At 33.1% G+C, this 144,179-nt stretch overlaps 8 protein-coding genes, 1 long non-coding RNA gene and 1 pseudogene across 15 annotated transcripts; 3 read left to right on the top strand and 7 right to left on the bottom strand.

Moving 5' to 3' along the window:
• Positions 1–11,782: 11,782 nt before the first annotated feature.
• LOC148605972 (protein irg-1-like) lies at positions 11,783–21,422 on the top strand. 3 transcript variants are annotated; one of them, XM_088549375.1, is made up of 4 exons: positions 11,783–11,842; positions 14,228–14,889; positions 20,437–20,588; positions 21,058–21,422. In XM_088549375.1, exons 2-4 carry the CDS (start codon positions 14,364–14,366, stop codon positions 21,280–21,282), a joined length of 903 nt encoding a protein of 300 aa, XP_088405501.1. In that variant the 5' UTR covers positions 11,783–11,842; positions 14,228–14,363; the 3' UTR covers positions 21,283–21,422. The 3 variants fall into 3 exon arrangements, with proteins under 3 accessions (XP_088405501.1, XP_088405502.1, XP_088405503.1); XM_088549376.1 differs by having other exon boundaries at positions 11,785–11,838; XM_088549377.1 differs by having other exon boundaries at positions 11,812–11,916.
• Positions 15,594–16,376, bottom strand: LOC148605973 (uncharacterized; annotated as a pseudogene).
• Positions 21,423–34,232: 12,810 nt separating the features above from the next.
• Positions 34,233–37,344, bottom strand: LOC148605971 (lysosomal proton-coupled steroid conjugate and bile acid symporter SLC46A3-like). Its single transcript, XM_088549850.1, has 3 exons — positions 36,159–37,344; positions 35,075–35,158; positions 34,233–34,411 (listed from the first exon to the last, which is right to left on the bottom strand). The coding sequence occupies exons 1-3, from the start codon at positions 37,288–37,290 to the stop codon at positions 34,251–34,253; spliced, it is 1,377 nt and encodes a 458-aa protein (XP_088405976.1). The 5' UTR covers positions 37,291–37,344; the 3' UTR covers positions 34,233–34,250.
• Positions 37,345–56,372: 19,028 nt separating this feature from the next.
• On the bottom strand, positions 56,373–62,964 carry LOC148605970 (uncharacterized). The gene is made up of 6 exons (XM_088548961.1): positions 62,834–62,964; positions 61,550–61,733; positions 59,845–59,942; positions 59,419–59,496; positions 58,744–58,758; positions 56,373–57,916 (listed from the first exon to the last, which is right to left on the bottom strand). Exons 1-6 carry the CDS (start codon positions 62,907–62,909, stop codon positions 57,453–57,455), a joined length of 915 nt encoding a protein of 304 aa, XP_088405087.1. The 5' UTR covers positions 62,910–62,964; the 3' UTR covers positions 56,373–57,452.
• A 16,770-nt stretch (positions 62,965–79,734) lies between these two features.
• Positions 79,735–84,851, bottom strand: LOC148605969 (uncharacterized). The gene is made up of 6 exons (XM_088550140.1): positions 84,746–84,851; positions 84,300–84,531; positions 82,990–83,081; positions 81,983–82,060; positions 81,244–81,258; positions 79,735–80,889 (listed from the first exon to the last, which is right to left on the bottom strand). Exons 1-6 carry the CDS (start codon positions 84,804–84,806, stop codon positions 80,498–80,500), a joined length of 870 nt encoding a protein of 289 aa, XP_088406266.1. The 5' UTR covers positions 84,807–84,851; the 3' UTR covers positions 79,735–80,497.
• Positions 84,852–87,583: 2,732 nt separating this feature from the next.
• Positions 87,584–96,445, top strand: LOC148605968 (uncharacterized). Of its 3 annotated transcripts, none has more exons than XM_088547968.1 (7): positions 87,584–87,685; positions 88,619–88,790; positions 90,529–90,616; positions 91,420–91,666; positions 92,360–92,524; positions 92,940–93,059; positions 93,960–96,445. In XM_088547968.1, exons 2-7 carry the CDS (start codon positions 88,726–88,728, stop codon positions 94,163–94,165), a joined length of 891 nt encoding a protein of 296 aa, XP_088404094.1. In that variant the 5' UTR covers positions 87,584–87,685; positions 88,619–88,725; the 3' UTR covers positions 94,166–96,445. The 3 variants fall into 3 exon arrangements, with proteins under 3 accessions (XP_088404094.1, XP_088404095.1, XP_088404093.1); XM_088547969.1 differs by having other exon boundaries at positions 87,608–87,685; positions 88,690–88,790; XM_088547967.1 differs by having other exon boundaries at positions 87,612–87,685; positions 90,383–90,616.
• On the bottom strand, positions 95,924–111,976 carry LOC148605967 (zinc metalloproteinase-disintegrin-like atrase-A). 3 transcript variants are annotated; one of them, XM_088547965.1, is made up of 18 exons: positions 111,833–111,975; positions 111,134–111,215; positions 110,229–110,288; positions 108,925–109,021; positions 108,192–108,269; positions 107,720–107,871; positions 107,130–107,173; positions 104,222–104,327; positions 103,886–104,038; positions 103,383–103,527; positions 102,856–102,972; positions 102,257–102,308; positions 100,920–101,131; positions 98,898–99,029; positions 97,710–97,761; positions 96,915–97,070; positions 96,531–96,686; positions 95,924–96,093 (listed from the first exon to the last, which is right to left on the bottom strand). In XM_088547965.1, exons 1-18 carry the CDS (start codon positions 111,888–111,890, stop codon positions 95,978–95,980), a joined length of 1,968 nt encoding a protein of 655 aa, XP_088404091.1. In that variant the 5' UTR covers positions 111,891–111,975; the 3' UTR covers positions 95,924–95,977. The 3 variants fall into 3 exon arrangements, 2 of the variants coding, with proteins under 2 accessions (XP_088404091.1, XP_088404092.1); XM_088547966.1 differs by lacking the exon at positions 110,229–110,288; XR_015915796.1 differs by lacking the exons at positions 96,915–97,070; positions 97,710–97,761 and having other exon boundaries at positions 111,833–111,976.
• A 2,630-nt stretch (positions 111,977–114,606) lies between these two features.
• On the bottom strand, positions 114,607–128,686 carry LOC148605966 (A disintegrin and metalloproteinase with thrombospondin motifs 18-like). The gene is made up of 18 exons (XM_088547623.1): positions 128,542–128,686; positions 128,029–128,110; positions 127,490–127,586; positions 127,100–127,177; positions 125,866–126,017; positions 125,576–125,613; positions 123,828–123,933; positions 122,816–123,007; positions 122,215–122,359; positions 121,771–121,887; positions 120,888–120,939; positions 120,112–120,326; positions 118,157–118,285; positions 117,689–117,740; positions 117,267–117,422; positions 116,851–116,988; positions 116,267–116,404; positions 114,607–114,790 (listed from the first exon to the last, which is right to left on the bottom strand). The coding sequence occupies exons 1-18, from the start codon at positions 128,684–128,686 to the stop codon at positions 114,675–114,677; spliced, it is 2,148 nt and encodes a 715-aa protein (XP_088403749.1). The 3' UTR covers positions 114,607–114,674.
• An 8,137-nt stretch (positions 128,687–136,823) lies between these two features.
• On the top strand, positions 136,824–143,312 carry LOC148605964 (uncharacterized). Its single transcript, XM_088550520.1, has 3 exons — positions 136,824–137,151; positions 139,592–139,761; positions 140,049–143,312. Exons 1-3 carry the CDS (start codon positions 137,004–137,006, stop codon positions 140,214–140,216), a joined length of 486 nt encoding a protein of 161 aa, XP_088406646.1. The 5' UTR covers positions 136,824–137,003; the 3' UTR covers positions 140,217–143,312.
• Positions 137,271–138,301, bottom strand: LOC148605965 (uncharacterized). The gene is made up of 2 exons (XR_015916046.1): positions 138,197–138,301; positions 137,271–138,032 (listed from the first exon to the last, which is right to left on the bottom strand). It is a non-coding gene; the product is annotated as an uncharacterized LOC148605965 (long non-coding RNA).
• Positions 143,313–144,179: the final 867 nt, after the last annotated feature.

The raw sequence follows: 144,179 nt of genomic DNA, 5'->3' as shown, positions 1-144,179 counted from the left end.
TAGTTTGTGTTAATAACAAACGTAAGAATAAACCAAAAAAAAAGAGAATAAAACAAAGGGGGTTTTTAACGACCATGACTACCCTGTCGGGTCTCGCATGGACGGCCCAATTTGGTGGGCTTTAAATAATTTTGCTATTTATTCAAATTGTATTTATAACCAAAAAAAGTTGTTTAAAAAAATAGGAAAAAGGTAATATAAATTACGAATAGCTGCAATGTTAGAAATTAAATAGTGAATAGTAAATATGAAATTTAAAAATGGACCATGTAAAGGAGGAAAATGCCAAGTTGGATGGAGAAGCGACAAGGACAACCAGTCGGACCCAGAAGGCGGAAGATCTGTGTGATTTAGTTTGCCAAAAAGTGTATGCGTTTTAGAGTCAAATGGGTGTGGTTTAGTGAATATCCAAAGTGCAAATTTAATAATTGATAATGTTGGAGTTTCAGTTACCAAAGGTGTATGCTTTTTTAGAATGCCGAAAAATTTATGCCGAGCCAAAAAGTGTATGTAAATTTAGACTGCCTTGTCCAGACGGGCGTATTTCCCAGATTTTACCGTGCAAGCACACGACGTTAGTACGCAGTTTTACTAACGCCACACGAGACCGTTCCAGCTCATGCTTCTGGTGAATGGGTTGACCCAATTTGTTTTATAAGTTTGAAAACTGGATTGATTATCATTGGTTAGATTTGTCAACTTTTAGAATTTACCAAGCGTAAATGTAAATCAAAATTTACACTTAAGAACAGCCAGAAATTTAGCCAAAGAAGCAAATAAAAAATGTATTTGTAAGCCAAAGTAGTAAAATAAGGAAAATAAAAAAAATATTTTTTATATTATTTGGGAGTTTATTTTTTTAAGAAGAACGCACGCGACATTATACTACACACGACTGGAGCTATCGGCGCGGTAGATATGTTTCAGAAGCATATGTGTACATGATTCACAAAAGTAAAAAAAAATAATTATAGTAAAAAATTAATAAATAAAATGAGAGATTATGTGTATAAATATATTGCATTGTGGAACCCCATATCAGGTGATTAATTTTATTTTAATTCAATTATATATTAATTTGGTTTTTTTTATTGAAAAAGAATAGAATAAATTGTTATATAGTTTACTGGAATTCGATCGGAGTAGAATGACTGAAACGCAAAATAGGGCTGACAGAACTTTAGAAATGTGTAGAAAAGCAGAATGCTAATAGATCAAATGAATGCAGAAAAGGGAGTCATGAATATTTTTTATTTTGGAAAACGCAAAAGAGCAAATGAAAAAATAAATCAATGAGCGGCTATCTGATGGGTGTTGATGAAAGCCCGATTTTCTGATTGATAGAAAACTCTTTCAATCGAAATACTAAGTTGTGAAAGATCCAAATTCTGCTATTGGTACATGTAACATAAAATCAAGCATGTATATCAAAATGCACATTTTAACTTATCGCAGGAGAAAGTTGCTATGTTCCCTCTCTAGACAGACAGTGTGTGCATATGTGTGGCGGTTGCATTCCATGCTGCGGTGCACATGCATGTGCAAATTTAATTTATCGGTAGTTCTGTTAATCAAATTAACTAATCTTTTCGATTTTTTAAGAAATGTTCAAGATGTTTTAATTGCTACCAATAAAAAATGCTTGTATATTTTGCTTTACTGTACCCAAAAAGTCCAGCGCCGATGTAAACATATTAATATTTCTTTTTCAAATTTTTCTTAGAATATGGAAAAATGGTGGCTTCCATCTCTGTATTCCTATTTCAGACACGGATATTCTTACTCAGAAATGAAGCTTTTACTTCAGGATAAACATGATATCTGTATTAGTACACGGTATTTACGTCGAATTGCAAATTCTATTGGGCTTTATAAACGCAAACAATCAAGTATAGGAAGATGCTATGATTTTATTCAATAGTTTCTGACAAAGACAAATGGATCACATGCATATCGCTTTGATCATCAACAGCGTATAAAGAACAACTTAGTGATTAGCATGGAGAACGTTCGTGTTATTCTGAAAGCTTTGGATAGGCAAGGTGTTGAATTTCGGAAAAGACGCAAGTTAAAATGCAGAGAGTACATATCTTGTGGACCCAACAGCATTTGGCATATGGACGGGTATGATAAACTCAAACCTTTCGGCATAACAATTCACGGATGTATAGATGGTTTTTCTAGAAAACTTATATGGTTGAAGGCTGGAATAACGAACAATGACCCAAAAGTTATAGCAGGATACTATATCGAAGCTGTCGTAGGACTGAAATGCCCGAAATCGGTCAGAAGTGACTTTGGAACAGAAAATAAGTTTGTTGAACATATGCAGCGATTCTTCCACCGAAATAGTATCCATTCGGTTAAGTGCTATATTTACGGCTCAAGTACACACAATCAGAGAATTGAATCACTGTGGGCAATGTTCCGCAAACAGTGTGCGGAGTTTTGGATAAATCTGTTCAAACTGCTGAAACATTATAATCTTTTTAATGGATCAATCTTGGACGTGACGTCAACTTAATTCAATTTTGTTTTATGGAGCTTATTCAGGTTTGTATAAATCTTAGTTGTTACAAGTTCTAAAAGTTTTCGCGAGTGCAAGAGAAATCCCATTTCTAGATGATCCTAGATTCATTTTCTATAATGTTTTATGGGGGTACATGCTGGTCATGATTGTAAATGATTTGTGTACCTCCCGTGCACAATATAACGTCTCCTTCATAGTTTATTTAACACATAATAGACCATTTTGTGGTAAGTTGATGAGAATGCTCAATTTACACTTCCGTGAGGTAGGGCTTGGGTGGAACAAAAGAAATTTCCTGGCGGAAATGTATATTGAGCATGCTGTACGCATGCTCATCGACTAACCCACTGTTAGCAAAAAAGGGTACATTCATAGAAGGGTAAATTTCTGGGGATTATACTATGGATAGTCAATTTATGTCTAAAATTTTACCATGAGCGTTAGCGATAAATTATACGAAACACGTTTCAACTCTTACGTGACAACATAATGATTTTTTTCTTCCCTTCGTTTCGCATTTTAGAGTTTCGTTTCGCAATTTATAGATTTCGCTTCGATTCGTTTCGCATTTTATAGCTACCCCAGCGGATTAGGAAATTAGTAATATGATTATTGATAATATTTGCTTATTTTTTCTAGATAGATATAAAAGCTTTTGTATCGGATTGGAATCAGCACAAAATAAGGCACAACTCATCAACAGCCGCATCTTCAGGGAGGCCATACCTATTACACAGAATGCCAGCGTTGCTTGATGCTGAAGATTATATCCATAAAGTAAATGAAGACGAAGTCGACGTTTGTTTGAATGAATGTTCTTTTAACAATAATCGTGTATGCGGCGTTGACATATATGATTTTTGTAACAATATATTAGAGGAGATAGGATGGATAAGAAACGATGATCCTTATTCCAATGTTGATTTATATATCGCCTTACGAAATTATATATCTCATGTATTACATTGATTATATAAAGGAGGCATTTTTTGAAGCGAGACAAAATAAAATTGGTATGAATGCCCTTGTTAATAAAAATTTCAAGCAAAATATCACTTCTAATTGGCGTTATTTGTCTTATTTTGATTGGTTGGTTCGTTTGTTTATTTATCTTCCCAAGCTTTGTTGTAGGATATATATATTTTTCGGTGTGTTTGTTCGTTTGTCCGACCATCACACCTACGTTAAGCTTTGCATTTAAGTTGATTTCTCTGGAGTTGTAAGTCTGATCTTGATGAAAATTTGTACACTTATTCATCATGACAATAACAAATGAACTGCATAAAGGTTAGGGGGTTTCCACAAATAAGTGCCGAGCGGAACATCCGTGTCTTAGAGACTCATTTTCTTGTTTCCATATTCACTCCGTGGGAATTTGAACAATGGAAAATGTGAGTATATGTTGTATCTATGATTGAACGGTAAGTAGATATTCAGGTAAAAAAACATTTGCAGACGAATATGGAAAAATGCAAATTTTCCTTTCTATAATATCCTCGACAATGTTAGAATGCAATTATAAATTATCAATTAAATATAAAAGTTTCAATCAAAAAAAAATTCAAAATAGCGCAATAAAATACAACAGTTATTTTGGACGCAAAAACGATGTAGATGTATAGGTAGTAGCGGTCAAAAAGAAGTCCTTGTCCATGAACGTGCGTAGCTGATATATTTTTACAAACATCTTCCCTGTGATAATTCCCCGTCGTAATATGATAGATACACACACTTCTCATTGCTCAGGCTTCCATGGTGTGGTATTGTTTCCTAAATATCAAAACAATAGAAAATGGAGGAATACCGACTGAAAAGTACGTGTGACCACTCATGAAATACATATTCCAAGTTCTGGAAAACATCAAGGTTACTCTCTTGCTCCCCACCCGTCACATATTCCATCTAGGGGTATGCTTAGAGATCTCTGGCTAAAAGCACAAAGGTTAAAGAAGTTCTTGGTCTTTCTTCAAAAAACAAAAAAACAAATATAAAAAGCCACACAAATGAGTTGTTTAAGTAACATGTTCAACGGCTATAAGAGATTGGATGGTATCTGGTCAGTGGATCAGGGATGATGTTTTAAGGCTTGTTAACGAAGTGTTATGTGCAGAATGTTAAGCACCCGTCCAACACGAACATAGATATAGCCATTAACAAAAACTTGATCAAATCAATTCTGCAGAAGATGTATTTCAAGATAACTTTTTTCTTGTAAGGTTACTACCTATATGTAAGATGTACCCACTGACTAATTGGAAATGTCAACCTGTCTGCAACTTGTTGCTGAGATGACAATGACTAAAAACATAAAATCAATCATGCAGAAAATACACGTCAAGGCGACTTTATCCTGGTGCGGATGTTAGTTATTATCCAGCAAGTTATATCCACTTTCTGACTGACCAAGCATACATGTACTTCCACCACTGTGGTTGCTAAGGTATGGAAATTCAATCATGTTATCATAAAAACTTCAGGGTGGCCTAATTCTCGTAATCATGACATATGTGTCGTTGACTATCCAAGATATATCCAGTGACCAAATATGAACCCTTAACTACGGGTAGTTTCTGAGATATTGAACTTAACTGAAAACTTGTTCAAAGCCAATGAAATATGTAGATTAAGGGGATCTACTTATGGTAAGGACAGTTTAAGTGCCAAGATTTATTCCCAAAATAAATAACATTCCTCTACAATGTTGATGAATTATAAAACGTTATCGAAAACTTGGTAATAAGAGTCAGTCATTTAAAACATAGGTAATCTATCGATTACGAAGCTCACCTCGTTTTTTCAGTTTGTCTCTCAGCCTATTGATGACAGCATCCCACAAAACAAGCAGAAAGAAACTACTTGGATTGACAACAAACTCAGACTAAAAAAATTACCAATCAAAACTTCTTTATGAAAAAAAACAAGAGTGCAGAATATACAAAGGAGTATAAACATCATAAAATAACCATCACAAGATATAAGAAAAGCCTACTGGTGCTACATCCAAAACTTTATATTTGACTTGCTAGCATGCGAGCCTGATGAAAACAGGAAAACATCCAAAAAATCTCTTTACTTACTTCAAAGGTATGAAAAGCGACAACAACGGCAGAGCAGCACTATGAAATAATGGCACACTCACTGAAAATCCATTTGAAAAAGCAAACATCTTCAACTGCCAATTCGAAAAAGCATTCCCAACTGAAACTACTGATAAACCACTACCATATAAAGACAAATCAACTCATCCACTAATGGAAAAATCAACATGACAAAATAAGGTGCAATTGAACTCTAAAACAAATAAATCCACACAAAGCCACTGGCCGGATCTGATATGTGGACAGGGACTAAAAGAACTAAGTACAGATGTGGCAATATGCATCATTACATGCGAAAAAAAACAACAACAAAAAAAAACAAAAAAAAAAACACTGAAACCAGTAGAATACCAATAGATTGTGGTAACATTGTGCAAATGTTCGCCCAGTCTTCAAAAGAGGAGAAAAACACAACGTAATAAACTATAGACCAATATCACTCAAATGCATTCTCCGCAAAATCAAGGAGCATATCATTGCAAGTAGCGTAATGAAACACCTTGAGTGTAACAACATCTTACACGGCCTTTTGCATGAATTTCACCATTCAAGATCCTGCAAAACCCAGTTAGTTTCATTTATTCAAGTACTTGCTCAAAATAACGATAGCAACATTCAGACGGATGTAATTGTGGTGGACTTTGCCAAAGGCTTTGACAAGGTCCCGCACAAAAGACTCCTTTATAACCTCAGTCACTATGGCATAGATTATTACATCTTAAAGTGGATTGACGATTTCCTTTCACTAAGAATACAGACAGTCTTTGTTGAAGATGAGGCTTCAGAAACAATTCATGCCACATCCGGTGTATTACATGGAAAGTACTGGGTCCTACACTGTTCCTTGTATACATCAATGACTTTAATGACTACATCAAACATAGTATCTAACGGCTTTTGCAGATGACAGCATCATATCTTAAACTATCAAAAATACACAGATGCTGAACAGCTCCAAGAAGATCTATCAACTGCAGCTGAATGGGAGGAGGACTGGCTCATGTCCTTCCATCCTGACAAGTGATCAGTTCTCCATGCAACAACGAAGAAAAATCCAATACAGCATAACTACATGTACACACTCTTCAACATGTACTACAAGAAGAAATCGCTACACAATATCTTGGACAACATCAAATGGAACAAACACATAGACAACATAACACCAGCAGCCTCAACACAACTAAACTTTATCAAACGTAACCTAAAAGTTGACTCATAGGCCAAAACTAGAATACGGCAGCTGCATGTGGGACCCTCACAACAAATCACAGACACAACAGTTTGAAATAGTACGGTAACAACGTAGAGCAGCATGTTATAACTGCAACAAATACCACAACACTAGCTCCGTAACTGACATGCTAAATTAGCTAACTTAACAATTACGACGAACAAGAATACGTCTCATCTTCTTTTACAAAGTAATTCATCACTTAGTAGATATTTATCCTACAAACCTGCTCACTCCGTTAGACGTCCATATCAGACAACATACACACAATTTCTCCCGCAGACATATCCAAACACTGAAGGACGCGTACAAATACTCCTTTTATCAAATAACAATAACACAGTGGAACATCTTACCGGCAACTATTGTACACTGCACAACCTCAGAGCTTCAAACAGCAGACCACAAGATCTGCTATTGATAGCCTCTTCCAACAGTAAAATAAAACATTGTACATTGTTTAACCCTACTTGACTCTTTAGTCCCCAAATGCAGAATGAGAGTTGTTTGTACGGAATTATAATTATGTTGTGGGAACGAGATATTTATCTTGTGGGAACCACATATTATCTTGTGCGAACGAGATAGTTATCTTGTGGGAACGACATATTATCTTGAGGGAACGATATATGTATCTTGTGGGAACGAAGTAGTATCTTGAGGGGACAACATATTTTCTTGAGGGAACGAGAAACTTATCATGTTCGAACTACATACTATCTTGAGGGAACAACATAACATTTTTTTTTTCATGGCCACATTCTGCCACCGTAAAACATAGCTTTTCTAAGATAGGAAAGGCAATAATTTTCTTGTTTGGAATTTGCAGCTCTCGTCTGAATTTTGTTTACGTCACATGATATGTGTAAAATATTCCCACCTTCCGTGGAGAACTGTAATATTCCCGGTATTTGTACATGTACAGATTGATCTGATATGCCAAAACTGAAATGTTGCTAGAGATGCCCTTAAGGGATAAAAATGTAAAGTATTGCGAGATGCTATAAAGTTATTAACCATTTTGAGAGCGAGGGAAAAGGGAGTATGGGGTTGTAATATTTTGGGGGGCGGATTTTTCAAGTTCTTCATTTATTGAAAAAAAAACTCCCCCCATTAATTAAAAAGACAGATTTTGCTTGCTGTTTCAATATAAATGAAAATATTGCACTTGTGAAGCAAACGTTTTCAACCGGGTCTTTGTAATGTCATTTATTATTTTTTACTACGAGTCTTGCACAGACGGTATATGTATGGTAAAGCTCACAGTGCTCGCTGACTTAGGCAGTGCCTACCCCATATTATTTATAATTATTTATAAATATTTATAAATAGGCATTTTTGTCCACTTTGGCTTGCCATACGCAGACGCAGGTTTCCGATTACTTCGAGCAATTTAACGCAGGACGGTTAAGGCCGTTTTTAGTGAAATTTAAAAAAAAAATCTTTTAAGTTGCATTCTATAGTAAAACAGTTTTAAAATGACTAAAATTGCTATTATACGTTTTCTATGAGATTTGTTTGTCAGGCGACATAAAAAACCGACATAGTACGTGTCTAACTTTCCCTTTTGTATACAAACTCGCAAATGATCGAACTTTAGATTCAAGATTAAGGTGTAAAACCACTATTAAAAGTCTCATTACTTTCTATGTTGAATTAAGCTATTTTCAAGGTCCAAATCTTTTTTAAAGTTTGTTAAAATGAACTTTAACAGGTTTTATCATAGAGGGGACCCTTTAAAGACTCTCTCATAAAATTTGAAGCATACCTTTAATGGCTTCTAAGAAATAACGGTGAAGTGAAAGTAGACAGGTACTAAAATACTACTTTCCTTTTGGAAATTTGACAAATCAATGGGCTTAAGATCTAGACTCTGACAAATTATTCTCTACATCAGAGTTCAAAACTGTTGTATTCAGTGTGTATCTGACATAATAAGCTTTAAGATGATACCAAGTTAGCATATACTGGCTAAATCACAAAAGAATATACAATGCATCCTAAGAACTACTTTGTTTTTTACGGACTACTTTCTGGTATGTGCAGGTGACTGGTTCTCCTTAATAGTGGTATTATACCTTAAGTGACACAGTGGGTTATACGATTACGATATCCGATATTTCTTTCACTTATGTGCTTTATTATATCCATGCACATTGGTACCTTATCAACTTAATGGCAGGGCATGCTTTAAGTTTGTAATACATGCACACGATGCTGCACATTTTGAATTCATTTGCATATCCAAAGGATTCTGTAACTAATTTGCATACAAAATTGAATTTTATGACACAGAATTGAATTTGTGACACTGAATTGACTTTTGTGACACAGAATTGAATTGTGTCACAGAATTGAATTTTGTGACACAAAATGGCCTTTAGTCTCACAAAATTGATTTTGATTACAAAAAGATCAAGTCCGATTCGGCGTCCCGTACTGATCATTTGCGTGTCTATTGTCAGATTTGAAATATATAATCCCGCTCTGGAAAACTAAAATTTCAATAGGTCTAAGACTAGACTAGATATCTCAAATCTGAAAACTGTATAATAATCTACAGAACATATGCAAAAAAATTTCGAAACAATTTGGGCAATTATAGGGCTCATTTTGAGCACAATGATTATTAAAATATGATGCAATAATAAACTCCAGAACCGGAAGGGTTAGAGACATGCAACTACCACCATACATCTTAGGATTACGTGGTCTTGGTCATACAGTTATGTCAAGGTCACAAACCAGATTCTGCAAAACATTCTAATTGTCAAACTTCTAAACAGACGGTCTGACAGATGTAAACTCGGTCTCAAAATGAAGGGCTTATCGAGAAGGTCATTTCATACGCTGTATGTATGCACTTATCTCTTATCGTTTTCTTAATATCAAGGCCTGGAGTTTGCAGTGAGAAGGCTTTCTAGCACTCTGTGACCTTTTACCGTGGATTCAAATGTAAGGTCACATAGACCAAAGATCAATGATGAAAACCCCATGTCTCTACAACTTCCGATTCTTGAAAGATAAATTTGAAAAAACTTAAGTATGAGATTTCAAGGGATATAACTCCTGTGTGGTTTGATAACGAAATACATGTTTATGAATATTTATAAGGTCTTCTGCTTGTGTACATGAAACTGTTTTCAGATTGATCCTTTCTATTATGGTTTTTAATATATTAACGATTGAAAGAAATTGTTTTAAAGGGACATTGCTCTTAAAGATTATCATGGAATCCTTAGCAGGGTCATTTTCTAATAGAACATGATAACATCTACATGTTCACTACGTAGGATCATGATAACCTCTAAAATGTGTTCGGGGGACCATGTTGACCATTTTGAAAAAAAAACGCTAATAAACGGGAGGTAACTTCTACAGTGGATGATGAAATTCTTCACATGGTCATTCTGTAGAAGTTCGAAATGAGCTCTATTAATGGTCCAAATTGGGCAATGATATCTTGAAAGATGACGAAACAGGGTCATTTCATAGACAAGTTAATAAGAAAGCACTCTTTGACCATTGACCTTCGATGCAAATGTAAGGTCAAATGGAACAAAGATCATTGATGATCTCTACAACTTCCGGTTCTCAAAGTATATATTTAAAAAAAGACTTTAGTATGAAAGGTCACATAAAGCAAGGATCATTGATCGGTTGATTGATTGTTGGGGTTAAACACCTGAGCAGCAATATTTCAGCCATATTCAGGCGATGAACATGAAATGGATGACAAAATGAACATGAATTGATGATGATGATATGAAAAATGGGATGGGACACAGATATAATAGGGTCGACAAATTTTGATTGCCACTAGAAATAGAAAGGGATGGGTAGGGTCGGGCAATTTAGTCTCCTGTGGAGGACCTGAAAGGTTCCTACTCCTATCAAATACCATAGCAGGGTCCTTTAACGTGCCAAAAACGTGGCATCTTTCCTAACACGGTACACCACTATGGTTTGCAGTCAGGTTTTCCGTATTATGGCTGACGACCCTAGCATGTAACATGTCTGGGTTACCCCATTCCACCATATGGGGCACACAACCCAGTAGATCTGTGGGCAGAGCCCCTAGTCTCCGGCTAGGGTTGTGGGCACTATATAGTCCCTGTTTACGAAAAACTTAGCGCTGTTGCGTCCTATTCTTTTGAGACCTGGACCCGCATGGGGCCAAAGATCATAGATGAAGGTCCCATGTCTCTACAACTTCCGTTTTATGAAGTATAAATTTTCAAAACTTAAATATATTTCAAGGGGTATAACTCCTGTATGGTTTCACAACAAAATACATGTTTATGTTTATTCATTATCTTTTCCGCTTGTGTACATGAAACTGTTTTCAGATTGATCCTATCTATCTAAGATATGAGCAATTGAAAGATATTGTTTTCAAGAGACATAACTCTTGAAGATGATAAAGAAAACATTAGCAGGGTCATTTTCTAACAGAACATGTCGACATCTTACACGTTCACCAAATATGATCACGATATCATGAAAACTGTGTTCGGGGGACCATGTTGAAAAAACGCAAAAAAGGGAGATAACTTCTACAACAGATAATGGAATTCTTGACAAGGTCATCTTCTTAAAGTCCTAAATGAGCTCTATCTATGGTCCAAATTCGGTAATGATATCTTGAAAGATGAATAGGTGGAAACGATCTTTTTATTCTTATTCTGTATAGCCATCATATGACATATCATATTGTGATTTATTTTCATTTCTTCCATATTTATCATTTTCACCATGAAATCGAACTTCCAGTCACTTCAACCTTACATCGGAAGTAAATGTGGTGGTAAATAAGTAAAAACATATTTTTAAACCACAATTAACACAATTGATACAAATAAAACCTATGTTTATCATTCAGTACCGTTCTGGTCTTCTTTGGTCTTTATTTATAATGCCCCCAAACAGTCAAGAGATCAGTTGTCGAAAGAGAAGAATTTCTTGTTTCGTTTTTCGTAGGTAAAGCTTAAGCATTTGATCGATAATGTCAAATTCAATTAGTTTTCAATCCAATGCAGAAAAACGATTAATTGGTAATTTTAATATTAAAAAATATATATTTATGGTCACCCGTGATAATATAAATACATGTACACTTTGTACTTTCGGTTTCATTGTTGAATATGATTAAGATAATAAGAAGTAAAGAAATTAACTGTTTCACCGACATTTATTTAATTAAGCAGTTTATTTAAAATATACCACTACGTACATGGTCACAAATTTTAGACTTGGAAGTGTTTAGGTGTCATTTAAAGTTTTCTTTTTTAACAAATAAAAAATAAGATTTTTTTTTTCATAATTTTATTTAATATTCAATATTCATGATAACAATAAGTCATTGGTAATACACACTTTATAAGTACATAATATTCAAGCACTGATAACATTGTAAATAAATGAAAAAGCAGTAGATAAAATTTGAGTACTCATGATTTGTGTAAAAGAATCATACAATAAATACATAAATAAAACAAACAAAGCACAACAGTTCAAGCACTAATCAAGAGTATACTCTAGATGCAAAAGATGAGAAGCAGCGTCAACAAACTGGACTGGCGTGAGTTCCTTGTTCTGTACAACAAGTCTTTAGTGTTGTCAGTCTGGTGTCGATATCTCGGTATTTGCGTTTCCTTGGGACATGTTTACCTCCGGCTTGGCACTGGAGCAAGGTGCAGGCATGGACAGCTTCTTCGTGCTTTAGTAGTTTCACCATGTTGAAGATGTTAGGATGCGGAGCTTTCACCAGTTTCTTTAGTTTCCCGTGCCAGCCCTCAAATTGGTTGGTAGTCCTTGGTCCCTCTGTTGCATGGTGGTTCCACAGGTGACAGTTTCCCTCTATCTAGTAACTGGTAACGTAGTCTGTAAAGGGAAGTGTTGGTATGTTGATGTTGGTGTCGTCAATGTCTTCTAGTGTATGGAACCAAACGTCTTCAACTGTGTCGGGTGGCAAGAACGGCAGTACAGCAGCATGTCTTACTATGGTACTGTGTCTGGGTAAATTTCTGTCGAGTACGGAAAAGTAGTATGCGTCCATTGGTGTTGTCGTCGGCGAGTAGGAATTGCTGTCCCGTAGCAGTCTGTCCATTCTCCTTGTAGTTGTAGGTCTGCTAGTGAAGTAGGTAGTGTGGGTAGTGTCTTGTGTCGCTGGTTGTAGAACTGGTCTTTAGGTAGTACAATACAGTTAGGTCATTTCTGAAAATTTGGTCTCATTTTTTTTCAAGCTGTTTTGCGGAAGTCCGCACAGAAATTTCTAGTGTTTTATCATAAAAAGTGCATATTTTTGAAATCCTGGGTGTGTGGATGTTCAAGTCATTTATAAGTAATTTAGTGATTATTGTTATAAAATCTAGTATCCATGGTAACATACTGAAAAGAATATTACTGAGTTTTAGTACAAATCAGGGGTGCCTTTCAACAGCCAATTACTATGTTTTATAAAATATCAGGCACTTAGACACTACCACAGGATGAAACCATGCGTGGAGTAGATGGAAAAAGGGTAAAAATGATAAGACCCTTTTCGATTCATTCTCTCACAATTTTAGTTCCAAAAGTTTGTGCAGAATAAGGTATTTTGAAAATCAGCCATCTGATGTGAGGAGAGAACCTATTACGGCAGGGGACTGAAGCTTTCCGGATACCATTCTTCATTTAAATTACACCTGTTTACCATTACATATATTACATCTCTCTATGTATAAATGCTTAACTACATTTAAACAATATATCCACCAAATTTCAACTTTTTTAAGTTTTACAAAATTTGACCGGGGTAACTTGAGTGCGAAACAGCATGCCTTAATGTAACTGTATAGTGCACCCTTACATGACTGGAAGGTGGGTATCTGTTGAACTAGTTGTTGAGTGTCGTCATTCCATTCTCTGTTGCGAATGTATCCCATAAAAGTTTTTCATTCCACTTCAACTGCAATATTTGCCAAAGACATTTATCCCCATTTCCACATTTTGTAAACATATGCTCTCTTATAAAAATCCTCTTTTATAGCAAATGTTTTACTTAAATTTGTATTCCTCTTAATTTAATAAGTTGTTGTTTTATTTATTTGAAAGAAAATTATACATGCTTTTTTAACTTTAATATAATTTTCCATATTTTCCAGCAAAAAAAGTACATTCAAAGTCAAGACAAATAACAAATATCAAACCGAGCAATTGATTATGGGCTACATTTTGTTAGACCATATAGGTTCATATTAAGCTGGGGCATGACAATCATGTGCCCTCGCTTAATTAATAAAGCATGGACCAAAATGCTCTAAAAACCAATCCGCCAACTGAATGTTGTTACTTTTTTTAATTGGTATAAACTTTAACTTTCAGCAAAGTGACAGTTCTTAAAATACAGTTCATCTGACCTTCAGAAATGGACTCTTCAAATTGAGGTACTACATCTGATGACTTGAGTAGAAAATCTCAACTTTATCCAAGTCCACCTACTAATGTGGACATTAATGACATGACAACTGGTGTTTCAGGTGATAAATATGAATTAAATGCTTTTTTGAAAGATGCTACACCTATTCCGACGGAAGATGACACCCAAAATGCTCATTCAATAACACAAAATCATACTGAAGTCACTGATGATATAAAAACAGATCAATCTAAGAACAAAGACATGTCAAACAAAGATCGAAGGCGAATGAACCGAGTTCAAAGTGGCACTACTGGCAACAAGTATCAAAATGCACAACGATTTCCAGGTGGGCATAATAAGGCTAATGAAAGTCGAGATAAACCAACTGCAGTTGTCAATCCATTGTCTGACAACAAAGGAGGTGAGAAAAAGACTGTTGGAAACTCAAAGGAAACAAAGGGAGGTTACAGACAATACAGAGACAATTTTGTTCATAAAGAAACTGATGATTATGTGTATTTCTGGAGACAGGACTCTCCATTTAGCCAATGGCACCCCTCAGAGTTCACAATTGATGGGTTAAAATTTAACTGCGCAGAACAGTACATGATGTATAATAAAGCTCGTGAGTATTCTTTAAAGGTTTTAGCCCAAGAAACCCCTTGATAGTTGTGAATTTAGCATTGAAATCTATATGGGAAGTGGATTTAGTGGTTTCTAGCCTGTCATTGAAGCCATGGCAAAATGAACAAGTTTTTCAACTGTAAAAAATTGCAAGTGTATTTAATGGCATCATGCTGTCTTTGTTGATATCATTGTTTATAGACACTTCATTTCCTGACAGACAATAGCTTTTATATTTATGGAACTGTACCACTGACCACAAGGAGCTATGTCAAAAAAGAAGGCTAGGATTGATTTTGCTTTGAAACACCTAGGGGACAGAAACAAGCACCTTCATCCTATCTGGACAATAACTTGAGTATATGTGAATGGATCTCTTTGAAATTGTACCAGAAGGTGTCATACCACAAATTAAGACTAAGGGTGTCTTCTCACTTAGCCAACATTTTGTATTTCAGGTACCTACAGGTAATTAAATTCATGTAGGCTAGGTGAGACTTTGCAATTGTTTTTACTGCAATTATTTAATTGATTGGGGCCTCTTCCATGGGGACTATAATAATTATTCAAGGTAAATGTGTCAATTTGTTGAGGTTTTTTTTATAATATGCAGGGGTTTGATAGAAAAAAGTAATAAATATATATATATATATTTATATTTTTTTATTTCAGAAATAATAATTCATCAAATCACAATTTCAAGCAATAACACATAACAACATATTTTTATATTCAAGCAATGGTATTTTTTTATAATCAGCACTATATTCATATAAAAAAAATGTCTGCATGTAATTACATTTAATTTATTACATTTAAAAAATATGTTCATAAAGGAGCACTACAAGTACAATGTGAAATTGTTTATTCAGTCTAAGTGAACCAAGTGAGAAGCACTATCTGCAAATTCCATTAATGTTATTTCTCCACGTTGAATTCTTTCTTAGAGAATTTGAAGTCGGTGTTCCATTTGTCTGTATTTTCTTTTAGAGGCACGCTGCTTACCACCTGATCTGATCTGAATAATCTTCGCCTCATTTGATGCCTGTATTGAAACAATTTGATGGCTAGGAAAATATTGGGGTGTGCATAATGACAAAGTTTATTGACTTTACTGTGCCAGCCCTCAACATTGTTGGTAGTTCTTGGACCATTATTGTCGTAGTGGTTCCATGATGCGAGCGGCTGTCCTTCGACCCACTTTTCGGTAATATAGTCTGTGAACTGTGTCACAGCATCATTGTTGTCGGTATTGTCTTCCAAAGCTTGGAACCACACATCCTCAACTTGTGGAATAGGAACTAAGGGTAACACAGCTGCACGTCGGACTAGTTGCTTTATATTGTCATTTTCTTTTTATTGTGCAGCTAACCCACAGTTCTGAGTTTTCCGCCAAACACATTGCGCATAGTGAAAGAAACATCCTTTCAAACTCACATTGGGAAATACTGTTGTAATGGCATTTCTAGAGGCGGTCTCAAAGTCCATACGTACGCATTCTGGTGCAAAATTCAAATTCCTGGCTACAAAGGCATTTTTAAGGTAGTTGAAGAACGCTGAATATGTTTCCTGTGTTTTATTTGGTAGCAAGGCATACACTAAAGGGAATATTGTGTTTTCAACGAATCCATGTAATGTATATAGCTGATAGAACATCCCAGGACATGAATAAAATGTGCCATCACCAAACACTGTTTGTGAGTTGCATAACAGTTCCAAGTCGTTGTCTGTAGCAAACACTAACATTCGCTGATGTTGGTTGTTGGTGTTGTCTATTAGAAGAAAGCGATCACCGGCTGGTGTGTTTTTGAAGTTTTCATCGAGGTCTATATCAGCCTGAGTTTTTGGTAGCTTTGGTAGCACCTTAGAACGGCTTTTGTAGAGTGCAGCTTTACAACTTTCAAACGTCGGAATTTTCTCTATCATCTCGTTGACATCATCGTCAAGCTCATTATTACGAAGACTACCAAGCTCCTCATCAAAAATGGAAGGTATTGGTGACACCTCTTCCCTGCAACGTTTTTTTACTTTATTAATAAAGGCTGCTGCTGCTAAACCAATGTTATCTGAGTCATGGTTGTGGTTGTTGTTTATGGTAACAGGAACATTATCTAGTGTTGTCAGAGTAGCAGGACATTGACGTGAGACGCATCTACGTGTCCTTGAGCGTTAGCCATGAGAACTGAAATGATAAATCTGCTAGTTGGCCCCACATTTATATACTCTTCCATAGCATCCCAAGCTATAGTGAGTATGCATCTGTCAAGTAGAGTGGTGCAAGCTGAACATATCTTATCTTTAATTATTTTAATTTATATTAATTAATATCAATTAATAATAATTATTCTCAATTAAGAATAGCAGTCATTTCATTTTATTAAATTTTATTTACAGAATTTAAAAATTAAACTTATATTTTTTTATTTTTATATTTGAAATATATATATTTATATATTTTTTTTAAAGATAATTAAAAAATGTTTTGTGTTATTTTATAAATACTTTTAAAAATATATCATTAATATTTTTTCGGTTATAAAAACAATATTTCTAAATGTTATTTTAACACCCCAATTACCTATGTTGGCCAGATGAGACTATCAATTTTCAAAATGTTGGCTAAGTGAGAATGAACCCGACTAAGATTGATTTTCAGGTTTGTGACTCAAACTGTTAAGTAATTAGGACCAAAAAGGGACCAGGAAGAAGTATTTTCATGATGTCTGGACAATAAATTGAGTAAATGTGAATGGATCTCTTTGAAATTGTACCACAAGGTGTCATACCACAAAAGGAAGGCTTGGATTGATTTTTTTTTAAAGTTGTGACATGAATTGTTTAGGAAAAAGAGAAAAAAAACAAACAAACAACAAAAAGACCAGAAACACACATTTTTCTATGTCAAGGGATAAACAAGTGGGTGTCATTTGAAGCTTTCCGTTGATTTTTAAAATTTTTTTATCATGTGTTCAACTCTGTAACAATAGTTTGGGGTAAATTATATTATAAAATGTGTCAGTGAGATTACTACAGTAATCTAATTTTAGATCTTACTCAATATAGTCACATTTTTTTCCTTTGTGGCAAATAATATGATGTTATATTTGTTCAAAGGCAAGAGTATTATTTCTTAATAAGGGAGTACTAATAATATTAAGTACTTCATTTATGTATATGAAACAAGATTATTATTGCTGCATGCTTTTAAATGAACACAATTCTACTTAAGGTAGATCATACCTAATATTTCTAGTAGATAAATTTCCTAGTTTTTCTGAAAGATGACCTTGAATGAGCAAACTTAGGATTAGAATGTAAAAAACATAGGTCACCAAACTTGATTTCAAGATAATTGAGCATTAATAAAGCAATTTTTATATGGATTCTGTTGGGAATTTCACTATTTTGCAAACTATCAAATAAGTGGTAGATAAAATTTCGTCTTAATTTACATAAAGAACATTAAACTGACATTTTTGTATATTTCAAAATGAAAATTTTGGGTCACTGAACTAATTTTATTGTAATACATGTATTAAAAAATTAAAATTCCCATTATCAGAGGCGGATCCAGGATTTGAGTTTAAGGGGGTGTAAATTGAATTTAAATGACATGCAAAGCAAGGCAAAAAATATTATGGGGTGAGACTTGTGGTGATTTTTTTTTCTTACCAATTTAAGGGGGAAGCATATGCCCAGTATGCCAGTCCTGGGATTAGCGCCTGATTATATTTCTATAGAACATTTTTCCACTGATTATCTCCCCTTAAAAGAAGTATTATACAAGTAATGTTTGTAATTTTACCACACAATTTTTTAAGTAAAAAAATCTATTAAAAATAATTTAAACATAATATTTTTACACCATTTTAAACATTATTAGTTCATTGAAAATGTATATATGTCTATATGATTTTGTAAAATGACAGAAAAAAATGCTCAGGTAAATGCTTTAAATGCTTCAAGCAATTAGCTCACAGACAGGGCTAGTTACAACAACAAAAATTAATAATTTGAGGTGTATTTTTTATGAGTTCATGATATCAATGTTTGTCTTATGTGACCTAACAAAATTTAAAGTGGGAGTTCTTTGACATGTTTAATTTTCAATTGTATTAAAATATTGATATTAGGTTAAATTAGGGAAATGCATAATTTCAAACTTTTAGAGTTCTCTGAACACCTTCATTCTGTGTCAGAAACTTTAATCACACTCCATAATCTAAGCTGTACTAAGCTTGTCATTACTTAACCCAAACTGTTCAGAGTTCGACAGCTGTGGTCATATCAAGCTGCATGTTGCAAAGCAATTGATTGAAAATGTTCTACACCACTTCAAGATCTTGCAAACTATGCTATGAAAGGAATACACCGCAAATCTTATGAAGAATAAATTTTTGTAAGTTTTTAAATACGTCTGAAATATGTTTTTTTTGGCTGCTTTGATATCCTACTATTATTAAGTAAAAAATGCTATCTGTCATAGGTGCAAAACTCATTGCACAAATTTTTAACATTTTGGTAGAAATTTTATGAATCAATTTTCATTCCCCTTGTCTATATTATTTTTGTAAGCAATTAAGGAATTAGACCTGGGATTAATATGTCAAATGTCTCTCTTTTAATTATTATTGTTCAGTTGCTTAATTAGAGTGACAAATGTTTTTCATCTTTCATTTAATTAATATCTCATAATTAGCTTTTGGCATATTACAAAAAAAAAGTGTTAATATTGCTCAAATACATAAATAGACTGAAGAAAGTAAACGAATGGAATGATAGGGTAAAATATAGAATAGAGTTAGAAACAGTAACAGTGAAGTTAACATCAGTACAGAAGGAATACAGTAGAACCTACAGAGTTGTCTAGTTCCAGTCACTCCGAATCATCCATAATCAGCTATCCGCAAACGGTTCTGATTCATGTGACTTTCAAGGAACAGATTCCAGTACTCGCCGGATCAGAACTTAACCTTCTGGACTTTATCAAAATTCATTCAGATTTGGATTTAGTGAATTTGGACATTCTTAAATTTGAAAGTTAATATTACAGAACAAGAAACTGTGACAATCTTATTAGTGCATTTTATATTTTGGTTACTTTTGGCTATTGGTATTATTAAATTGTTGAAACTTTACTTTGCCACATATCAGTAAAAGAGTCTTAACCAACACACATATCCCAAGTCACTGGAGCCAAGCATACAGAGTTAATTCCCCTAATTTCATGCTCAACTGGCTCTTGGTGACATATCCAGTTTAGTAAAAATGTCACATGTTCATTTTGAAGACTATACTTACCTTGAAGTATGACTTGGTAAACCTATATTTAAAACTCAAATATTTAAAAAAGTGCTTACTGTATTTCACTGAAATTTTACAAATTTATTCACTATGCATACTGGAAGGTACATGTACTTGTACAGTTATTTAAATTTTTAACACAAAAAGTGACTGTTTGTGAACTCTTATCACTCACTGCACAATTCATAGGTGAACCTATGCTTAATAATCTGCATTCCCTTTTCTGTTTTGTAATTTTTTATAGGTTTTGCCAATTGTGAAGCATTAATGATTGCAATATTAAATGAACCTAATCCCGATGTTCAAAAGGATTATGGAAGAAAAGTTCCTAACTTGGACTTTGATGGATGGTATTCAGTAAGTTCCGAGATTGTCAGAAAAGGAAATCATGCCAAGGTAATAATGAATTTCTTGTACCATATATTGGAATAATTTTGTTTTTGAGGACGTAATTTTGTTCACAATTCTCATACAAATGGTGTGTTTGGTGCACTTACAGCCACTTAAAGTAAGGAATCAGCTTCCCCTGTAAATATATATAAGAAACAATAATTCATTTGATGGTGTACCTACTTGTAATTATTTAGGTTCCTATGACATTTTTAGTAAAACAATACCATGAATTTTAGTCACTTCAAGTAGAATCTAACAACACTCCAGTCTCCATTCTAGTTTCTCTTCACATTACCTTTCTGAGTAGCCAACTTTATTAAGTGGAAAAGTTCCAAGGAGTATGAAAATGTCATCTAATCATAAGTAGAATGAAGTGTTGTTAGATCCTACTTGCACACATTATGACTGAAGAGAACTACTAGCAGGTGTAATTTTAAATAGATTTATAATTTTTGTAAATTTTTTGTATCAGTTTTCACAGAATGAACACTTGAAAGAAAAGCTGTTTTCAACTTACCCGAAAAAATTGGTTGAGGCCAGTCCTCATGATCAAATATGGGGAATAGGATTACATGCAGATGACCCAAGGGCCTTGAACGAATCTGAGTGGAGAGGGACTAACTTGCTTGGTAGAATTCTGACAGAAGTGAGAGATGAATTTTTAGAAGAGACAGGATTTTTGGCAAAAAAGGAATAGGACAGTTAATAGTGTAGATTGTCAAACTTGTCTACTGATTTTGAAATCTATTATTACAGTGAATGGTCTGAAATTATTCACCTCTTTGTGGATTATACAGATAGGACACATAGTCTACCTAAATAAATGGTGATAAGTAACTAATCTATTATTAGATAACTCAACATTCCCTCTAAACTTACCTAGTGTGTATATCTCATTCAAATTTGACAATTCTTTATTCAACTCGTTTCTTACAAAATACTTTTATGAATACTTAACAGATATAAAATAGCATTTAGCATTTTCAGTCTATAAGGGGCCAAATATTGGGGGTCCACACCCTAAAAACCAACAGTTTATCTCACATGGCCCTTCGGGCCATGTGGAATATTGCCATCATTTGGCCTGCATCAGTGTCGTTATTGTTAACAATTTTTCAATACTCTTCTCCTCTGACACTACTGGACCAATTAAAACCAAACTTGGTGTGAATGTTCACTAGTGTATTGACTGTATTCTACAAAGAATTATTGTAGGGATTTTTGAACCGTCAAAAAACATGGCCACTGTTACTACAAATAAAATATAGGGGTCAGAAGTTTTTAGCATATATCTCCAAAACTGTTAGATTCAGCAAAATTCAGACAGAAGGTAAAGTGTTCAACATGATGAGAACTATCAGTAATGAAAGTTTGGTGTAAATCTGTTAAGCCATGTTAACGTTGGAGTTGTATTTTTCTATGTATTTTTGCTCTTTTAATGTTATTACTTTCAAACATTTTCTCCTCTACCACTACAGAACCAATTGAAACCAAACTTAATGTTCCTTATGGTATTTTGCATAGAACTGATGTGAGGATTTTTGATCCATTGAAAAACATGGCCACTGTTACTTGTAATTGGACATAGGGGTCAGAGAGAAGTTATTCGTAAATATATTTCTAAAACCATTAGGTTTAGCAAAACTCTTACAGGGTTAAAGTGTTGAGCATGATGAGATATATCTGAAGATTGATTTTGGTATAAATCTGTTAAGGTCTCACTAACCACTTCCGGGTCAAATATGGTATGTAAGTCTCGCCATGTGACCCCGTGATTTCACGAGAATGGGTCCTAGTCCACCATTCAAAAGCATGGAGATTTGTAGTTTAGTGTTAAGGGCAAAAATCTTTCTGTGTAAAACATCCAGATAAAAAATGACAAATAGCTATTTCTGCTTGATAAATGTAGTAAGAAAAAACATAAACTAGAAGATTTTGCATTGATATACAGAGTTTCGAGTACCATTGAAGTAACAATAAAATACAGATCAGTCCAGTTTTCAATACGTTATAGGTTACAGACCACCAATTCAACCAATGAGCATTTGGAACGTACGCAAAAATAGTCCTACGCAGAAATTACCCCTGTTCCTCATAGTGCTGTGAAAAAAGTTCTCATCTTATTTTAAAAATTTAAACAGTTTCTGAAAGGAAAAACATTTCTGTACATTTTATAGGTGCATTTTGCTTCTTGTGATGTGAAGCCTAATCTCCATAATGATTTTTAAATATACCCCTATCTTGTGAAAACACTGGGATTTCCCATGCTATTTATAGACCCTTCACTTCCGGTGACCAGTACTGCACTGCAAGTCTGCTAACCCCACATGCCATTCTGAGGATTGTGAGCTGACATATGTAGAATCATGCTGATATATAGTCCTCTGCAGGTTAAAGTTAAGGTAAAGTCCAGAGAAGCCATTGAATATTGTGAAATTAGCATAGAAGCCTATGGGAAGTGGAATTAGTGGTTTTTAGCCTTATACATCGGAAATTCTGGTAAAGATAATGTAACTAGAACGAGACTTACAAACCCTATGGCCCCGTGCAGGTCCGGGTGTTAAAAGAATAGGCCTGGAGCAGCGCTAAGCTTGTCGTAAAAGGCGACTAAATAGTGCTCAGAACCCTAGCCGGGGGCTAGGGCGCTCTGCCCACAGAGCAACTGGGATGTGTGCCCCAAGTGGTGGAATGGGGTACCCCTGGCGTGTTACATGCTGGGGTTGTCAGGCTATAATACGGAAAACCTGACCGCAAACCATAGTGGTGCACCGTGTTGGGAAAGATGCCACGTTCCTCGCACGTTAAAGAACCCTGCTGTGGTATTCGATAGGAGTAGGAACCTTTGCGCTCCGCCACAGGAGGCTAAATTACCCATACCCCCTTTTTCCAGTGACAATCAAAATTTGTCGACCATATTATCCTTGTGTCCCATCCTTTATTTTCGTTTCATGTTCATTTTATCATACATTTCATGTTCATCGTCTGAATATAGCTGAAATATTGCTGCTCGGACGTTAAACCTCAACAAACAAACAAACAAACCCTATGGCCAACCCCCTATGTAGTACCAAAAACACACTGAACCTAGATCTATGCATTCTAAGTGAATTATTGTGTGTATTCTAATCAAAAGTAGTCAATATAAAGCTGAGAATGCGTACTTTAAAATCATACTTGTAATTTACTACAAAAAATATGAATATTGTTCACATGTGTGAGTTAATTGCCTCCATGCTGTTAGTTAGCAGGAAAGCAAACAATTAGGATTTTCAGTATTATTTTTGCAAGTAAATTTTGTAAAGAATTTCTAGGATCGTATTATTAGCATAATGATTTTGAAAGCCTTATTTTCCAAGCTTCACAATGATATGCAACTTTAAGATGTCATTTGTCCTGGGAATTCACAGTAAAACTTTGAAAATTACTTTTTAACATGTGAAGTAATAGAAATGTTAGAAGTGGTAAGTGAGACCATAAATTAAATTATGGCATATTTCAGAGAAATGCATAATTTGATGAAATTTGCCCTTCCTGGTCATTATTTCCATTTTCGCATAATATCAAAATTGTGATATTGGTAATCTGGTTATATTTTTAGGTGTGCATTGTGCAAGATATTGTAAACACAATATTGCAACAAGATTTTTGGTCAGTAAAACTGAGTAATAACTTTACGTCATCCCTGAAATACCTAACGTCACTGCTTAGGATATTCAAAGTACTCAAAAGGTCATACAGCTCAGACTAAGAATCACACAGTGATGAAATAGGCATGATATTTATTGTTGAAATCTGTCCATTCTTCATAATGATCAATGATATTAACTGTTACAAATTCGTGAATTATCATAGATATCAAATTGGTATGACAAGTTAGATGAAATTATCTTTTTAAGTAATTTAGGGAAAATATCACTGATATAAAAATAACCATTTCTTTGTAGTCCCATCTCTGATTTTGGTAGTTTTGGTCGTATTAGACTCACAATACCACAAGCTTTCATAAAACGTAATAAAAGAAAAACATAAAAACTCATAAAATGTTCTAAAGGTCTCACTTACCACTTCTGGGTCAAATAGGGTATGTAAGTCTCGTCATGTGACCCCGTGACTTCACGAGAATAGAGATTTGTCGTTTAGAGTTCAGTGTTGTGGGCAAAAATCTTTCTGTGTAAAAAATCCAGATAAAAAATGACAAATAACTATTTCTACATGATAAATGTAGTAAGAAAAAAAAAACATAAACTAGAAGATTTTGCATTGTTGTACTGAGTTTCGAGTACCCGGAAGTAAACAATAAAATACAGATCAGTCTTCAGTTTTCAATACGTTCTACATCGGGAATTCCGGTAAAAAAATATATCTAGACTGACGACACTTACATACCCTATTTTGGAGTTATTGCCCTTTTTCAACGTTTTTTTTTCGCTTTTTTGATGTAATTACTTTAAAAAATTTTCTCCTCAGAAATTACCAGACAGAATTCAATGAAAATTGGTATTGTTCCTTAGGTATGAGCTTTAGAAATTTAAATCCAAGAATAAAACATAGCTGCTTTTACAAAAAACAGAATATTGCTTATCAAGCAAGGTAAGCGATTCGGGCTCTTTTAGAGCCTCTAGTATATTCGTTTTGGTTCGATTTTACATTCTTTTTTACTGGATTCCTTATGAAAATTCCTGCCTGCATATTTCGGTCATATTTCACATGTCTCTTACGGATTTTGAGTTTTGAGGTGCCAAAGGGCTACGCTAATAACAATCGACTTTATAGCTCACCTGGCGTCTGTCGTCGTCATCATCCTTCATCGCCTGAGGTCGTTAACAATTTCTCAAAACTCTTCTCCTATGACACTACTTGACCAATTAGAACCAAACTTTGTATGAATATTCCTTAGGATGCTCTACATTGAACTGATGTGGGGATTTTTGATCCATTGCTGCTGTTACTAAAGTAGAACATAGGGGTCAGTTTTTCACATATATCTCCAAAACCGTAAGTTATAGGCAAATTATTACATAGGTATTTAGCACGATGAGATCTATCTGGTTAAATTTTCATGTTATTTTGTTTAGCCATATTGGGGTTATTTCCATATTTCGACGTCTTTTCGCTATTTTTAATGTTATTTCTTCGAAAACCTTCAACATGATGAGATCTTTCTGGTCAAATTTTCGTGTCCATTTTATATATCCATATAAGCCATGTTGAAATTATTCCCCGTTATTGATGTTTGTCAATCAGATTCCAGATGTCCCTTTCAGTTTTTGAGTTATAAAGGGGCCAAAGGGGCCACATCCCAAAAATCAACTTTTGGTCCGATGTTGAAATTTTTTTTATTGAATTTCAAATTTTGTGCCAGTTTGTGTTAGACCAGTTATTGTGCCCATAATAAACTGCAAGTTCCTATGCTAAAGTGTATCAAAACTTTATTTTTTTATGATACACTTGTACATGTTCCTAAAATCCAGACTTCCCTACCGACCATAGACCTTTATCCCATACCCTATTATAATTATCATACCCTATATCACACCCCTAGACCTGTATCACATACTGTATACCACACCCGTAGACATATCTCATAATGTATATCACACCCTAGACCTATATTGCATACCGTATATCACACCCCTAGACATATATTGCATTCTACCCTAGATCTTTATTGCCTTCTGTATATCACACCCCTAGACTTATATCGCTCACCCCTAGACCTATATCGCATACCGTATATAACACCCTAAACCCATTTCAAGTACCCTATATATCACACCCACAGACATATATTGCATACCTTATATCACACGCCTAGACCTATATCACATACTATATATCATACCCATGAACCTATATCCCATTCTCTAAATACCACCCATATACCTATATGGCATACCCGATATCACACCCCTAGACATATATTGCATATCATATATCATACCTTGCACAGAACATATTTGAAGTACATTTTGTATAGATAAAATATAAGAAAGAATGAACATGACATGCAAAAATCTGTTTGATATGCAGTATCAACCCTCAACCTATATCACCCCGCGGGCCAGTGGCCCTTCAGTTCATATAGGTGTCTCCTGTTGATACTGCATGTACTATTCAGTGTGGAATTTAGAGAGATAGTAATACAATGTACATGTGTATTATATCCATGTAAGTCATAACTAATGATCAATATGGTTCTTTTTTAGTACAATGTCAAGATATACCAGATACATTTATTTAGAACGCAGATCATAAAGTAAGAAACAGGATTTTCATGACGCAAGAAAGACTCAGTTATGTTTGAAATTCTGTGTCCATGAAAGTGCATTGAAAATGTGTTGGATGTCAAGGCTACCAAAAGTAGACCTTTTCTAAGAGCAGATTTTCATGGACATTTTTACATGTACATAGTATTAGGTAAGTGTTGAAGGTATACATTATTTATTCATATACTTTGTATGTACACAGATATTTAAAATTTTCAAAACTGGTGATAGGTATACTGTTTTTATTGCTAGTGTAGAACAGTGTAGCCATATTTCTTAGCAAAATTTGCAGTTTACATTTGTATGTCTGTGAACAAGAAATTTACACTGAAAACTAACAAAATACATGTGCATGTACTCTAACTATGGTTATTGGCATATGTAGTACAGTAAGATTAAAGAATTATTGGCATATGTAGTACAGTAAGATTAAAGATTAAAAAGCGTAAAAAGCATGAAGACACCGTGCGTATCGCCAGATCCTACCAATCCAAGATCGAAGATGCACTGAGCAAAGCGCTGGAGGATGATGATATCAATGAATCTGAATTTGCAGGGGTTGTGAAATGTCTTGGCTTCTACTACGACGAAAAGCAGCAGCTGCGAAAACCTTCCACTACTACCACCACTTTTAGTGAAGACCTTACTACGCATGCACCATAGGGAGGTTCTTCCAACGCCCGCCTCGCTCGGCTACGCCTCGATCCCTGCACTTATTCCAGAATCCTCCAGATCAAAGTCTCAAATGACCAAAAAAAAAATTTCCCAATCCAGTAATTTGGATTGGGAAATTTCGAACCCCTAGCCCTCGGTTATTTTTTTTACTTCCTCACCAGATCATAGGAGAGGTATTCCTGTTTGGACTTTTTGCTCACTTTGAATCCCGTGCTCCGGACGTCTGCTCCTTGCAAGGGATCTTTTTCTTTGTTGAGCGTAGGGCAAGCCCATACTTTGGTGCTCTCTCCTTGTCTATCCTTCTAAGATATACCGAACTTTCCATCCACCTCTATCACCTCCGTGATCTTGTAGATTACCCCGATGGCTAAGTCCTCCCATTTCAGAGCTTCCTGACTCTGCTCTTCAACCTTTTCCTGGAAGAAATCTTCACCGATGAAGTCTTCTTCGATCGATACGAAAGCCATAATTCTTGTATTTACCCTATGCTCAATAGAGATGTCGTCCGTTTGCATTTGGCTGTCGGGGTTGGGGGTTTTATGCAGGATTTCTGCATGTGCGGTAGAATCGGCCTTTTCACACTACTTATATAAAGGCATCATACATATACATCTGAACTTATTCAAGAGTCATCAAGGGAACCAAGGTTATAGCGGTAATCGAAAGAATGTAATCCAGGGACAAAGACCAGACATGGAAAACAGACATACGCAACAAAGAACATAAAGTAACTAAAATCATACATACGAAGTAACAAAAGTAAATGAGCAACTCGGACTCCGCTAAAAACTGGGAGCATGGACCAGGTGCACCGGTAGGATAAGCGTCCTTTGCTTTTCTAGAAACATCAATTATATCCAAACCTTTTGACTTATCAACTGTTTACACTATGTTTACACTACGTTGTCAATTCTATAATTCTTTACACTATGTTTACACTACGTTGTCAATGCTAAATGGACTCTCGTTTAAAGGACTTATTCGTAAATCTTTTGCTAATTCGAAGAGTTATGTTGGTTTTGGTTACAAATCTACAATTTTTTTCTAAAACAACGTAGAAGTCTGTGCTACACAGAAAAGCGTATTTGCGATATGTTTCATTTATACATTGATAATACATTTCATTTATTCGTCACACTTGCAGAACCTTTTTTTATGAACAAGTTCAATGGATTTCAATGGATTTTCAAATGCATTTCGATGGGCACTAACTGTGCTCCTCTTCTAGTCGATTTTTCCTATATTACTTAGGCACTGATTTTTTTCAGAATCTCGTAAGGAATGAAACTATCAAAATACGCTAAATTCTTCAACTTTACATACTTATATATTGATGATGTATTATCCATTAACAACCCTTTTTTGGTCACTATTAACAATAGCATAAATGTGATGAATTCATTTGACAAAAATCAAAGACGGGAAAGGAGTCATGGCCATCGCCACTATACGTCACCTTAGTTACATGATGTCTCTATAGATGGTCGCCTTCCTTTCATACAAAAACCTCTTGAACTTCATCACATTAGGACCAAACTTTATTCTATACCTCTCACTGTATTACACTCCATTTACAAAACAAGTCTTGACACTACTGTTTCTGACCCCACCTCATCATTATACAGACTTGTTGCCATTATTTTGGATATTGGTTTCCACAGACTCTTTAAAGCAGTTTGTGTGAATAGTCAAGGTGAAGAAAAACGATAATTTCTTCCACAACCGTTTGTCAACAAAGGTATAGATGCAATTAATTTGACTAACATCCTCAATCACGAAAACGTCACCACCAAAATTCCCACATATTTCAAAGACAAATACATACCAATTACTTCATATTCCTATACTTCACCCATTGCATCCAAACTTTTCAATTATAAAATGCTATTACAGAACCTCGAGATTGAGGACTTCAAGGCTAAATCATCTGACTGTTCTTGCAAAGACTCTCCATTCAAATATGGTCCTTCTAGTCACGTCGTTACGGGCGATTTAAAAATAATCGAAAACGAATCTCTGCGTAAAGTGCCGTGAACCACGCTCCATAAATTGGAATTATAACTTTAAAGTTCTTATTGATGCCGTCGAGAACTTTGCAAGAAAATGGATAAAACGAGAACAAGTAGACATTGATTCTCTGTCAGAGTCTTTAAAGGCCGTGAGGTCTTTAATTTTGAAACAAATGAAAGTTTTAAGTAGGCCAAAGCTGAATCAGTTTTCAAAGACCCCGATGTAGCAAAAACATTGTCTACTATGCATGACAAGCATGTTGTCGTACCAGTAGACAAAGCCCCAAATAATATTGTCTGCAAAACGTTTTACATCAAATGTTTATTATCGGAGGTAGACGTAGAAAATGATACTTCTACCACACTCTCCAAAAAGAAAAGATTTTGGGAAAACCATCAATCTGTGCTATCCTCTTTTGGTCTCTCTACCAAGGACGATGATTGTGATTTACCGTCTATGTACTGGATTCCTAAACTCCATAAGATTCCATACAAACAACGTTTTATAGCTGGATCTGCAAACTGTACCACCAAACCTCTTTCAAAACTTTCAACTTCTGTACTCACAACTGTCAAAGAGGGTCTGCAGCCCTACCACACCACTTGTTACTCCCGTAGTGGTATTAATTCAATGTGGATCCTGAAAAGTTCGAAAGATCTTTTGGAAACAATTAGTTCAAGACTATTATCTGAATATAATACATTAAAACCTTTTCAACACTGTATACTTCTATTCCCCATACTCAGTTAAAATCCCGGCTTAAAAACATTATACATCGTTGTTTTACCAAAAAGATGGTACACCTAGATAGATATATATATATAGTTCTTGGTAGAGATTCCTCATACTTTGTAAGAAATTATTCCAAATCGTCTTCCAAAAATACAGAGGAAAGATGTTTACAAAATGCTGGAATTTTTAATCGACAACATATTTGTCCAGTGTGGTGGACGTGTTTTTCAACAAACGGTCGGCATTCCAATGGGAACAAATTGTGCTCCTTTACTTGCTGATCTATTTCTTCACTCTTATGAGGTTGACTTTACAGCTGCTTTGATACGAAAGAAAGAATATCGTTTGGCTAGATTCTTTTATCTCAGTTTCCGCTATATAGATGACGTATTATCTTTAAACAATCCTAATTTCGGGGATTTGATACATCACATCTACCCCAAAGAACTTGAGATAAAGGATACTACAGACACTGTAAAGTCAACCTTATATCTTGACCTACACTTAGAAATCGATGGTAAAGGAAAACTATTGACCAAACTTTACCACAAAGTATTGACTTTTCATTCAGAATTGTCAACTAACCTTTCATCTGCGTATGGGTATTCATATCACAACTCATATGTTATGCCAGAGCCTGCCGAAACTACGCAGACTTTTTGTATCGCGCTAGATTTCTAACATATAGGCTTCTAGAACAGGGTTATGTTGCTACAAGATTGAAGTAATCACTACAGAAGTTTTATGGTCGTCATCATGAACTCGTGGATCGTTATGGTGCATCCATCTGCACCATGAAAACTTGATTTATTCAACGGTTGATAGTTTTTCTTTCCTCGTTTGTCTACCCCGGACTTGACTTTTTATTAGCAAATCGGCGGGTGTTTCTAGAAAAGCAGAGGACGCTTACCCTACCGGTGCACCTGGTCCATGCTCCCAGTTTTTAGTGGAGTCTGAGTTGCTCATTTACTTTTGTTACTTTGTATGTATGATTTTAGTTACTTTATGTTCTTTGTTGTGTATTTCTTTTTTCCATGTCTGGTTTTTGTCCCTGGATTGCATTCTTTTGACTACCGCTATGACCTTGGTTCCCTTGATTAATCTTGGTAAATGGTTACGTTCAGTATATCCACCAGAGATCGAGATAAAGAAGACTACAGAAACAGCGTATTCTGCATTTTTTTTTTACCTAAACCTCGATTTGACAACAGTGGTGATCTTAGCACTAAGATTTATGACAATATGATAAAAAAAGACTTTGATATAATATCATCAACTTTCCTTACATGTGCATCAATAAACCTTCATCTCCTGCATATAGTGTTTATATTTCCCAATTGATTCGCTACGCTACGGCCAGTACAACTTACTCTGATTTTTTTAAAGGCCATAAATATCAGCGTAAAAGACCCAAATCAGGGGTATAAAGAAATGCATCTCAAAAGGTATTCTGTTTTAGATATCATTCCATGGTTGAAAAATTCTCAGTTTTTCGTTGTGTATGTGTGATTGTTCTTTGTTGTGTATGTCTGTTTTCCATGTCCGGTATTTGTCCCTGGATTGCATTCTTTTAATTACCGCTATAACATTGGTTTACTAGATTATTCTTCCTTCTGAAATAATTAGTAATTGTTTTTTTTTTTTGTTTTTTGTTTTTTGTGTTTTTTTTTGTTGTGTTTTTTTGTGGGGGGGGGGGGGGTAAATTGTTCTTTGCGCTTATGTGACCGCTGAAATACCTTTTATGGTGGTGTTATATCTATTTGGCCCGATTTATTTTTGACTTGATTATTGTTCGATAATTTTGGTTGTTACCCTTATAGATATTTTTGCAATTTTCTTGTAAAATGTGGAACTTGCTAGTTCCGGAAAAAACCTATTTCGTTAAGGTGTTCTTTTTTATGTTAGCTTGATCGTAATTTGTACAAATCGCACATTGTAGTTATATATACAAGAATAACTTGGATACTATTTGCAATATTTTCTCTACATTACTTCCTGTTACAGTTTACATTCATGTAATATCTTTATTCTAAAAGGTAGAAATAATTCATTGTTTTCGAGAGATTTGAATGGTTGACAACAATACAATATAAGACAAGGTACGGAAATTATATCAAGATGATAAAGTGGACCCCTCCATTTTCGTGATCCGCTTATACTATGTTCCTCAAATGATGTGACGTTCCGTAAGTTCCGTTGAAAAAAATTATAAAATGACTTCTTTAAATGTAGAAAATAGAGAATTATAAACAAGATGAACACATATGGCATCTAGGCGTTCTTTCAGTTTCAGTATAACAATCAGGCAATCTTAAAGCTACCAAATCGTTAACTCAAAAAGGAGCAGATGTGAATCTCCAATCAAGAGACGAACATAACATGTCCCCATTGCAGGCAGCTTCAACATTTCAAAATTTTAAAATTGCCAAAGTGCTTATTTATAATGGAGCGGATACATTACTATAACATAAGCACAATCGCATTAGATATGGCCCCCGGAGTAGGAAACACAATTATATCCAGACTACTTATTTCAAAAGGAGCAAATTTTAAATGCTATAATGGCTTTAGCGAAGACATCTGCATATATACATATTGCAGAAAAATCGTTCCTCTTAAAACTTTTATTGAATATACATACTTCTTTGGCATCGATGATATAAACTTGCATTTGTCATAACATATTATTCAGACAGGATTCCGTTCTCAGTCAAGTGACATTGAAAATGAGGCTACGGAGTTAAACGTTATCTTATAACTTGTCAAAACTTATGCATATGAACTAGTTTTACACCATATGACGTTCTTTCGTTATCTCCATTTCTTTTGTCCCTTTGTCTTTTGTTCTTTTCTATCAGTAGAAATATTCTGAAAAAAATTGTCAAAGAAAAACCACAATAAACAAGGCTATATAGAGAACAATATTCTATTTCTGGTCGCTGTTTGAATGATATTCCTAAAACATTTGTCAACTCAAATATAACTTAACTAGAATGCCGAAAATTCTTCATTTTCAGCACGTTGGGGTAAAATCAATTGTAATTTTTTTTTGGAATTCTGTTTCATTCTCGAATTTCGGAATAAAAGAAAATAAACGACAAATATGATGTTTTTGTATAAATTTAAGCGATTTTTCGGTGGGGTAGAGGTACGTTTTTTTTTGTCCTTCCTTGTATCTCATTCTCACAGAAGCGTACCGTACCAACGACATTCGAATCGTTTTATTACGACAGGCTTAAGTGGGAATTGAAAGTAATAATCTCGAATTTAGAAAATAACTTCATTTTAAAACTCAGAACAAACGTTGTATTTAAGAATGATATTCGTATGTCCGTTATCGTTTCTACATGGTTTTACATTGAATCGGGCGGCAAGGGTAACACCTGCTGGAAAGTATAACACAAATTCGTGCAAATATTGGGCAAAAAGAAACAAAAAAATTGCCTGATATCCCTTTTTTTCGGGACCTACTCATTTTCAAAATATTCGGATCCGCCCTGGGTGATCGTCACTACCTTCTTCATACACATGTACATTTTGTACATGTATACACATACATGTGTGCATTTTTAAGTACCATTCCATGTAAAATTCAGACAATGTCAATAGTAAAGTTGATTCATTGAAGAAAAAAATCCCAACGAATGAATATTTAGATAATGACAACTTGTTACGCAACGATAGTCCTTTCTGTATTCATCAAGCACATCAACATCGATAACTCCTCAAAAGTGCAAATTGCATCCGTCCCCCGTTAATAATGTCACAACCTATTGACGTGTAATGTGATCGGTAAATGTTCCTAAATTAGAAATAAATGTGAATTCGGTTTTTGTCGCGCATGAATCACCTCGTGTCTGACTTTGATAAAATATTGTTACATTACAGTACATGTACTTTATTTGACTGGAAATATGTCAATCTTCTTTGTTTTAGATGGTCGAAATAACAATTTGTACAGTAGATATAATTATAAATTTACTTACATGAACAGTGATAAGCCTATTAGATGGGAGATCGCAAAAACAACCATAATAAGACCTCTGAAGATCTTAACAGTTTCACTGTAATTTAAATTTGCCGTTACTGACCCGATTAATGAACAAGCAGCATCAATTGCCGCTATACTACCGAATAAAGCACCTACAATATATTAAATGATACGATCAGATTGTTAAATTTGGGGTGAAAACTAAAGGGAAAGTCAATAATTACACTTCGATTCTATGTCAAATACTCCGTTTCAAGAATAGTCCTGAATAAATGAATTTAAGTTTCCTGGAAGGTTACGCTTACCCTACCGGTGCACCTGGTCCATGCTCCCAGTTTTTAGTGGAGTCCGAGTTGCTCATTTACTTTTGTTACTTTGTATATATGATTTTAGTTATTTTATGTTCTTTCTTGTGTATGTCTGTTTTCCATGTCGGGTCTTTGTCCCTGGATTACATTCTTTTGATTACCGCTATAATCTTGGTTTCCTTGATTACTCTTTCAAACAGGCCGTTTGAAGATTACTTTCAATATGTATTTTCTTTAAACTTACTGAGATTTTTTTTATAAAAGATGTTTGTTTATATGGGTTATAAAGTTAAAATATTTGACCATATAAATGATGGCCAGATTAACAAAATTCATTTAATTTTGTCGTTTTGGCGATATGTTGAAACAAACTCCTCCCAAAACATATAACCGCTTCCTGATTCAGTGTATGTTTAAATTATCTGAAAGAGCGAATATATCCTCTATGCGTAAATTATGCTGAAAATATTTTGAATATATTTTACAAAAACCATTTGACTCTCTTACCTTGTTTATCCTTTGGCGTCAATATTGACAACAATGTTCGTATTACTGTCAGTGGAAAATTACCTAAAATTCCGACGACAGGTGCTGAAAAATGTTCATCGATGGTTTAATGTTACAATAAACTATTGTGCCTGTGTATCATTCCATAAACAAATTTTAGAAACGTTTCCCTAAAAAGTTTCAATCATCTTATTCCATTGATTGTTTACGACGCATCAAGTCGTGTGCATGTACAATTATTTTTTTTCTAATTGGAAATATATAACCTCTCAGAATGTGACGACTCTATTCACTACACTGCTCCATCGGATCAAAATGATACAGGGAAGATATGTAAACGTATAGAAAGGTCTGAAAAATTCCCAACGATGTTAGAACTGTCAAATTTGCAATGCAAATTTTTGGTCGTTCCCTCCGCGGGACTCGAACTCGTACCGCTGTGACATCTATGGCAACACCGCCTGCACAAAGTCCAGCGCCCTAGACCACTCGGCTAGCTAGGCTATATAAATACAGCGGTACGAGTTCCGCGGAGGGAACGACCAAACATTTGCATCGCAAATTTGACAGGTCTAACATCGTTGGGAATTTTTCAGACCTATATTTATATGTTAAAACAAGTTTTGTTTCTATAACTTCTTTTGATATGGCCTAAAGTGCCGCAACCAATCTTTACACACACTATAACTTCAAACTTTTTCTCTCAAGACTGACATGGTTATCTACATTTTGACTGCAAAGCGTTGGTGGTATCAGATATTTACAAAGCTAGGGACAGGGTACAACGACATTAATTACTCATTACTTGTCGAAATTTTTCAAAAATGTTTGCAAACTTTTTTCAATAGCAACATCACCTTTCCGCCACTCCAAATCTGTTCTGTGAAGGATTAGTGCTATAGATGCCACACTGACAGATTGACGGGGTTTAGTGATAAAAACTTTCACTTGGAAAGGTGGTTAATTTTGGGAAGTTTGTACAAATGAGCAACTTTTAGCCTAAAAACCCTCTAACAACTGTTCCTATTATTTTACTCAAACCTACAAAGCTAATTTGCATGAATCTTGAATACAAAATACTTACTCATAAAAATCATTGTCCCATTGGTGGCAAAGGCCGTTAGGATGTAGTAACCAATTTGTGAAATAGATCCAACGACGACCATCGTTTTCTTAGACATTAACTTGTATAGCAAGGGAGATAAACCTACCCCGACTATCATCTGAACAGCGGCTATCACTGCGCCAAAATAGCCTATAAAAACCGAGTTCCAACAAAACGGTGAATTCATAACGAAAAGGGATTGTATATTGATACGACCAATATTTGGCAGGACATTAAATACAACTACTAGTGCTAAAATTTGAAATTTCCATCTCTGCTGATCTTTTTTAATGTAGAATGAGACGGCATTCTTTAAATACTGGACTTGAGAAATGCTATTAATATTCGATGTAGATTTAACACTTTCTGGTAAACAAAATATAAAAATACAGTTCAACATACATATTCCAGTGACTAACACGGATCCATATAGAAATCCCAAATATTTGAAAACGAAGCCGGAAGTGAATGTCCCTACAACTACTCCAAAACCCAGGATTACCTCAACAGCCACTATACCAAATAATCGATTTTTGCCAGCTTTTGTTAAATCGGCGGCGTAGGAATATGCGGCCGACAATAAGCTAATCCAGGTTCCACAAAGCCCATCAACGAAAAATGGTATTATAAAAGTATATATGTCCCAGTTGAAGGTAATACCAAGGGCAAAGAACCCAGCTTTAAACAAAATGCCAAATGTAGGAATGTATAGCGATGCCTTTCGTCCAATTTTATCGCTCCAGGAACCGACCATCATTGCCATGATAAGAACAGGTACGCTCTGTGCCAAATGACAATATGCATTCCATACTGCAGTTTTAGATTGAATATTCTGTTGGAGCATATATTTGGTTGACGTCTTGTTAACCTCACAAAGCGATTGTTTTGACTTAGAGAGGTCGCTTGTTATATTATTTCGCTTTTGGAATGCATAGTAGCCATATTGTGTGTCCGCAAGGCCCATTATGATGGTACCAAAAAGCATGAAAATAATTATAGCAGGAAGAAAGAAATGTTTGCACTCTAGTTTCGATCTACCTCCGTCGTCTATCGTGATATCTTTATCATAAATCTCGTCGGGTAAAACCCTGTTTTTAGTATTTTCTGGCATGATTTGTACTGCTGCAAGTTTATTGATCGCTCTCCAAGTTATGGTAGAAACGATTTAAATTTTTTCTAATTACGCCATTTACGTCAGTCTCTTCCTCTCAAACTACTGCAAGTAAAAGTTTATAAGGTTTCCTGGCAAAAACACAGAAAACTATGTTAACGTCTGAAAATGCATGCTATACTTAAATATATATTCAAATGCGTGTACTATATTTTTAACTCTGTACATGCAATTCAAATAATTGAAGACCAAATGTATCATCAAAATACGCACAAGCAATTGAGTTAGCTGCTTCTTTGTATGAATCAGGCAATTATTGGCAATCATTTTCCTTCATTTGTTTTTTTTTACTCAAATATATTCAATATAATTTCGAATACAACCCACAATATTTCTGTGACGTACACATGTTTTACTGCTTTTATAAGGAAAAAATTATAGGAAAATTTTCCCGCCATTTTTACTTAATACCTTTCAACTGAATTTGACCTATCAATATTTTAAAAAAGACAAACTGTACAATTACTTCGATGGTTATATATCTTATAGTTTTATAGAACCTTTGATGATGCAAAACAATTTTTTGCGTTTATTGTCTTCATAGGACACACTTTATACATTTTTAACCTGATTCTAAGACAGAGATGTACTTAATTGTAGCCTTTTGCAATACAAATAAACAAATAAACTGTAACATTAAATTATCTGCCCTTTACATTATATTTTGAGTTTCTACGATTAGTTTATAAAGTTTATAATACAAAATGCATTCGATTCAGAAAACGTACAAAGATTTTTTATTTTTTTATACTTTCATAAATCAGCATGGTGGTAATGTTATTATATTTGTTCACTGTAGTGGCAATTAAGATAACTAGATTTGCAAGGTTATGAAGCCCACCGTAATAGCGGAAATTACATGAATATGTTCAGCAATATTCTGTGTACAAAAAAATGCTATACACGTAAGACTCAAATTTCATAGACTACATAAGGGGAATATCTAGTACGCAGAGTCGACTGAATAAATATATTTTATGGAAGTTTTATGGTTGTCCTCCTTAGCAATTGTAGTTTAAAACCAGAAGAGGTTCATATGTAGTCCTTTTTGTTCATTTTTAAAAGTAGCAACAATCATAGTAAAAGCAGAATATTTCACAAGATTTTCCCATATTTTGATAATCAAATTAAAACACAAGACGTGATGATGATTTATGTAACTAACGTTTTTTTTTAAACGTCCCCAACTACTCTCACGATTCTCGCACGGACGACCGCTTGACATTTATGCCAAGATGTGAAATAATATATAGATGAATATCTATTCTCGTTCTTCTACATAAATTCATATATCTGATGGCCGTAGTGCATGTATATGTAACGTAACATGTAATCATTTCTAATCTCGTACATATATATATTATGTAAATATCATCACTTTGATGATAAAATGTACTAGATATTTTATATATAGACTGTAAATATTAAACATTATTTTACATATTTATTTTACTCAGTTCACTATGTATACCGTGTATAATTAGATATGGTTCTATTTAAAAAGCAAGCAGCTGATTGATGATAAAATGTACTAGATATTTAATATATAGACTGTAAATATTAAACATTAATTTACATATTTATTTTACTCAGTTCACTATGTATACCGTGTATAATTAGGTATGGTTCGCTTTAAAAAGCGAGCAGCTGATGATTTATCATATCCTTATAAGATAATCAAGGAAACTGTTCAAACACAATTGTTACGTCCTTAGAACAATTCCTCTTTCTTCCAATTCCTAAGATCTGTTATATTTTGTCAAACATTTTTTGACTGCTTATGATGTGAAAATTCAGATGGGAAATTTTCCGGTACTTTTCTGTACCTGAACGTAACCAAAATTTTAAATGTTAAAATCTCCAGTAGTCAACGTTTATTTTTAAATACAGTATCTATGAGGCCTACCGATGGTTTTCTGATAAAAACAAATTGTAATTAAGAAATGCATGAATCACGTACCATTGGCTTATGACTGGTTGAATTTAAAGAGAGCAGTTTTCATAAAAATCAGACAGAAGGTGGTTCATGCATGTCGAAAATCCATCGAATTCACTTGTATATCTCATTTAGAATAAATGCAGATCTGATATAGACTGAAATAGCACCGTTTTGTTTGGAGTATTTTTCTTAACCATGAATCACTTCACCATTTGCAGTTTCTGTATTTTATATGGATTGGTACTTAAGTTTACAAGTATACATAGTTTATCTAGATTGTCAGTATTGTGAACTGCACTAATTCAATAAGTATAATGTATATTCTAACAAAAATAAAATATGGAAGATTGATGCTTCATATATTGAAGTCAACGAGATTACTTAAATGCCCACTTACTTGTTATTGTGTGAATAAAATATATGTTTAAAAACCAAAACGACATTCTACTCCAAGTAAAATGCACGTTTGAGGGAGGTTTAATTAGTAAGAGGTTTTTAGCTAAAGTGGCCTTATCGATAGAGAAATGTATGTCATTTATCTCAATAAGGAAGTCATTTTAGGTCCTAGTAGGCATGAGAAGATTTGTTTGCGCGCCAATTTTCTGTACATATGAGTATCTAGAAAGGCTTAGTACCTTCAACTCAATCTCCTCTGCAGACATACAACCACTTCCCCATTCACTGCGTATCACTCCTTCCAGCTTATAGTCTCTACTATAGAGAATGGTAACATATTCGCAAGGAATTAGTACTTCTTATTGCAAATCCGCAAAGCTGCTTCCGTTATACTGTACTTTTTTGCATAAAGATGCGGTAGGGTTTAAATAATGAGTGGGGCATATGTGTAAAGCTTTCAAATATCAAAAACACATTCTATGCAGGAGTCGGTCTAGCTATCAGCACCAATATTCTGGTTCATTTTTTTATTTGAAACATTTACCTTTTCATGGTCACTACCCATTACAAATCTGTTGTACTAAACTTATTTGCATAACGATGCGGTCTAGTACTGTTTGTAGCTGAGATGTAAAATCCTTTAAATAACGAATATACCTTCTGCACAGGGGACTGTTCGATTAGTATTTGCAAAGCTAATTACTCCTAACAGAATAAAACCAGAATACACATTAACTTGTTCTAATTCTTTCCTCCTTCGCCTAACCCGGACTTTTTATGAGCAACTCGGCGGGTGTTTCTAGAAAAGCAAAGGACGCTCACCCTACCGGTGCACCTGGTCCATGCTCCCAGTTTTTAGCGGAGTCCGAGTTGCCCATTTGCTTTTGATACTTTGTTTGTATGATTTTATTTACTCTTTGTTCTTTGTTGTGTATGTCTGTTTTCCATGTCTGGTCTTTGTCCCTGGATTGCATTCTTTTGATTACCGCTATAACCTTGGTTCCCTTGATTAATCTTTGCTAAGTGAAAGTATATAAAAAAAAACTTACGTTAATTTATTTTTTGTACTGAAAAAATGAAAATGTTTACGCTTCAAGATCATGTTGTGGCATAAATAAGTAATTGCTTTTACTCAAGATTAGACTACACTACAGATATTTTCATCATTTGTCGAGGCAACTGACATTGTAGTTTGATCGTCTTTGTTTCCTGTTGCTAATTGTTATTGTCGTTTAAACATTTTTATCTGGTTATTTTTACTTTTGAGACCACATCATGTCGATTATAATATCAAGATCAAATGAGACGAATGTTTCGATTGGGAAGAAGAGTTAACATTGCTAAGAAAATTGATAAAACAAAACTTACTTTCTAGCGTTAACAATCTCTCAAGACTAACCAATATCTGATAAATATTATATACCCATAGTAATCACAATATATGTGATAAAGTTGATTAACTTGACGTTAAAAGAGATATATGACGTCAATTGTGAATATAGATACAAAATATGTCATAAAGTAGAATTCGGGATGACTAATACACTCAAACACACCGGGCACAAACAGTTTCTGAGTATATTGCTTTTATTGTCTGTTTGTTTTTTTTTTTGTGTTTGATTTATTGAGGGAACGATTGCGGAGTAGTTTCAACAACAACTTCAAGACTACATGATGCTTCAAATGTCTGGTGCATACTTTTAAATACGTGTTTTTTTTCATACTGAAAAACAAATGATATACAAATGACCTTTTAATTGTTTATCATTTGAAAACTTACTTATAATGCGTATCAAGAACATCTCCCTGCTGGTTATGTGAAATGAAATATTATCCGGGAAAGGCGCGTAAATGGTCGAATTATCAACTGAATGTATTATGTTTATGGCTACAAAATGCATTAATATCCGGTTTGCATCTTCATTCAGGAGCATTGAAATAACATCAAGGCAGCTCCCTTTTTGAATAATGTGTAAATGCAATTGAGAACTATACTCGGCGTCACATATATAACATATCATTCAAATAAAAAGTATGAAAATTGGTCTACAATTTTATAGACACGTATCTAAAATGTGTTAAATAACTTATTCTTGCATATAACAAAACGACTTCTACGTCAAATGCGAATTGTTCAAATCTGATGACATTTCAAATCCACAATATTTAAATTGTCAAATCGGCCGTAATTTTGTTACCAAGACGATTTTTGGTTTTTGGTTGTTTGAATAAAAGAAAGATTTAGCTCCTTATTTTGTGTCAAAAATTATTTCAAAGGTTATCAACCCTTCATAATAGATGTTTATTTTCAAATTCGTGAGAAATTAAATTTTTGTAAACTTAGAAATTAAAAAAATACGACTATCAGAATTTTGTCAACAATCGGCACTTAGCAACAAATATGGCGGAATTACAATGGGATTTCTCGTAAGGAAGTATATAATTATTTCGATTTGTCATATCAATCGTAAGTACTGATGTTTGATATTTCTAGAATGAGAAACGCATAACAAATAAAAAAGACAAATCTGCATACATAAAAGAATGGCAGAAGAAAATTTGGATTAAATCGAAGATGGGCTTGAACTGATGAAGTCGAGTATAAGCCAGTGTTGGAACACATTTGCTAGCATTGGTTATTAAGAATAAATCAAATCATAGCTTCCAAATAAAATGGGGATGGCCAAACAGTTAATGTGTACGAAAATGGCGTAATCTGTTTTACCTTTCGACTGCCAGCCAATTCGGTCCAAATAAATTTCGGACCATTACTATTCAAAACGTATATCAGGAGGATTTGAAAGGCTATTTGAATAGTATAACAGTACTTATCAAATGAAAACTTGTCTGAATTTATGTTTTTTTAGGCGCGTTTTAGTTTGGCCCGTCTCATGTTAAATGTTAAAACAATATCCAAATCATTTCGGTAGCCGATAGTCGATAGAACAACAACTAAAACATGCAAATGAATGTGTTTCATGTCGACAGAACAGCAGCTTTATAGGCATGCTATATATGCAACATCTATTTTATGTCTAATTTGTTTTGGTGTTACGGCGTTACATGTACTGACAAAACAACGAATATTTTTTTAAATGTATTTCTAATTCAGGCAATTATGGAAAAATAAAACAAACGTCAAACGTATGAGCCCATTGAAGTTTTCAAAATCCTAACACATTCTCATTGTAAGAAATATCTACTAGGATATCCGAGTTTACTTCTTTGGCTAACACGCGAGTACATAAAAAAAAATTGCATTGTACCTCTATCTGAAACTAAACAATGTGTAATGATTTTAATATATTTCAGGTGTATTTTGTTTATATCATTATAATTTGTTTGTGTGTGTCTTTATCCTTTGAATATGATCATTCGATTATATCTCATATGATGGTTCCCTTGATTACACTTTTATATACATACAATAAACGATCTAATATGTATGATATGATGACACATGGAAATGCACATCATATTTTCCTTTCATACCATAAAATAATAAATTATAATTTTCCACTAATAATCTTACATATATTTTTTTCTCTATTTACTTCTTTTTCCTTTAAAAATATTTGGAACACGCCAGTTATGGAAAACATTGAACACGCTTAAAATACTTAAATTTCGTTAAATGTTTCTTTGATGGAAGGAATGTCGTAGAATTTGTACAGATCATTCACTGAAGTTTTATGTTCAGGAAATGATCTAGAATAAGTATTATTGGCATTGGTTTTTAAAATTGTGTTTTTCCTGTTTTAGATAACATTCATTGTTTGGCCAACATACTACAATATGAATAGAAATGACCTTCCTTTATGATCCAAAAACTTCGTCAACTGGCCAATACGAACCGATAATTCATGCAGCCGGTCATTACGAAATCATAACCGTGCATTACGAATTAAAAAAAGAAACGGGGCATCTATACGGGACCATTATGGACTCAATCAGAATGGCGTACATTTCTTACAATTAGTAACAACGTTTATTATGTGACACCTAATAATTAATTTATTTATGATTTAAAATTGCAGAAAACGGTCCTAGGACTGTATATTGAATTATTTGGTATGTTTAATCTTGTATTATAATTTACCGGTTTATTTGTTTGTTTTGTTTTGTTTGTTTTTTATTTTGTCGATTATTGGAAAAGACAATAAAACCTTCGTGATTAATTTTCATAACTTTTTGATTCATCGAGATATGAACTTATTCTAAATTATAGTGAAATCATATGTATTAATGATCTAACTATGTCATGAAAATAGGTTGGTACAAAAAAAGATCAAAATTTACACGATTTTCAAAAAAAAAAAAAAAAATTCGTAGGTTTATCTTTCTCTTGATACAAATTTCAAAGCCCATATTCCTATGAAGTTTTCAAAATCCTAACACACCTGAATTACAGTGGACATTTATTGGGAACGCCATGTTTACTTCTGTTGCTAATCTTTGATTACAAAAACACCTACTGCATTCTACCTTAATCCAAACATAAACAATGTGTAATGATATAATTACAGTCCAGAAGGAAATGCTTAATGTGATAGGCACATATTTGATAAGGTATGTATTTTAGATTCTGATCTTAGATCGAAACATATTCATACCAGTTTTTAAACCCATGAATGTGGCATGTAGTACAAATATGAAAATGAAAACAATATATAATTAGTATCTGCACTCATTTAAACTGACTGATTGTTTTACTTGCATGGCATGTGCAATAGCAAGCAGACGTATATTTTATTTTATTAATACTGCTTTCACATAGTGGAACAAAGTCTACGATAAATTTGAAAGGTTAATTATATTTTAATGAAATATTTTCTAACGTGTAAATAAAGGCTGTTCGTTTTCTACTTCAATTTTACTGACTTTATGAGGTAGAAACATTCCAATAGCTTCTTTTGTTTATATTTATACACATTTGTTTCACTTAAATGCACATAATCTACGTTTAGAATATCTAACCAATCTGTCACATTTACACCTTTCGTATTTAAAAGCCGCGTCATTTAGAGAAGTGTAACCGTCCGATTAAGATTTTAAGAATCTGTTACTTTTTACTCTAGCTTAGAACCTTCCTTTATAGAACCAATCTAGAATCAACCCCTTCCTCCCTTTCTGTATCCTTGAATCTGCCCCTGCAACTCAAGTGCTTGATTTCAAGTCCATATTGTCGTGAAGTTCTTTCTTTTTTTCTAACCTGACAAATCACATAGCAAATATGAGGAATTTCGATGTACATTTTTAAAATGAAATTTCGAAACAGGTTCAAGCAATGGGAGCTGCAGCAATATCTAAATATAAATGACATTTCTTCGGTTCTGGAAAGGGGATTAGATCCGGACATATGTCTGCCAATTGGTACTACAGGGCTTTTATTCGCCATTGAACATGACAATTACGAAATGGCAGAGACATTTTTACTACATGGAGTTAACCCAAATAAGGCATTATTAAATGCCACATTTCTTCTTATTGAGGCTTGTATCGACTAGAAATTATACATGGCTTCTTCATTTCATAACATGTGACAAACGTAAATAAGACAAATATGAATGGAATATCACCGCTCTTCGCAATGTCACAATCAGGCAATTTTATAAGTGTGACATTTTTAATCAAAAAATGAGCAGATATGAACCTTAACACAACCATAATGTGTCCCCATTGCAGACAGCTTTAGGATTTTAACATTTTGAAACTGTCAAAGTGCTTATTTATAATGGAGCGGATCTAAACCATCGCGACAGCATAAATTATACCGCACTTCATATAGCGGCGGGAGTAAGAAACACGCGCATATGCAGACTACTTATTTCAAACGATGCAAATGTCAATCTATATAACATTTTAGGCGAAAACCCTCTGCATATAGCTTACCCCATCGGAATAAATGAGATCATCAACCTCCATTTGGACAATGACGCTGATGCATTTAAACAACTTAACAGTGGAATCACTGCATTTAATATATTACAGCTTAACCAAACAGACATGGTTAAAAAATTTCTTTATCGTACGTGTCTTACCAAGGTTATTGATCTTTGTAATGATCAGTGCTTTATCTCTGTTCTTTGACAACTGAAGACGGCTACGAAGACGTGGTGAAACTCAAAATTCATTTTTTGTGAGCTTAATCAGACATATTTTGTACACACGAAAACTCTTTGCAACCCAGACAATCACAATGAGCGAAATTGTTCCTTTTTCATAAGGAAAGACAAGCTTCTAAGAGTGGCAAGCATGATAAATTCAATTGTACTTGATTTGATATGTTTTTGGGAAGATAACAAGATTAGTGTTTGCTAAGATATAGATACTATATGTGGATATATTATTGGGAAAATAATGCATGAACAAATTTGAAAACAATTCTATTTCAAAAACATGATGCTAAAAGAAAGCAACTGTTGCCACCGATCAAAGGAAAGTTGACACTTCTCATTTGTCGTAAAGTTTGGTCAATAGTTTTCCTTTACCATCGATTTCTAAGTGTAGGTCAGTATATGAGGCTGACATCACAGTGTCTGTAGTTTCCGCTATCTCAAGTTCTTTGGGGAAGATGCCATGTATCAAGTCCCCGAAATTAGGACTATGTAAAGATAATACGTCATCTATATAGCAGAATGCTAAACGATATTCTTTGTTTCGTATCAGATCAGCTATAAAGTCAGCCTCATAAGAATAGGTCAGCAAATAAAGGAGCACAATTTATTCCCATTGGACTGCCAACAGTTTTTTTGCAAAATGCGTCCAACACACTGGACAAATATGTTGTCGATTAAAAATTCCAGTATTTTGGAAACATGTGTGGGGAATAGAAGTATACAGTACTGAAAAACCATAGGTCTTAATGCTGTTATATTCTGATAATAGTTTTCAACTGATTGTCTCCAAAAGATCTTTCGAATTTTTCAAGATCCACATTGAATTAATACCACTACGGGAGTAACAAGTGTTGTGGTAGGACTTCAGGCCTTCTTTGACAGCTTTTTTGAATTTTTTTGTGATGGAGGATGTTAGCCAAATTTATTGCAGCTATACCTTTGTTGACAAACTATAGTGGAAGAAATGATCGTTTTTGACTTTTGACACAAACTGGTTGAAAGAGTTTGTGGGAACCAATATCCAAATGATGGCAACAAGTCTGTATACTGGTGAGGTAGGTTCAGAAACAGGAATGTCAAGACTTGCTTTGCAAAGGGAGTGTAGTAGAGTGAGAGGCATAGAATATACTTTGATTCTAATGTGATGAAGTCCAAGAGGTTTTTGTATGAAAGGAAGGAGACCATCTACAGAGACAACATGTAACTAAGGTGACGTATAGTGACGACGGCCATGATCCTTTCCCGTCTAAAATTCATCACATTTATGCTATTGTTATATTGATTTGAAAGGTTTCCTATACTGTTGCAGATGTTGTCATTGCATCCGAAAGGTATTGCAGTACTTTGTCTGCGTATCCAGTACTCGTTTATTTCCCTACGATAGTTTTTACTTAGAACGGGACTGTTCGTAGGATGGTATATTTTTCCTAAAATAAGAACTTTCATAGAGAGATTTGAATGATCTTGTTGATTCAAATGTTGATAAATGTCTAGAATTTTGTGGTATTTATTCCCGAACGATGACCGCACATTCTTTTGTTTAATCGTTCCTGTGTTTCACCGACATATGCTAAACCACATAAGTTGCATTCTAATCCATATACATGTATTAAATTTGTTAATTTGCAACTTAAGTCATCGTGAATTCTTGTATGGAAGGTTTTGTTTGTAAGGGAACTAGAAAAGTAAGAGTCGGTTATAAGACTGTTGCATGTTTTGTAATTTTTAATACCACATTTTGATATAGTACAATGTGGTTCGTCATGGTTGAAGTAAAATTTATCATTTGAAGTGATGGCATATGGTTTGATTATTTTGAAAAAGTCAGAATGTTTGTACTGGAATAGATCATCTGCAGTATATTTTCCTGACCCAGCAATAAACAAAAAATCAAGGAATTGTTCAGTACCGAATGTTAAAGAAGGCATTGGGAATTGGGCAGTATTTGATAAAGTGATTGGGAACTTTGAACTATTGCTTTAAGAATACTGAACAAAAAAAAAAAAACGGAACTACTCGCTAAGTATTTCTTCGTCTAAAAATCAGGCAAAATGTGTATAAGGTGTGGCACATGAAGAAAAGAATACATTGATTGTATTATTCAATTATTTATACCTCATAACCTCAATAGGTTACGGTCAAAGTGTTTGTAAAGTTTGTCTTTGTAAGATATTAATATGTCAAATTTAGTTGGCGGGAAAATTTCCCGAACATTTTCCTTATATAAGCAGTCAAAAAATATTTAAGTCACCAATTTTTCCGGATAAATTTAAACGGCTTAATAGTTGTCTTCTAGATGTTTTTGAATATGTTTGAGGCAAAAAAGACTAAATTGAAAAAGAGTGATGTTCCAACCATTGCCTGATTCTTACACAGAATTGTACTTAACAACTTTGAGGCACATAGAGTCATCTGCGATGTAAGACTATAAAATAAGGTAAAAACTATCATAATTAAAGTAGACAAGAAATAATTTATCAATTATACACTGTAACGATAATAGATGAATGAGTGAGCTTTATCATACTAACCATCATATTTTATTTTTATAGAAAGTATTTGAAGATGTTCTGCTACAATTTTAAGTACAATCCTTAAGAGTGAGCAATATATAGATGTGTTTTCTTTCATTCTCGCAAGAAAAAAAAACGATCACTGGCTTGCTTAAATAACAAAATTATACATGCTAGCTGAATATATAAATGTAAATGGATTTTCATATAAGCGATGATAGAAATATCGTTTTCCCCAAAATGCAACACATCTTACTCCTTGTTGAAAATTTTGCAATGTTCTACTTCTACAAGAGTTTCAGATGAACAAAAGACGTCCAAAGATTGCGTGATCCGAAGGATTTGGATGTGCAAACAACAAAATATACTACCGAATTCAGAAACAAAAATGTATTCAATCCTTGTTGTCATTCGTAAACAAATTATTTGTCATTTTAAATGTTTTAGGAATTTATTTAAGGCTAAGGCAAATACAAATTCCAACTTCAATAAATCTGATATATGTATTGGCAAATGTATTTATTCGATCGCTGATCTACGATTTTGCATTAAACCAGAAATGGAAAAATAATTTGACAGCCAATTTGACAAATACACATTTCTAATGATGAAAAATATAGCCTTCAATTCAGATTCACAATATTATCAAAAAGAGACACGAATATTTGTACGATATTACTATCTTTTAATTGTGAAACCAGAATATTAGATTCCTAATACAACATACAATCATGTTCAAAATATAAATGCTGTGGCGATGTCAATAAGCAAATAACCAAGGAAATACCAAGGAAAAAATGAAGAAAATATTGTCAAACAACCTAAAGTACTCATCACCTATGAGACGAAAATCATTTAAGTTGGAGGGATCTTTCATATGCACTTTATATCGAAATATGAATTACCGTAGTATCACATTAATTGACTTGTTTATATTGGTTTAAGACAAAAACAATCAGTTTTTTTTCTTACAAAGATTATACAGTATTTACTTCTGCATTTAAGTATGAATGCTACTTCTAAGTTATTCTTCTTGACACATTTGAGGCATTTGTATATATGTTTTAGATGACATACTTGGTTTATATTTACAAAATCAGACATGTTATGAATGTTCCCTCAAACTTCCTGCAAGATGACAAAAAATCGACAAAGGCTTTTCGTGCAACAATGAATTAACGTTCTTATAAATAAGGCTACAATGTCAGAGAAGCTTTCAATAGTCACAAGAAATCGATTATTAAGATTCCTATTAATTAAAAAAGTAAAGGAAATGTTGAAACTCACTGTCAAAAGTTATATATAAGATCAGGATATTTTTTTTAATCTTGGACTGTATAATTTGAATAAAATATACAGCATATATACTCGGTGCGAATAGTAAATTTAATATAAAAATAATAAAATAACAACACATTCAATTTATGAGCTTAAATGATGCACGAGTCATTTGTGTGCAAAGTTCATACAATGATAGCTCTTTAATATACTTTTAAACAATATACCAGGCGTCAGTTTGCTTCATACGACAGAATAAAAATTTATATTTATAAATTGATATGAAAGATATTTTGTATACATAATATTGACTTGAGTTATTAACAAGTAAAGCCAGCCTCCTTTCAAATAATGGATCGCGCATTCATTTTAATAAGTATATATATAAAGGAAAATGTACGTATTTCCCTTCCATATCAAACTTTCTGAGCATCCCATGCTGTGCTCTCAGTATGACAAATCCAAGCGAGTTTACAAAGTTGAAAACTAACTATATATCTAATGGAAAATGACTTGATCATTCTAAGCATTTTTCCTAATAATTGTGTTATATGAAGACGTTGTTTTAGTAATAGCATTAGATCTTACACTAATATTCATACATAGGTACGGTTAAAATAAATGTTTCTATTTTCCATAAAACTCATTATTGTCTATCATCTATTATTTGGAAACGTCGTTCTGTCATGTGAATTCGTTAAAATTACACAGATAAAAATCATTTCTTTTGCCATCTTCAACGATCTTAATGTCTGTCGCAATATCGTTTCTATCTGATATCAAGTTCAAGATCAAATTCTGGCTTTGTATAATATACAGTTGATAATGTCGTAATTTTTATATTGACGTACATTAATTAGATTTATGTCGTATAATTTCACACAATATCTACCTTATTTACCATGGTTACATCATGTGACTATGTTGAAAGAATTATTTCGCCCTTGTGAGATTAGCTATTTGTGGCACCCCTTTATGACATGTGTCGGGGTTGCATCATTGTTCCTAGACTATTACCGATTATACTCACTTGCAATATGACGGATGCCAGCGGTGAAGCAGGACTTGTTTACCACTCCGAAGCAGCTGACGTCACTCCATGTATTGTTTTTTATGGGAGTTCATATTTAGTTTTTTGTATGATGTCTTGTATTTCTTATCTCCAGTATTTATTCTTGTAATCTGTTCGTTTTGGTTCGCTATATCGTGTAGGAGAAATCAAGGGAACCAAGAATCCAGCGGAAAGTAAATTATTAAATATATTTCAGGGACAAATCCAGACAATGAAAATAGACAAACACAACAAAGAAAAAAGTAACTAAAATGATACATAGTAAGTAACAAAGGTAAATATGCAACTCGGACTGGGAACATGGACCAGGTACATCGGTATGGTTAGTGTCCTCTGCTTTTTGTAGCAACATCCGTTGAGTTGCTTATTAAAAGTCAAGTCCGGGGTTGACAAAAGAGGAAAGAAAAGCTTTGACACGTTGATCAAATCAATTTTTTCACCGTTACAATTCATGAAACTGAAAAAAAATTTCTGTAGTGATGACTTCAATCTTGTAGCAATATAACCCTGTTCTAGCAGTCTAATTGTAAGAAGTGTTTACAACAAGTCTGCGTAGAACGCCTTTTTTCCTGTGTTTAAATTTACGCTATGGTTGTATATTTTGACGTTTTTGAATTATCCCACCGCTGACTTTTAGTAGACAAATCTTTTAAAATATATATATAATGTATCAAAATATATGCATTTACTGAGCCGGTGGAACACAAGAAAAATATGTGTACACGTACTCCCGTACAAAGTGTAGAATAATGACGTATTTATTATATCCAATTAGAAACCATCTTTAAATACCTTTAACTAAAATTGTAAAGATATTCTTATTAATAGCTTTTAGTATATGTTTCTAATTAATTACAAGAGAGTGTCAAAAATAAAAGATAATAATCTCCTAAACTGGTCAATTTGTAACCGATTAAAAAGAAACAACGTTTTTTTCTCAACTAGGTCCTAGAGTGGACAAAAAGCTGGAGACCCAGACATGCATATCCTCTTCCATTTGAAAACAAAATAATCCAGAACTTCGTGTCAAAAAGAGATACCCCTTAGACTGTGCAGAAAATAATATTCAATGGAGGAAAGAATCATGCATTTCATAAAGATCGAGCTCGATGTTCTTACTAGTATTTCGACCTTTATTTATTGCGTATAATTTGTATCATTATACCTTTTTGGACAACATCGTTATAAAACTGTTCCATTGTACAGTCAACGGCTACGTGCGATAACCAGAGAACGTTTTTCGGCTGTTAACATGTTTGGACCATTGGTTCAATCTTTCAACAGTGTTATATAGATATAAAACTCACATGTATAAGGTATTGAATAAACAAACCTCTGTTATAATAATAATAATAATAATAATAATAATAATAATAATAATAATAATGATATATTGAACATTAATAGGTATTTTCGTTACGCACGTACGACTCTTTTCGTCATAAGGTAGACACAATAGATACATTGTTTTGGTTAACTGGCTATTTATCAAATAATTACTTTAAGATCTAACTTATAGTATTGGCCAAATATTTGGAAAGACGAATCAAGGGAACCATGATTCTAGTAAAAATCAACAGACTGTTATCCAGACACATAGACCAGACATGAAAAACAGACAAACACAACAAGGAACATAAAGTAACAAAATGATATATACTATGTAACAACTCGGATTTCACTAAAAACTGGGAGCATATAGCAGATGCACCGGTAGGGTGAGCGTCCTCTGCTTTATTTATTGACATCCGCCGAGTTGATCATAAAGATTCAAGTCCGAGATAGACGGAAGAGGAAAGGAAAATTATGACAAGTTGAACAAGTTGAAAGAGTAATCAAGGGAACCAAGGTTATAGCGGTAATCAAAAGAATATAATCCAGGGACAAAGACCAGACATGGAAAACAGACATACAGAACAAAGAACATAAAGTAACTAAAATCATACATACAAAGTAACAAAAGTAAATGAGCAACTCGGACTCCACTAAAAACTGGGAGCATGGACCAGGTGCACCTGTAGGGTAAGCGTCCTCTGCTTTTCTAGAAGCACCCGCCGAGTTGCTCATAAAATGTCAAGTCCGGGATAGACAAACGAGGGAAGGAAAACTATGACCCGTTGAATAAATCAGTTTTCATGGTGCTGATGGATACACCATAACGATCCACGAGTTCATGATAACGGCCATAAAACTTCTGTAGTGATGACTTCAATCTTGTAGCAACATAACTCTGTCCCAGAAGCCTATTTGTTAGAGTTCTAGTGCGATACAAAAAGTCTGCGTAGTTTCGGCATAACGTATGAGTTGTGATATGAACACTCCATATGCAGGAGCCGAAGGGATATTGCCACAGATGAAAGGAAAGTTGACACTTCTGAATGAAAAGTCATCTCATTTGTCGTAAAGTTTGGTCAATAGTTTTCCTTTACCATCGATTTCTAAGTGTAGGTCAAGATATGAGGCTGACTTCACAGTGTCTGTAGTATCCTTTATCTCAAGTTCTTTTGGGTAGATGCGATGTATCAAATCCACGAAATTAGGATTGTTTGAAGATAATACGTCATCTATATAGCGGAAACTAAGATTGAAGGATCTAGCCAAACGATATTCCTTCTTTCTGATCAAATCAGCTATAAAGTCAGCCTCATAAGAGTGAAGAAATAGGTCAGCAAGTAAAGGAGCACAATTTGTTCCCATTGGAATGCCGACCGTTTGCTGAAAAACACGTCCACCACACTGGACAAATATGTTGTCAATTAAAAATTCCAGCATTTTGTGAACATCTTCCTCTGTATATTTGGGAGATGATTTGGAATTATTTCTTACAAAGTATGAGGAATCTCTACCAACAACTATATATTGGTATCTAGGTGTACCATCTTTTTTGGAAAAACGATGTATAATGTTTTTAAGTCGGGATTTTAACTGAGTATGGGGAATAGAAGTAAACAGTGTTGAAAAATCGTAGGTTTTAATGCTATTATATTCAGATAATAGTCTTGAACTGATTGTCTCCAAAAGATCTTTCGAATTTTTCAGGATCCACATTGAATTAATACCACTACAGGAGGAACAAGTGTTGTGGTAGGACTGTAGACCCTCTTTGACAGTTGAGAGTATAGAAGTTAAACAAATAAGTTTTCATTGTGCAAATGGATACAACTTAACGATACGCGAATTCACGACTTTCGTTTTCCTTTCCTCTTTCGTCTACCCCGGAATTGACTTTTCACCCACTTCCTGAGACTACCACTTAATGAAGAATTTTTTTTAAAAGATACCCATATTCTTAATCGTCTGCTGAGAAAAAGACGATTTTATTAAGTTGGCAAAGATATGCTTAAATTGAAAATAATAACGGTAAACTATCGAATATTTTAAGGCTATCGAAAATAAAATAAAGAACAAAAGTCTTACATTATTGTTTTACAATATTCGTCTACTCTGAAAACAAAGCCTTAGTTAAGTAGATGCAGTGAGGTTTGTTTTTACATGAAAACTATACGATATTTTCATTTTCCTGAAAATGTCGTCGGAAATATTTTGAAAGTTTATAACTAGAAAGAGTAATCAAGGGCACCAAGGTTATAGCGGTAATCAAAAGAATGTAATCCAGGGACAAAGACCAGACATAGAAACAGACATACACAACAAAGACCATAAAGTAACTAAAATCATACATACTAAGTAACAAAAGCAAATGTGGAACTCGGACTCCACTAGAACTTAGTTTAAAAAAAAACTATAAAAATGATTAATTTCACATAGATACTCAATATGATTTCTATACACATTCCTTGGTGATACGAATGGTATTTCAAGCATCCCCAACCTAACTGAAAATCGTAGTAAAAGAATAATTTGCTAGTTATTGTGAATGAAATAGACAATATTGGAATAACTATAGAAATAAAAATAGAATGCTATGAAATTTGAAAAAAAAGTTGGTGGGAAATTGACAATTCGATATGTTTCATCGGTTCAGTTTTTTGCCGCGAGGTGAGAGAAGCATGAGACACTCCCGCGAGTTGAAAAAACAACTTTGAATTATCCGTCTATCGCTGTTTTGCTGAAGTGTAAGGTATTCGTATTCTTATATTTCCAGTTTTCCTAACCGAACTATGTTAGTTTTTAAGCACTGCAATGTTTCCTTTCGGGACTATATTTCGGCGTGATATTGAAAATTATCGTATAGCAAGATCGAAGGAATTTTCAACAAAAGAGCGATAATAATTTATATTTACAAATGAATATTGTTATCAATGAAACATAGTCAGATAACAGTCTACTGGAATGTTTTTTTTAAGTCAAATGAAAATTTATGGAGTTTACATATCATAAATCATACGTTATGCCAGAGCTTGCTGTAACTATGCAAACGTTTTGTATCGCACTAGACTTCTCATAACTAGGCTTCTGGAACAGGGTTATGTTTCTACAAGATAGAAGTCATCACTACAGAAGTTTTATGGTCATCATCATGAACTCGTGGATCGTTACTGTGTATTCATCTGCACAATGAAATCTGATTGGTTTAACGTGACATCCTCTTTCGTCTACCCCCAACTTTAATTTTTATAATCAACTCGGTGGGTCTTTTTTCACTTTTGTTACCTTGTATGTATTATTTTGGTTCTTTGTTGTGTTTGCTTGTTTTTCATGTCTGGTCTTTTGATTTCCGCTAGAATCTTGGTTCCCGTGATTACTCTAACAAAAAGAATTACAATTATAAATAACACTAGCTGCCATCGTTAAAATTACACAAGAGCTTTATTTCATTTTCATTTTTTTTGAAATCCATGCGATGTTATTTTTCATATGATTTATGGTTATGTTACAACAAACTTAAGTTTTTATCCCAGCGTTTCCGAATTTATAGTTGGTAATGTGCCATGTTATATGGTGATTTTTCTTATCGTAATATATAATGTGTCTCTTTCAAATAAATTATACCATTTTTGCATTATTTAATTTATTCACAGCATAATATTTTGTAAGATATCGCCCAAGTGAGAACTGTATTTTGAAGGGACACCCTATTTAAACTCGTGCCGATGAGCTGCATTATTGTTACTGGTATATGACCGAATTTTATTAACCTGCAATATGACGGGTGTCGATGGAAGAGCAGGCCATACTAACCCTTCTTTGAGCGGGAGCTCCTGATGTTCTTCATTGTTTTTGTGGGAGGTTGCTTCGCTAGTGCTTACGTTTTTTGTGTGATGACTTGTTTTCCGTATCTAACTGTATTTATCTTTTCTGCTCGCTATATTGAATGCGTAGATCTTTTTTGTCTTCTGTTAGTTTTTCGTTCATACCATATGTTTGGGTTTTGTCGTATTTGAATACCCGAATGTTGACGTATTGTTGTACCGGTATCACTAAGATGTAATTGTATTATATTCTGTTCTGTACATTACGTTTGTTGATTTTTTAAATGCCTTTTTACGATTTTAACCCGTAGTGTTGGATTTTTGTGTCCATGAAGTCTTTTTTATGAAGGTTACCGACGATGGATAAAGGCAAAACTTTTCTTTTGTATGTGATATTTTCAGTCTTAATCTGTTCAATGAACATAAAAATTCAACAACGCCTAAAGTGCTATATTCAAACACTCACGTCCGATTTTTAACACAGAGTAATTGCAAAAGCAGTCCATTATTTGATGTTTAATTATGGCTATGAATTAATACATAAGCATTTTAAAAGCCAATTCCTCGCCATTCAATGCTGATTTGTTTTAATATATTAAGCTTAGCCTACTCTCTGTAGTAAGTCGTGAAATGGAGGCTTGAGGGTGTTTTTTTTACGTTTCAAACACACCTATATGTACCTTTTATACCACAAATGTGTTCACGTCAACCCTACATTTAACTCTGACCAATATTGCAAAATGAATCAAGGTGTAAAGACGCCTGTCTTTAATTCTCCGATTAGATTGTAAAGTACTCATCTAGAAGACGGATGACTTTGACTGGAGTTTGATATGTTCTAGCATGAGTGAAACTTAAAGATCTGTTTATCTTTCACGAGTCGAAGAAATTCAAATCTTGTTCACGAGTGGAGCGCGGCGAAACCAGTGAAAAGACAAAGAATTTCTTAATCGAGTGGAAGTTAATTTGATCCTTGATCTTGAACGAGTATAAGTACCTGTTTCTGCTGTGAAAAATACATATTGTGTTCGAATATCCTAAAGAGCGCCACCATTTCTTGAAACATATAATATAGTGACGTCAAAGTTTCAAAGTTTCTCTTGCCTTCGTTTGGAATATGTCTATGACGCTGCCACTTTAACAACATTTCTTTGCTAAGAGGACCAGTTAAGATGAGCGTGCGTGGCCTCTTCTTACATAGTGGTCGCAACTCGCAAAGGGTCATTTTGATTGAAATGTAAATACTTTAAATGCAACGGGGTAAATTACTTTCATTAAATAAGATCAACCTTTTAAATATAAACAGTCTATTTCCTAATACGCTCAAGATACTCAGAAATAGGTGCAAAAATATAATTAATTGAATCTGAAATGCACATATGATAGCAATAAATATATATATACATACTTGCGAGCAAAATTTGACAAATTTGAATACATCAATATAAATCAGACATAGCAAAACCATGTGTATGATGCTCTAAAGAATGCAAATAATATACATATATAAAGTAAATGTATAAGTCGCAATAAAAGAAACAGAAAGAAATATACATTTAAAAGGAAATAAGTGAAAAATAAATATCAGCAATATTGTTTTCATTCATAGGATAAGCCAGTTTTTTTAAGTAATTAAAAAAGAAAATGTTTTTTTCTTATCATACGTTTTTCCATTTGTCTTTCATTTCCATATTCCCTTTTGCCAGACTCCGGGGTGGGTGAAGGCTCTGATGCAGATGAGCATTTTGCTCTAATTTCTGCTGCAAGCTTCTTTTTACACTTCCCATACTTTTTTCCATTGTCGCCAATACTTCCGCTTCCTGAATTCTGGCCCTCCCCAGATTTACCTCCATTCCCCTGTTTGTCTTTTTTTCCTTTCTTCCGTTCTACCTGTCTCCCCAAAAGACGTATATAATAACCGCCACCCCCTTCCTCTTCTTCTTCCTCAAGGCTGGCCTCCTCACCTGAGCCATAATCCAATATACTCAGCAGCCGTTCACAGAACAGTTCCAACTCACTAGGACAATGTTTTTTTCGTGGATCTACGAGTGGACATATCGATGGTAAGTTACAGATCGGCTCTTCTGGAATTGCAGCTTGAAATGTAAAGAACATATAATATATTTAAATGTGTTTTAAAGAGAAAATGTTAGAACAGCAGGACAATTATTTTAGTTAAAGTTAGTTTAGTTAGCTAAGTTGTGGAATTGGTTTTCTTATACGTAATTTTTATGAATCATGTTATACAATTTACCGTCAAAATGTCCTTGTTTTTTAACATTTAAATTTCCTGTCCAGAAACATTATTATAAACAATTCGTGAACAAATTGTTGAGCGTCTTGGTTCGAATTCGAAACCGAAACGTCCGATTTCCCCCCTTTTAAGGTGATTAGTCCTGATATCAATTGAAATACATGTAAAGTTTCCTAATTTTTTTTTTTAAATTCATATGATTGAAAAAACAATGCTATCTTTAAAAAAATACCAGAGGCAGTAAAATTGTGTTAATTTATTTAAAATCTACATTTCGTTCAAGCAAAATAACACATAGCATGCAATTTAAATTTTTGATACAGTTTTTTTTCAAAGGTCACTAAGTTATCAGTATCTGGCTAATCAAGAAACAGAATTGCGATAAGGCGATTTACGTTTCCATAACGAAGCGTCTTTAAGGTCAAACTATACCTATTACGTCGAAAAAGAACAAATCGAAATTTTCAATTTGAAATTAACTAACGAGAAATGTCAACGTGGAGCCAGACCAACGAGATAAAACACTTAATTTTGAACATATAGATTTTTGTATGTACCTTTGTTTAAGTTTTTGTATTCCTAATCTATTACACATGATATTTTATATTTGCATAGATATACTTAAAACAAGGAAAAAAAACGAACATTTTAAAATAAGTATGTACTTACGGGCTAGCTGAATGTCTGAAAATATGATAAAATGAATGATAATCAAAATGATGCATGATCAATCTACACGGAAATTATCCATATATCATTTTAACTTTGTGGAAGGTATAAGAAAGTATTGAAAGGACGACTAGATACTCAAACATTTACAATCAATTTGTTTTTTGTTTTTGTTTTTTGTTTTTGTTTTTTGTTTTTTGTTGTTTTGATAAAAAAGAGATAATGACACAATTAAGTAGGATTCTTCGAAATATCATGAAAACATTTCAAAATAGTTATTTCTGAACTTAATGCATCAACATAGTTATTGGGAGCATTTGTTACAACTGTCTGCAAAGATGGTAAATACATTAACAGAGAAGAACATTTATACCCTGTGAATAAGCCTTCGTTTAAAATGTAAAGATGTTCAATAAGAGTAAGACATTACGTTTTAATTACAAACACACCCGAATAAAAAATCGATTTTTAATTTGTACACAACTTTGAAAAATTATGAATTTTATTATTGATTCAAATTATAATGTGCAAAATTCATTATGTAAACTACCTGACGATGTCGAATATGAATGATTAGTTGGGATCAAAAGGTATCTAATATCAAAATGTCGTAAATTTTCCATTAGTTTGTCGTAAAATTTGTCCAAGAAATGAAAGAACAGATTGAACACTTACCACTCCCAGGTAACATGTGAGTCCATGGCTTCTCTCCAAAACTACACGCAGAACAAAATTCATTTTTGTGATAACCGCCTAAAAAAAAATGTTGTTAGAAGAAGCTGATAAAAGAATAAAAGAAGACATCTTTTGGGATACATAATATTTACGCATATGTAATAATAATTATGAACTTAAAAGAAATAAAACTGTTGAATATTGTAGACAATATAAATTTTAAGAATGAACTGAGGCCTACTTACATGTAACACATGCTTGACTGTCTTGTAGGTTTCAACACGATATTGGGTTTTCAATACATCTCCATGAAAAACGTAGTATGTATTTTATAACATTTCATTTAAAAAAAAATATATATACAAAAATACAGTAACAGAAGAAATAAGCAAAACTTATACTAACATTTGTACGTATTTTACGTACCAATAAATATATGAATAAATTCAGGCAGGTCTGTCTTCACAAGTTTGTAGCACAAATAGTCATCGACAAATTGACCCATGCCATCGGAGGAAATAAGCCTAAAGAATATTTCAAAATTTTAAAGATAAGGTAGGGACAATACTTAAGACATGAACTCGAGAAATTCTACTTTATATTTGTTCTTATAAAAAAGAAAAATCTCTTCACCAACAAGGATTGGATTATCAGACATTTTAAATGTAAGAGCAAATAAAAATTAACAAAACTAAAACTTTATCGTTATCGTAATCTGTATAAATACGACGTCTTTCTGCATCTGTTAATATGATTCAGGAGCATTTTAGTTATTACTATTAGCATCCTTTCTATTATTCAAAGAATTAGAAATGTTGAAAAGTATGCCCACTTAAATTTGTTTCTGTTTGGTAGTGAAAATTATGGCTAATTAACATGCTGTAATGTAATCCTATCGATCATGTCGATAATAGTCCAATTCCGCAGTTCCAATGAGACTAGCGGATTCACCGTTTTCATTTTTAGCTAGCTAATTTATAGTTTCTAAATTTAACATAACGACGTTCATGAACACAACGTTTCTGAATGAGTTTTGCCCGCGAAACAGTAATTTGATGATTCACAATTTATCGCATGTTACTCGAAAAAAAAGCACAACAATCGGTGATATTTCTTGAAAATTGTTGACAATTCAATGAATTCAACACCACAAGGATCTTATTGGCCTATTACTCAACTGAAAACCTTGTATTTTACAGTTCTTAGATATTTTGTCAAATTATGTACTTTTCGGTCTATTTCTGTACATCTTTTGGGCAAGAAAATGGTGTCATCAACAAAGAAACAAGTTCGTATTCAGTAAATACATTCACTATCATATATTTTATCATATGTGAAAATATGAAGTTGTTTTTCCGGTGTGGAAATAGTTTTCTGAAGTAAATATGTTCGATAAACAACAAAATTTACAATTTTCAGAAGTTTCTGCTAAATGACGTAAAAATATGGCACAGCATGTTGTCATTACAGTGAACCTATGCCATAAATTATTACTTTTCCTTATATGTACATATTTTACAATTTTTTAAACCACTTTAATTTTATAACACAGCTTTTACAATATACTCTGCCAAAAACCATGATTATGTCGTCATCACGAACTCGTGGATCGTTATGGTGTATCCATCAGCACCATGAAAACTGATTTATTCAACGGGTCATAGTTTTCCTTTCCTTGTTTGTTTACCCCGGACTTGACCTTTTATGAACAACTCGGTGGGTGTTTCAAGAAAGGCAGAGGACGCTTACCCAGCTGGTGCACCTGGTGCATGCTCCCAGTTTTTAGTAAAGTCCGAGTTGCTCATTTGCTTTTGTTACTTTGTATGTATGATTTTAGTTACTTTATGTTCTTTGTTGTGTATGTCTGTTTTCCATGTCTGGTCTTTGTCCCTGGATTACATTTTTTTGGTTACGCTATAACCTTGGTTCCATTGATTACTCTAAGAACTGTTCAGAACACAGTTGTAAAGCTGTTAAAGAAGCGGAAGTACACCTTTGCAGGCGAGATGTTTTTTTTCTACTTTACAAACATAACTTTAAAAACATACCCATAAAATAGTAAGATTTTAATTAATGTGGCATTATTTTTTTCAACTCTGAACGTTCCCTTGGAGAGATATCAAAAACATACTTGTACATCCTGAAGTCACCATGTTCCTCAACACACTCCGATATTGCAGTAAATGAAATTCCACCACCACTATACAAATTCACCGTCACCTTTGTGTCCGTAAAAGTTGATGAAAAAGTTTGTCCGTAATGACTGAACATCCAGGTATTTTGAAATAATGCATCTAAATGTGAGCATGCATCTCCTGTAAATATTATTAAATGTAGTGACATACATTCAGACAAGTGCTGACATACAAATCATTTGTACATAAAGATACAAAATAGGAAACTGTAAGGAAGGAGTGATACATGTTTTAAGCGTCTTTATTTTGGTTTTTGTTGTTTTTTTTTTATAAACTTTTGAATATTATTATAAAAAAACCCATTCATACTGTCGACAATAAAAGTCACAACTAATACATATTAGGAGTTCATTTGAGTCAATGAATGGCTCGAAAACACAGGACAATATATATCAACAGAATTTAATGTAAATTGAACACTTTTAAAGATTCAAATTGTAATGATGGGAACCTGGACTCGAACGGTAAGAATAAAGAACAATATTTAATTGATAAAACTAGACAGGAAAAACAGAACATGAAATAATAAGAATACCACGTACAAAAAATGAGGAATGAACATGAACTGGATGCACATGCATTATCTGGTTTCGTAAAACACTCGCTGATTTTTTATTAGTTATTAAGTCTGGGTTAAACAAAAGAGGAATGGAAAACCATGACAAGCTAAACAAATTGACTCCAATAGTGCGGATGGATACACCATAACGATCAGCGAGTTCATTATGAAGACCATACAACTTTTGTAGAGTTGATTATTAAACAACTCGGAAAACAACATTCGATGATACATTATTGCAACAATAAATGAAAAAAAAACATGCCATAGCGATATATCACTAAAGTAATGGATATAACATGCCGTGACGAAAAATTGTTACACCAGATATACTTACGACACGTAACAATGATATACTAATACTGAATGGTTAAAATTTAAGCAAAGGTAAAGTCAAACCGCCAATTATCTCCAGTAATGATTTATTTCTTTTACAAGACCCAACAGTGATGAAATTTGAAGCAATTCAAAAAATTATAGAGATCATTTATAATCCCAATTTGTCCCATGTCTGTTTTAATACTATTTAACTTCGTAAATTATACACTCCAAAAAATGAATAGTTGCAGATATGATGAAATAGGAAATAAATGAAACAGCTGATTAAAACCATAAGAGTAGTATTTGTTAAAATGCATAATATCAAAATAATGCAATATACCTGTTGTAAGTTGTGTAAATGTTGAAACCAAAAGAACTGAAACCAGTATAACATTTCTTCCGATGGCATTCATCATCTCGTTACTTACTGAATGCTACAACAACCAAATTATGATAGGTTGTCACATCTGACATGTCGTTATATAGTCAGTATATAGCCCACTTATTTTTTTAATTATACAAATTTATACATGAAATGCATTTCAATTATGCTTATTTATTATACTGAAATCAAATTTTATTGGTTAATTTATTTATCCAATCGCCAGTCTACGAACTTGTTTGAAACCAGTTTACATAAAGAAATTTATAAAGGAGTCCATTTGACCCAAATTGGATATATTAGCTTTAATAAATATTCACGAGGTTTTTAAAACTGACAAGTAACTTGAAATGAGTAGTTTGTGCTAAAATTCTACTTTGAACTGATTAGTCAAATAACGATTTCAAATTAATTTGGAAACTTTAAATTTGAAATGTAAGTGATTTTAACGAAGGCAACCTAATACCGGAAAACAATGGAAAACAAGACAAACGCCTGGTCAAATATTTTGATTACTTAACCTCAAAACAAACGGCGAACCACTTTAAATTGTACATATTTGTTTCAGACAAGACAAAACTAAGTTTCTTATGAATAAGTTTGCATTTAGAGGCAGAATATTAGTTATCATTTATTCTCCTTGGCACATGTTGTAAACGTATGCATTAAATACCATTTTATGTTTCAGAGCATATAACTTGGCTGAAAGTAACAACATCTAAAAATTAACGTCAGTCAAAACGGATTTCACTGATTAAATTTTAACGGTTAGTACATAACGGAAGTAATAGAAGATGTTGAAATCCCAAGTCAAAAGTTACGTGTGAGATGAAGAGATCGTGTTATCTATGGCTGTAAAATTAGACGCAAGTATATTTGAAAACTAAGGACCATTAATGAGAATAGTCAAATGTTATGTTAAAGTGAAATACATACAAAAATACAAAATCGATGAAGCAATGAGCCTAAAGTTCTTACTACATTTCCTGAATAAAATATTAAACATTACACAAGGCGTCAGTTGATTTACAAGACAGAAAAAAATATATATTTATAGATTAAACAGAAAAAAAGTTTTTTGATATTAACTTTTGTAATTGTTAAATTAAGCTAGCTGTTATCAAAATAAAAGATCGTGGATGCATTTTTAATAAGTGTATATAAAAGATAACATACATAAGTCTTCTCCAAATTGAATGTTTTTATTTAGAGTTACGTGCTGTGCACTAAGTATTTCAAATCCTTGCAAGTATACAAAGTTAAAAACTATCTATTCATCTAAATTGACTAGATCTTCCTAATGCATTTTGTCTAATAAGATATGTAGGCGTTTTGACATTACAATCAGTGAAATTAGTAATAGCATCAGATCGTACTCTAATATCAAAAACATGAACGGTTAAAACAAATATTACTTTTGTCGATAAGACTCATTTTATCTATGATTTGGAAACACCATGCTATCGGATGAGTGCGTTGAAATTACACAAAAGCAGTTAATTTCTTTTTGGAATCTTTAAGTAAATTTTTGACACGATATTGTTTTATATTGCATTATCACTGTTTACTGTATTAAGTTTTACGCTATATATGTTGTATTTCGACGTATTTGAATGATTTCTTCGGCGGGTGTTTCTAGAAAAGCAGAGGACGTTTACCCTACCGGTGCACCTGGGTCATGCTCCCAGATTTAATGGAGTCGAGTCGCTCATTTGTTTTTGTTACTTTGTATGTATGATTTTAGTTACTTTATGGTCTTTGTTGTGTATGTCTGTTTCCCATGGCTGGTCTTTGTCCCTGGATTACATTCTTTTGATTACTGCCATAACCTTGGTTCCCTTGAATACTCTTTCGTTGACTTGTATATAGTTATTTCTGCACACCGTGTAGCATAGCGACGTCTGTATCTGAAAAGTTTTGTGAGTTAAGAACTTTACCTCATGTACTTAGCATATAAACAAATACTTTAAAAAATGTAATAATATTCTGATTAATAGTTTTTTATATTTTAAATTATGCACCAGAAAGTGTCTAAACAAACGCAAATAAACGGGCAAATAAAAACGAGCCTTTATTACACTAATTATGTAGGTACAGATGAAAAAAAAACTCGAGCAATGTAATTTTGTTCAACCTGAAACACGCATACAAAGTATGTGGCATGGAGGTAAAATTCTTGTATTTCATAAAACTTGAGTCCGACTTTTTTACTAGTTTGTAATCCTGTGTTAATTATAATTAATATTTTTATTGGTTTCCCTATTCTTTGTTATATCTTAGTCTTTACTGGTTGGTATTTTCATTTGAGTATAAATTTTTCCGTTATTGTTTTGAATTATGACACAGGGCATTCACCAGAGGCACCAATAAGATTAGGCGTCCTAGCAGGAGCGCTGAGCAAATAATTCGGTACAGAACTAGGTGGATTAATTCCTTTTACATATACTGATATTTCCCCGACCCCTAATTTTGAACGCAGCTTGCTTTATTTTTTTTTATTTCAATATAAAATGTGCATAGTATCATTCATGTATTTTTTCTTAAAAAAAAACGTTATCTTCAATCTGGCGAGTGAAGTAAATTGTCTCCTAGTATAATTTCTAAAAGACTATTTTAGAAGCTATCCTTATGAAAACTTAGCACTATTAGACTTCGTCAAATTTGGGTTAATTTATATTTCGATGTAAATTTTCATTAGATAATCTTGTTTTCTGTTAGTGATATTATATATAAAACCGTGTCAACGCGCATTCAAATGTTACATAATAATAATAATTAAAAAAAAACGTTTATCAACGGCTGTAAAATATAAACACTTTGGAGCATTATCTATTTTTTGTTCTTTTGATTTTTTTTTATTATTATATAGAGGGAAAACACACACTAGTAGGGTTCTGATATCACAAATCTGTCTCTATCTGCGTAATGATATAAAACAAAAGTAAAATAAAAGATATATATGTCTTGTATTAATCTGTATTGTTTCGGTATAAAGCTGGGAATCAACATTACTGCAAAATGCTGGCAAGTAAATGACATATTTCAAGCTATTGGAAAATAATCTGTTATATTCATATTTTACACATGATTTGATCATAAGATCTTAACATCACGATATTTTTTACAAGAAAAGCTTCTTAAATGGTCTTAAGTGTACTGTCTATATTACTTTGGAAAATTGAGTTTTTGTTTCATTGAAATGCTCTGTAAATGAACATTTCAAGGGCAAAAAAGTCTGTTAAAAAAAAACAAAAAATTCTGAGCAAATCAAGTGATGTAGAGATCAGATAGCAGTCTTTTTTAAATAGATAAAGCATCCTTGTGTTAAATTATAGTGGGGTTTTGACATATATGTTTCTAAGTTTTCCCATATTGCCTGATTCTTACAAAAACGTACACTTTATAACGTAACACAGGGCGATTAATAATCTCATCCGATTGAATATAGATGCATATTTAAATATTCATATTAAATATATTCTGAATATTTGATTTCTAATTTAGTATTTTTCAATGAAGCGTGCAACTTTTCAAATAAATACAAGTGCTTATATTTTCATTCTGATCAAATATTAGTTATGTAGGACCTTTTGTATAGAGCTATTTGCTCAAAGTACCTTGTTGTCCTCTAAGTAAGTCAAATGCTGTCAATTGTAAAATTGCTTCATCAGATGTATTAAGATAAAACTTGTTTCCTCTAAGAGAACTGACGTGTATATCGTTACATAACTTGACTTTATCAATGTTCACTACAACGCTCGTATTGGACAAAATGATGTCATGTCCGCTGAATAATTTGTTGACAAAATCGCACAAAGATTAAGCAGCTTTCTTTGATGTGGAGTATTGGTCTTCTATCAAAATAATTTTGAAACACAAAGGGCATCATTGGAATCTTTGAAAACCATTTATTTCCTATAAAAGTGTGAATACCACCGACCTGGTCTGAATAATCTTTCCTGGCAATAATGACAAATATCATGTAGGAAAGAAACTGTATGCTTTTCCTGAAATTCGGCTTCTGTTTCATGATGTAATATTATGGGAAATCACTTTTTAAGCTGTATAATGCTGTATGATGAATTATTTTAGTTTATATGATGGATTTTACTTTTTTTATTTCGGACAAATATAACGATTCAATTATTTTTAAACGTTAATTTTGTATTTGTTTCATCAAATTTTGCTCGTAAGTCACACTCAGTATGTAAGAATTATGTTCATTTATTTTCATTTGCTATTAATCCAATCATTTTGTTTGTCCTAGTCAGTTTGTAAGATATGTTTTGCTATATAAGAAGTCAGTCAACCGAAGAGGTTGACAGTAGGGGGGATATAAGGATAAATAAATTCCAGGAGATTTTGTTGAATAAACATAGAGAAAATACGAATTGCAGAAAGGGTTCTACCACATTTCATGGTGAATGACTATTATATATTTGTGGAATACCTAAGTTGTATTCACTTAAAAAGATTAATTGTGTATTTCTTTAAAATTTAAATGTCTCAAAAGTATTCAACGATTTCTTAAAACCATTTGCTTGAGTGCAGAGGTGACATAAGGAAGTCCAATCTTCCACATTCAAGTATGAAAGAACATGTTAGTAAAACATTACGTCCAGTCATTATAAATACAACTCAAAACACTACAAGTAGGAATATCAACAAATAAAAAAGGTGGTTGTACTACAGACTTCACTTTTTGCAACGTAACTCTCATTTGTTTAGTTCTAAGAATACATGTAGATTATATTTACACACGATACTTTGTACCAGCAAAACCTTTCCCAATCACAGTTTACTGAAAAAAAATTAATGAAATGGAAAATTAACAAAATTTCGTATCATTTAGATATTGATCTCTTGTATTATATAACACCTGTTAAATCGAGCCCCAAAACATGTATACAGCTGCCACTTTTATATAGTTCTAAGGCATTTTAACCTTAAAAACCAAACCCCTGTCTGAACCGAACTTGTATCAATTTTCAAACGGTATTTGGCTAAGACATTTTTTATTGAAGTATGAAGATAAATATGTATGTGAAAAAAAAATACGGTGATGTTAACGAAGTGCACGGAGTTTGATCTTGTTGTCATTTCAAATGTCTGGTAGACAATATGTTTGCGAATTTAGATGGCAGTTGTTCAATTATCTGATGGGATTGCATGTGCTGCTGCTTTTTTTGTTGTCTTCTTTGTCTTATCTTCAGTTTTGTATTATTTCATAATATTGAAACTTTCTAGGATTAACTACATATTTTCTACGAGATAATGCGGGACAATCGGACATTATGACAAAAAATTTAACTTCCCAATATCAAACCCCACTTTCTTAGAAGCAATATTTTTGTAGAGCGCGAATATTGTCAAATAAAGTTCTTAACTACTATTCAGCTTTTTTTTCAATTTTATCATTACAGACGATGAGACAAGATATATTCAATAAGATGACACGTCACGCAGTCTTAAACCTACCGGACTGGACACATACTGTGCAAGTAGTTTAATCTGTGGATACTAATTTTCGTGAATTAGGGAAGAAACACAAGTTCATTGATTCTTGACTTTGTGGTTTGGTTCTTTCCAGTATAAACTTCAAAGGGAATCCATTTTTTGTTGGGAACAAAATTTCTTTGTTTGGCTTTCCCATAAAACCACGAAAATTTGTACCACACGAACAATAGTACTTTAACAGTACTAGATGCAGGGATGCAGCTCTTTTAAGATGATTTAATAGTCATATGTTTCACTGTGGTGTTTTCTAAATTGCAATTATGAATTACACTAGCTACCATCGTATTAGGGTTTTAAATTTACACAAGAGATTTCTTTCATTTTCTTTGAAATCTTCACGATGTTTTTTTTTTACATCCCGACGTTTTCAAGACATACTTGGTAATGTGCCATGTTATATGGTGTTAATCCTAATTTTATTTGTCATTTTCAAATATCTTGCACTATTTCCGCATTATTTAATTCGTATTAAATATGATTCTTGGTTAAATTGAAATATATCGCCAAAGCGAAATAAAATTTGACGGGAAACCCGTTCTTAACTCGGGCTTGGGAGCTTCATTATTGTTACAAGTCTACAAACATTGTGTCGATGGCAGAGAAAGCAATGCCGTCCCTTTTTTAAGGGGCAGATCCTTATGTACTTCATCTTTTGTTGGAGTTCATTTTGCTAGTGATTTAATGTGAGACATCTTGTTTTCCTCATCTTCAGTTTTATATGTATAATTTTATTCGGTTCGCTGTATTTTTTTTACATTTCAACAACGCATCATGTACATGATATTGATGCACCAAGCATGTATTTGTAAACGCTACATGTATCATACAACTATGTAACTATCACCCATACAGCAATGTAATCGAAGCGTATTAACGCCATCTTTACTTCAACGATTAGATTGAATGGTACTCATCTCGAAGCAATATGACCTTGACTGAAAATTGATAGGTTCCTACATGAGTGAGGATTAAAGATCGACACATCTTTCACGAGTTTGGGAAATTGAAGTCTTCTTCACGAGTTAGAAGTAGCGAAATGAGTAAAGAGACAATGACTTTCTTTTACGAGTGTAAGACAAGCAATGAACATAAGTGCCTGCTTCCCTATGAAAATTTATATAAATGTACATTGTTTGCTTCTCGAAGAGAGCGTGGTCATTTCTTGTAGTACAGCATATACTAACGTATTTAGTGACGACACATTTTTTCTTGTCTTTGTTTTGTATATGTTTATGACGCTGCCACTTTTAAGATGTTCCATTGGCTAATCGCAACTCGCAAAGGGTCATTTCCGGAAGAATGAACAAACAACAAATACATTGTCCATTTCATGTCAAATTATACAGATACATGTATAAATATACTCGTTAACAATTATGCATGTACAAATTTGATTACAAAAATATGAAAATTGATATAAGCTAATGTGTATAATGCTCCTTAGAATGTAGACATGATATCTAAATATATAAGTCACAACAATTAGAACAAAAAGTTAAATATATAGAGCAGGAAAGAAGTAATAAAATACTATCTTCAACATTGTTTTCATTCATCGGATTAACCAGTATCTTTTTCGCAAAAAAGTATAGGACAATGCTCATTTTTTAATCGTACGTTTGCCATTTGTCTGCTATCGTGATACCCATATTTAGGAGGATGGTGAAGGCTCCGGTGCAGGTAAACTTTTCGCTCTGATTTATGCTGCAAACTTGTTTTATACTTCCCATTCCTTCTGTCATATCCATTGTCGCTCTTGCCTCCGCTTCCTGAATTCATACCCTTTTCCGATATACCTCTCTTCCTCTGATTGTATTTCCTTCTTTTCGTCCGTTCCATTTGTCTCCCAAAAGGATCAATTAGTGCAAATAAACCGCCATCTTCCTGCTCTTTGTCTTCCTCACTCTCGGTCTTTTCACCGTCGGTCTCCTCACTGCCAGAAGCCTTCCACAGAATAGATCTAGCTCACTAGGACAAAGTGTATCGGTTTTCTCTATGACAGGACATATCGATGGAGTATTACAGATCGGTTCTTCTTGAGTTTCAGCTTTTTATAAAAATAATATAGTTATAGTAATATCTATAGAATGAGTTAGAATGAAGTCCGATAGAAGTCTACATTTTTTAAATATGAAGTTATTTAAATTAATGTATATTCTCCCAAAGCAATATTTGTCAATATCTGAAAACTTTGTAATAATAATTACACAGAAAAGGTATCTTCTATCAGTCGTAATTGCTGTTTTCTCCGAGTCAGTACGTCCGGTGCTAAATATTGATTTATTTAGATATGTACTTAGTGTACAAATGACGTATTTTATTATATGAAATAAATAAATTACTTTTAATCTTTACGGAACAACTCACATTGAGGTTCAAAATTGTCCAGAGGTAAACGACACAATGTAAATTAATATTTGCATCTTGATCAATGTGGGCATGTGTATACTTGTATTAGATTTATTACTCTTTGGGCATAATTATTCTATTAAAAATAAACTAAGCTTTGGAAAGTTGGTATTAGAATGTACGTACGAGCTAGGCTGATGCCTGGAAATATGATAACAATATAATCAATAAAAGTGAATAATGATATGTGTATAATCTAAATGGAAAATAAATTGCTTAAACTATTGAATAAAAAATTAAATCTAGAAATTCTATTATTTTAGATGTCAAAAACTCATAGATGGAGGGTTTAAAAAATACCATAATACATAATACATTTAAACAAATTTAAACTTTCTTCTGAAAACTGCTATTGCTGAAAGTATAACGACAGCTATATGCGGCCATTTTTACCACTATATAGATAAATAGTTACCAGAGGAGAATGGTTATCCCATTTGAATGGCCATACATTTTCTCTTAGTGGTTTATACACTTATTTACTTTTGATAATTGACACGATACGTACTATGTAAAATAAAACAATGTAAACCAGGCGATGGAGAAAATAAATGATGAATGGGGATACTGTAAAACGGAATGTATCATTTTGAACTTACACAGGTTTAGGATGGGCAAAGGATATTAGAGAGAGAGAGAGAGAAAGTAAGAGGAGAGGTTTACCATAAAAAAACCTCTCATGGTACCAAAAATGTGTAGCGGGGAACAGTAATACCAAGTTATAAGAAAATATTCAACATAAAAGGCAACCTAGAAAAGACAAAAACAAGAAATCCCTAATGAAAAACAGAAAAAAGGGCTGACAATAATCAAGGGTAACCAAACTTCTAGCAGAAATCAAGAGAATGTAATCCAGGGAAAATGACAGTACATGGAAAACAAAATACACGCAACAGAGAACATAAAATAAAACTAACCAAAATAATACGTACAAGCAACAAAGTTAAATAAGGCACTTGCAAACCTCTAAAAGCTGGGAGCACGGACCAGGCGAACCGGTAGGAAAAGCATCCTCTACTTTTCATGAACTCGTGGATCGTTACGGTGTATCCATCAGCACCACGAAAACTGATTTATTCAATGGGGCATATTTTTCCTTCCCGCGTTTGTCTACCCCGGACTTGACTTTTTATGAGCAGCTCGGCGGGTGTTTTTAGAAAAGCAAAAGACGCTTACCCTACCGGTGCACCTGGTCCATGCTCAAAGTTTTTAGTGGAGTCTGAGTTGCTCATTTACTTTTGTTACTTTGTATGTATGATTTTAGTTACTTTATGTTCTTTGTTGTGTATGTCTGTTTTCCATGTCTGGTCTTTGTCCCTGGATTACATTCTTTTGATATAACCTTGGTTCCCTTGATTACTCTTTCAAGACACACCGCCAAGTAGCTCAAGAAAAGTCGGTAGGGTCAGTGTCCACTGCTTTTCTAGAAACATCCGCTGAGTTGCTCATTAAAGGTCAAGTCAGAGGTAGACGAAAGAGGAAATAAAAACTATGACACGTTGAACAAATCGGTTCTCATAGGGCAAATGGATACAACGTAACGATCAACGACTTCATAAAGACGACCATAAAAATTATGTAGTGATTACTTCGATTTTGTAGCATTATAACTGTGTTCCAGAGGCCTAATTGTAAGAAGTCTAGCTCGGTACAAACAAAACTCTGCCTAGTTATGGCAAGTTCTGGCATAACGTATGAATTTTGATATAAAATCTCAATACGAAGGTGCATAATGGTTGTTGTCACAGATGAAGAGAAAGTTGATAATACGGAATGACAAGTCATCGCGTTTGTCGTATAGAAGAATGTTTAACTATAATACAAATCTTTATAGCGGAAACTGAGATCAAAGGGACACTATTAACGATATGTTTTCTTTGGATTAGATCAGCTATAATGTCAGACTAATAAGAATGAAGGAATTGGTCAGCGAGTAGAGGAACACAATTTGTTCCCGATAGAATGTCGAAAAACGCGTCCACCACACTGGACAAATTTTTGTTGTCGATCGAAAATTCCTGCATTTAAAAAACATCTATAGTGTATTTTGACGATGGTTTTGAAACAAACCAAACCAAACGAAACAAAACTAGCAAAACCGAAATACAAAATTTAACACAATAATTTAAGCCTTCATTGTACGAATATAATAAGAACTTACCACTTCCGGGTGACATGAAAGTAATTGGGTTTCATCGAAACGACAGGCATCACAAAAATCATTCCCAGGCACTTCATCGCCGACTGAAAAGGTTGGTATTGTATGATTAAAAAAATGGATAAAAAAGATAAACAATTCACGAATGTATTCAAGTTCTGCATTTTGTTAGAAAAGTGATGATAAATTCTGTTTTGTTTTTACTCTAATAAGTTTATTCAATCGGAGGGTTTCATTATGGACGAGTACGTAAAACGCTGAATATTTTGACAATCTTCATACAGTCAAGGAGAAAACGTCATGATTTCCTTCTGTAGTTATTGCGTTGTCATATTGCCTTTGACGTTGGCAAACTCATTGTTTAAATGAACGATGCACAGAAAGAAGGCGAAATCGTCTATATAACACGTGTCGTCGTAATTCGAAAATGCAATAAAGTAACCATACAATTAATTACAAATGTGTATTCATTAAATAAACTACTATTTGATAAGTCGAATACGTACCTGAGAATACTCGAATGAATTCATGCAGCTTTGTCGTAACGATTTTCATGCACACATGGCTAATTTCAGTTCCCTATCAAATACATCATTTTTTAAATTTTGTATTATACGAATTGCAGGTAATTGATTGAATATGACCATTGCCGTAATCATAGTTTATCTATAAATTTTTTTGAAGTCTCATAAAAATATACGCCAGTAAAATACTACTTTATAAACGATTTGATAATCAAGAAAGTACAAAAGAAATATATATAAAACGCACATAAATATAGAAATGAGGCATATATTGTCAGCCTAATGTCCTTTGTCATGGGCAAACAGATCTTTTTTTAATTTTGCTGTCCCTGAACAAACAAATGGATGACCGATCGATTAAAATATCACTTCTACAAAAAACTATCACTTGTTACGCTTTGATCTCGACGAATTCGACTCAGAAATGATAGCCCGGATACAAAAGTCGATCCTACAAAAACGGAAAAACCACAAAAAATATTTGGATAAAAAAGCAAACAATTTACGAACCTGATAAAACAAGAAGAAGACGAGGGAAAAGGAATTTGTTATTGGAAAAAGCAGTAATGCTTCACTGTAGCAAACCGAAACATTTTGAATTTTTTTTAATGAAACGAATGTTAATGAAATTTACCCTGCACTTCTCTTTCTTGTTTTAATTGGTACGAAGGTAAGGTAAAATACCAATCATATCAACATTGCACATATTTGTAAAAAAAATAATTAGTGAGATATTGGTATTTTCTCAATTAATTCATATTTTTACATGACATATTGGATATGTATATATATACATGTATATAATAAGATTTTCATGTGTTAACTTTTTAAGATATATTTGCCGGTCCATCTACCGTTAAATGGACCGGTAGGAAATTATATGGACTGTATCGCATATGAATTTAGAAAGTGATGTCAAAATTGAAGAATTTGTGTATTTTGTGATAAAGATAGCGCTACATCTGACAAGTATAATATAGGCAATACTTTGGGTTAAATTGTAATTTATGGACGCTCCATAAAAAAAAAAAACATATGGACATTAGTTACGGTATTATGTTTTTTGGGCGACAACAAATTCTTGCCAAATACGAAATAAGTCATATGGTTTACTGATTTGTCTGTTTAATAAGAAAATCTAATATACCATACCTATTCCAATGTTGCAGTAAGTACTAATTGTTCAAAATGGTGTAGTTCATATGTAACTGTTGTGTCCGACAGAATAATATGATAAGTATAATCCAACCTTTCCTGTATCCAGTCATTTTGAATTGAATTCGAGCATGTCTCTCCTGTAAATATTTTAAAGATACGTTAGAAACTCGACTAAATTTGACACGCATGTGTTCTCCAACCCTGCACAAATATTTGTGTTATTCTTTCCACCAAATTATACTTTCAACCATTCTTTACTCTAAACCTCATAGATACCACGACCACCGCAATATTTATTTAATTTTTTTAATCAAAACCCAAAATGTGTTGAAATTCCGTCTTTTCATGAGTGGACCACAGCAAGTGGAACAAGTATGTAAAGAAACCTATAACAAAGTGTTTTAATTGTCCGTGGGGACAGCATGAATATTTGATCCTGAATGACTGCACGTCAAGAATTTACTTTAAAATTTCATAGTATGGTGTATTTGTCAAAGAGCCAGCAACCTCAACGGAATGACAATGTCAGCCTAAGGCTACCGATCGGTCTTCAGTTAAGACTAGGAAATCCTCATACCACAGGCATGTTGCAGTTGGCCCAAAACAGCAATTTACTCACGAACACCCGAAGTGTTGCCCCCATACCCCTTAAGTAACATAAAAAAACTTAAGGTGAAAACGACAAAAGACATACAGAGACCATAAATTCCTGACTTGGGACAGGCGCAAAAATATGGCGGGGTAACGTACTTTGGCGTGATCACCATCCTCCCCATTAAAAATCTGGCCATTGTAAAAAATAAATATTACACAACTAAACACACACAACTTCAGTTCAAAAAGCTCTGGTTCCTTTTTACAACTGTAATAAAGAAACTGAAAATGAATTGCTCAGATTTACAAACTAAGGACTAGTAGCAATTAACTGGCATGCCAAACTGAATCTTTGATGCTAAATGTAATTTTGTTTCTAATAAAACAAATGCTTAAAGGAGTCTTGTAGATTTCGGAGAATGAAAGGTCATAGCAATAATTATCAATGAAGGGAAATATTGCTAAGGAATTGTTGGATATGAAAATAAAAACACCATACAAAATACATATGGTTTAGATAATTCAAAAGTGTAATGACATGAAATATATCGATTTACTTTATCCATACTTCATTTCAAACAGCATATTTCATGTTACTTTAAAAATGCTGCAGAAAGATTTTGTAATCGGAAGCGTTTTTATTGTTTTTTTTTAATTCGTGGAAATTCAGGGAAACGCAAAAATATCTCATCTCAAGCAAGTAACGAGCCATTTATTAACGTCCATGTAGATTTTGCAGACTTCCCGCTGCACTTTTTGTAAAAATATATATATATATATTAAATGGCCTGTCATTTACATTTGAATTTACAATTTTGTCATCTTCTGACTGCATTTTTTATATTTCACACACACATGAAGATGAGTTCAAATGTGGCTCGTTTTCGTTTTTGAAAATATGACAAAGCTCAGTAACACACATGCGTGTAATAGTTTTTTTTTTAATGAGGTACCATGTATGGCTAATTATTTGTTTCAAAAATCATTCAATCCTAATTTCAGAACAAAATAGAAAATACCGCACCGATGTAGCTGGTTCTGCAATGGTATTAACTTGGTATAGGCATTTCAAACGAAATGATGAGTAAAATGTATTACAGCGCGCCAAACCTCTCCCTTTCATTGCGTCGTGAATAAATCGGCGGTGATTAACTTACAGTTGCAGACTTTGGTGTTATAGTGTTTGTATAGTGGACATATCACTACAAAGGATAATTTACACAAAGACTGATTTCAGTAAATTTATTTGGTAAGCGACCTTCTGAGACGCATTTCTTCATACCCTACATTCAGGAGTCTATTACGCAGATATCCATGGCGTTAAAGAGTAGTTAGTACTTGCTTTGGCGTGAACTATTCATGATATTAACACCATATGCGGGAGATGAAAGTTACATTGCTGCTCAGATAAGTCAACTGTATAATTTTAAAACTAACGCCATCTATTTTCATACATCTTATTACTGAAAAGACCTCTGTTGTCGAATTCTAGATGTCAGATAAAAGATACTGACCAAGTTGTTTCTGTAGTCTCCTGACTCTGGAGCTCTGGTGGATATATTGATGATAACCATTTAATAAAAGAGAGGTAACTCGACTGTGTCGCGCAATCGTCCTTTAAGAAAATTGTTATACTTTGGGCGATTTAAACCTTGAAAAGAAGCAAATATTCTTAGGAATTATCATGCTAATTTCATCTGGTATTAGTAAGAAATTCATTGTTAAAGTACTATAAAACTCAATAATCATTAAAAGACAAGTAAGAACGCTCCATTAAAACGTACAGATCTATAAAAACTCAACTTACAACTTATGCATGTTATAAGTGAGTAAGAAGTTAAAGGCGAGAAAAAGTACTTTTTTTCTAATGGACTATTGTCAATATATATATCAAGTTTAACGAAACATGTCTGCTTAATAAATTAGTACCTAGTTTATCTATATTAAATGTCATGTTAAAATAGTATTTTGGTATTAATCACAATCAATTATTTTCAGTAGTTAAGGACTATTTTTTTCAATTCAAGCAAACTTTTCCTCTTACATATGAATACATTACAATACACGGATAAATTGTTTGACTGCAATCGATTCTGTTGCATTTTTTGTTTCATTACAAACATACCCAATAGGGGTGGATAACGAGTCATAGTGCACATTTTCGGAATCATTTATTATTTTGTTTCCCTTGTTTTTCAATGACAGACAGCCCATGACAGACAGGATAAAATAGCCAAAGTAAAAGTAGTCCCGTAAAATTCAGTGGGTTAATGAATACATTTTAAAACAAATTTTGTACGCAGATCCACATCTGTATCTGATAATGTATGTTTTTATTTGCACATTATACCTTACTATACAACGGAATTTTTGGGTGATTATAGTTAATCGGCACAAAGTAATACGACACTTATTTTATGCAAATTACTCATTGACCTTATCGTAATTCCAAGCTTTTGGCTGTAAAACTGCAAAACACTATTCATCTATTGTAGGTCTGGATTTTCTTCAACTCGTTTGAGAAATTATTTGTCTTTTCAGTCGTTCCGCTGCTCTGCACTCGAAATTTCTCACATTTATGCCCGTGGAAGAAATCCCAGATTTTCAGTACATACTCGTGTAAGAACATATTTAACATTTTGTTTGTATACTTCAAACATGTTACCTCTTACTTCTTTTCGACATCTTCAGTATAAATTTGATGAATTGTTCTGTCAGTTTTAGGCAGATCATCTCGGATCTAGACCTCATTCTTCATATGAATGCACAAAAAGCTTACGATTTTACAACTCGAAAGACTATAATTTTACATCCGATTCTAACATATCATTAAAAATGATACATTGTTACTAGTAACTCTTTTAGTACGGTCACATATCTTTGTGTAAAAACATAATTATGGCATTGATGTTTTGAATAGATAGCCATTGCATGTACATTATTTTAGATGAAAGACCCTTGTAAACACGTTAAATGTGGTTACTATGATAATGTTGATGTTGGAGATTTACCATTGATATCGGTCCTGGTATTACTAAAGCAGGACGATCACAAGAGGATGTTCCAAGGTGTAATATGGACTTTATTGTCGACAGAAGTAGCGATCAGTATAATTTACAACAAGTGAGCTTCACTTTATTTAATGTGATAGATCTGTAACTTTGGTCAGTAAAACACAATGTAAATTCTCCTCCAACCCGAGATAATAGATGTAAGCTTTTTTTTTTATTTCAAACATATATATATCTATTGTTCTGAAAATACGTTCTTATATATTCCAAGCTTTTCGAAATGTTCCAAAAATATTAAGAATTAATTATGAGTTCGTTTCAAAGAAATATACAAAAAAATCACTTAGTTCTTAGAACTGTTCGTGTTTTGTATATGTTAAACAATCCATGGACTTGAACGCTCAGAATAGCAATTTTTTATGTAGACATGAGTTTTTGGTCTAGTACTTCCGTATTTATCAAGTAATCAGAACTATATTAGTACAGTTCGAACATATTTTGAACAGCATCTTATGTACTTTTGTGTATTGTATGATTCAATGTTTATGATTGCTAAAAATTGCGTTTAATACACAATTAATAAGCAATGATTATAATAGAATTTGTAAAGTATCATAAAACAGGACCAAAGTACTGAACCACAATAACTTACCTGGGTTGATGGTTCTGTTCTACTATATAAGGGTACGTTGTACACCTAATGTGGTGGAACTACCAATTGTATAAATATGGAACCTGGATACGCCAATACTGTACATCAATTATCGTTTAATCACAAGTTTACAAATAAACTCTCGACAAACAGGTATAATAGGATATGTAAGAACGCATTGAAAACCGAAGACCGACCTGTATTTTATCGTTTACTTCCGGGTACTGGAAACGCTATATAACAATGCAAAAACTTCTTATTTATGTTTTTTTTTCTTACTACATTTATCATGTAGAAATAGTTATTTGTCATTTTTATCGGTATTTTTTACACAGGAAAACATTGCCCAATTAACACTAAACTCAACGCTCTCTAAATGACAAATCTCCATGCTTTTGAATAGTAGATTAGGACCCATTCTCGGGGTCAAATCACGGGGTCACATGACGAGATTTACATACCCTATTGTACTGTTTTGTATGTCGGATTATTGTCTTGACTTGTTCTATGAGAACATCAGACATGGACCAAAGACATGTAAACAGACACTTACTTCCGGCTCAGAATATTCATCTCTTGCAACATGTTTAGATTGTTATAAAGTAATTAAAGTTAACGTTTCTTGGTGTTGAATAATTCATTTTTCGTTAAAGCTGATTACTGATTTTTGATGAAACTGTTTGTATGACCTGTTTTACACTGATGACACCAAGATTTAACTTTGAACGATGCATTCAATTCAACACATGCATTATTATGTTCTTAAATGCAACAATTGTAATTGAGTTGCAATAGATCAAAAGCAGAACCACAACGAAAAACAAAAAGACAAAACAAAACAAAAGTAACATTATTTTGACCCAACAGTTTTGCCTTTTAATGTACTATGAAGATACTAATATTGGTGGGGTACGGATTTTCGTATTTTTCGCAGGACAGCCATACTAAGAAATTTGGTTTCAAACGTAAAGGAGATTCCCATCGAGGAGGGTATACCTTAAAACCACGATTTCAAGAATCTATCAAATTTTGTTTCTTCCTAAAAGCACGAAAATTAGTATCCACGAATTAAAGTACTTTCACAGTATATTGTATACAGTGCATAAGTGTTTCATTTACGGTTTTTGAATGTTAATAAAGAAATTTTAAACATTTGTTTAACGCTTGGTATAAGTTCTTCTGTATTCAATAGATAAATCCCTATGTTTGAATAAGATTAACTCTCATAAAAAAGCAATCTATTTCATAAAACACTCATGGTACATAGATACCCTTTAAATATACAATCGGCTAGAATGCGCATATATGATATGAATATTTATATGAATACACTATTTTAAAAGGATGCATGAAAAAAGTAGAGTACATACGTACATGTTTGAATATTAAACAAAGTAAAGACCATATGATTTTCTTAAGAATACAACATTGATGGCTAATGTATAGTGAGTAAATAAATCGAAATGAAGCAGACACTAGTTCATTCAAGCACATAAGAAGCTTAAAAAAAATTATCCACTTAACTGTTTTCAGGCATAGGGTTAAAGAGTGTCCTCATTTAAGGAAAGGAGAAAAAGGGTTTTTTTTCCTATAGGATTTTCAGGCGTTTGGTAATGTTTCCTTTGAAGATAAGCATTGCGCTCTAATTTCTTCTGCAAGCTTCTTGTTGCACTTCCCATTCATTCTGCCGTTTCCGCTCCTACTTCCGCTTCCTGAATTCCTGTTCTTTTCTGATTTTCCCTTCCTCGGTGTATTTTTCCTTTTCTTTCTCAGTACCCCTCGTTTTCCAAAAGGATCTACTTGTACATGCAAACCGCCATCATCCTCCTCTTCGTCTTCCTCGCTGACAGACTCTTCACTTGACCCGCTGTCCAAAATACTTATCAGCTTGTCACAGAACAGATCTAACTCACTTGGACATAGTGTATCGATAGTTCCTCTGACTGAACATATCGATGGAGTATTACAGATCGGCTCTTCCGGAATATCAGCTTAAATAACAAAATATTATATTAAAAAAAATCGTCAAATTTTGCGTTATTTCGGATCATCATATTCATATTTCTATTATTTAATTTAATTGATATCTTATCTTGCAAAACAAAATAGGTCAAGATCTGAAAAGGTTGCTACGTATATTCAAGATTTCAAATACTTTAGTCTACAAAGTACTTTTTTTATAACGACACGACTTGCTTACAAGAAAAAAATAGTCTTGAGCGAAACAACAAAATAAATCATAACATATCTGTACAAGTAATACAAAGTATACTCTATTAATAGTATAATCATTATTTAAGAAAAAAACTGAGCAATGAAATCTTTTGCAATTAACATGTACTTACGGGCTAGGTTGATGTCTGGAAAAATGTTAAAGTATAATAAGAATGGTGTAATAAATGATATGTTTATAATCAAAATCACAAAAATATCGCTGTATTTGGATAATTTATAATAACCATAAAATATATAGTTAATTGTAAAAAAGGCAGAAAACCTCTGTGAATGGACATTTAATCTGTTTGATGCTGGTGCATATAATTATTAATTCAGCTTCGCAAAATCATTTGAATAATTGACTCGGTAAATAATACATTTGTATTTAATCCGATGAAGTTAACGTACCAGCAAATGGCGAATATAAAATTGAATGGGGATCGATTAGAAATTGAATGAGAAGGATTTTCTAAATTATTGACCAAGTGTTGCTCGCATAACTCGGTCAAAAATGAAAAAAAAAATCCTTAATAGAAAAATGTAGACATTCCCCGTATAATAGCATTTCATAATTCCAAAAACAGTTTGTAAGTGTAATATTCAGGAATATAGGAAATGCAGACTTGTGATTAATGATTTATATTCATTATGGTTACGTCGTCAGTAAACAAAGATTCAATCCAATATCAGGCTAGATACGATAACGTCTAGATATAAAACCAACATATCAATGACAAAATAAGCAACAATAAAAATAGTCACAATACAGACAAAACGAAAACAAAAGAATAAAGAAATTATTTTCATGTTAATATTAAGCGAGGCAATGCTGGCATTTTGAATTTTAATTACATAATTACCACTTACCACTTCCAGGTATCATGAAAGAATATGGATGCACGTTGAAACGACATGTTACACAAAAATCATTCATATCTCCAAAGGCTGAAAAAGGGTTACAGTTAAATAAATAAATGACAATGATAAGTCATCATACCAATCTATCGGCAATTTGTCTTCTCTATTATTCCTATCGCTTGACCTTTTTTTTTATCTCACGCTTCTGTCGTGGTACTAAGGATGTCGACAATACTCAGTGACTAACGTCAGTATTTAACGTGTAAGCAAAACATAATATATTTCCTGTTTCACTATGATATTTTCTCGACCTGCTGTTATTTTTTTTATTCAGGATCAAGTGTTGAGAATTTCCGTTTTGATTTTCCAATTGCTATCCTTAATGAGTATATAAACCTATGAGTTCCGTTAAGGACGAGTTTGAGTACAAATTTCTTCCGTTAATCGCTGCAAGATAGATAACCTTCCTACAGTCTAGGAAAATACATTATCATTTCCTACAAATGCATTTGTCAGGTTTAATGCTAATCACGTATGTAATTGTTTTCGGAGTCCGAGTTGCTCATTTGCTTTTTTTACTTTGTATGTATTATTTTAGTTACTTTATGTTCTTTGTTGTGTATGTCCGGTTTTCGTCCCTGGATAACATTCTTTAGATTTCCGAACCTTGGTTCCCTTGATTACTCTTTTAATAACTTATACAATGAGTGAAGACTTCATTCGAAAATGTTGTTCTATGGACGATTTAAACTTATTGACTATATCATATAACACATGAGCTATCCCAAACAAACAATATTAAATATAAATTGATATAAAGATGATAAAACAAATACAATTATATAATCAACTTAGTCATTAGCTTGAGAATCAGTACGACATTATCATGATAATCTTGTTTTGTTAATGTGTAGTCAGGAACCATAACATGTATTTCGGTAATTACTTATAAAAAAAATAAGGATTAAAATGCATGTTCATTTATTTCTCTACTATTTGATAACTAGTATACATACACACGAATGCCTGAATGAATTCGGGTATTTCCGTCGCAACCAATTTTAAGCACATATATTCATAGGTAATAACTCCCTCTGCTTCGGTAAGCCTATGATATAAAACAATTTCAAGCAAATATTAAAGAAACTTGATTGAATTTTCTTCCCAAAGAACTGTCCATTTTTTGCACTTCGCTACTAAGCTATCTTTTTGAATATATATATATAAAGATCTGTACAATTCCCAACGATGTTAGAACTGTTAAATTTGCGATGCACAGTTTTGGTCGTTCCCTCGGCGGGACTCAAACTCGGACCACTGTGACATCTATGGCAACACCGCCTGCACAAAGTCCAGCGCCCTTGACCACTCGGCCAACTAGGCTATATTTATTTATTTATATATATAGTGATATCAAGGCGAATGAAATATAACAAAAACAAATTGTTTTGATTTTGAACAAAAGGAAATAGTAATGTTTTCACAGTATCACATGTACTACATTTTGATTGTGATCATAGTGAAAATAGGGCCACTTAAACGTTTGGTAATGTCATATCAATAATATTAAGAAGGTAGACCTAGGATAAGGGACATAACTCATGAAACAGCGATATGTTTGTATCATATTCAATTTCACCAAAGCCTTTCAAGCTTTCCATTGAAAGAGAATCAAATCAGTCCTAGTCACTTTGATGCTTACATGAGATTAATGTAAAATAATGAATACAAACCTTCAAATGCTTTCTAAAAGTTTTGCCCCTTACCATAGGTCTACATCTTTAAATTTAATTTTATACTGTTTTTATTAGTACAGGTTTGCTGACGTATTAAATTCTAAAAACTTACCAATCGTATATATATTGCAAACATATTAAAACACATTCAATATTGATATATGAATAAACAAACACCTCTTTTGTTGTACATGATTGCTTTTGTAGTTTTATTTGCTTTCTTTTTTTATATTAATAACTGGCAAACTCTTTATTGGCCATTACAGCTGACCGAGAATAAAGAGGGCGCCAATACAGCATCGGCGAGTAACATTTTAATTAAGGATCCTAACACTTCGTCCGAAAAGCCGGACTGTGTAGAAATCTATATTGGTCCTTTGATGAACCCGAAACAGGAAATTAATACAAAGTGGCTTTCCATATTGGACCGGGCGTTAATTCGAAAATTAGTTGGGTAAATTGTCATAATAATTCGTATTTATATACGGACTGGAGCGACGTGACCTTTACATGTATTTGTCAAGCCCATTTTAGCATATAAGGAATAGTTTTTACATATTAATAAATTTTATACGATAAACCACATATACCTGTACATCCTGAATTCACCATTTTCCTTTTCGCATTGGAATGTTAGAGTAAATCCTCCACCTCCGCCTCCACCTCCCCCTCCGCCTCCTACTCCACCGCCTACTAATTGTATTTCTTCAAATACTTCGTAAGTAAGTGATGTGCCTGACAGAGTCATCTTACTAGTAAGTCCGTTACTTTCGCGTATCCATTCATTTTGGAATGATGCATCTAAATTTGAGCATGTCGATCCTGTAAAAATTACACAGTAGAAATGAAGCAGTTGTTTTAACCCAGTATTAACTTGTTTTTCATGTCCCTATTTACTTTAAGGTAATACCTTCTTGGTATTATAAAATAATCTTCTATGACTGGCTATTTGCAGGACTGATAAAGGTACAAATGATTCAAAATATGGTTTAAGCCTATATAGTTTCTTTTTGTTATAGAAAAATAAATAAAATACCTGGAACATTTTGACCATACGTTGCAACCAAAAGCGTTGAAACCAGAAGAACAAAAGTCATCTTGTTACCGACTGATTGTAGTATCAACTACATTATGATTAAGTATCATTAGCAACGCCTTTATATAGTCTTATAAAGTCAACAAAAAACCTACATATAATTTAATCATGCAAATCTGCAATAACGCTTCATGATATAACTGATATTCACTGAGGTTGATTTCAGTACCAAACCAGGTTGTACAAAAAGTCCAATGAGAATCAACCAACCAGAAAGCCTGTTAACAAATTAAGTTATTTGGTTAATGTTAACTCATACGTTATGCCAGAGCTTGCCGTAACTACGCAGACTTTTTGTATCGCGCTAGACTTCAAACAAGTCTCGAACAGGGTTATTTTGCTGCATGTTTGAAGTCATCACTACATAAGTTTTATGGTCCTCATCATGAACTCGTGGATCGTTATGGTGTATCCAAAAAGGCCATGAAAACTGATTTATTCAACGTGTCATAGTATTCCTTTCCCCGTTTGTCAACCACGGACTTGACTCTTTATGAGCAATTCGGTTGTTTCTAGAAAAGCAGTGGACGCTTACCCTACCGGTGCACCTGGTCCATGCTCAAAGTTTTTAGTGGAGTCCAAGTTGCTCATTTGCTTTTGTTACTTTGTATGTATGATGTTAGTTACTTTATGTTCTGTTTTCCATATCTGGTCTTTGTCCCTGAATTACATTCTTTTGATTACCGCTATAACCTTGGTTCCCTTGATTACTCTTTTACTTCCAAAAAATCTAAGGTTGAAGAGACAGGTCCATTATTTGAACAAAGATGCATGTGATTTGTATTCTGACTGCCTAAACACAGCTGTTTTTTTTTCATATAATGAGACAAATTAAGAAAAAAATGGAACGTTACAGCTCTTCAAAATGGGTGTTATAAAAGTACAGGAATGGAAGTCGAACATTGAAAATATTATATTTAGTTTCAATAATACAAGGGTCGATAAGTTTCTTTTAAATAATTACTAACCTTTGTTGCTTGATAAGAAAATTAAATATCATTATATGTATAAAGCGTACTCATTAAATATTTTAAGCACGGAAATTATTAGCTATATTTATCAAATATTATATCAATACTTTCGTTTAATTTAGTTTGTTGTATAACCTCATTTTTGTGTAACTGTACAAATAGTTATTTGTATTCACCATATATGCATCAAACTAATTGAAACCAATCGCTCTATAGAATTTGATTTGATCAACGTCTGCTAATTTTTTATAAACATAGTTATGAATAATGTTATAATGTACTTAGATCATGTACGCCATGCGTGTATCACTTTTCTACAAATAAAATTAAAACTTAAAAATCTAAAATGAGATTTATAACTTAAATTATTGACTTACAAGTTAAAGGAAGCAAAATATGAAGCGTTATAACCAATAACAAATTTCATAAGACTTTAAGAGAAACCTTTATCTTAAAGGTATCAGATAATGCATAATGACGACAACAGTGAAACAAAACATAAACGATATAGTGTGAGATCACCGACAACAGGGTTAAAGCTATCGATAAAACAACCATATATTAAGACCCAACCTATGTATAAATAGTAGTTAACTTCTTAAGAAGATAAGAGAAGTAGTATGAAAAACGTAATAAATCAATCGGACTTCATATTTCGGAAGTCAAATTAAAAGGAAAAATCATGAAACTGACAACTGTTAACGTCGACGATAAAAATTTGGTGCCTATGTGTAGAACGATTTTCTTTAAAATATGTAAAATGTGTAAGTAAATGTAAAAATATAATAGTTTGATCTATAATAATATTAATACAATGGCATCTGTAAAAACAACTCTTTTAAAATTGGTTCGGTCAAGACAGTTGTTTTCAAAGGTTCGAATTGTAATTAGTTTTTATAAAGGGGCTGGATTAGACGGATTGTCGGATTGTTCAGACAGAACTGAACATTATAATGAGATACATTTAATATAATCCTAATCAGATCACAGTATACCTCAATGAAAATAGAATGTTTCTTATAATTGTGTTGTTTCAAATTGAAAAATTTAATGTCTATGAAAAAATGCTGACTATACTTTTTACGTTTTTTATGTGGATCCTGTAATATTGGTACATTTTTTTGTTTTTTAATTGTTTTTGTTTGTTTTTTGTTTTGTGTTGTTTTGGTTTTTTTGTTTGTCCACCTCGAGACATTATCGCTTTAACAATCAGCACATTGCAACTATAGTTTTTTATATCATGTTTTCGTTATTTATTATTGTTATTATTATTATTATTACATTAATATTATTATTATTTGTTCTCTTTTGATTAAAGAGGTATGTTTTGTTTGTGGGAAGGGAATAAAAAAATATAGATGCATTTTATCTTATAATTTATGACCATTAAAACTGATATTAAACATTATAGCATTTCGTATTTAAAAGTTTTTATTTCATCAATGTATATCTGAGACACCAATATTTTTGAATATTGCAGGCTTTGCGTTTTAATCACAATCGATATTTTATGGATGACTTCGGCTGCTTATTTTAACAATGACAAGGTTTTCTGTAGCAAAAATATCAAAATCAATATAAATTGGTCAAGAGAAGCGAAGAAATTTTCTAAATATCTGAAATAAAACAATAATGTCAGCTCCTTGTATGCAATATGGATCACACAAACATGGGTCTCGGTCAATATCTCTTTCATGTGGTCCAAAACTCATGATATTGAATGTTCTTAGCTTCCACAATAGGACATAATCAGTGTAGGTCAGTAAGTATTTTCTCGAATGGCACACACCACTAAGTGACCGATTAATGTAAACAAAAGAGAGATAACTCGAGTGTGTTTCTTCATCAACATCTGTTAAGAAATGTCATGCCTGGGTGATTTAAACTGTGAAAAGAAGCAAGTATCTTGGTAATTATCATGTAATTTCCATCTTTCATTAGAAAGTTAAGCGATATAAATACATTGCTAAAGTGTTAATAAAACACAAAAGAGAGGTTAGAGTGTTATAACAAAACGTACAGATTATAACTCAACAAGCAACGAAAATGCATTTTAAAGTAGTGATTATTTGGTAGAATGTAAAAAAGCCGTTGTACAAGATTGCTTATTATCAATATATATTACACTTGACAGAAGATATGTACGTAATGGATCACTACCTATAGTCCATTTATATTCTATGTTGTGTTAAAATAATACATGGTGGCTTAATTAATAACCAAATTTTTTTTTTTTTTTGTTGTTGCTGATAAGGTATATTCGTGTTTTAATTTAAAGCAATTTTTCTCTTACATGTGAATTCAATACACGGCTAATACATTTGGTATCTAAATGATTCGATATTACTGATGAATAGAACCACACATAATTTTATTACAAATTTAAAACATGTGTATGAAGTGTCACTATGTGCAATGTGAGGATTGTTTTATCTTTTTTTGTTTTTGCATACCTCATATCGTGTATAAATGAAGGCGCTTTGTGTCGTGTAATTATAATAATATTTGCATGTGTTGGTCTGCAAATTAAATTGTACAACCATATATCTATTTTAGCTGTTTCAAAATAACTGTGATAATTTGATATGCTTGGAGCATTAATCGCATGTGAAATTCAAAACAGTTGAACTGAGAATCTTGGATCTAGACATCTATCTGCTTATGAAAACATAAAGGAATTCAAATATTCGTCTCGATGTACTATCACCCTATATACACATCACATATACTAAAATAAAATGACTCAATGGTGTCTTTTTACAATGCTTTGTTGTTAAACGCGGTCGCATCATTGTATATACTTTTCATGCCATTTAACTAATTACTGTTATAATCATTCTAGATAAATAGCCCCAATAATCACGTTGACTGTCATGTTTGGTAGTTTTGATTGGAGAATGATAATTGATATAGGTTCCGGTATCACCAAAGCAGGGCGTTCTGAAGAGGATGTTCCAAGGTGTAAAATACCAAGTATTGTTGGAAGAGGTAGAAATAATTATGCTTTACAACCAGTAAGTTACAATATAAATTTTAAATTGAAGCTCTAAATTTAAAACTAGCTTATGATTAGTGATTCATGTATTGCTTAATCCCAAATAGTTTTTGATTGATTATCCTTCAGTAGGCACAAAAGAAATTATATTCAAAAATAAAAGTGTAGATGTACGTTTCTCATAGAAGATATTAATTGTAAGTGTTTGTAATAATCAGGCAAAATGGGAAAAATCAGACACATGCATGTCAACCCATCTGACATTGTCATATCACTATAGGGTACCTTCTCTTTATTGGGATGACCATTATTTAATCTCTGCATCACTGGCTTTGCTCATAATTTTCAATAGAATGTTAGAAAAATGAGGTTTTTAACACAGTTATCGGCCATTGAATTGTTCATTTTTAGTGCATTTTAATGGAAATGTAACTCATTGGATCAGCATGTTATGGAAAATCTTGTCTGTTTTCCTTGATTCTTATGGTGCCAATAGTCAAATTGAACTATCAAAACGGTTGGTTTTTTTCATATCATGTTTCACCCACTGCCTGATTCTTACAGACACTGACACTTAACACTTAATGTTATACTACAGAAAAGTACTGGAAAATTTCCAGCCAGAATTGTTACACTATAACCAGTGTAAAAGGAAAATATTTGACAATACATAGCAGGAAATTAACATGTAAAGAGTTGTTAGGACGTAATACATATATTCGTACATGGTCATTGATTTCATTGAGATATGATGAATCAATCGCTGCTTGACAGAACCTTCCTTACAGATTTCGCAGATTAGTTTTTTTTTTTTTATCAAAATGTAATTTTCCATCTGCCCAACAGAATTGAAAATTACTTAGTTTGAGGTTTAAAACAAATAGCTTTTATGTTCTTATTGATTCCAAGATGTTTCAAAAATATTTTTATCGCTTTTGTTAAGTCTCTTTATTCCCTTCTCACTCCAATAAAGAATCGACATCGTTAAAACATACAAATCATTTTGTACGTTAAGGCTAACAGAATTAAAAGAAAACATTGTATTTTTGCACAATTTATTCAAGCCAATTCAAATGCAGGTCTGTTTGTGACTAAACAAACAAATGTATCAACTGAAAAATTGATAATATGTTTAGAATTTAACGCCCCGACAATAAAAACGTTTGTCTGTAGTTTTAGTTTAAAATAGAATATGTACTACTTCTATCTGTATGGCTTTGCTTTAGAACTTTTTTTGAAAAGACACATACTTTTTGAATTATACAGTTTTTGGAATGAATAATTATATGGTTAACAGAATATCGTCGTACTTCGTGACGTACTGAGGAGAAAAAAAACAAAATATCCGTATATGAGAAAACATTTTCGGTCATACACCTTCATTTGTTGAGGAGGTTTTTCAACCATAGCAATTCCGTTTTTTTTGTAATTTGAGAAGACTGGATTATAAAACGTCCCATTCAGTTAAAAATAAAGAAAAGTAGTATAGAACAAAGGGCCACAAAGGGAACATTGGCCACATGAAACGAAGATAGTTGAAACTTTTTACAATAAAAGAGCTGTATCACTTACACTAAAGAAAACAAAATATACTTAATCTCTATCTTTCAGGGTTTGCTTTATCAAAAGCCACTAGTGAGGGTTGGTGATGAGGCAAATAAACTAAGGGGGATTTTGTCTTTGAATTTCCCGGTAGAACGTGGGGTCATCTCAGATTGGGAGGATATAGAGGAACTATTTCATTTTGTGTTTTATAGTTGGCTCCACGCTCCTCCCGATGAGCACGCAATTCTACTCAGCGAGCCACCGCTTAATCCGAAGCACAACAGAGAAAAACTAACACAAGTAAGCATAATTCTAGTACATGAACGCCATTTGTAATAGATGGGTTAAATAGTTCAAATGAATAGTGAGATCAAAGTTAAGAACTTTCAAATTGACTTATTGCAATGTTACCCCCTCTTTTCCGGGCAGTGCGGCGATGTCTGAAGCATCAGAGTCCTACCCTATGTTATTTTTGTCATTTTTTTGTTGTTTTTTTTTTGTTGTTTTGTTGTTTTTGGTTTTGTTTTTTTTTTGTTTTGTTTTGTTTTTTTTTTCGTTTGTCATTTTCATTTTAAGCTTGTCCTTTTTTGATATATTGTACGGCTCTCTATTTTGCCACTTCGATGTTTTTCTCTTTCTTTACATGTACAATTTATATTCGAAAATTACTGATGAAAATTGAAAAAAAAATCACATGTACAAACAATAATAACGTACATTGCTTATCTAAATGGAACATTTTGTAGTAGATATATAAGACATTACATATACCCAAATGCATATATTTACTATTAGAATATTACAATTGTATTAGTAAATACTTATACAAATACTGAACATGAAGGTAGGTAACAAATTTGCAGTATTTTCGTGGTAAGAACAAATCATGAATTTAATTTTAAAATACAAATTTTCGATTGCATACCGAGGGTTTTTTTATATACTAACTCAAAACTATTAAAATAAAAATTTTCGATTGCATACTGAGGTTGTTTTTGATTTACTCACTCAAAACTATTAGAATTAAGAACGTTTGTAAAACACGCATTTTGATACCACCAAAATAAAATATTTTTACTGTGCTTCAATATTTATTGTTGTAGGTGTTTTTTGAGACATTTCGGGTCCCAGAACTTTTGATATGTATGCAAGGATATTTGTCAAACATGGCTTCTGGGAGGGGTACAGCAGTTATGGTTGAGATTGGAGATGACGTCACGCACGTTGTGCCTATTTATGAAGGTTACTGCATACAACCTGGAGTTAGACGCATCGATTTTGGCGGGAAAGATCTAACATTTGCCCTTCAAAAGATGCTTAATGAAAAAGGACATTCGTTTGCCACGACTGGTAAGAGTAGCATGTATTGTTATAATATGATTTATAATGCTCGGCGATAAACATAACGTCAATGACATCATGTTGACAATCCAAAATATTCTAACGATGAATGTAGCAGTAAGTAGAATCAGTGTTGTGTATTTTTAAAAGCAGTATAAACTTCAAACACTGCTGTGTTTAGAGGTGATTCAAAGGGCTTCACACCCACCAAACAAACGATGTACTGTTTAGGTTAATGTATTGTGCTATATTTATACATAACAAAAGTCATTTCTATTTTCTCATCAGTATGTTTTTTAATTATCTGGAAAATCTTACATTAATCCCACATACGAGGCAACATAAACAAGAACGATATCTTAGTGCCAGATTAGTACAATATCTATTTAATAATAAACTAACGCAAAACTAAGAATGTATATGTGGTCAGTATCTGTATCTGAATGAAATTTTAATAAAAGTGATTAAGTTGAGATTTTTAGATGCACAAATCATATGTAACATCTGTCTGATTAAATCTGGTTTAAAATCATGTTAAGCACGCTCCAATGTCCACACATAAGGTTACCATTAAAAGAAACACTATTTCACAACTCCAGAATCATGACATTTATCTCCTTTTTAAAGATTTCAGTGGATACTTTACCGGCAATACCATATTTTAAGTACTTAAAATTGCTTGATATAAGTTTGTTTTTTCAGCTGAATTTGAGATCTTGAGGGAAATAAAGGAAAGTGTTTGTATTCTTAAGGAGCCTAAAGACCTTCATCCTATGGTCGTGTCGTATGAACTTCCTGATGGCCAATTGATTAAAGTTGGACAAGAGAGGTTTGATTGTGTAGAACTACTATTCAAAAGTGATCCAGGTACCAATACCCTGTTAACACTTAAATTTATTTCCTCAGAGGACAATCTGGCCAAATTTGTACAGATCAATTTTCTCTCCATGTACCCGTGTTTTTCAGTGGAACCAAGGTTATAGCGGTAATCAAAATAATGCAATCCAGGAACAAAGACCAGACATGGAAAATAGGCAAAAACAACAAAACAGTAACTAAAATCATACATACAAAGTAACAAAAGCAAATGAGCAACTCGGACTCCACAAAAAACTGGGAGCATGGACCAGGTGCACCGGTAGGGTAAGCGAATAAAGGTTTTTACTTTGAAAAAAGGAAACTGTGTTCGTAACTTAAATAAGCTCGATTCATAAGTGTATATATATTCAATTAGCCAGACAAACATGTATGTTTAATGGAAATAGCGTTTTATCAATTACAGATTCCGGATTTGGAGGCATTCACAATTTGTTACACGATTCTCTCCAGTCCGTAGACATTGATATGAGAAATGATTTGTATGCCAATATCACCCTATCCGGAGGTTCCACTTTATTCCCAGGTATACTATCCTCATGCAAAAACCAAGCCTAATAAAATTAAAGGGCACACACAAAAAACAAAGAGTCTGTATTTCACCTTTTCTAAAATAAGCAATATTGTTCCTATAAAATGTTAATTTCCAGTTATATAAAGGTATTTGAAAAAAATGAGTACCAAAAGAAGAAAATTGAAATCGTCTTTACTCCTTTTTGTCTGCCTATACAAATATTAAGGTTTGTTATTTAGTAGGTTTTTGCCTTCTTATTTGCCAGTTAAAGACCGTTTTTACAGGGTGCAAATAACTTCTTTAGTACCACAGTACCTGGATGGGATAAACTTCTCATTTTATGGGGTATGGGGCATGGGTAATGGGGTTAATGGGGAATGGACTATGGGCAATTGGGGATTGGGCTATTGGGAATGGAGCATGTGGCAATTGGGAATGGGGTATGGGGCAAGTGGGAAGTTTATCCCATACAGGGGCTGTAGTCTTACACAATTAAAAATGCATATCATGCTGAAGACATGCATCAAAATAAAACATCTCCAAAACACAGGTTTTGCTACCAATACGGTATTCGTTTAATTAAGTTAATATCTAAAGTCACCAAAAAATTCTTACTCTCTGCTTTTTCTTTCAGTTTTTTTATGATGCAGTTTAAAATAATCTGGGAAGGTTTCAAGGTCCCTCTTAATTTGCTAGAAAAATGTATCTGGGGTTGAACTTATATGTTGAAATAAAAAATTACCAACATCAAAGCTGAAAATTCATGTTAGTGTTACTGCATTATCTCATTATTTAAAACAAAAAGAATATAAGCTAATAGATGCCTTCGGTTTAAAAATATATCAATGAACAATATACACTGATGAATCCAGAAAATCATATTATTGGTTACCGTCCTTTTTCTGTTTCTAGGGTTTGCTGATCGTCTACAAAAAGAAATATCTGCTCTTGTCCCGGATACAATGAGAGTGAGAGTTTTCTCCCCTGATAATAGAGATTACTCTGTATGGCTAGGTGGGTCTGTATTAGGTTCATTGTCAAGGTTTAGCGAATTAGCCGTATCCAAAGTCGAATACAGTGAATATGGACCAGATATTGTGAATCGATTGGTACTCTAAAGTTAAAGTTAAAAAGATGCAAAGTTATGAAAATGCATTTTTAAGTATTTTTATGTATATGTACATATACATATCCTTTACGAGTAAAAAAGGGTATTTTCGATGCAGCGATCCGACACTGCTGTCAATGTCAGGTGCTATACTGTGCTGAACTGTGTATTATAATGATTTTAAGCTTTTGATATAACGGACGGGGATTATTTATGTTTAACTTTGCAAGATACACATCCGGGTACACGTATCCGTTTGTGAAAAAAGCGTTTATTTATATCTTCATACAAATTATTGTTAAAAAAAATAATTGATCTATTGTAAATAGAGAAATAACGTTGTTTTGGGTAATGTCTTCATCAGCATCATCGGGGTTATGCGAGACGTTCGTTTTGAGCCTGTGTTAAAGGTCAAACAAACACTTTCGCTTACGTCATTGTCCATTTTAGCCATTCAATCCTTATAATCCCTAAATACATGTGGCTAATGATGATTGAAACGATTTGATTTTATTATTTTTTTTAATAAAAATCTTTTGAAATAGGCTTCTGGTATATGTGCACATATAATATGACATTGCATTTAGGATTTACCCTGAATTTTTTGTCAGCTTTCAATACTATATTTCGTTAAACGTATCAATTGCATTTATTTGTTTTGACATATGATTTTAATGTTGTTTTCACTTGCAGTACGGGTACTATATTTGTTCAATACTTATTTTTATTTAATCCTCATGCCCTCAAAAGCATTATACATTGTTGTTATTCTAAGAGAAATAGAACACCTAGGTAAAGATACGTTGAATTTGGCAGAGGTGCGTCATAATTTATCCATTCTGTCTTATTTTTGAATAAATATCTCAAATCATATGTTATAGCAGTTCCGCTTTTGTTGGTAACTTTTAAGTTTTTATATTACAAAACTCTAAAACCGTAAAACACTTTGCACCACAATAATGTTCCTTTCCTCCGCGGGTGTTTCTAGAAAAGCAGAGGACGCTTATCCTACCGGTGCACCTGGTCCATGCTCCCAGTTTTTAGTGGAGTCCGAGTTGCTCATTTACTTTCGTTACTTTGTATGTATGATTTTAGTTACTTAATGTGTTGTGCATGTCTCTTTTCCATGTCTGGTCTTTGTCCCTGGATTACATTCTTTTGATTACCGCTATAACATTGGTTCCCTTGATTACTCTTTCGTATACCACGGACTTGATTTTTTATGATGAGCTCAGCGGGTGTTTCTTGAAAGGCACAGGACGCTTACCCGACCGGTGCACCTGTCCATGCTCCCAAATTTTAGTGGAGTCCGAGTTGCTCATTTACTTTTGTACGTATTAATTTGGTTATTTTATGTTCTTTCTTGTGTGAGTCTGTCTAGTCTTTGTCCATGGAATACATTCTTTTGATTTCCTTTAGAATTTTGGTTCCCTTAATAACTCTTCCTGACTACCAATCTTAGTTTTTCTACTGTTAAGTTGCCTTTTAGTCATTCACAAGCCCCTTGCCCTGTTTTTAATAACACTAAAATCCAACTTGTATTGCTTAGATACATCTCCCATTCCCTTAATGTCACCATCCCAAATGCCTTTGTTAGTCCTCCTGTTGATGAGTGTCCAATAGAATAGTAAATAACATAACATAACAGTTCCTTTTGCTAAATTCCTTGAACTGGCTTTAAAATGTCAAAAATATGAATGTACCTCCTTGATACATTTTGTAAACTATGAATGAAATCAATATTCAATTCCGTAAAACGACTAATAAATTAAATGGTAATATCCAGGTATTCTTTATATCATTGAAGCATATCAAATCATATTTAACCAATAGCAGGTCCTGGTCGACATGTTTCACAACATTTCTGTCTGCTATCAACAGTGTATGTACTACAATCACTGGCATAGCATCCTTTGATTTTATCGCCATATTCACAACCTAAAGAAAGAAACACAAAACATTAAACATTACTATGATTAGGGAGTCATGTATCAAATCTGTTGTATTTACGTCACATTAAAAACATATAATGTTGTTTTATTGTAAACATATATTTTTTATTGACTTTAAGGTTCTCAATTGTGTATTATGCAATTTGAAAATCAGTTTCACTTTTATTTGGATAGTACTGACTATTCCCGTAGTCTATCCAAAACGTTTGCCTTAATTCTGCTGCAGTTTTTTGTATTTTAATTAACAACGTAGAATCCAAACCCGGCGAAGTTTTAGTCTGTATTACAGATGCAATGTAAGTTTGTTTAATTCAAATAAAATATACCCTACAGAGGAATCAATTGTGCTATAATTTAGACCTTAATTATACATTTGCACTGCGTATACTATTATGTGCCCAATATAAGTAGCCAAATAAATACCTTTTAGGCTTTTTTTGAGCATTTCGCAGGTTTGGCAACAAGTCTGTCTTGTGTCATTGTAATAACAAAGCCAGTGATTCTCCGGACGTTTAATTTGTTCACATGTCAAATTATTAACTACAACTTCAATGGAATGATCTCCAAACGAACAATTATCTTAAAAAAAGGATACAATTGTAATATAGCATATACTTGATGGTTTGTAAAGTATAGTCGTTCAATCCAGTAACACAAGTATCTTATTGAGAAACATATTTATCAAAATTCGACTGTCATATGATGAGCAATCAGCGATTCTGCTATATGTTGATACTTGTTTCGATTTAAAAACATTTGACATGAATATAGGGATATTTCCTAACTTAACCTAAAAAAAAAACCTACCATGTTCCCGTCGTCTGATGGAATGGCAGGTTTTGCAACAAACTTTTCTGGTGTTATTATGATAGCAAAGCCAGTTGTTTTCCGGTCGTTTGATTTGTGCACATGTTAGATTATTTATCGCAATGCCAACAGTCTGATCTCCGACAACACAATCATCTGAGGAACAACGTGTATATATTGTTACTTTTGCCGATGGGTTGTAGTGTATAGGACATTAGAAGTAAAGATTTTAACGTATCGACTTACTGATATGTACTAGATATTTTAATGTATCGACTTACTGATATGTACTAGATAGTTGAACACCCTTATGATTATCTTTTCATAAACTCTTGCTTAAATATTTTGCAGGAAGTTTATTATGTTATTACACATATGCGATTTGTAAATTCAATATTGAAAAATGATTCGTATTGCGTGTCCTTTTGCAGCGTACACATTCAATGAAAACAATGTATAAAAAAACCAAGATTGCCGTATACGATAATCATATGCTAATATGGGCTTGATATTGATAACAAAACATATTTAGTTATAGTTTTACGGTAACAGAAATCTCATAGTATGTAGCACTGGATTGATTTCTATACATTGTAATATTGCGAAAGTATTTTTATTAGTGGATATAATTTTTTAAGAATTGAAGACAAATCGTTGGTTCTTTTGTTCTTAAATATTATTTCTTCGGCAATTTAATTTTGTGGTATATGAGTCAACCACGACATCGTAAAAAATTGGTCCCCGGCGAATAAATGTATTTATACAGTATACATATGTCAGTCAAGTTGTACCTACCTGGAACACTTGGAGCTTTTTCATCATGAACACAAACACCCTTCTTACACCACTAAAACAATTCGTTTAACTTTAAAGAGTAATCAAGGGAAACAAGATTATCTTGAAAATCAAAAGAATGTAATCAAGCTCCGAAACAGCTTTTGGCGTTCGAAAGAGTAATCGAATGAACCAATGTTCTGGCGGTAATCAAAAGAATGTAATCCAGGGACAAAGACCAGATATGGAAAACAGACATACACAACAAAGAACATAAAGTAACAAAAATAATGCATACAAAGTAACAAATGTAAATGAGCAACTCTGATTCCACTAAAAACCGGGATCATGGACCAAGTGTTGTGAAAGACAGCTATGAATTTTTCATGAAATGATGGTTACAACAAAAAACACTATTAACTGTATTGAAAATTGTGGACTAAGAAATGGCAGATAAAGGCAGATATAATATAGAAAAAATAACATAGCAAAATAAACTGAAACGTTAAAGCTACCTAAACCGCAAAGTTTACGTCACTAAAAGAGGTAGACCTAGGGTAAGGAACATAACTTGAGATCAGAGATATGTTTGTATCATTAAATCATTAAACTTTCATTAAATAGAACAAAATCAATTCAAGTTACTTTGATGCTTAAATGAGATTGATGTAATATTCTTAATACAAAGAGTAATCAAAGGAACCAAGGTTATAGCGGTAATCGAAAGAATGTAATCCAGGGACAAAGACCAGAAATGTTACGAACGCTTCAGACAAACGTTCCAATGATATATAATATTCGTGTCCCTTACCGTAGATCTACCTCTATAAGTGAACAGAAAACTAAATCGAAATGCAAAACAGTAGTTTTCTTAATTTAAGAATTATGCGAAAGTAATGTTTAAACGCTGTGCATGAAATTGTCTTCTTTTTTCGAGCAGCAATATGAAATATGTACAGAAACATATGTAACAGATAAATATTGCAAATCTCAGTAAGCTGTACCATGATTCAAGTAATAATCTCTCATCTGCAAAATGAAAACCAAAAGGGAAGATAAAGATCCAAACATTAAGTAGAATTACTCAAAAGGAAAAATAAAACTTTGAAATATGAACCAAGATCCAGCATCTATTTCTACCAAATATTCATAGGAATGGAGTAATGATGTTTCGAGTATTCAGCAATATGAACAACGTGTATACTCTACCTTTTTATCGCCACACGTAGTCCTATCCTCAGCTTGATGTGAGTTACACATCTTGCTATTTGTTAAGTTTAAACAATACATTTCAGAACAGAGTAAACTCGATACATTTTTACCAGAATATGAATCCGCACCCTAAAATATATAATTTTTGACCCAAATTAAAATTAAGATAAGGAGCGTCATTTAGTACAATACACTACCATAACATTATAAAGAGTAATATTTCTTGGCTCGATGGAAACTGAGACGTATAAAATTCAACGACCTTTGGAACTTTGCTGTAACATATATTTCTAAATAATAATGAGGTAATATGTCATAATGTCTTTTGAAGTGTGACGTCGCAGTTACCGACAGCGCCATTTTTGTCAAGCTCCGAAATAGCTTTTGATGTTCGTAAGAGTAATCGAGAGAACGAGGTTATAACGGTAATCAAAAGAATGTAATCCAGGGAATCGAGGGAACCAAGGTTATAGCGGTAATCAAAATAATGTAATCCAGGGAATCGAGGGAACCAAGGTTACAGCGGTAATCAAAAGAATGTAATCCGGGGACAAAGACCAGACATGGAAAACAGACATACACAACAAGAACATAAAGTAACTAAAATCATACATAAAAGTAACAAAAGCAAATGAGCAACCCGGACTCAACTAAAATCTGGTAGCGGAAGGATAAGCGTCCTCGGCTTTTCTAAAAACATCTGCCGAGTTGTTCATAAAAAAGTCAAGTCCGGAGTAGACAAGAGAGTAAAGGATAACTATGACGCGTTGAACAAATCAGTTTTCATGGCGCAGATGGATACACCGTAACGATCCACGAGTTCAGGATGACGACCATAAAATTCTGTAGTGATGACTTCAATCTTGTAGCAACATAACCCTGTTCCAGAAGCCTATTTGTTAGAATTCTAGTGCGATACAAAAACTCTGCGTAGTTTGGCAAGCTCTTGCATAACCTATGAGTTGTGATATGAACACTCAACACGCAGATGATGAAGGGATGTTGCCACAAATGAAAGGAAAGTTGACAATTCTGAATGAAACTTCATCACGTTTGTTGACAGGTTGGTCAATAGTTTTCCTTTACCATCGATTTCTAAGTTTAGGTCAAGATATGAGGCTGACTTCACGGTGTTAGTAATATCCTATATCTCAAGTTCTTTGGGATAGATGCGATGTATCAAATCCCCGAAATTTGGATTGTTTAAAGAGAATACGTCATCTATATAGCGGAAACTGAGATTAAAGGATCTAGCTAAACGATATGCTTTCTTTCTAAACAGATCAGCTATAAAGTCAGCCTCATAAGAGTAAAGGAATAGGTCAGCAAGTAGAGGAACACAATTTGTTCCCGGTGGAATGTCCGCCGTTTGTTGAAAAACGCGTACACCACACAGGACAAATATGTTGTCGATTAAAAATTCTAGCATTTTGTAAACATCTTCTTCTGTATATTTGAAAGATGATTTTCATTTTTTTCTTACAACGTATGAGGAATAAATTCATTCTAGACCCTGCAGCTAGTCCTCTGAGAAAATGCACGAATCTTGCAATGTCGGGAACATGTGAATAATTTTACGCGACGTTATCCGATTATCAAACTACGTTTGAGGTAATTAAAGTAAGAGAATTTCGAAAAGCCTGTCTGCAGGGATTAATAATAGAGGAAACGAACGACCGCCTCTGTGTGGAGATGGTATTTTTGGATTTTTACAACCCTTATATGTACTCGCGTAAACTGTCATTGCAGCATTTCTAATTTTTAAAACCTCTGTATATTTACCCCAGGGCAAAATGGAAATAAAATACGATATATATGAAAGATATTGAATGATAATAATACAAGAAAATTAATATGTATATCAAGTCTCAACGACACGGTTATTTAAAATGTATTTAAATATTAATAATGGCCTAAATACATTTCATTTCATTTGACACCTGCTATTTATGCTGTGTTATCTCTTTGGCGATTATTATCTGAATACGTTTACAGCGTTATTAAATAATCTAAACTCACCCTGCAAAAATAAGATCCTTTGCCTTGTTTATATTCGCATTGTTGATCAAGTGAAACAGAAAATTCTTGAGTTGTTAAAACTGGTCTGCAGGAATCACAACAAATGTACCGAGTGTTATCTTTATAGCACGCATGAGGGTCGTCATTCAGTAACTGTTTGCAAGTCATTCCATTCCTTACTACCCCATTTTGATCCCCTATTGGACAGGATTCTGAAAGCCAAAGACATAATGTTTTTTTTTTTTTATTTGGAGAAAAAATAGACTTTTTTGAAATTATTTATCAAAATGACTCAATTCATTGTTTCAGAGTAGTTTAATACTCAGTGTTAGATAGAATTTGCAAGGAAAATGTATCATTGTCTTATTTACACCTGATAACGATACCTTTCATGAGTTATTCAGCATGTACAAATGCATATATTACTTAAGGGTTTTGATCAAAACATTACAAAAAACGTTTCGGTTTGAGTAGATAAACGCAATTCTATAAACACCCCTAATTTGTTAGTTTTCCGCCTTAGAATCATGTTGTTGAAAATTGTTCATCGTATGAAAACTCAGCAATGACTTAAAGTATTCTTTTTTTCTACTGCAGAGTTCAAATCAACGATTTCCTATTTTATACAATATAAATTTTCGACAATCTTAGCTATCATATCTTCAACAGAATAAATCTGAAAAGTGGAAAGTAATTCGTCATCTCAAATATATTTTACATGATAACTTGATATGATAATTCAATTACTCCATTGATAAAAATGGTTCATGCTGCATCTAAACACTTTCCGATGTAGGCTTTATTCTTTCGAACGTTTTCCCCAATGTCATATAATGAAACTACGTGGACTGTTTGTATTGCGCTAGAATGCAAACAAATAGGTGTCTTGACAGGGTTATGTTGCTACAAGATAGAATTAATCATTACAGAAATTTTATGGTCGTCATAATGAACTCGTGGATCGTTATGGTGTATCCATCTGCGCCATGAAAACTGATTTATTCAACGTGTAATAGTTTTCCTTTCCCCGTTTGTCAACCCCGGACTTGACTTTTTATAAACAACTCGGCGGGTGTTTTCAGAATAGCGGAGGACGCTTACCCTACCTGTGCATCTGGTCCATGCTCCCAGTTTTTAGTTGAGTCCGAGGTGCTCATTTGCTTTTCTTAATTCGTATGTATGATTTTAGTTAATTTATGTTCTTTGTGGTGTATGTCTGTTTTCCATATCTGGTCTTTGACCCTGGATTAGATTTTTTTGGTTACCGCTAGAACCTTTGTTCCCTTGAATATTCTTTTCCAGAAACCAGCTTTTTAAATGTGTATCTTAAAGCTCACCTGAAACCGATGGTGCTCTGTTGTCATTAACACAAACACTTGACATGCACCACTAAAGGCCAAATTTATTAATAAATGATTATTATATTTCAAAAACACATATTGGTCTTAATGTGAACTTAGATTTATTGATTGATTGATTATGGAAACTATAAAACAAAAAATATGTGCAAACGTCATACTCCCACTTCCCGAAACAAAAAAAAAAAGGAAAACCAAAAAGTCATTTAAAAAGAAGCATGGGAATACACAATTGCATCATCTGTTGAAAAAATGCTTCAATTTCAACTAGTTCCATTCAGGGAAATAGAACTTTGAATCCACTGGTTGTTTTTTAGTTATTCATTGGTCTTGTTTTGTAAGTTTAATTTGCCGGTATAGCCTTTATCCTTGGAATATATGTTTGTTTATATATAAAAAATATATAATATTGATTTCCTTCATTACTCTATCTAAATGTATCTTCCTGGATTTTAATATAAAAAATACATGTTGTTTATTTTACACATATATCTATCAAATTTACTTCTTGGCATTTAATTACAACATAAACTTTTACTTTCCTTATTAACTTTCAAAGATAAATCATAAACACTTAATTTCTTATCTCCACATGGAGTACCGTCACCTCCATCCCCCGAGTAACAGCTATCACGTGTTGGATCATAGCATGCCATTTCGAGGCACAGTGTCGTAAAATTGTTGTGGTATATCGGCTTAAAGTCGAAAAATACATTTATGCTATTTAGTACATACCAAGCCCATTCAATTTAAAATTATTTCACCAGATGATTTTCATGTTATCTTTTACGATTTTATGATAATTATGTATTTCTCCAATCGGTTTACTTGTTTTTTCTTTTTTTATTTCTGTTTTCCCTCTATCATTAGCGAAGTATCATAATTAATTATATTTATTTTTGTAGACATACTCCTAGTTCGTGATTTTCGATAAACGATTTGATGCTGTAAATGTAAATTTCCATCTAAAGCAATGTGACTATAATTGGTATATGTCGAAAAATGATCAATTTACTTGCACAAATATCTGAATTTTAATTGTCAAAACAAGACTTATTTTTTCTCTCATTTTGTAAAACCTCTATAAAAATTGAAACTTTCTTACTCTGCACAAATAGGAATTTGCGCCATATTGTAGTTTACATTGCGCATCTACATTATACAATTGGCCGAACCATTGAGATGACTTATTGATTACAATTGGGTTTGGTTGATGGTTTTGAGTTGACAGCAAACAGTCGTTGTTGTTTCTGAAAAATGTCGTACACTTTAAAACATTAAAAGAGTACCAATACTGCCAACTAAACTATTTAATGATTCTATTGTGTAAAAGAAATAAGAACTTGAACGGCATAATTTTTTTCCATATTTCCATGTTTTGACCTAGTTTATCATGTTAGCTTCAAATGAAAGCAATAAACATAAAAAACACTGTTTCAGTTGATAGTTTCTTATTATACAATATTATGAAATAAAATGTATCTGTAGAATGAATTTACAGAGATATGGAACCGCAAGCACATGATTCTTTCACTGCAATAGCTATGCATACAGAAAAGGAAAATATATATATATTTGTATATATTTTTTTTAAATTGTCCTACAAACCTGTTGAGTAATAAAATGTATTTTTTTATATATTCCGCAGAACATGATGAAAATATCCATTTGTTTTTATTCTTTATTTTAAATTCGGCCTCCATTGTATATCCATCACTTGTTGAGCAAGAGTTATTCTGACCGTCATGTTTACATCCAAGGCTGAAATAAAATACGATCTAACATAAGACACAATTGTTTCCGTGCCAGGCTGGTATGAAAAGGAGATAAAAGAAGACAGTGATATATTCAGTTTACCATTATTTCTCTTTGAAACTTTGAAATTTGAAGACTTTAAGAATGATATCGATGAATATTTGTAAAATCGTTGCAGCATTTGTTTACCTGTGACCAATTTCATGTGCGATGGTGTGCGCAGTATAAGTATCATTCGAGTCTTGCACAATTGATACACTCTTTGCGGTACACTCAGTGCTTCTATATGCAGCTCCTAAAAATGTTCAAAGATCCACGCGTGTGAACTATTCATATAGAATTGCAAAGCCACTCATTTAAGAAAATGCAGTATGACATGATCTTAACCCAATGATTTGTGTTATATTGATCAAATTTACAAGTTTTTATAAATCGGACACACTCAAATCCAAACTTTCTCTTTTATTAACCTTCTTAAATTTTATCAAAAAACAGGTTCGTGAATTTGTAATGAAAAGTGTTTTATTCCATTGCAGAGCATATTATGGGCGGATTTATACGTGGTAAATTAGAAAACGGTTATAAGTTTGCGGGAGATGTTGCGCAATCACTTTGGGAAAGGCATTTATTTGACGCTTTACGCCTTGGAATATATAATAGGCTGATAACATATTAAATTATTTTTCCTAATTCACATCAGAGCTATACAGCGATAAATGCGTGAACGTATGCATGAATTAAGATTCTTTAGGGAACGACAATATATAAGTCCAGCGCCTTTAGACCACTCGGCCAGCTAGGCTATATATAAATATAGCTTTCGTTGGCCGGGTCATTCCTCCTCGTTGGATTAATCTAGGGCTGTAACTTAGTACACGATGTATGGTAGTACGGGACAGTTCATCTAGGTGTTATTATGTAGGATAGAGGATTAAATTAATGACATGTCACAACAAATCAATATTATACAAGCGTCTCAGAATGTGACGACTCTATTCGCTAGTCTAAAGGAATCTCCCAACCAGCAAACTTAATCGGTGTCGGATCGTCCAGTCATGAAGATGCACCACAAACAAAAAATAATGATATAAGTCTAAAGGATTGTACAACGATACCGATAAAGATGTTAACACACTATAATAAAGTATATAATGGGCACAATTTTCAGTCAACAAATGACCTTCTTCAGTGCCTTAAATAAACTGAGTGTGTATGAAAGTAAATGGTCTGCAAACACAACTCACTACCTAATCAGGTGAATACCTGTGACGTAAACAATTTTTTTACCGACAGTAACAAAGATCTTGAACATTGTGCTATGGACACACGTTGTGTGTTGATCTTGAATACTGAACTATAAAAATAAAAATATTTACAAACACTGTTATAAGAAACTATACAAAATAGGAAGAAATTAATGTTTTTTGTTAATTCCGTGCGGGTGTAAAACACGGAGTTCCTTTATCCAAAGTTCCTCCCGCTTTACTCTCTGTAGATCGCTCCAGATCGTGTTTTGTTCCACGATGAGGATTTTCATTTTGTTGAAATCATCGAGGCAGTGGTTAGGTAATCTGAAGTGTTGACTGACTGGGAGTAAAGGCTTTTTTGTTAGGTCGCTCTTGTGTCCGTTCAAGCGCTTGTGAAAAGGCTGTTTAGATTCACCAACATATTGATGGCCACAAATGGGACAGTGGAGCAAATATATTACATTAGCACTCTTGCAGTGCACCTTGCAAAATATTTTGTAGCGTTTCCCCGTGACTTTTCTGGTGAATGATGACGAGTGGTGCACTTGGTTGCAACATTTACACCTTTTGTCACCACAGGAGCGACTCTCGCCTGGAGTCAAGTTGGGCTTATTTCAGCCCTCACAAGTAGACTACGAAAACTGTCTGGCAGTCTGAAAGCAATCATAGGTGGTTCGGGAAAGACTTTGGATAATGTTGAGTTTCTCTCGACATAGGCCCAGTGCTTACGAATGGTGTTGTGGCTGTTTTTAAGGCAGGGATGGTATGTTAGAACACAAGGGTTTTTTTACATTTTTTCTTTGCCTTGTATTGTAACAGACTACTTCTTGGGATATTGTGAATTTTGTGGAACCCTTCTTTGATGGTCTTGTATCTATATCCCCTTCTTCTTAAATTGTTCAGTTGACCTAGACGTTTCTTTAAGGATTCGTCATTTGAACAAATGCGTCTTAGCTTAAGAGCTTGACTGAATGGTATACTCTTAGTCAGGTGAGATGGATGACAGCTCTTAGGCATAAGATATTGATGTGTGTCAGTTGGTTTTGAGTATAGGTCCGTGGAGAGCTCTCCCCCCGATAAGGTGCTGGAGGTATCGAGGAACGAGATGCTAGTAGCAGATGTTTCGTGAGTGAACTTAATTAAAAGATGTTGATTGTTGGCACGAGCGATAAAATTGTTTAGTTCTTCTTCGTCAGGTGTCCACTTCATATCCACGTCGTCAATAAACCTATACCAGGACAGAGGCTTTTCTATAGAGGATTCAAGTAGTTCTTTTTCAAATTTTTCCATAAACATGTTGGCATAAGACGGAGCCATTTTGGTACCCATAGCTGTGCCATTTATATGTAAGTAATGGTCTCCATCAAAAGTAAAATTGTTCTTTTTTAAAACCATTGTGAGCAAAGTGACTAGGCAGTCAGTAGGTGGAACTTTGACCTCCCGAAAGTCCCATACTTCTCTGCAAGCCTCGATACCATCAGAGTGAGGAATGTTGGTATAGAGAGATGTAACGTCCATAGTGACCAGAGTGGTGTTTGGTGGAAGGGGATTCAGAGCCTGCATCTTCTGTAAGTAATCAGTCGTATCTTTTATAAATGATGGAAGTTTTTCAACATGTGGACGTAGATGAAAGTCCATGAATTCCGAAATTTTGTCTGTTGGATGGCCGTTAGCAGAGACTATAGGTCTACCTGGATTATTAACTTTGTGAATTTTGGGGAGTAGGTAGAATCGACCAGGTCTAGGATTTTCAGGTTTGAGATCGTCAAGAGTTTTAATGTCAATGTGGTTATTATCGTACTTTTTGTTTAACTCAGTGTTTATTTCGTCCGTTAAATATATATACTAACCGGCAAAAACCTTGTCTGTGTCTTTGTCAACGTCTATATCATAACTAATAATAAAGCGGCGTATTAAAAGAAGTTAAACAAGTGGTGGGGTTAGCGTTTGAAATATAGGAAGAAAGTATATTAACATTTTGTTTTAAAAATCACACTTCTTTTTTTATTATTTTTTTATAATCTGCACTGTGAAAACCATTTGGTTCATCTTGTAATAGTTTTCCTTTTCTGTTTTATTTTACACGGATGTTTCGTTTAAAGAGCTTATCGGTGAGTGTTTCAAAAGAAGGAGAAGATGCTTACCCTACCGGTGCCCCTAATGTATGCTCCCGGTGTTGTTGTGGAGTCTGGGTAGATAATTTACTTATGTTTCTTTGTACTTGTAGTTTTACTATTTCATGTTCTTCGTTGTGCTTGTCTGTTTTTTTTAGGGTGTTAAAAATTAAAATAAAACAAAATTTACTGGATCGGTACTACCTGAAAAAATTAACACAAAATACAATTAATGGTTTACTATGTATTTGTATTTCTTAGAAACAAAATCCAAAAATTCATCTGAAGTTTTTTTCTATAAAAAAAAGAATAAAACATATTTCTACCTGGTTAGAATCATTGCATGGTCATGCGGGTTGGTTGACTGTTGTTTTTCTGAAAATTGATAGAACAGTTCAAGGGCATCATCCGCTCTGACATAGGTTTTATTGCTAGTGTCAATTTTCACTTTCTCTGTCCATGGTGAATTCATGGCATGCTGCAAGTTGAAAAATAGGCAGATCATTGAATTTTAATAGAAGACAGAAAACCAAAAGAAACCTGTTTATTTCAACAACTTCCTGTAATAACTGATTTATCATCAGTTCTTATGTATTTGAAACAATCATTTGTACTGAAAAGAGTTGATAAAAACACAAAAGAGACTGTTTTATGTAGCTCCGCCTAAATGTGACTAAAACCAGTTAAGTCCATTCGTAACCAAAATTGTTCACGACAAAGATATTAAAATTTATGCTACATGCCAGATGATCGGAAAGTTAAAAAGATAAATCCATATCATATTTGTTTTTCACTTACCGTAGAAAAAAATACATCTACAAGTTTTATTTGCATATGAAGGTCGTACATCTCAAGACTTCGGAACACGACGTTGCTCTACAATGGATTTAAGCAAACAATGAAAAAAAATGATGACATCCTATCAAAATATAGAAACGTACGTTTATTCTAGTATGTCACAGAATAAAAGCTTTTTTTTCTCTCAATATCAACATCAAGACAAATATTTCAGGTTTATAAGTGTAAACTGCCCCTGGCCAAGTTATTTCGTTTACGCTGTTAAAAAATTAGAAACATTTCTTATAATTACGTTTGTAATGGATGACAGTGAAAGAATTAAAAATTGATTTGTAATAAAAATATTCTGTTAGGGATTATATAATCACGGATTGCGGACTAGTCGATGTAAATGACATCGTAGTACCAAACAAAATTATACAAAATAGTCGGACGTGCTAAAAGAAAATCGACCAATCAGAAAGGTCGTTACAAATCAAGTCATATTATGTCAATAACCTCAGCAAATGTGGTTACGAAATGATTACATCAGTCTGGTTTGTAATATAAGGTCAACTAGCACAGTTCCTTTACTGCAAATGGAATATTCTACGATAACCTACTTTCAAAGTCCAAACATAAGTTCAAGGAAGACTCTACAAATAGATACCCAAACGAAGTGTCATGTTCCTGAATAGATTAATATATATTGTACACATTTTCTAAACTGTTTCGATAAACCTTCTCAACTTACCGTTAATAGAAGACTATTTATATATGATAACATGTTTGATTTAGTTTTACCAACTCGTTCATCATATGTTTCGTTCATCGGTGTTCTGTTATACCATCTAGAAGTAGATTATAGAAAAAAATATGATATTACCTTGTTTCATAAATCAAATTTAGTTTAATTTGAATGAATCTGCGCAATTAGAACCGAATATTTCATCGTGTCACAATTTTCTATTTTCCTCTTTTACCTACTCCAGACGTGACATTTCAAGAGCAAATTGGTGTGTGTTTCTAGAAGAAAAAAAACAGGACTTTTTCCTTACCGTTGCACCAGGTTCGTGTTGGGTAGATCGTTTACTTCTGTTTCTTTGTATGTGTAGTTATATTGTCAATTTCTTTGTTTTGTGTGTATGTTTTCCCTGTATACTTGGAATATGTTATAACCGCTCGAATCTTGGTGCGCCTGATTACTCGTTAAAATATGTTTTTTTTGGTCTAGTATTTCTCATACATTATGAACATATTGCACATATTGCAGTTTCTATACGTGTTTTTTTTTTATTCTACTTATTAACAAAATTCATGTGAACATTTGAAATTAGACTGATATTGTCGTTTTATATTGCCATGAAACAGTCGTCCATCACTATTTGAAAAAAGAGCCGTCTGTTGTAACATCATTTAAATCGCATAAAACTTATCTATGACGTCATATATTAATCAACATTTTACCAAAGATGTGGTCTGAAGCGCATTTAAGCAAATATTATAGATCTAATTTTATACATTTTAAAATGAGTCAGATTGTCTGTGCCGGTAAAAAAGTTAATACTACCAAGCCTTGAATTGATGTATACACTACTTATCTTATTGTATATTTATCATGGTCTTTGTTTTTTGTTTGTTTTTTTTGTTTGTTTTGTTTTTTATTTGTTTTTTTTTGTTTTTGTTTTTGTTTTTTGTTTTTGTTTGCTTTTGTTTTTGTTTTTGTTTTGTTTTTGTTTTTGTTTTTGTTTTTTTTTGTGGTACTTACAGGACTTTGCATTTAGACAACAAATTGTCGGGACAAAAACAACTGTATATGCAACATGCAAAACAGTACATAAGAGTCGAAGGACAAATAGCTCGGACTAGAGTAAAACTGTAGGCTGAATTTTTGGTGTTACTACATAAAAATAATATCTGTAGTAAACAATATCCACGTCTAAAAGGTAAAGCGGAACTAAATTTAAATTGAATGTATAAAAATAGAGAAAATTGGGCCCCATTTACCACTCTTACGGCCTCCGTCAGGGTGAAGAAATATTAAGACAGAAAACTTACACAGAAACAGAAACACTGCCGACCCACACGTCTTCAATCTTGATCATGATAATTGTGTCACTGTGAAATTGCGTCAAGTTCAAGTTGAAAATAATATAATTACAAGTATAACTTATGACACACAAGTGAAAACTGTGCTATGGCAACTTAATAATGCGGGTTTCGACATTCATTTGTTTTTTGTTTTGTTTTTTTGTTTTTTTGTTTTTGTTTTTGTTTTTGTTGTTTGTTTTTGTTTTTTTTTTCCTTCACCTGAGCATGTTTCCAAAATGACAGTTTTGTTCATATGATTAACACTGTGACTGGTCTCCCGTAAATGTTCATCCACTGGACAATCATATAAGGGGCTTATAAGGTTTTCTTGACGATATTGAATCTTGAAGAAACATTTCATAATATATACTGTCCGAAAGTGTTAGAGATGTCACCTGAACACAATGATTAAAGTAATCATGCGTAAAATAGATAATTTGTCATTTCAAAACAACTGAAATCAATGGCTCTTGTATTGTAAACCATATTTGATGGTATGAGAAGCATTTTCGGGCATTTGACATCACCCATATTGCATATTCTGTAAACTGTAAACACAGATGTACATAAGAAAGTTTGTTTCGGGTTTGACTTCAATCTGTTATGCAGGTTACGAAGAAAGAATACATATATAAATAACATCCAACATAAAATCGAAAACCAGAAATATCATAACAAAAACAGTATCAGTATCTCTAGTTAGAAAGTGCAAGCATTCCATTCTTGAAGTCACAGCAATTTAATGTAAATTCGTAAGTTATCAATAATCCTACAGTTGTACATGCACACGTTTGTAGTAGAAATTTGTTGTACACAATACTTTCTAGAGGCTTTGACTAATAGCTACCGCATACTGCTGATATCGAACTTACGCTTTGAATGCACTATAATCCACCACCAGTAGTACCTCAACTTCATATCTTTCTACGGGTACCAATCTGTCCTCATGGGGAACTACAAATAATTATCATTTTCAAAATATCAATTATTTACCTTTTTTCATTTTATTTTATTTTATACAGCTTTTTCCATCAACAAAAAATAAACTGTTTTACACCATATTGCCACTCCTTAACTTTTCGTGATGTACCCTTCAATGTACGACCGGAAGTTTCTATTCGAACGTGACTTCAGTATATTACCGTCCAAAACAATGATGTGTGGATTTTGTATTGGATGCATAGAAAATTACGAATAATACCATGGGGTTAATGTCAATTAGAGTTAAAAAATATAAGTCGGGACAACTACTTGATTTACATTTTTTTATGATAAAGGTAAATAATTTAAATTATAAAATAATTCAGTGCGCAAAAACAATATTATTTTGAAACATCCTGCTACATGCTCAACTGGTCTAGTACATGTTTTTCAGTATAAAAACGCATTAATTCGTTCACTCAACTGTATAACCTAAAGCTAACGAACATAATCTAGCTATGAAAAATTAATAAAACATAATTTTGCGTTTTTAAGCTCAGTTTGATTTATTCTGTTTGTAATTGTTACGTTTAATGCATCAATTCTTTACTTCGTGTACTTTCAAAGTTGTAATATGAAACAAATCTTACCCGACGAGATGCAAATCTGGATATGGAATAAAATACCGAAAAACAAAACAACTTTCATAATTAATATTGTTGAGTATTGTACGGAATACTGACAAAGATGGTTACGGTTTCTATTTATATATATTGGAACAGATAATACACCAATTATCGGTGAGAAACTATTACATTTCAACAGACTGTCGGGTGAATAAATCTGCACTCAGTCCAAATCCTGACAATTCCTGGTATAAACAGGTCGTCTTTTCTACACGAAACTATTGGACGATGATCTTACATAACAATCAGGGAACAAAAGTCAGGGCAAAGAGGTATTAGCTCGGCGTTCACTGTTTAAGTTTTTTGCAGAAATATATAATGAAAAGATACATTTGTTTTAAATCAATAACAAAAACTTACAACGAAATCTAATTGTTTAAATATTAATATGACTGAAAATGCTGTCGAAGAACCATTCAAGTTTATACTCCAAAATGACGACTTATGGCACGTCCTGTCGTGACGTCATAACTCGACGGAGTTGGAGTACATTTATGTTCGGAAAAGTATTTGCATTACTCTTACCCAAACAAACTTTAATCAAAATGCAATAATCAAACTACTAAAAACACCTGACACATACGCCTTTTAAGTTGGTTTTGTTATTTCTATGTCAAGGTGAGATATGGCCATCACGTTGCATTGCCCGTCGTCTGTCATCGTCGTTTTCTCTGTCGTCATCGTCTTCGTAAACACTTTTTAAAAATATTTTCCTCTGAAATCTTACACAACTGAACCTATTAGAACTAACTTAGTATGAATGTTTCTAAGAATATTTTGCCAAGATATGATGTCAGGATTTTTTCATTCGTCGTGATATATGGTCGTTGTTATTAAAAAATGAACTTTAATGGTCCGACACCATTTTTACGTACAGTCGAACTTCGTTAAGTCGAAGTTGAAGGGACCATGCAAATATGTTCGAGTTATCCGAGGTTCGAGTAATCCGAGGTGAGGATAAACCGGAAATATTAGTAGTTTGGTCCATGATTGTTTCTGTAGTTACTTCATTTGTTATGCTTGTACATGTACATGTACTTCACTTTACATGGTACTTCGTAATGTCATGCGTTTCATATCGGGAGATATTTTTTTAATGTTGTATATCAAGTTTAAACTACTGAACGGCACCGAGTGGTTTAGTGAATTTTTTTTCTATATCAAAAAAGTCATAGTTCATAACATGCTGCTTTGTTTGATTCACAATCAGGGGTATCGTCAAACCGTGTGCTCTACAATATTACGATAAAACTTCAAATTCTATAGCGAAACGAATGTAGTCGTCGAAATACCCTTACTCTCGTCAGTTTGATGTCGCATTAAATAGTCAGATAACATTACAATTCATCTGCATTTTTTATAAAAAAATTCAAAATATCAAAATATCTGATATCACTGTTAGTGTACATTCCCACGTTTTATTAATAGAATTCGTTTCCTTTAACAACACGCGCAATTTCAAATTAGTTATATAAACAAATCAAACCATGAAGAGTGTCAACAGATTAATTTTAAAAGCCACGCTAATTGTTGTTAAAATAGACTTTGATCATGATTTCTAAGTCCTATCGAGAGGACTGATTGATTACTTCGAGTGATCCGAGGTTTCAATTCATCCGAGTTCGAGTCGTCCGAAGTAAAATTGAATTTGAGTTTTGCTGGGACTTTGTAATTAGTTCGAGTTATCCGAGATTTCGACTAATCCGACACATCGAAGTTCGACTGTATAAAATTCAAATTTTCGTAACAGATAAGAAAAATTTGATTTACATGTTAACATTACGACATTACCGTTAGCAAAGATAACCCGCCGTGCACCCCAATTATCAACAAAGATATGATTTTCAGGTACCCTTATACCTCCTATGTATGGATATTTTTGTCGCCTAAAAATAAACTGAAGCATTTTTGTATTTTCTTGTCACTTGTTATACATTGCTGCAGCAAAATTCTCAATTCTTCTTTTTACAAAACTACGACAATTGACATATTTAGGTACCATCGAGCAGCTAATTATATCAGCTTTCTGGTCGTACAATAATTGTGCGGTAAAACTAAGAGTTTTTGTAGTATAATGAAAAAAATGTATCTCTTCTCCACCAAACAATCGCTAAAATTGACATATATCCTTAGAGTATTTGAGTATCAGTACAAATTGCTGACTATCCAGACCTTTCGGTTGCTTTTGATTATTTTTGATGATTTCATAGTAAAAATTCATATTAAGAGGCAAAACATGAGATTTTTAATTTTCCCATATAACGATGCATTAATTCGACTCAACAAATTATTGTTCACCAAACACTAAAATTTAATATCAGTCCATAGTTAATTCTATTTGATACATAATAAAATCAGGAATTCATAAAATTCATGAAATATTTGTTTTAAGTTTAAAATATTACCACATCCCATCAAAAGCTAGTTTCAGTATCTAGCAAAATTTTCTTGCATAGAATACCAACAATATGAAACTTATATTTCTGGAAATCAGAATTAAGAATATAATGTATCAAATATATATGATTAATTGACACGTTAAAATTTTCTTTATGCTTAACACAAATTTAAAACAAAACATAAAATTCTCAAATGATTATTTTGATACGAAGCAAGTATCAAACAATTTGTGTATGTTACAAAAGTTCATAATACGGATACGATTCTTATCTGGTATATCAATGTATTACAATATCGAACAACTATATCTTATTGATAGATCTGTTAACAGAGCAAGATACAAAGAAACTCGTTAAATTTTATTCAAGACATTTGATAATAACTATAAAATTTGTTAGAAATGTATTTATCCCACGGCTGGTCCAGGCTTACATGTCTGACAACACTTTTCCCTGTTGTAAGCTGAGTACTGACTACACATACTGGCTTTACAACCATGCAACTTATCTCCGTACTCACAACCTAAATAAAAAGACAATGTTGGCTATAAAGTCCCATTACAATATCAATTATTTTTATATAGCTCTTTGTGTCTTTGCTTTGTTATTAGTGTGTTTGTTTTGTTATTTTTGTTATATATTTGTTTTTTCTTTGTGTTTGGCTTTTTGCTACCATTTTCTACGTTTCGCTTGCCAACACGAACAACAACAAATTAACAAAAAATTGTAGGTACTAGTCAAGAGGAATAGTCGAAAGAAAAGTCCGTATAAGAAATGTCAAAAACCGGAAAGGTTGAAACGACCACAATAGTCCTGACTAGGAACAATCATTTCAAACTGAAAGGTATCATAAACCAGATAAACATAACGCTTTCATTGTGGTTCATTATTTCCGGTTTAATTAAAGACAAATGGGCAAAATACAATAACCACAACTCAAAATTGCCACAATAAGTAGGACATTCAAAATTTCTCACAATTGCCACAATAAGTAGGACAAAGTGAGTTTAGGTGTACTTGGCGACATATGTTTGATTCACGGTATACAACAGCTGAAAAATCGCGAAAAAACGATACGTATGGTTAACAATATACGCTTTAATTTGTATCTTTGTTGGTTGATGTCCAAAAGCAATGATGATTTTATCAACGTGTGTACTAAGGAGGTAGACCTAGGGTAAGGGACATAAATCTTGAGACCAGAGAAATGTTTGTATCATATTCAATTTCTTCAAAGGCCATCGGGCTTTCCTTTGAAACAAAATGAAATCAGTTACTTGGATGCTTACATGAGATTGATGTAAAATGCTGAGCACAAACGTTCTAATGATTTTTAAGAGTTGTGTTCATTACCCTAGATCTACCTCCTTAAATATGTGCTGCATATTCCTTATGTTGTAGAGTTAGATGTTGTGTGTTTGAAATAACAGGACAATGGGCGGGAGTTTCCCAAACTCGGAAGTCCATGCAGGGAGATACTCTTTGTTAAAGACTGAACACTGCGTCCTTGGTGTAGTGCCTTTTAGGAAAGTTTGATATATCACATAAACGTCTCTTTTTTATGTTTCTGTCTAACAATTACAAAGCATTAAAACAAATTCGATTTGTATTTTTTGTATATTAACATTTCAATGTAACCTTAAACAAAATTCATGTCGGTAGTGTTTAAGTTAGAAAATATATATTATACAATATATAAATATAAAACATACATTTATGAGCATCTCGGTGGGTGTTTCTAGAAAAGCAGAGGACGCTTGCCCTACTGGTGCACCTGGTCTCTGCTACTAGTTTTTAGTGGAGTCCGAGTTGCTCATTTGCTTTTGTTACTTTGTATTTATAATTTTAGTTACTTTATGCTCTTTGTTGTGTATGTCTGTTTTCCATGTCTGGTCTTTGTCCCTGGATTACATTCTTTTGATTACCGCTATGACCTTGGTTCCCTTGATTACTCTCTCATAAACATCCGAACATGGGTTCGTTGTAGTATAGTCATTACCTTTTTGAGCAGTATTGGCATACCCTGCACAAGTTTCACAACACATATCAGCGTTTGTACCGAAGTAACATTTCATTTTGTCACTCTCTGAACGAATATTCAAATGACACCAACTACTTTTATCTCCATACTCACAACCTGAAGGTAATATACATGTATGAATGCTCAACATAGCATGAATACTGCTGTGATAGTTTCTTTAAGCTGCAACTTCTTTTAAATAGAAAATACAATAAGTTTTGAAACATATATGTATAGGACTGATTTTGAAAATTATGTTCTCCAAGAAACCATCTTGAGGTAAGATTTGTCTAAACATTTCTAAACAAAAATGTAAATTTCTTTAGTATTACAAATATATCAAATTATAATATCTGAAATAATTAAAAGGCAATTTTGCAGGAGCGATTAAGATAATATTTCTTGGGACATTGATAATCATTGAAAAATTGCCAAAAAAAACTGCTTTCAGTAACATTACCACAGCAAATGTGGATAAAAGGTCTCGGATAGACACATCAATAATCAAAATGTAACAAGAAACAGAAACATCTAAACATATAGATGAAGTTATTCTAAATTACCTTTATTTGCTTTATTTGCGTACGTTGCACATGAATCACAGCAGTAAGCCTTAGTGTTTGTATTGTAACATTGTCTTTTATTCTCTGCGGAAACGACATGAGTTCGACACCATTCTCCTTTGTCACCAAATTCACAACCTATTAATTAGAACAAAACAAAGCAAAGAAAACAATAAGAAATGTTTTTTCTTATATTATATGTCACGATTGTGATGTAATTTTTTGGTTGTCTTATGCTAAACCAAATGTATGTTGGATGATTGAGCTACTTTTTAAATGTGTAGGGTAAGATTTTAGTCGTCAGTTTTGAGTTTGCATTGCATAGTTTTTGCAAATCAGCATCCATCTGTGCACTTTAGAATAACATTTTATGAAGGAAAAGAAGTTCAAGAATGTTACAAAAGATTTCACTCTACCTGTAACATTCCGTTCTATTGACGGACAAGTTTGACAGCACATTTTCTTGATAGAATCGCCGTAGCAGCGCCATTGATTTTCCGGCAGCTTCAGTTGTTGACATATGAGGCCATGCGAATCAAGACTTGAAGTAGCCTCCCCAAATATACAGTTCTCTGTTGGATAATGAAAGGAAACTAAACGGATAAGTTTACGGTGGCGGAATATGGTGTTGATGACATTCTCCATAGTTTTATTACATAATAAACTTGTTGTAATGTGAACTATAGAATGCAAGGATATTAATTTTTCATATTTCATAATCAAATTTGTTTCGTCATTATACCGTGGTTATAAACTAAAGTTTTTGAATTATTTTTTCCATCTGTTTTCACTACGGAAACTGCACATTGACAGTTAATACCCATTTTTTTAATGTTACCTGAAACAGCAGGAGCACTATCGTCATGAACACATACACCGCTTTTACACCACTAAAATAGGAAAAGCACTATCATGATAAAGATTCTTTTAAATGAACAACTGTTCGTCAAGTAAAAGTGAAAGTCCTTAAATAATATTATCACAATCAAATGATTCAAACATTGAAATGTACGTTTAAGAGAAAATTAAAAAAAAACAACCTTATACTTTTAAGATATATAGATTAAATCAACGGTAGCATCTCACACATTAACAATATGATTAAGCATTTAGTATGTCACTGTAGAAAAGTTTTCTCTTAAAACAGACAATTACCAACAATTGTCTGAATTGTAAGTAAAAAACTGAATATTAGAACATTTACGTTCCTTAACAAAAAAGAATGATTCAAGCCTACTTAAATTATAAGGAGTCCTTATGAAAGAATAGTTTTTGATAATCCTACATTAACGGTTTTGATAAATACCATTTTATTTCCGCAAGTTGTTTTATCCTCTGCAGTCGATGATATACAATAGCTTTTAGTTGGAACTTTACACAGTAGTGTACTACAGATAACGTTAGATACATCTTTAACAGAGTAATTGGGTAGGCCCTGTAAATACGGTTTAAGGATTCAATGAATTTCAGATACTGTAAACGTTCTAAATTTCGATATTTTCGCTGTGGAAAGAAAAACACGATAATTGGTACTAACGAAATTTAACACTGTATTCCGATTATCATTTTTTTGAAACCTGGAAAATGTTCATTCGATACAATACGCAAAAATTAAAACGATTATAGTATGTCATTGAAGAAGAAAAAAAGAAAAATGTCACATACTCTTACGGTATTTGATTTGGTTTGATTTTTTTTTCAATCAATCAATTCAAACGGCATTGTCTAGTGATTGTGCATCAATAAATTTCTTACGTTCATATCCGTAGACATTGATATGTTTGCAGCGAAAGTACCAAAGTACGAAGAGGGTACTGAAGGTTTACAAAGTATCATTATTTACGGATGTGTATGCAGACTAACCCCGATATAAGTACAATAATGTCTTTTTTACACTCAGAGGGTCAAAATGAGGCAACGTAAAACTAATGTTTTCTTTGGTATTTTTTTATATATTGTTACGAATTTGAGAAAATCGTGATGTTTTTATTCAAGCTGATAGACCCCTACAGTATCTTAAATGCTGGGGTTTAAGAGTGGCTTTTTGACTGTTAATGCGTGACAACTATATGGCGTTGATAAAGGTAATTTGCATATTCCGGGGGGAATAACTATATGTACAGTTCCCGCACAAAGACAAAACCTTTTAGTATACTTATTAGCATATGCCTTTTTCGTGCAATATGATGGGTTGTTCAACTTTTACGACCTCTGAGATTACAGTTTTTGCAACAGTGTAATTTAAATGCGCAAATTGTAAACAAAATTGCTGCCATCGCTTTGACAAAAATATAGAGCCGTTAAGAGGTTTAATGCGATGTCTGCTTTATTCTATTCATTTTCCGCATTGCATATTCACAATAACAATTTTGAAAGTCTTGTGTTATAAGTAGCCCGTAACATCTTTGAATTTTGTTACTAAACATGTCACATTGTCGGTTAAATGTCACCATTTGAAATGTCGATTTCGGATGTCAATTTCCATGTATGAGACACTACTAAAATGTATCAATATATATCAGATAGTTAAGGCTTAGAATTATAAGGATTCAACAGTGTCTTTTTTCTAGAATTTATGGATGTGTAAAATCGGACCTTTCATCCACAAACCTAACATAAAAGTCCTACTGACTTTAATTTGTTTTGTGAGTCCGATTTTAAACGTTGATAAATTCTTGAAAAAAACGGTGTCTAATCCTAGGGTAATGGCAGATTCAGAAAAAGTAATTGAAAGTTCTCATGTTGCTAGAAAATATTTCAAACGTTTTTCTCATACCCAAAATGTCAAGAAGTGACTTAAATCTCCATATGTATATATTTAAATGGACGTTGTGTTAGTGCGTAATGACGCTGGAAGTTGAAACGGAAAGTGGTTAGTTACACCAAGGTATATGGCCTTTCAACAGCCGGATATATAGGATTTGTACAGACGTGCTCCTAGCCAATCATAATAATCGAAATAAACCGTTATAGGAAAAATGTATTTTTTTAACACGAATACAAGTTTAATATCAAACGGTCGGGATAAGAATACCAAGGTAAAAAAAGGGATGCCTCTTATTGCAGTGAAAAAAAAAAAGAACGGAAATGGTAAACCGAAACAAATGATAAAAGGGTACAACTGTAATACAAACCAGTATCAGAGATCGTCAAAAGGCCTTCAACAAGTGTAAAAACACATATATGCAAACACCGATGCTCCCTGATAGCAAACGTTATAAAAATCTACCACAAAAGAACGTAAAATCAATACATACTCACTCTACAAAAAAACGAACCATTTCCTTGCTTAATTGTGCACTGTTGGTCAAGAGAGACCGACGCACCACTCTGCCCTGCTGTGTTTTGTCCACAAGTATTACAACACTGATACTTCACTTGAGTTTTAAAGCACGCGTATGAATCGTATTCTAAGAGTTGTTTGCAGGTTTTGCCATTCATTACAATCCCTTGTTGGTCACCAAGTGGGCATGAATCTGTTAATAAAATGAATAATTGATATTCATAAAATTTAGCCGTTATTACTTGTATTTTTTTGTATTTTATCGATCACTTTAGTAGATACATTTATCGGCAAATAAGTGGGCAACAATAGCTCATGAAAACAATGACGTACAAAGGACAGGGAAATATGTCAATTACCATCGTATTATGTCACCAAATGTTTTTCTTAATCTATTAATTTTGCTTTAATGAACAGTGAATTGTATTCGAAATTGATTTTGTCCCCAATCATTGAACAACACTCATGTCAGCTCAGTCAATAGCGGATTCAGAGAAGATTGGAGGGGATTATAATTACGTCTAGAAAAGTGGTTTTATATTATTATTGTCAGAAACTTTGTGTAACTTCTTTTGTTTTAACTTTTGTATTTATCTATAACAAAGTAAAGCAGTTCCAACATTTAAAACAGAGATTGATTTCATGAAGATCGAGATTTTCGTTAGTCTATTTGTGTAACTAATTTCTTGGCTGATTCATGAACATACTACGCAATTCAATAGAGGCTTCATTACAAAAATGGCAATTAACATACCAGGTACGGACAAAGCTTTACTGTTAGTCGTACAAGCGTTATCCATACACCACTGAAAAGTGAATTTTCAAAAAGGTTCAAAACATTTCTTCGGAAGTAGAAAAATTCTTCAAAATATTGACAAAATGATTCGCTATTCGACATATAAAATTGAAAATGAAACATATAAAAAACGTATAAATTAGTTTAGGACAAAGTCATACGCCAGTCCCGCCTTTGATGTGATGTAAAAAAAAGATGTATCTCTTGCTTTCTTCCTTGATCGTTTTAGTTTATCCATTTGCATCATGAACAATGATTTGCTCACCATGTCATAGTTTTTCTTTCCTCATTCGTTTACCTCAGACATATCATTTAATGAACAACTCAGCGGGCCATTGTTAAAAAGCAAAAGTAGCTTACCCTACCGGTGCACCTGGCCCAGTTGTTTTTCAGTCATTGTTGCTCGTTTCTTTTGTTTCCTTGTACCTGTAATTTTGGTTATTTTATGTTCTTTGTTGAATGTATCAGATTACCCCGTCTAGCCACAGTCGTTTTCCTTGGCATATATTCAAAAGATTACCCTTTCTATCGTTCAGAGGTTTTCCATCATATTTTGAAAAAAAAAGACAGTCTTTCATATTTTACAAGTATTCACAACTACAATTGAATAAAGTAAATTCTACCAAAATACAAGAAATACAAATAGTGAGTTTAGATGATTATCTTTCACTATAATGCTAAAGAATTGTTGAAACAGTCTAAGTCTTGTAATTTCTACAAACAGTGTCGACTCAAACTTATGGTCAATAAACATATGCTGATCAGAACAATTCCTACTTATTATGAAAACAATCAGATTATTTCCGTTATATTTTCTTTTTTGATATAATATTATGAAAACCTTTCCATCTCCACATGGCGTTCCATCAGCTGCCCTCATAAAGTAGCATGTGTTTCTTTTTGGTAGATAGCAGGCCATCATTGGGCAAATATTTGTATAGTTATTGTGATGTAAGCCCTAAAAGAATATTTATCTTCAACATAATTTTTGAAATATTTTTTAAATACAATAGAAACGACAATTTAATGTATTAAATTGAATTAATCATTCACATCATTTGAACAGTGTAACTCTCTTTAAATTTCTAAAAACTTATTTGATGTTAAAAAGATATATGATACTTAATCAGAAGCAAAGTAAAGTTTAATGTTCAAGTTTGTAGTATTTTATTTTATAATTTCATAAATGCTTATATTGTATAAGTTTTAGTTGTAAATGTTCTTATCAATAATTAAATTAACAAATTCAATAAAATACATTCAGGAAATCTATATTTTTAATTACCCTACAGACGTAAGACCCGTCACCATACTGTAATTTACACTGCTCGTCGGCCTTGTGTAGCTCGCCGTACCATTTTGGAACAGCATTTGTAACATACGGGTTCGGGTTATGGTTTTGTGTCGTTAATAAGCAATTATTATTATCCCTGTTAAGTGTTATTAAGAAGGTCATACATGAAAACCAGTCCTTACGAAACCCATTTACTAACTGTAAAATGTGTTCATGTAGACAGTACTGTTTATTCATGTTCAAAATACATTTAAGCTGATTTTTAGGCCTTCAAGTGATGCTTAATACATATTTGGGGATTATGCAGGGTTCAGTTTAGACATGCCTTACCACATTGTCGAATTTGGGCGATGATAAATATAATTGTAGAAGTGTATAGAATGTTACATCACAAACATTTGTTGCTAATGGTTCCGTGATCTATATAGTCAGTTCCACAATTATCTGTTATTTCCAGTAACAATCCGTAGAATATACTTTCCTTTTTCGTTTCTTCGAAAAAAAACTTTTTGTAATTCTCGATTTTTGTTAGTTTATTTGTTAAAGATTAAACTTATTAAATAAATGAGTGTCCATATGACTATTGTATTACCTATTCAACTTGTCAATGTAGTTACGTATGTAATTTACAGAACAAGATGAAAATGATCTGCTGTGCGAGTGACTTTGCGATGTGATTGTTTTGGGTGTTGTAGTCTTGTTTGATGAAACATCTCCAGACGCCATTATATATCCATCCCTTGGAGAGCAATTGTTGTTAGTTCCGTCATGTTGGCATCCAAGGCTTAAAAAAATATTTATTTCTTTAAATAGATAGCAATACAGTTTCATCAAAATCCCCTGAACAGTTAAGGAGCGTTAAAGGTTTTTACATGTAAACCGCCTAATTTGTATCATCTCCCTTAGAATCGTCCGACAGTAAATTTATTTTTTCATGTATATCTACATACAGTGCCTAACATTTGTACAAAAATCATTTAAATCCATTATGAGGTGTAGGAAATGCTGCTCTTACGAAAGACGTAAACAGACGGACATACAAGGTGATTCTTGTATTGGATAGCATCCCATAGTATGGTATATTGGAGGATGGGGAATGGGGATGGAGAATATATATGGGGATGGGGATTTACAATGGGGATGGGGATGGAGAATATATATGGGGGATGGGGATTTACAATGGGGATGGGGATGGAGAATATATATGGGGGATGGGGATTTACAATGGGGATGGGGATGGAGAATATATATGGGGATGGGGATGGAGAATATATATATGGGGGATGGGGATTTACAATGGGGAGGTTGGGAAAATTATTTTTAAACAATTCATTGAGATGAACATATGTTTTGAATTTCGAATTTAGGTAAAAATAACTAAAATAAATTTGAAGAATTTAAAAATATAAAAGCCAATTTGAGGGGAGGATGGAGTTTCTCAAAGTGAATAGGGTTGGAATGATAGGGAATGGTAAATGGGAGCTGGTATATGGTAAAAATGGTAAGTTTATACCATTGAAGGGCAGATGGAATTAACAGTTTATCTTCATTAAATATCAATGATAAAATTCGTATTAAAAATTAATTAAAACTTCTATACATACCTATGCCCAAGTTCATGTGCAATTACGAAAAACGACCCAGGACCTTCATACACCCGTACAACAGACACGCTACTTCGCGTGCACTCTGCACTTGAGACGGCATATCCTGTAATGTTGAAAAAGTTCAGCGTCCGTAGATTAAAAGATACGGTTTTTTTCTTTTTTTGTTTTTTTTTTTATCAGAAACGCTTTCAAATATTGTAACACAATTGCGATTTAAACGATACAACATGGAAAAAGTAACAATACCGAATGAAGAAACAATGGGCACACCTTGGACAAAATAAAAGCAGGAACCCCAAAAGGACAACATACATAAATCAAACCATTCGACACAAATGGAAAAAAGAGCATACAAACATGAAAAGCTCCATGCAATACTTGCAAAAATGTAAGTGACCCTAACGGCAAGCAGTTACTGCCTATTGTTAGATATCGGACGTTCTTCTTGTTAGTCAAATGTGGTAGAAGATTATTGCAATGGGCATGTGAATTCCATAAAGGCCAATCAGGTCATGGTGCTATCCATAAAATATTCAAAATGAGTAAAATCCTGAGCAACATATCACTATTCAAGACAAAATGTAGAGGCCAATAAGTCTAAGAAATCCAAAAAATACCAGATATGTATAAATATAAATGTAGACATTAAACATAGTATACATACATTTGTTAAAGTGAGGCTTGGGTTGAAATGAACAAAACATTAGCTAGAGAACATAATATGTTAAACTATGAAGTTATTTCCAACTTTCACAATACAAAAAAAAAAACAATTTTCTGCTTGATTGCAATGATAAAGGAAAGTTACTAATTTACTGATAAAGAGTAATTAAAGGAACCAAGATTCTAGCGGAAATCTAAAGAATGCTATCCAGGGACAAAACCCAAACATGGAAAACCGAAAAAAACACAACAAAGAACACAAAGTAACTAAAAAATACAAACAAAGTATTAAAAGTCAATGAGAAAGTCGGATTTTACTGGGGCATGTACCAGGTGTACCGGCAGGGTATGCGTCCTCTGCTTTTCTAGAAACAACCGTCTAGTTGGTCATAAAAAGTCAGATCCGGGGTAGATGAAAGGGGAAAGGAAAAATATGACACGTTGAACAAACCAGTTTTCATGGTGCAAATGGATACACTGTATCGATTCACGAGTTCATAATGACGACCATAAAAGTTCTGTAGTGATGACTTCAATCTTTAAGCAACAAAACCCTGCTCCAGAAGCCTAATTGTAAGAAGTCTAGTGCGATACAAAAAGTCTGCGTAGTTACAGCACGCTCATGCCTAACGTATGAGTGATATGAACACTCCACACGCAGGTGCTGAAAGGATGTTGTCACAGATGAAAGGAAAAATCATCACGTTTGTCAAAAAAGTTTGGGCGTAAGTTTTTCTTTACTATATTTCTCTAAGTGTAGGTAAAGATAAGAGGCTGACTTTACAGTGTCTGTAGTATACATTATCATGAGTTCTTTGGGGTAGATGAAGTACTTTAATTCGTGGATTAGCGAAGAATCACAAGTTCGTGGATTCTTGAATTCTTTGTTTTGGAGTTTTCAGTATACAGATCAGTGGAAATCTCCTTTTGGCTGGAATCATATTTCGTTGTTTGGCCTACTCACGAAAACCACGAAAATTGGTACCCCAAGAACAATAACACATTCAGAGTAATGGATATTAGATGACTTTATACTAGTTGTGTCTGAAGTGATAAATGCAAATGGCAGTAAAATATCTTACCCGCCAATGTTGGTCCGTCTCCTTTTTGAAGACCATATCTGTATATATATATATATTCAACAAATTCTAAATCCCATTTACATTGACACTTGTATATGTATCCAAACTTTCAAACAATGCATTAAAATTTAATTAGGTAACGATTTGTTATTTGAATGATGTTTTTTTTTTCATTTGTTAGCTCATTTTCTAAAAGTGCGAAACAGATAAAGATTAAAGATTTTACCTCTCGTTTTACCTTTTAACATATTATCAAGACATGCCATCTAATAAATATGTATTAAAAAAACCTCGTAAATGTCATGGCATGGTCAAACGGCTTGGTCGTCTTAAGCTGACGGGAGTAAGGACCAAAGTTGTTTAAAACATCGTTTGGATTACAGAAATATCCCGAACTCTTATGCGTTTTTGTGGTCTCTGTCCAAGGTGCGTCAGCTGCATGCTAAACATTTTAAACAAATATTAATAAATACAATATATTTGATTAAAGGTGGATTTGTAAAAAGCCACTGGATACATGTATATTTTAATTCAATAAGATGAACTGAAAAGAAAGCAAAAAGAGCATTTTAGAGTAGATGACTAGATTAAAGTAAATATGATAAAGATATGATTTATTTGTCTGTAATTATTTATCTTATATTTAAGGCAACCCAGTCATATTCATAATATCTACATTTTATCTTACTATAAAGTAGTATTTCAGTGTTTGATTAATGACGTCCTGTGCATCTTGGTTCCCTTGATAACTCTATGAAATAAAACTATCTGAAAATATCATAATTAAACAGAATCATGAAGGAACGAAATCATTTGTGTGCTTTTTTAATGCCCTGTGATTGGAGTCTGTAATTTTTCCCTTGGAAATTGACATATTAAACTTGTTTCTCAAAACCCTATATCGTTTGCTCTATGTTGCATACCCTATACCACACCTCTAGACCTGTATCGCATACACTGTATCACACCCCTTTGCGAGCCATATTTAAAGTTTAGTTAAAATATATGATATAATGAACATTACATGTCAAAATCTGTATCAATTGCTGTACCAAACCGGTTTGATAAGGCATGTAATACAGATTTTGGCGTTTAATATTCAGTGTTTTTGTGTACCAAATAACCATATAGTACAACAATTTGCAAATGCTTATGATAAAATGATGTTTTGGGAACAGATTCAGACTGCCCTGTGCTATGAAGGTTTCCTTGTTGTTCATTGAAGACCAATTGGTGACTTTGAGTTGATATATACATCCAGTTGTTGTTCTTTTACATATAAACCATACCTATTCTTTTTATAGATAGATAAACATCATACGTTCTTATGGTACATAAAATTAATAGTTGTATAAATTATATTTAATCACCGAAACTACAAATCCAGTATCATATGAAAATACACTAAAAAAATTGATAGATACAAAGACCAACAAAACGACATTCATTTTTTAAGTGAGTACAATTGGCAAGGTGAACTTACAAGGGCAAAATATGGTACATTGCTGGCATGCGTTTACTTACCGTCGAAAAAATGACATCAACGACTTTTATTTGGATATAAATATTGTGAGATTCAAGACTTTTATACACACTGTTAACCTGCAATTAAACAATATGTAAATTTTTCAATGATATATTTATTAAACAGCATCAAATATGTTACTTGGTCCCTGTTTCCTGGCTTCAAATGTGGGATTTTATTCATTAAACAGAAATCCAGATCAAACGGGAAACTAATCGCAGTAGTAAGAATGCTTTTATCAATTTTGCTGACCTACGAAACTATGATGGCATCGAACCTTACAATATTCACCATGAGAATGAACAATTTGTTTGAAGATTATCATTTATATGTTTGAGATACATTTTATCTACTTAGCATGTTTGCAAAACGTTCGAATAATTCCTTACTGAAAGGAAAATGCTCTGTATATACTCCAACATGTTAGACTTCGTTTTTGACACACGATCATTATAGGTCTCGTTACTTGGCGTCATGTCATACCAGCTGAAAGAAAAATTGTTAGAATAAGGTGCTGTGTCAGGTTTCTTTAAAAAATAGTTTTGTGATTAAACTGTTCAACAATATTGTCTTGGGACTATCCCTGGTGTATGTTAAATATTGTGTTATATCTTTTTATTATTATTTTTTCTTGTCATGTTATAACTTATTATTTTTATTTTTTTTAAATATATTATTTTTGCACAATTGCTTTGTTTTGTCTTGTTTTTTGTTTTTGTTTTTGTTTTTGTTTTTTGTTTACCAAACATTTTTTTCAGGACATTTTACCATTGTATTTCTACAATGATAATCTACAGAGGAAAACACTTGAACAATAACATGAGACAAGTATGGCGATAAACAAGTGTCCAATATGTTCTTGAAAATATCTCTAATATTGCTGATTTAATTAAATGAACTAACAATTGTTTTAAATTTTGATACATACTATTTGAAGGCACTGTAGTCAACAACAATAACCAACTCAACTTCATTCCGATCAGTTGAAGCCCTTTCATCTACCGAATTATCTAAATGGAATGAAAATTGATTTTGTCAACAATATTCACAATTTGATCGACGTCATGACCAATAAAGCATTACTCATTTTTTTAATTGACATCTGTAAGAGAGTTCAACACAAATTATTGTATAGATTCATATGGTAATCATAAAACTAAAGACAGTAATTTATATTATTATAAAAGAATTACCATATGCTTAATCAAGTGTGGCACATCTGGCTGGGTAGAAAAGAGCATGTTTTGAAGTACTTGTTATTGTAAAGTTTATGCTAAAACATTAAAGTTTAAAATTCTTCTTAACTTATGTTTTTCTTTGAAATGAACTTAAATTGATAAGCGGTTGCTTATCCTGTCTGACGAAAAATGCATTTTTGGTGTCGTTCAAACCATGATTTTGCTGAAACACTCTTTGGATATAACCACTTTAATAAACTTACCTGCCTGGGTGAACACAAGGAAACCAACTAATATAAACAAACATGATAACATGTTGAACATGTAAATATTTATCACAATGTCTTCCCTGACAAGTACTGGAATTTCGTGCCGACTTGTAGAATTTAAATTTGTCTTATCAAACATGCATCGTTCTAGGTAATGGACATATATTACACTCCTTCTTAAGCCGGAAGTTACTGTAATTGTATCTATTTTCGTTGTGAATTTTTCATTTTTTTAAGATTACTGAGTATTTGCAAAAATAAATAACATATTTAGATTTTTTTAATGACAACATTTAAAAGAACGCAAGTCCTCATGGCAATGTTTGAAACCAACTAACCGCTGAGCATAACACACTAGAGTTACTCCTCACCTTGAAATAAACATTGTTTTTTTCTCCCGGGAATGCTGTAGTGTTTTTTATGTAAACTTGGCTGGGAGAAGATCTGTTTCTTTATTTTCCTATAAAAGCATAATTAAAAAATCACGTGTGTTACAATGTAACATTTCTTCTTCTACAAATGAAAGTTGAAGGTTAAGTTTTGATGTAAATGTAAAAAAGAAGCTCTTGTTACCTTCAAAGCTTTTATATTTTTTTTTTTTTGTGGTTGTTTTGTGGTGATCATACAAATAAGAATAGAGAAATCCAATCTATAAATAATATTAAAATTTTAGCAAGATAAGTTTTTAAGGAATATATGATTTTAAAATTTCAAATCAAAAACAAGGAGAGGAAAAGGAATCTTAATAATTTGGATATATAAAAAAACGACACGGAAATATTCTTTATTTGGTGAAAAGTTATAATGAGGAATGTTATATATTTTTTATTTCTAATTGGTACGTTCAAATACAATTATTCTGTCAAACATTTTTTTTCGAAAGTTCAAGAAATTTTTCACTAATTTTATCATAAATAATTTTCTTTAAAATGTTATTTTTTTATGATCGAGCCAACTGCACGTTAACGGTTATTCATTTGATCGTCTTTGAGGATACATTTTTGAAGTATTTCTAATGTCTTTGCAGGAACTTCTTTGAGCCATTTTCAATCAAGAGCTGAAAATGTAATATGCGGACTTGTTGGCGAGAGCATTGAATTACCTTGCACCCTGAAAAGCAAAAATTCTGCCGTTGGTTGGAGTAAAATGAATCAGGAAATTTCTTTTAATTCAAATGTTAATCCCGTCGTCTCTGATAGAATCAATGTACAAGTCAACCTACAGACATTGTACCATCTTATCATTAGTAACATTACCTTTGAAGATGCCGGTTTTTATCATTGCGCAACACGAGTTAACCGGTCCGTGGTTATTGAAAAAGTATTGTTGCTTATCGAAGGTAATTTCTGTGATTGTATTTAGAATTAAACTCTAATATTAGGAGTTCATCCTCTTTTAAGTGCTTGAACAACTAAAATTGTTACAGAATAGTTTTACGTACGTGTGTTAGCAAGTTCAGACAAATACATTTATATTTTATTTCAAACTATTTGTTCAGTGTGTGTAGTTAGTTAGGGCGAGCGCACGCCGGCTGAGGTGTCATCTATTTATTGACGCTAAAATGTTTGATATTCGATGTGTTTTAAGCTGCAAATTTTACACTCAAGGCATCCAAGATAGGGCATGATTATTTATATCTTACGTTATTGTCACGATAGTTGGATGGTTTTAGTGCTTACTTAATTGCCGACTGATATGTTATTACATTTAGGTAATACAACAAGTGGTGATTCTACTGACCTGTCCGTGAAATGCAATACTAATGACATTTCCACACGGGATACGTTTTCAGGTAAATTATTCAAATGCTCAAGAATGTTCAAGAATGTAACAAAACTAGCTACTGTGTAAATCTCAATATCTCATTGTTTCATATAACATCACTGTTATGAGAAAAAACATTGTAAGTACAAGAAGTTTGCGTTAAATCATTTTTGGTAAGAGGAGGGTTAAAGCGAAATGATCAAATATACATTTGCAGAAAAGAAAATAAAAATTTAATTCACCTTAAATACATTACACTGTAAAATTGTTCAGTTCAAAAAAAAAAAAAAAAACGAACCGCGTTCGGTAAATAAAATGTCTGTCCAAAATGCCCACAAAAATGTATAAAATTATAACTAGATAACTTAGAAAGAAATGTAACAACATCCGTTTTATAATCGTTTGATAGAGAGATAAGCCCTCAGTAATTAGCAAATTCTTTGAAACTCTTACAAGGAATTTGATGTAACTTTACAGATTCTGTACTACATGATGCTATTTTGCACGTCCAAGTTTTTTTCTTAAAGATGTTATGGATTTTTTTATGAAAAATAATGGACTATGTCATTGTAAACCATAAGCTACCATCTTTTTATCCGCAACTTTCTGATCCCGCTGAATGGAATTTAGACAACTTTCACAGGTTCTGTTTTTTTGATAATGCATCTTCTATTTTCTGTTTTCTGTCTGCATGTCTTAAAACACTTATGTGGTTCCTTAATGTGTTTCTATGAATGGAGCGGGGGTGAGTATCACCAAGTGAGCTTTTCTAGTTTTATTGTCAGTTTCTATTCTATCGTGAAAATGTTTTGTATACGATGTTTAAATAAGCTTCGTATATCAATCTATAGATCATTTAATGCCAGAAAGATCGCCATACTTCTTCATGAATTCTGTCGTGTGAAGAGAGGTTCAGTGAATGAGCAATGAGCATGCGTGTCATATACTTCCACCATGAAGGGCTTGGGGTAATGCAAAAACAATTTTCTCGCTGTAGTATGAAGTTTGCATGCATATCTTCTTCCCTCTGAAATTAACGTGAAAGGGGCTTTTTCATCTGACAAATCTCGCTTTTATGTACAATTATTCGACAAAAGTAGACATCACCATATTTTATATCACATACTATAAAGTTCTTATCCAAATTAAAGGTACTGAAAGAATAGAAACAATCAAATTACCCGTCGTACTTTTGCAGATTATAAACACAAAGTATTAAGAATTCTGTTAAGAATGAAGTTGGGGTACATATGTTTTTTTTTCTTTTAAGTTTACTCTATGTTCCAAATTTGTCAGCACAACACCTCAAAAACGTCTGAACGAAATATAGCCAACTTTGGCACAAAAATAGGTCACTGTTTGAATATGTGCATGCGCATATAGTAATTTCAGACATGACCGATATTTTTATCTCAGTTTCCGCTATATAGATGATGTTTTATTGTTAAAAAATCCTAGTTTCGGGGATTTGATGCATTACATCTACCTCAAATAATTTGAGATAAAGGATACTACAGACACTGTAATGTCAGCCTCATATTTTGACCTTCACTTAGAGATCGATGGTAAAAGAAAACTATTGACCAAACTTTACGTCAAACGTAATCAATTGTCATTCAAACGTTATGCCAGAGCTTGCCGTAACTACGCAGACTTTCTGCATCATGCTTGACTTCTTACCATTAGGCTTCTTTAACAGGGTTATGTTGCTTTAAGATTGAAGTCATCACTACAGAAGTTTTATGGTCGTCATCATGAATTCGTGGATCATTACAGGGTATCCATCTGTACCATGAAAATCGATTTGTTCAACGTTTCATAGCTTTCCTTTCCTCTTTCGTCTATCTTGAACTTAACTTTTTATGAGCAACTTGATGGATGTTTCTAGAAAAACAAAGGACGCTTACCCTACCGGTGCACCTGGTCCATGCTCTCAGTTTTTGGTGGAGTCCGAGCCGCCTTGTAGCTGGATTACATTCTGTTAATTTCCGTTAGAATTTTGGTTTCCTTGATTACTCTTTTTAAATACTAAAACATTTCATAAAAAAATAGAAAACCATCGTACAGAGTTCATGTATATGGTCATTTTGAAAATAGTATCTGAATGCTTAACAGTCGGCCATATTGAAAAAATAAATGGATATACTGCCTTTCGAAGATGGTCGCCGGAAAATCGGAAGAAAATTCAAAGATTGATAGGAACTGATTTTGAGACCTCCCATGACCATGTGAACAGTATTTACTTTAGTTACAATAATCATATTTTAGGTGGACCCAACACTCAAGGAACTTTAACAGATCTTACAAAACAGGGCAGAGGTATTTTATTAAAAATAAAATCTCATTTTATCTCAATTTATTTTAGTATTCAATTACCTTATATTTCTTTCTTCATGATCAAGAACGAAGCTTATCATCAAATTTAGTAACTAGTTCAGAGTAACTTGTAACGTTTTACTTACATAGCAATTAATAACCTAATCACTGATTGCATCAAAAACATTCAATAAGACTATTTCATTAAACTGCATATTTTTGGTGGATTTTTTTCTGAGACAAACATACATGTATAAAATTTGAGCACATAGTATAATAATAAAATAAGATTAATTGATTCAAACGTTTTCATCAATATTTGACATATAAAAGTAAATATTATTATTTTAGAAAGATTCATATACGTGTGTGTAGTCATATTGGCTTGGATTTTAACTGCAACCCTGTCGAGTGTTAGTTGTCATCACATATGCAAATACGAGATACGAGGACTTAATGGAATGGGAGAAACGAATACCAACGCAGTTTCCGAACTAATGGAGGATGATCATCTTTACCACACTATACATGACAGTTTAAGACCAGAAAGTTTCCATGAGAATGTGAACGTTAGATTTAATAATGAGTGTGTTGAGATTGACGAGCAAGTGACAAACAATGCACACGTCATACACGCAGTGAGTGACGCTCTTCTCGGCCATTTTGAATTCACTCACTTAGAATCAACCTATGACAATATACGTGCAAATGAGGAAACGCGTTGCGATAGGCCATACACAAGTCATGTAGAAGTATGTCAATCCGACAAACACGAATACGAAACACCTGTAGGCCCTTTTATAATAGAAGTAACAAACGCCGATCGTTATTGTCACACAACCTCACTGGGTGATATTCAAGCTATGAGCTTGCAAAACAATAATTGCCCGCATATCATAAACGCATACAAAGAGTATATAAATAAGTCTACTCAAATTTCACAGTTTTTAGTGTTTGACGATATTCCTTTAAATTGAAGTAATATGTTTATTTTAAAAGATATTATTGGTATGGAAAGGCAGAATATCATCTTTGTATAATTAATTGCATACATTAAATTTGTTGTCATGAATGTTCATGGCTGATTTTTTTAATTACGAACATTGATTTGCATATTAGCATGTTAAGTAAAAACGAGAAATAAAAAATCAAAAACTAGGCCACCAAGTTACATCTTCGTCAGATGTTAAGGCTTCTTGCACTCACTAAAAATACTCACCGTACGTGCGATAAACAAACGCTTCTATCGTACATATTAACGAACGGTTCTAGCGTACGTTTAAACGCATTGACCAGCGATGAGACTTGATAATACTAACAATTTATGAAGAAAGAAAATAAAGCGTACTTTTTTTATATTTATAACTCAAAAATATAAGTCAAAATATAATTTTATAAAGCTGAAAATAAAATTCAAAAGTAAATGACACCCTTATCCTGCGTTTATTCGAAGGCTTCATTTGTGCGTTTATCGGGCGTCTTAAAACAGGTGAAACACCCAGACGACGCATGATTTACAATGCACGAACACTGAAGGGAAAGGGTACACGTTTTGAGATGTGCCGTTAAGGACAATCTCAAATCAAACCAAGTGTAATATACTTGTGCATACAAATATAAATCTAATATATATATTATTTTATTATTGACATTGAATAAAAGTGATCACCAATCTGACAAAATTGTCATTATAAATACAACATCTCCCTAACTGCAAGCCTTGGTGAATACTAAAAGATAGCTAATATATGCCAAACATAAAGGACAGATAAATGGCACCATGTTGTAAAAGCATTTTTTAAAGTTCAGTTTTGTCTTATTATTTATTTTCAAATAAGCAGTTGGTCATCATCATCGTTTTTGCAAACATATCAGGTACTGATGAATTGCTACTTGTGATCATTGGCAACTTCTAAAATGCAAGATTTGTTTTTAAATACACAAGCAAAAAAAGACTAGGATGGTCTCTGAAATATTCAAAAATTGGCCCCACAACTTGGGTTAAAGAAGTCATAATAAAAAAATGAAAGATCTTTTTGATTGTAGACAATTGTGTAGATTATCCTAGTTTAAATGGATTAAAAGGGATAGATTCAAGTTTTTTTTTATCAAAAATAAATCACAACATAAACTCAACCAATGAAACGGAGTGTAATAAAAAAAAAACTTAAAAGCCCACTATCGGTCGCCAACTTCAGACAACAGACTCATAAGAAGAGTTGTCTCTTATTCAAACAGAAATGGAATATGGTGACCCCGGGACTATGTCTAACTGCTTCCGTCACGCCAATGTTTTTAATCTAGTTATCACCATAGCATAGCACAGCACCATAGCGTAATACCAAACAAGAACATTAAACTACCAACTTACACATGTTAACATCACGGAGTTCATAAGATTCGACGAAAACATAATCGTGTGTGCAAAAAAGTTAGTACCGAACTATTTGTCCAAGAGTTCAATATGAAAAGCAGTGCTGTACTGGAGATATCTGAAGACAATGACGACCAAGACCAACACAGAGAAATAGTGATGTCGAATTAGTCCTGATCTAACGACTCAACGAAAAATTAACTAGACTTCAGCTGAAGAAATCAATTGACAGCTAAAAAAATTACCGTTCCTTTTGGTAAAAAATATAAAAATGTACATATCCCTTAATGTTGATTTTGTTTTTGTTCATTGTACTGCTTACATCGTAAAATGTATTGAAATAAAGATGATACGTTTTTTTTATTTACTTCTAATGTCTATGTGCTCAGTACTTATTCAAATGCTAGATATATTTTGCGTTGTGTTTATGTTCCTTTATGTTTAAAAAATAAAATCATGTAGACTTTAACTTTTTTGTATCTTTTCTTAATATTTGCTTTACTGTTTTAGCCTCAAACAAAAAGCAAATAAAAACAAGTTTGAAAATTGAATTAAGAAGGTAGACTTAGGGTAAGGGACACAACTCCTACAGCTCATTTGAACTTTTGTAATCAGCATTTTAAATCAATGTCATGTAAGCATCAAAGTTACTTGGATTGATCTCCTTCTGTTTCAAATGATGCTTGATAGGCTTTGATGAAATTTACTCAAGCTCGTACCGCTGTGACATCTATGGCAACACTGCCTGCACTAAGTCCAGCGCCCTAGACCACTCGGCCAGCTAAGCTATATAAAAATATAGCTTTCGCTGGCCGGGTCATTCCTCCTCGTAAGATTAATCTAGGACTGTAACTTAGTACACGATGTATGTTAGTACGGGACAGTTCATCTAGGTGTTATTATTTAGGATAGAGGATCAAATTATAGAAGGGTCTGAAAAATTCCCAACGATGTTAGAACTGTCAAATTTGCAATGCAGGCGGTGTTGCCATAGATGTCACAGCGGAACGAGTTCGAGTCCCGTGAAGGGAACGACCAAAAATTTGCTTCGTAAATTTGACAGTTCTAACATCGTTGTGAATTTTTCAGTCATTTCTATAAGTTTATGTTATCGTCCCTGTATCAATTTGATCCGATGGAGCAGTGTAGCGAACAGAGTCGTCACATTCTGAGACGTTGTATATATATACATATATATATATATATATATATATATATATATATATATATATATAGAAGGGTCTGAAAAATTCGAAACGTTGTTAGAACTGTCAAATTTGCAAAGTAAATTTCTGGTCGTTCCCTCCGCAGGACTCGAACTCATACCTATGTAACATTTATGGCAATACCGCCTGCACAAAGTCCAGCACCCTAGACCACTCGGACAGCTACTCTATATTAAAATATAGCTTTTGCTGGCCGGGTCATTCCTCCTCGTAGGATTAATCTAGGGCTGTAACTTAGTACACGATGTATGGTAATACGTGACAGTTCATCTGGGTGTATAATATGTAGGATAGAAGATCAAATTAAATTCATGATGCGTGTCACAACAAATCAATATTATACAAACGTCTAAGAATGTGACGGCTCTATTCGTTACACTGCTCTATCGGATCAAAATGAAACAGGGAAGATAACGTAAACTTATAGAAGGGTATGAAAAATTCCCAACGATGTTAGAACTGTCAAATTTGCATTTCAATCAATGTGAAAGCCGTTCATAGAATGGTTTTATAATATACATGTTGTATCATATTATCAGACAAAACCAGTTTTGCAAAAATTTACAATCGCTACGGTTGTATTTAACTGTAGGTAAACCAGTTTTGCACCAGAACAAACCTAAGAGCCCAGTTTGGACATATATACCTGTATGTTGTTAGTCCTCATCCTATATCGGTGGCGTGTGTGTTTAACGAACCCAGAGAAACATATGGACCGAATGACTCCTGCCATGCCAAGTTTAACATAAAGAATACTTACACGCTCATACAGGGACATGTTATACAGTAACATAGTAGGAGTCTATGGCTACGAAATACTTCTTGAAGCAAAACTGAACGTGGAGATTGATAACCGAAATGTAACAGCTCAAGTACAGAATAAAGAAGGTTTTAGCACGTATGTTGTACATTTTACAGCGCCAGGTATATATTATTGTCGTTGCATTTCTGTGCCTTGGAAAAAAACATTGTTTCATGTTTAAATATTGTAAAGACGTAGGATAGTCGGATTGTCAGTTGGCCAGCATTCATAGAGACAAAAGTAAAAAAATAATATTTTACTAAAACTAAATAAACTGAACAAATCAAACAGAACTAAACATATATATACAACATGCAAATGAACATAAGTAAATGGGCAGGCAAATGAAAGTATGTAAGCAAACAAAAGTCAAAGTACACACACAGTAAACAAACTAAAAATTGGTGTAGTAAAATCTTATAGATTATTCAATCATCATCTCTCACCATAGCTTCTACAGTACACCATAATCGATGGTCAAGATCTAGGACGCAACGATTTCTGTAGACTTTCAATATAAATTCAGACTAAATTTCACCATTTCAATATATATTCATTTCTGATTCTCATGGCACACTATAATTTTCATTTTCTCATATAAATCAACCCAATTTATCATTCAAATTGACCAATATACACTTTTCAGCCAATATAAAGTTCAAAAATAATTAACACAATTCTTGTGCTGAACGTCCACACAATATTTCAACATTTCACCATATACACCGACGGAAAACTAAATTCAGCAAATTTCACTGTGTAACAAATGGAACTGTAGAATATATTAATGCAACATCCCAGCTAAATTAACACCAACTATCGCTGACTATAAATATTACACAATGCGCTAAATTACGGAAATATGGATCATTGTTCACCGTACAAAACTGACATTAACATACGGTATTTAGGTAGATCTGTATCAAAAACTAGGACGATAGCATTTGACAATATTTACGTTGTTTCCTTCAAAACGGAGCACAAAACTAGATAGGAAAAAACCCTTGAAACAAATAAATTAACTCAAAATAATTAAATGTTCACTCAAAAATGAAATATAAACGATAAACTGACCCGCCACGTGAGAATTTAAACTAAAGGCCTGTCCGACACGCCATACAACGACAGAAATATCTACACGGTCACAAACAGAAATAAAACGCTTACCTGAGCAGATTCAACATATTTTCCTGTAAAATTCCATGTCCTGAACTAACAATTATGAGACCTCACCAAATATGTGAATTGCAAACTTGAACACAACACGTCCAGTCACTTCAAAATCTAAATGTGCTCTGCCTAACCGCTTTACCTGTATAAATCACCCGTGCTTATACACGCCTGTTTGGCAGGAAACTCATTGAGCGGGTATTACTTACCTTAACAAAATGCCAAGATATTTGTGAACTACATCATCTTTTTCAAACTATGGGCAAAATAATAAATTAGTAAATGCAAAAAATGAAAATAATATAATGAAGTTCGTTACAAATATTATTATATTGATAGGTCAATAGATATGTACTTAACTTTTGTTCTGTCTTTCCTCATGTAGGAACTTGTATACCATATAACTTATAATTGACTATTAAGCAGCATTGATGTAATATAACATTTAGTATTAACCTTACAATTTTTTCATAAAATCGGCTTTCTTTTATAAATAATTTAGTTATAGTGTAAAATGGTGAACAAGAGTGGCTGCAAATGTTCAGTAGTTTTTCATTCATTCATTTTAGTTAAAAACACTCATATTGCAAGACTTATATATGCTGTACCGTGATGGGAATAATTGGGATTTATTTTACATACGAATGGAACATGACTTTTTGTAGGTCTGGTCAGTTAACTACTAGTAGCTCATTGTTTGTACGTTCGTGTAATTTATGTTTAGTTTCTTTATTTCCGTTGTAACAAGAAAATTAGACATGTTTAACTGATTTTTAAGCGTGTCTAATTGTTTAATAGTGTTTCCGAAAAGGGAAGATTTTATAGGGGATTACGATCACGCAAAAGTACCTTAATCCCTTCGCATTGTTTGCGCCTGTCTTAAGTCAGGAATTATCTGTATTTCAAGTCATGTTTTGTTTCGCCTTTAGTTTATTTTTATGTTACTTGAGTTTTGGTATTGGGCCAATTCTGGGGCTTTACCTGTGTATAATAGTGTTTTTGTCCAGCTGCTGCTTGCTTCGTTAGGTGGAGGTTTCCTGATCGTTTATTGGACACCAACCGATTGTGATATGTATATCGAAACCAATCATTGTTGATGCAGTTGAGTTCATAATTTATACATTATTATAGTTAGACGTGGACAGTTTGTAATTAACCCTGTTTATTTTTAGATCATAAATGCATAAAATTAATGTACTTGCATGACTACCGGTGCACCTGGTACATGCTCCCAGTCCGAGTTGCTTATTTGCTTTTGTTACTTTGTATGTATGATTTTAGTTACTTTACGTTCTTTGATATGTATGTCTATTTTCCATGTCTGGTATTAGTGCTTGGATTACATCCGTTTGATTACTGCTATAACATTGTTTCCCTTGATTACTCTTTCAGGACGTCAAGATGAACGAAAAGACTTAGTTGTCATATTACCAGTTGCCATGATTCTGGCCTCGACAGAAATCATAGCATTAATCTGTAGTTGTTACATGCTTTTCCCAAGGAGAGTCGTATCTTCAATCGATCAAAAACCGTCCGTTACCCAACCCGGAGGCTTTATTGAGGTATCATTTATTTTTTTTAGAATCGCGTTAAATGCACAAGAATGGTATAAAATAGTCAAGGAACTTTTTTGCAAATTACAAAAACTTAATATATCAATTAATTAAAATAACTATAGTAGTATAATTTCTATATTTGTTAAACATATTTTCTTGAACAGTAAATAGAGTATAAATAAAATAAAAAAAATATCTGCACATAAAATAAGAGCTTTTATATATTTCCGCTATTATAGGAAAATGGTGATGCTAAAATTTGTAATCGTCGCACTATTTCATGTATATGGTAGGTTTCTGCACCGGAGTTGAATTATGTCGAGGTAGATTTTTCTTGGAAACTGAAAAGGGGAAAGGCTATTAAGCAAGCAAGGAGAACAAATTATGCAGACATTGATTTCACAAAGACAGCTGAACCGCTGCCAGAGGAGGATACTCCGTGTAACTCTAAAAATGAGTGACAAAACAGTAATTGTGAAAACAGAAAAATGTCTTACATATGTGTATATATATAATTGAAGAACACAGCTATCGACCACCACTGATGTATTTGTGCTATCCTGTTTTGGTCTCTCTACCAAGGACGATGATTGTGATTTACTGTTTATGTACTGGATTCCAAAAACGCCACAAGAATCTATACAAACAACGTTTCATAGCTGGATCTGCAAAATGTACCACCAATCCTCTTTCAAAACTTTTAACTTCTATACTCACAACTGTCAAAGAGGGTCTGCAGTCTTACCACAACACTTGTTACTCCCTTAGTGATATTAATTCAATGTGGATCCTGAGAAATTCGAAAGATCATTTGGAGACAATCAGTTCAAGACTATCTGAATATAATAGTATTCAAACCTATGATTTTTCATCACTGTATACCTCTATTCCCCACACTCAGTTAAAATCCCGAGTTAAAAATATTATACAGTGTTGTTTTAACAAAAGATGGTACACCTAGATACAAATATATAGTTCGTGGTAGAGATTCCTCATACTTTGTAAGAAATAATTTCAAATCATCTTTCAAATATACAGAGGAAGATGTTTACAAAGTGCTGGAATTTTCAATCGACAACATATCTGTCCAGTGTGGTGAACGTGTTTTTCAACAAACCGTCGGCATTTCAATGGGAACATATTGTACTCCTTAACTTGCTGACCTATTTCTTCACTCTTTTGAGGCTTAATTTAGAGCTGATCTGATCCGAAAGAAAGAATATCATTTGGATAGATCCTTTAATCTCAGTCTCTGCTATATAGATGACGTATTATCTTTAAAAAATCCTAATTTCGGGGATTGGATACATTGCATCTACCCAAAAGAACTTGAGATAAAGGATACTACAGATACTATGAAGTCAGCCTCATATCTTGACCTACACTTAGAAATCGATGGTAAAGGAAAACTATTGACCAAACTTTACGACAAACGTGATGATATTTCATTCAAAATTTTCAACTTTTCTGTGGTAACAACCCTTCAGCACCTGCGTACGGAGTGTTCATATCACAACTCATACGTTATGCCAGAGCTTGCCGAAACTACGCAGACTTTTTGTATCGCGCTAGAACTATAACAAATAGGCTTCTGGGTCAGGGTTATGTTGCTACAAGATTGAAGCCATCACTACAGAAGTTTAATGGTCGTCATCATAAACTCGTGGATCGCTATGGTGTATACATCTTCAGTATGAAAACTGATTTATTCAACTGATCATAGTTTCCTTTCCTCGTTTGTCTACCCCAGTCTTGGCTTTTTATGAGCAGCTCATTTGCTTTTGTTACTTTGTATGTATGATTTTAGTTACATTATGTTCTTTGTTGCGTATGTCTGTTTTCCATGTCTGGTCTTTGTCCCTGAATGGCATTTTGTTGATTACCTCTATCAGATTGGTTCCCTTGAATACTCTTTCAATCTTAAACATTAAATAAATCAAACTAACACATAATATTGAACAACCTTTAGTCTTAAAAGACTTCGGTAGTTCCCTAGATATGTACATTAAAGCACATATTATTCAGCAAATCACAGGCCTGTACTTTGTTTCTTAGTTTTTCGTCTCAAGCGTGAAGTCTACCATGAAAACAACTTGAAATTACAGTTTGTGTTGAATGGTAAAAGGCTACCCTTTTTACTGCCCTTTATTTTCAACCACTACGGACAGTATCTTTTATGAGCAACTCGGCTGGTGTTTCTAGAAAAGCAGAGGACGCTTACCCTACCGGTGCACCTGGTCCATGCTCCCAGCTTTTAGTGGAGTCCGAGTTGCTTATTTGCTTTTGTTACTTTTTATGTATGATTTTAGTTACTTCATGTTTTTTGTGATGTATATCTGTTTTCCATGACTGGTTTTTGTCCCTGAATGGCATTCTGTTGATTACCTCTATAAGTTTGGGTCCCTTGATTACTCTTCCATGTCTGGTCAATGTCCCTGGATTAAATAATTTTGATTACCTTGATTACCTTGATTCTCTTAATTTAGAAAGACGACGATTTTGTTTTTGTTTGTATTTGTTTTGTTTTGTTTTGATTTTGTTTTTGATTTCGTTTTAGTGTTTGTTTCGTGTTCACGTTTTTGTTATTTCTAAGAAACCATATCTTGTGTAGAATAAAGCTTGATGTGTAGCGTATGCTGAATACATTTAACAAATCAAAAACATTGCGGCGTTAACGTTATTGTAAACAGTGTTCAGAAGCTAAACGAAAACACAGTGCAAAGAGTTTTATTATTAAATGACTATTGTTATTGCTCTGAACATTTTTCAACCGACGCAATTAACTGTTTTATGGATACGGAGCCTGAATTAACCCTAGGGCTATTCGAGGCATATGAAATTACCCCACTTTTGTATGGATTTATGTTTGTTTTTGATTTATTTTTGCGTTGTTCATGATTTGTGTTTCTTGTGCCTATATCAATAAGATGTTTAATACAAACGGCACAAATGATGAGGACTATTCCCTAGAGTTTTGGGGTTTTTATTATCATTGCTATTTTGTTTAAAATCCCTATGATCTTGCTATACGATAATTTTCAATCTCACGCTAGTCGCGTGAGAATAAAAAATATTGCTAATTTCATTGTCCTTGCGTGACATACAAGCAACAGCTTAGGAATCTTTGACGACCCAAATAACCGTCTGTTTGTTTACTGCGTAAGAAATAATGGCTAATTTGTGGCAATCTTTTCTAGTCTACAACGGAAAATGATTAAATACAGTAACTTACCCGATTAAAATGAATAAATCCCAAAATTATTTCACAAATTTTAAGCGATTTTTTTCAAATGATGTGTATCACAGGTGCCCAACACACGTGAGGTCACGTAGCACGTCGCCGAAAAAGAGCCCCGCAAGGAAATTTGTAGAGCTCATAAAACTTGCATGTTTAGTTCAGGAAAACTAAAAATAAAAGAAAACTTATACCTTACAATTCAGCAAAACAGCCATAAACAGATCATTAAATATTATTTCAACTCGCGGGAGTTTCGCATGCTCATTTCGTCTAGCGGCAAAGTCGCTCTACGAAATAGGCATGAGAAACTTTTATTTTAAAAGAATTCAAATAATCTAATATATTTTACCCGCCGTCCTGTACAAAAAATGTAGATCTATTTGGGTGTAAGAGAATGCTACATCGTTCCATACCTTGCTCAAATGATATTTTCATTTTATTCGTGTAAAGTGCAATTATCAATATTTTGAATAATATCATGTTATGTAAAATGTAATGAACAAAGGGTAAACAATTAAGCGAAATATATTTTGTTTCAAGATCATTGTGTCGTGTCAAAAGGTCATTAACCGTTTTTATGCACACCGGAGGCAAATTTTACGTGGTTGTTCTTGTTCATTATATATTTGTATGTTATGTTCTTCGTGTATTTTTATTTATTGTGTTTTGTTTGCTAAAACTTTGTTATTTCCAATTGATTATTTAGTTTAATGAGAGCATGTAGTTGGAGGTATATACTCCGAGTTCTCTGTTGAATGGCTGTATTTAGTTTCCTTAATTCTTTGTCGGAATAAATTTGTTAATATGTCACGTTCATCTCAACTTCAAAGTGCAATTATTTGATACTTAATTATCATTACAAAATTAGTCATTGATCAATATTATGAAGTAATTTTGATCCAAACTAGTAAAATACTCCCTAAAAAGGGAAATGTTGCATTAGCAAGTATGGAATATATATGCAGTACAATGCAAACACTGAGTAATGCAAGCATTCTCATTTTTTGTACCAGAATTTGAGATACGGTTCGGTGTTTGCAGATTATGACAATGAAATGAAATCATACCTTGTATATATTACAAAGTATATATTTATACATTTACATATTGTTTACTATGAACATAGTAACGACGTAAACTGTAATGAAATCTCGTCTGGTTACTATCATCCGCGTTACAAGGAATG

The sequence above is a fragment of the Perna viridis genome, chromosome 10 (genome assembly GCF_037379345.1).
Source record: "Perna viridis isolate PV_CMFRI_1.1 ecotype Kerala chromosome 10, ASM3737934v1, whole genome shotgun sequence".
Classification (NCBI taxonomy): domain Eukaryota; kingdom Metazoa; phylum Mollusca; class Bivalvia; order Mytilida; family Mytilidae; genus Perna; species Perna viridis.
This window is presented reverse-complemented; position numbering and strand designations above follow the sequence as displayed.

Coding starts and splice junctions, on each gene's coding strand:
- LOC148605964 (XM_088550520.1), top strand. CDS start 137,004: ATGTTATACAGTAACATAGTAGGAGTCTATGGCTACGAAATACTTCTT. Junction 137,152..139,591: donor TGTACATTTTACAGCGCCAG/GTATATATTATT, acceptor TTACTCTTTCAG/GACGTCAAGATGAACGAAAA. Junction 139,762..140,048: donor AACCCGGAGGCTTTATTGAG/GTATCATTTATT, acceptor TGTATATGGTAG/GTTTCTGCACCGGAGTTGAA.
- LOC148605968 (XM_088547967.1), top strand. CDS start 88,650: ATGTTTGGTAGTTTTGATTGGAGAATGATAATTGATATAGGTTCCGGT. Junction 88,791..90,382: donor ATAATTATGCTTTACAACCA/GTAAGTTACAAT, acceptor TCTATCTTTCAG/GGTTTGCTTTATCAAAAGCC. Junction 92,525..92,939: donor ACTATTCAAAAGTGATCCAG/GTACCAATACCC, acceptor TATCAATTACAG/ATTCCGGATTTGGAGGCATT.
- LOC148605967 (XM_088547965.1), bottom strand. CDS start 111,890: ATGAAAGTTGTTTTGTTTTTCGGTATTTTATTCCATATCCAGATTTGC. Junction 111,216..111,832: donor CCAGATTTGCATCTCGTCGG/GTAAGATTTGTT, acceptor AATTATTTGTAG/TTCCCCATGAGGACAGATTG. Junction 99,030..100,919: donor AAGGATCTTATTTTTGCAGG/GTGAGTTTAGAT, acceptor TATATATTTTAG/GGTGCGGATTCATATTCTGG.
- LOC148605971 (XM_088549850.1), bottom strand. CDS start 37,290: ATGCCAGAAAATACTAAAAACAGGGTTTTACCCGACGAGATTTATGAT. Junction 35,159..36,158: donor TGGGACAATGATTTTTATGA/GTAAGTATTTTG, acceptor AACATTTTTCAG/CACCTGTCGTCGGAATTTTA. Junction 34,412..35,074: donor GACGCCAAAGGATAAACAAG/GTAAGAGAGTCA, acceptor AATATATTGTAG/GTGCTTTATTCGGTAGTATA.
- LOC148605966 (XM_088547623.1), bottom strand. CDS start 128,686: ATGTTTGATAAGACAAATTTAAATTCTACAAGTCGGCACGAAATTCCA. Junction 125,614..125,865: donor CATGCCATGACATTTACGAG/GTTTTTTTAATA, acceptor ATATATATACAG/ATATGGTCTTCAAAAAGGAG. Junction 118,286..120,111: donor ATGGTTCGTTTTTTTGTAGA/GTGAGTATGTAT, acceptor CCGTATTTACAG/GGCCTACCCAATTACTCTGT.
- LOC148605970 (XM_088548961.1), bottom strand. CDS start 62,909: ATGATGAATGCCATCGGAAGAAATGTTATACTGGTTTCAGTTCTTTTG. Junction 61,734..62,833: donor ATTTACACAACTTACAACAG/GTATATTGCATT, acceptor TAATATTTACAG/GAGATGCATGCTCACATTTA. Junction 59,943..61,549: donor GGTGACTTCAGGATGTACAA/GTATGTTTTTGA, acceptor AATATTCTTTAG/GCTTATTTCCTCCGATGGCA.
- LOC148605972 (XM_088549375.1), top strand. CDS start 14,364: ATGACAACTGGTGTTTCAGGTGATAAATATGAATTAAATGCTTTTTTG. Junction 14,890..20,436: donor CATGATGTATAATAAAGCTC/GTGAGTATTCTT, acceptor AATTTTTTATAG/GTTTTGCCAATTGTGAAGCA. Junction 20,589..21,057: donor GAAAAGGAAATCATGCCAAG/GTAATAATGAAT, acceptor TTTTTGTATCAG/TTTTCACAGAATGAACACTT.
- LOC148605969 (XM_088550140.1), bottom strand. CDS start 84,806: ATGACTTTTGTTCTTCTGGTTTCAACGCTTTTGGTTGCAACGTATGGT. Junction 83,082..84,299: donor GGTGAATTCAGGATGTACAG/GTATATGTGGTT, acceptor TTTATATCATAG/GCTTACCGAAGCAGAGGGAG. Junction 82,061..82,989: donor ATTCATTCAGGCATTCGTGT/GTATGTATACTA, acceptor ACCCTTTTTCAG/CCTTTGGAGATATGAATGAT.